The 140,329-nt window shown below is 52.0% G+C and overlaps 9 protein-coding genes and 1 pseudogene across 10 annotated transcripts; all 10 read left to right on the top strand.

The window, feature by feature from the left end:
- The first annotated feature begins 1,392 nt into the window (after positions 1-1,392).
- Positions 1,393-7,510, top strand: CTU1 (cytosolic thiouridylase subunit 1). Its single transcript, XM_082863489.1, has 3 exons — positions 1,393-1,440; positions 4,939-5,482; positions 6,926-7,510. Exons 2-3 carry the CDS (start codon positions 4,975-4,977, stop codon positions 7,459-7,461), a joined length of 1,044 nt encoding a protein of 347 aa, XP_082719615.1. The 5' UTR covers positions 1,393-1,440; positions 4,939-4,974; the 3' UTR covers positions 7,462-7,510.
- A 13,991-nt stretch (positions 7,511-21,501) lies between these two features.
- KLK14 (kallikrein related peptidase 14) lies at positions 21,502-26,162 on the top strand (the record flags this gene model as incomplete). The annotated part of the gene is made up of 6 exons (XM_082863507.1): positions 21,502-21,602; positions 21,737-21,798; positions 22,658-22,823; positions 24,346-24,599; positions 25,272-25,408; positions 26,007-26,162. Exons 2-6 carry the CDS (start codon positions 21,759-21,761, stop codon positions 26,160-26,162), a joined length of 753 nt encoding a protein of 250 aa, XP_082719633.1. The 5' UTR covers positions 21,502-21,602; positions 21,737-21,758.
- Positions 26,163-38,618: 12,456 nt separating this feature from the next.
- Positions 38,619-42,759, top strand: KLK12 (kallikrein related peptidase 12; the record flags this gene model as incomplete). Its single annotated transcript, XM_082861932.1, has 6 exons — positions 38,619-38,632; positions 38,761-38,816; positions 39,255-39,414; positions 40,395-40,654; positions 41,537-41,670; positions 42,604-42,759. 6 exons carry the CDS (start codon positions 38,619-38,621, stop codon positions 42,757-42,759), a joined length of 780 nt encoding a protein of 259 aa, XP_082718058.1.
- Positions 42,760-45,875: 3,116 nt separating this feature from the next.
- On the top strand, positions 45,876-48,435 carry LOC309977411 (kallikrein-11-like; annotated as a pseudogene). The gene is made up of 5 exons: positions 45,876-45,952; positions 46,390-46,540; positions 46,907-47,171; positions 47,738-47,877; positions 48,284-48,435. The product of its transcript is annotated as a kallikrein-11-like (transcript).
- A 2,190-nt stretch (positions 48,436-50,625) lies between these two features.
- On the top strand, positions 50,626-54,022 carry LOC309977400 (kallikrein-10-like; the record flags this gene model as incomplete). Its single annotated transcript, XM_082863493.1, has 6 exons — positions 50,626-50,675; positions 51,122-51,226; positions 51,903-52,086; positions 52,727-52,998; positions 53,186-53,319; positions 53,870-54,022. The coding sequence occupies exons 2-6, from the start codon at positions 51,136-51,138 to the stop codon at positions 54,020-54,022; spliced, it is 834 nt and encodes a 277-aa protein (XP_082719619.1). The 5' UTR covers positions 50,626-50,675; positions 51,122-51,135.
- Positions 54,023-59,042: 5,020 nt separating this feature from the next.
- On the top strand, positions 59,043-63,923 carry LOC309977406 (kallikrein-9-like; the record flags this gene model as incomplete). Its single annotated transcript, XM_082863502.1, has 5 exons — positions 59,043-59,085; positions 59,261-59,417; positions 61,877-62,142; positions 63,220-63,356; positions 63,771-63,923. 5 exons carry the CDS (start codon positions 59,043-59,045, stop codon positions 63,921-63,923), a joined length of 756 nt encoding a protein of 251 aa, XP_082719628.1.
- A 12,531-nt stretch (positions 63,924-76,454) lies between these two features.
- On the top strand, positions 76,455-80,020 carry LOC309977403 (kallikrein-7-like; the record flags this gene model as incomplete). Its single annotated transcript, XM_082863499.1, has 5 exons — positions 76,455-76,527; positions 76,997-77,153; positions 77,374-77,615; positions 77,841-77,977; positions 79,865-80,020. 5 exons carry the CDS (start codon positions 76,455-76,457, stop codon positions 80,018-80,020), a joined length of 765 nt encoding a protein of 254 aa, XP_082719625.1.
- Positions 80,021-87,373: 7,353 nt separating this feature from the next.
- Positions 87,374-93,261, top strand: LOC309977407 (kallikrein-6-like; the record flags this gene model as incomplete). The annotated part of the gene is made up of 5 exons (XM_082863503.1): positions 87,374-87,419; positions 87,895-88,051; positions 90,860-91,107; positions 92,176-92,312; positions 93,109-93,261. The coding sequence occupies 5 exons, from the start codon at positions 87,374-87,376 to the stop codon at positions 93,259-93,261; spliced, it is 741 nt and encodes a 246-aa protein (XP_082719629.1).
- Positions 93,262-94,398: 1,137 nt separating this feature from the next.
- On the top strand, positions 94,399-106,232 carry KLK5 (kallikrein related peptidase 5; the record flags this gene model as incomplete). The annotated part of the gene is given in 12 exon segments (XM_082861931.1): positions 94,399-94,473; positions 94,711-94,802; positions 97,612-97,728; positions 98,825-98,919; positions 99,221-99,245; positions 99,247-99,302; positions 101,122-101,386; positions 102,352-102,527; positions 102,530-102,608; positions 102,711-102,840; positions 106,076-106,213; positions 106,215-106,232. Coding segments are annotated over 12 exon segments (1,266 nt in total).
- Positions 106,233-131,009: 24,777 nt separating this feature from the next.
- On the top strand, positions 131,010-134,146 carry LOC309977405 (kallikrein-4-like; the record flags this gene model as incomplete). The annotated part of the gene is made up of 5 exons (XM_082863501.1): positions 131,010-131,070; positions 132,320-132,482; positions 132,905-133,155; positions 133,243-133,379; positions 133,994-134,146. The coding sequence occupies 5 exons, from the start codon at positions 131,010-131,012 to the stop codon at positions 134,144-134,146; spliced, it is 765 nt and encodes a 254-aa protein (XP_082719627.1).
- Positions 134,147-140,329: the final 6,183 nt, after the last annotated feature.

Here is a 140,329-nt window from a genome sequence, read left to right as displayed (position 1 = left end):
CTCTGCTTGAATTTTTTCCCGTGATGCCCTGGCTAGCAGTGATTGAGGCTCAGTTTCCAGAGCTCCTAACACCGACGTCAAGCTTTGTCACCTGTATTAACTATGACTCTCTCACCCCCACCAGGCAGAGGGCTAACAGGACTGTGACTTCGCTTGTGTCACCAGAACCTAGCACAGGGCCAGCCTGGCACAAGGAGACCTCAGGAAATGAGCATTCAACAGATGAACCAACGAGCCAGTGATGACAAGAACTGGCCCATGATGACCCTTGACGGTGACTTCATGGAGGCCATCTCATCTTACACTAAGGCATCATGGCTCCCCTGTCATGAGGAAAACACGGCCTCCACAGTGCCTGTCAAGTCACTCGTGACATCACTCACCACAGACCCGCACACCCTGGGGCTGTGCACCTCTGTCTTGGGATCCCTGAGGCGCTGGTCCCTTCATCGTGAGGACCTTTGAGCACCAGTTTTGGGGGATCTGGTTTGGGGACCCTGGGTCTCAGTTTCTGAGGCCCAGGATCTCTGGTCTTCTGCGTCTAAGAGATCTGAATCTTTGGTCTTCTTTGGCCCCCAGATTTCAGTTTTGAGGGCCTGGGGGGTGAACTCTCCAGGTCTCTGGGCTTTGGTTGGGGACAGTTGTCTCTGGAGTCCTGGTTCTCTCGGCTGCTTGAAGTCTCAGGGGTCTGGGTCTCTGGGTCACTGGAACTCCGAGTCTCTATGACACGGGGCCTAGGGACTAGTGAGTTTCAGGGATCTGAGTCTTTGGAACCCTCAGTCTCAGAAGTCGGAGGCTCTAGGGCTGATGCACGCGCAGAGACCTCAGCTTACACACACACTGCTCCCTCTCCCCACCCTACGCGTCCACACGCACCATTACCACCCCTGCAGGCAATGCCTAGATCCATTCCGAACCCCCACCTTCAGGCGCTCTGCGCTGCGCATGCGCTGTCTCTTTTTACACCCACGACCAAACCCCGCACTCCCACCTTCAATTCCCACCCGCAACCCCACCTCAAAGGGTAAAAATAATATGCTCTATAAGCCCTCTAAAAGCCTATAATAATCCCACTAAAGCAGATCATCCGAATACAGCCATTTCGCCTTTTAAGCGTCCTGCATGGTAACAGATTACTACCACAGTAAACAGTACACGCCCCACGTCCCTTGCCCGTGCGCAGGCGCAGACGGAAACAAGGCAGTGCATTTTGGGAGTGGTAGGCAGAGCGAAACAAGGAGCCGCAGGGACTGCTGGGAGTTGAAGGCCGAGGGCCCAGTAACCACAGGTGCTTCGGGTGGAGCTGTTGCATGGGGTTCTGGGAGTCGTAGGCAAGACAGCCCCCAAGGCCTTGTGGTAGTCGTAGTCTCTGGAGCCACTTCCGCGCCGGAGTTCCGCGTGTTCGGCAGTTTGGACCATCCAGCACCGCGTTCTACTCAGGTATTTCCTCACCAGCTGGTCGGCTCGTGAGCGCCCGCTCTTTGTTGCGGTGCCGTGTGAGGGTTGAGGGTCTCTCTGGGGGTGAAGCCACTCGCCTTTGATTTCCCAACGCTTGTATCGCAGAGGCCTTCTGACCGGGATCCCCACTTTGGGCACTGCGGTCCGGCCTGTCTCTTGCTCGCCCATCCCCTCCCCCAGGTTGGAATTCGACCATTTCCCTGCCCCCGCTTCCAACTGGGTACGTCCGGGAGGTCCCTACTCTGTCCTGGAACCTCTGTCTTGATAGAATGATGTTACACGCTCTCCGTCCTTCCGACAAGGCTGCGATTCGGAGGCATCCCTGGGGGTCTGGGTCTCGTCTTCCGGGCGCATTTATTATTCCCTCAGCCTACAGATCTTTCCTGAGCACCGACCCTGTGCCAAATCCCGTGCGAGGCAGGAGAAGTCAGTGGTGGCCGAAGCAGACCCTGTCCCTGCCGTTAGTGAGCTCACAGTACAACGGGGGAGACGGGCCTGTCACCACGAAGGATACCGTCATGATCCGGTTGGGGTGGGGGCATACATGGGGCTCTGCGAGCCCAGAGGAGGCGCCTGACCCAGCCTGGGGTCTATAACGTCTTCAAGGGGGAGATGCATAACAGACACTTCAAATCTGACATGTCCAAATGGAATTCTGGTCAGCTCCTCTCTGACTAAATGGTCCCATCATCCTCCCAGGTGCTCAGGCCCAAACCTCCAAGCCCTCCTCCTTTCCTCTTTCCTCATGACCGCACCCTCCATCCCAACCCAAGTCCTGTGCAAGTCCCGTGGACCCTACCTTCAAAATAGATACAAAATCCCACCTCTTCTTGTCATCTCCACTGCCAGCACCCCAGTCCAGGCCACCATCATCTCACTGACTATTGCCATAGCCTCTTCCCTGGCCTCGCTGTCTCTGATCCTGCCTGCCACGGCCTGTTCCCCACACAGCAGCCAAAGGGAAACTTTTAAAACCCAAGTCAGATCGTATCCCTTCTTCGCGCAAAACCCTCCCATGGCTCCCATCTCTCTCTGAATAAGATTAAAACTGTATCATGACTTCTGAGCCTCTGACAATCTGCATAGACTTATCGCCTGCCAGGGTCTTCCTCACTCAGGAGGTAGACCCCTAGGACCGAGTGACCATAGATTTAGGGGGAGAAGAAAGATGAGTCCAGGGTGACTTTATGTCTTGTCCTGGGGAGGAGCTGGAAGTGGCAGTCCTCTCAGGAGACAGGGAACAGCTGGGCAAGCACAGGTTTCTCTCTGTGGGGAGCAGGGTTGCTGGTCAGTTTGGGCGCCTAGGATCCCAGAGGACCAGCGGGGATCCTCAGTGGGGCATCTGGAGGACCAGCCCGATGGACGTCATTATTCAGAGTCACCCACAAGGAAAATGAGCTGGGCAGGACCTGAGAACCATAGAGGACTCTCCAAACGAGAAGAAGGCTGAGCAGGAAGCAGACCAGGAGAGCGAGGGAGAATCAAGTCAAAGCCGGGGGTGGGATGAGGGGCGGGGAAGCTTTCAAGGGGGCGTTGCTCAGCTGTGACGGATGTGGCGAATGGTCATGGCCAATGGGTCCTGAGGGCTGCTTGCTGGGCCGAGTGACAAGGAAGAGTACTCTGGGCAGAGGGAAGAGCAGTGCTAACACTTTCCTGGGTAGGTGTTTCCTGGGGTGTTGGAGAGTAGAGGCCAGAGTGGCTGAAGGAGAGTGGAATGTGAGGTCAGAGAAAACGGGAGCCTCATCAGACGTAAGCTTTTACGAAAGTGAGCTGAGATGCATGGGCGAATGTAGAGGAGACACTGGGCAGGATCCCACTGGCTGTTTTGTGGAGAATTGTGTGTGTAGAGGAGGGGAGGGTGGGGCGGGGAGACCAAGGAGGAGCCTCCTGCAGTAAGAGCGACATGGCTCAGCTCAGACTAGGGTCGCAGTTGTGGAGATGCTAAGGAGTGTTGGGCTTCTGTTTTGAAGCTACAAACAGGATTTGCTCCATTCTGGTTGGGCATAGGGTTTGAGGTCTGAGGAGGATGCCCCAGGTGCATCTTCAGTGGCGCATTTGGAGGAAAGGCTGGGACTTGCCATTGCAGCTGGGAGTCACCCACAGGGAGAGTGAGAAGCAAGAGCAGTCGTGGGTCCTGGACCACAAGGCTCCTGCCCTGAGTAGCTGGAGGGATGGAGCTGCCCTTTACCGCAAGAGAAGCAGGTTTGGGAAGGGGAATCAGGAGTCTAGGTTTTGAGATGCCTGTCAGACGTCTGGGTTGCACTGGTCCTTAATTGGTGTTACAGGCAGTAAACATACAAGTCACATAAAATGATTCCACACATGGTGGTAAATCCTGGAAACAGGGTGACCTGCTCAGGGGCTACTGCACTAGTTCAGCCTGGAGATGGTGGTGGCTTGGGGAGGAGGGACTCAGTCTGGTGGGTTTTCATGGGTTCCCCAAGCAGGTGGGTCCAAGGAGAGAGGATTGGAATTTTTGGCTGGGTGGGGACGGATGAGGTGGGGGGAACAGAAATGAGTTAAAACTGGGCTGATCCAAGTCTTGGTAAGGCCACAGAAGCTTTCGGGAGATTCTGAGACCACAGCAATCCTGGAGGCCTACACCCCGCCCTCTCCCGCCCCCAAAACAGAAGAAGCCACAGTTGATCTCCTTGGAGGTACGACCCATGCTGCCTCTGTGTCTCCCTGGAGGAGATGACTGCCCTGCCTTTCAGAGGATACAATCGGGACCAATGCCTAGAGACAGTATCCCACCCCCACCAAAGTGAAATTCAGTTGGTCTTTTCTGTCCATCCCCCTTCCCCTAACAGAGCTGCAGTTCCCTGGACTCCCTCTGTTCTTAGATCACTGACCCCTCCCAAGCTCTCTGAACAGCCCTGGGAGCCCAGGTCAGTGATAACCACCCTGTCCTTCTGACCAGGGTTGTAAAAGGGCTGGCCTCCCTGGAGACTGTGAAACTGGCCCTTAATAGGCACCTCCATCCCTCCAAACAGAATCCGACCTAATTCTGGGTGTAACTTGCCTGTCTCTCCCTCTCCCCTCCACCTCTCCCAACCAGCTCCTTCTCTTCTTGGTGTGTAATGGGTGTAATCCAAGAAGCCTTCCTGGAGGAACTAGCTTCCTTAAACTAGAATACAGTTGATCCTTGAACAACATGAGTTTGAACTGCGCTGGTCCCCTAATACTCTGATTTTTTTTTCCCGATAAATACATACAGTACTACACCATCCGCGGTTTGGTTGAATCCGCGGATGCGGAACCAGAAAGGCCGACTGTAAAGTTATGCGGATTTTAGCTGCGTCCCTGGCCCCCGTGATTTTCAAGGGTCAACTGTATACGTATAACCCTCCCTTACTCTGGAAAAAGCCTACTCGGCCTGCATTATTCCTGGCAGAGACACTACGCAAGCAGCCTCTCTATAGGCAGACTCCTGCAATCCGGAATCCACGTGTAACCCGCCTCCCCTCTCCTCCCATCCAGGAGAAGCCGACCCTCCCGCCTCGCCAGGACCCCGCGATGCCCGCCCCGCAGTGCGCCTCCTGCCACAAGGCGCGAGCCGCCCTCCGCCGTCCGCGCTCGGGCCAGGCGCTGTGCACCACCTGCTTCTGCGCCGCCTTCGAGGCCGAGGTGCTGCACACGGTGGTCGCGGGCCGCCTGCTGCCGCCCGGCGCCGTGGTGGCCGTGGGCGCCTCGGGCGGCAAGGACTCCACTGTGCTGGCGCACGTGCTGCGCGAGCTGGCCCCGCGCCTGGGCATCTCGCTGCACCTCGTGGCCGTGGACGAGGGCATCGGCGGCTACCGGGACGCGGCGCTGGCGGCCGTGCGGCGGCAAGCAGCACGCTGGGAGCTCCCGCTCACCGTCGTGGCCTACGCAGAGCTCTTCGGGGGCTGGACGATGGACGCCGTGGCCCGCAGCACGGCCGGCTCCGGCCGCAGCCGCTCCTGTTGCACCTTCTGCGGGGTGCTGCGACGCCGGGCGCTAGAGGAAGGGGCGCGCCGCGTGGGAGCCACGCACGTCGTGACGGGTGAGCGCAGGCGCGGTACAGAGGGGCGCGGTGGGAGGAACGGGCGCATGCGCGGGCGAGGGGCGGACGCTGTAAGCCCACTGAGGCGGATGCCCCAGAGGTCGTAAAGGAGACTGCGTATATCCTAATTGGAGACGCTAAAAAAGGAGGAGGGCTGTGCATGCACACTGAAGGTTCATAGTATGTGCGTGTCCTTAGGTTGGGCATGGTAAGCTTTTGAGTCACTGCCATCATCTTTGTACACACACGCTGGCAAATAGAGGGGTGGTAGGGTACTCTCTAGGGGCTAGGGCTGTGGTTCTCTGCGCTTTTTTTTTATGACATTCTTTGTGTCCCTTGTCACAAAAGGAGGGGTATGAAGGGGCATCTCCCATCAGAAGCATCTAGTCTGAACGCAACTGTGTCCTTTTCTCTATTCGCTTCTCCTCTTTGATAACACTTTCTCTGTACCAATCATTACTTAAACAAATAATTGTTGACCATTTATTGTGCGCCAGATGCAAGCTATATAGCCTAGAACAAACTACCTAACCTTGGCTTCCTCTTTTATATAATGGGGATATTAATACTATCTAGGACCTAGAATTACTGGGAATTAGATGAATTATGGGAATTATGTATGAAGCACTTAGACAAGACACTGAGAAACGGTAAACATATAAATGTTTGCCGTTATGATGATGCACAAGACAGTCTCTGCTCCTGTCCGTTTCTCACATATGTAATTATAACCTGATTATAATTATTTCCTGTTCCACTAAGGAAAGTGACACAGGAGGACCTAGTGAAGGGAGAAACATGGGGATTAAGGAAGTGTTTCCTGAGTGAGCGGAGACGTGAAGCCGAGTGGGTAACTAGGTGAAGGACAAAACGGGGGTGGGAGAGGTTCTGAGAAGAGGAAACAGCTTATGCAAAGGCCCTGAGGAGGGAAAGTATGGCCGACTTGAGAAGCCCTAAGGCCGGTGTTTTACTATAGACTCAAGTATAAGATGACAAGTTGCAGAATAAGCAGAGATTCAGCTTCAAATTTATGGTGACTGTTGTGTAACTATGCACTGACTTTCTCCCTGGTCCTTCTAAATACCATAATCTGCATTCCCAGAGGCACTTGTGTCAACAGCCCACTTGAGCATCTCCATTAAATGCCATTTTGATGTCTGTGCGGTCTGAAGTACACTTCACTAGACTGAAATTCTATCTGTAGCGTAAAGCAGTGTTACTCACTACCTGAAAGGGCACCGAGCACAGAGCCTGGTTTGCAATAAGAGGGGGGCAAATGAGGGCATCCCAAGTTGCTCCACGGGAGCCTGGTGTGTTCCCCTCTCCTTTCTCGCGGGGTCCACCCGCAGCCTCCCCCTGGCCGCCCACGGTACCGCGGGGTCTCCTCCCGCGGAGCCGCCGGCCCCCGCGCCCCCTCCTCACCGGCTCGCGTCTCTCCCCCAGGACACAACGCCGACGACATGGCGGAGACGGTGCTCATGAACTTCCTGCGGGGCGACGCGGGCCGGCTGGCGCGCGGCGGGGGCCTGGGCTCTCCGGGCGAGGGGGGCGCCCTGCCGCGCTGCCGCCCGCTGCAGCTGGCCTCGCAGAAGGAGGTGGTGCTGTACGCGCACTTCCGCCGCCTGGACTACTTCTCCGAGGAGTGCGTGTACGCGCCCGAGGCCTTCCGCGGCCACGCGCGCGACCTGCTCAAGCTGCTGGAGGCGGCGCGGCCGTCGGCGGTGCTGGACCTCGTGCACTCGGCCGAGCGCCTGGCGCTGGCCCCGGCCGCGCGGCCCCCGCCCCCCGGCGCCTGCTCCCGCTGCGGGGCGCTGGCCAGCCGCGCGCTCTGCCAGGCCTGCGCCCTCCTGGAAGGCCTGAACCGCGGCCGGCCCCGCCTGGCCATCGGCAAGGGCCGCCGGGGGCTGGACGAGGAGGGGTCGCCGCGGGAGCCGCAGCCGTCCGGACCCCCGACTTCGGAGCCCATCCCCGGCTTCTAGAGACTCCAGTTCTCCGCTGGGATCCGACGATGTGGGAGTGCGGGGCCGCCTGTAAATGACACTGTGAAGGAACCCGAGTTACCTTAGCCCGGGCTTCGGTGTAAGGTTGGGAAGGGGTCGGAACCCCTTACCTGTGGTCCTGCAGAAGCTGGGGCTCTGGGCTACTGGGGCTGCGGAGGACTCCTGGGTGCCTGGGGGACCCCTGGGCCTCAGAGAGGAGAGAACTGTACAACTTTGCATTCCTGAGCGAGTGGGAATTAGGGGGCCTCTTGCCTGTACCTCTGTGGGGCTCTGGGCGTGCTCAGATAGTCCTAACCCTTCTTGAGCGCCTACTGTGTGCCTCATGTTTCATGTTTGCCTGCAGTGGGATAAGCAAAACCATGTAACGTGATGGGCACGTCAGTTACAGCCATCGTGATGCTTCTGTGTGAGCGCTGTGTACAGGGCAGGCGCTGGATCATCTCATTTCATCCTCACCACGATCTCATTGGCTGTAGCCTGAGCCCCATAACTGGCCTGAGGTCACCTCGCTGGAGCCCCAACTGGGGGCTCACACCCAGGTCTGCCTGGGGCTCCTCAAGATGGTGTATTTAGCCCTTACCCCCACTCTCCCCGCCCACCACCACCTGAGTCTCTGTGTGATGGGTGGGGAGCCGCTGGGTGAGCTCCCCAGGCCTCAGATTTCTGGAGGCAGAGCTGGGTGAACCTGGGTCAGTGGCTTAACCTCTCTGGTCTTCCATTTCCTCCTCTGAGAATGGAATCAAAGCCTCCTAGCAAAGCACTGTTGTGAGTATTTGATAATGGTGCCCAACTTCGTTGTTCACGTTAAAGTTCGGCCCCCTGGGGGGCTCTGGGTTGCAGGGTTGCCTCCCTGCCGGTGCAGACAGGTGTGAGGCTCAGAAACTTCCTGCCTGACCCCTGGGGAGACTTGGTGTCCTCGGTCCCACCTCCGAGCTGTGCTGGGCTGGTTCCTTGTCAGGAGTGCCCTCCTTTCCCATCTTCCAGCTCACATCCTCCAGGGGCCTCCTGGAAGCATCCCTGATTCTCTCCTCCCACCCTGCCCAGCCCAGGACATTAGGACTCTCCCAAACCCCAGCCATCCACACTCTTTGGGGCTCGCTTTTCCTAATTAGATTGGGCTGGAAGGCAGGGACCAGAGGCCCCACCTCCTCCGTGAGTTAACTGAGCATCAGGATAATTATTCATTCGACAGACGTTTATTGAGCACCTCATCTGTGGCCCATGTGCCAAGTGCGAGGAATACTGCAGTGAGCAAAAGACAGAAAGCCCCTGCCCCCGTGAAGTTCACAATCTGGGAGAAACAGACAATAAGTCAATAAAAAGAAAATGTCAGATAGTGATTAATGCAACAAAAATAAAGCAGGATAGAGAGGGAGGGAGACAGCAAGAGCCAGTGTCCGTAGGGGTCAGGGCAAGGCCTCTTTGAGGAGGTGGCATTTGAGCTGAGACCTGAATAAAGCAAAGGAGTGAATTATAAAGCCATCTTGGGGGAGAGCTTTCCAGGCAGAGGGAACTGCCGATGCAAAAGCCCAGAGGTGGGAATAAAGTTGGTAAGTCCAGGGAACAGCAAGGAAGTGTGGTCAGGGCAGAGTGGGCAGGGAGAAGAAGAGCAAGAGTTGAGATCAGGTGGTAGCCAGGGCTGGTCCTGCGACATCTCGCAGAGGCAGGAGCCCATCTCCGTTTTCTAAAAATCCCTGCAGCTGCGGTGGAGAGAACGGGCTCTAGGGGGCGCAAGATGATCACGGTCAATTGGAATGATTCTAGTGCACCAGGCACTGCGGAACGCTCCTTCCTTGCGTTTTGATCCCCAATTTTACAAAGGGTAAATTTTTGACTCAGAGGGGTGAAGTGACTTTCCCAAGGTCACACAGCAGCAAAGAGCTAGGGCTCTTGAACCTTTCTGCTATGCCGCCTGCTGGAAGCAAGAGGACCTGGGCCCTTGGTGCAGGTCGGCCACTGATTGACCCTGTGGTTTGGGGCAAGGGACTTTTCTGTAACCGAGTTTCTCCCGTCACACCTTCACACCTTCACACCAGGAGGTGGGTGGTTGGTTAGATTTCTGTTGTGGTTTAGAGTAGCACTATCCAATAGGAATATAATGCGAGCCATATGTGTAATTTCAAAATTACGAGTAGCCATATTTTTAAGGGGGGGAGGGGATAATTTAATAATGTATTTTATTTGACCCACTATATCCAAAATATTACTATTTTAACATGAAATCAATATTTTAAAACCGTGAGGATGGGACTTCCTGGTGGCTCAGTGGTTAAGAATTCGCCTGCCAAGGCAGGGGACACGGTTTTATCCCTGGTCTGGGAAGATCCCACATGCCGCGGAGCAACTAAGTCTGTGTGCCACAACTACTGAACCTGCGCTCTAGAGCCTCCGAACTACAGCTACCGAAGCCCACGCGCCTGGAACCGGTGCTCCGCAACAAGAGAAGCCACAGAAATGAGAAGCCCGCGCACCACAAGGCAGAGTAGACCAGAGAAAGCCCGCGCCTAGCAACGAAGACCCAGCACAGCCAAAAATAAATAAATTAATTAAAACCTTGAGGGTGTTTTACGTTTTTTTGGTACTAAGTTTTCAAAATCCGGTGTGTATGTTACGCTTACAACCCGTCTCTATTCAGATTCAACCACGGTTCTGTGGCAAATGTGACAAGAGGGCCTCGAGTGGGAGCTGGGGAAAATGCTGTTCTCAGCTCCAACCACAAGGGGGCCACTGACCACACCTTGCATTGGGTGGCCATTGACGGAAGAGCAAAGTCTTTCCTTCCGCTGCCTGGCTGGGGAGCTTTGCTCTCTCCTCCCACCTCCCCACCGGTCCCCCTGGCCTGAGCCCGCCTCCAAGGGCGAGAGACACGGTCTGGCAGAAACCTGAAGGTCCCCTGTGAACACTGGAAACCTTCCATGACCTCAAGATCCATGTGTACATTCATTCATTCATTCATTCATTCTGCAAATATTTATCGAGCACCCAATTTGTGACAGCAACGAACAAAACAAACACCTGCCCTCACGGGAGAGGCCAGAAAAGGAGGAAAATAAGTAGAGTATGTAGTGTGTCAGATGGTGATAAACTGATGAATCGGAGGATGGGAAGCATGCCACACGTGTATGTAGGGTGGATACGGCAGACCTCGAGGAGAAGATGACATTTGAGCAGAGACCCACACAGGGTGAGGCATTGGGCTCTGCAGATTTGCGGGAAGGGCGATGCTGGCCAGGGAACAGCGTGTGCGCACGCCAAGGGAAGCAGGCGAGTGGTGGAGCGGGTAACTGGAGGAGAGAGGTAAGAGGGGCCAGCCTGCATGGGCGCAGCTGTGATTTTGAGGCGGAAGCCACGGAGATTTTGGAGCAGAGGAGTGATAAAGGATCATCCCTTTATTCACGAAGCCAACATTTGCTGGCATCTCCCAGGAGCCAGGCCCTGCACGGGGCACTGGGGAAACAGAGCTGGGTGAGCCCCAGTCCCCGCCCTCAGTGGGCTCTCTGATGGGGGAGGCGGCACGGACCGACACTGGCAAATCAAGACCCAAAGGGATACGTGTCACGGCGGGGGTTAGTAAGGGCACAGGGGAGCCCAGAGGTGGGGCGACCAACTTAGCGTGGGGCGTCACAGAACGCTTTCTGAAGGAGGTAGTGTTTAAACCAGGCCCGAGAAGATGAGTAAGAATGAGCACGGGGAAAAGGGTGGAGGAGGACGAGTGCACCTGCGGCCCAGAGAACAGCAGGTGGAAAGCCTGCAGGGAAGGACACACCGTGAACCGGGCGGAATGGCTGCTTCTGGTGCAGGACGCCTGGGTAGGAGCTGGTGAGGGCGGCCAGCGTCCCCCCACCCCACCCCCAAGAGGGTCAGAATGCCATTGCACAAGGCAGATTTCCCGCTGGGGTGATGGGGCACCAGGAAGGGTTTAGAGCAGACAGGCCTTGCCCTGGATGTCAGAAAGAGCCTTCTGGGTCTGTGTCTAGGAGGACTGTGGGGTGGGGCTGGGGGAGGGGGACTTAAAGGCCAAGAGGCCAGGGAGAAGCCAGAACCATTAGGGGGTGGGAATGGTGGGAACAGAGACGAGGGCTATTTAAGAAGTCTGGAAATCCTACTAAACTCTAGGGTGTGCTTTGTAAGTATTAAGAGCTCCTGCCTAAACCCCCAAAACTGTAAATACAAGAGAAACCTCTCCTAGACAGGCTGACCAAAAATAAAGACGTTTGCCACTTAGGCAGATGGCCGTGGTGAACATGGCCGAGTCTTTCTGAGGGAGAAAGTCGTGGTAAACAAGGAGGGTGGGGCGCGGGTGTTGCCCAGGCACGAAGCCTAGTCATCACGGAGCAGGGCTCTGGCTAAGGCGGAGGTCAGGAGATTTGGGGGCAGAGGAGTGATAAGGATCACCCCTTTATTCACGAAGCCAACATTTGCTGGCATCTCCCAGGAGCCAGGCCCTGCACGGGGCACTGGGGAAACAGAGCTGGGTGAGCCCCAGTCCCTGCCCTCAGTGGGCTCTCTGTCTGGGAGCCCACGGGCCCTGGTGAAGGCAGCCCTTACCTAAACACAAGGGGTCCTTTATACTTATCGAATGTCTGTGAAAGGACCAGGACTGACGAGGCTCCCCACGCCTTAAGGTACCATCCCCTGGAGTCAGAAGCATTCTTCCCTGCAAGGATTTAGAACCCAATCTCAGAAAGATGGGCTTCCCCACCTTCCCCCTGTGCGTGCTCTCCCAGGGCTGGGTAATTAGAGGTTCCTGTCAGGTCTGAAGATGTGGGGGCATTGGGTGCAGGGATTCTGGGGAGAGGAAGGCTCTCAATAATGTCACTCTCATTCAGCCTGTTTTCATAGAGCCCCTGCACGTGCCAGGTACCAGAGTGGGCTCCAGGGATTCAGCAGTGAACACCTTAGACAACGTCCCTGCCCTCATGAAGCCGCAGTCTGAGTGAGAGAAATGTTTCTTCATTCCATAAATGTTTACTGAGCATCTACTATGTGCCAGGGAACAGAAGCCAAGAAAGCAGGCAAAACCCCCTGCCCCGTCAGAGATGGCACTCAGGTTGTGGGAGATAGACTACACAGAAAAGGAGATAAATAAAACACGAGGGACATCCAATGGTGATAAATGCCATAGAGAAAAAACAACAACAAAAAAGGAAGCAAACACATAAAGCAATTATAGATTGAAATGAGGCATAGGAAGGAAACCAACAAGGGGCTGAGATAGAAACTAGAAGGGAATGTCTACTCTAGAGAAGGTGATCATGGGCAGAGGGATGGGACGCGTGTCCCAGGCAGAGGAACAGCAGAGACAGGCTCTGAGGTGGGAAGGCACCTACCATGTCAAGAAAGTCAAGGAAGTCTAGGGGGTCCGAGGCACAGTGCGTGACGGAATGGTGAGGCTGGAGAGGCGGACATAAAGCCAGACACAGAGTGCCTTGGAGGTGTTTAGGTTTTATTACAATTGCAGTGGGAAATCATAGATGGGCTTTAAGCAGGGTTTAATATGATACTCTTCTATATTTTAAGAACACATTGCCTGCCAAGTGGAGAATGAACTTAGTGTGGGGTAGGAGTGGGGGGAGGTGGGAACGGGGTTGAATGTGGAAGCAGGTGGGAACGTTGAATGTGGAAGCAGGGAGACTAGCTTGCATGCTCTTGCACCTGTCCAGGTGAGATATAAGGGTAGCTTGGACAAGGGTGAGTGAGAGGAAGTAAATGGGTGGATTCAGTGTCTATTTTGACACTAAGGTGACGTGAATTGCCAAAGTAGGAAGTGGGCGTGAGGGAGAGATCAAGGACCACTCCCAGCTTTTGACAGAAGCAACTGGGGAGAGGACGGTGTCACCACCAACAAAGGGAAATAAGTGATTGATGATGGAGATGGAGGGAGGTGGGGCAGAGATGTTCGTTGGCTGTTGACGGGGCATCAGGGACACCCAGGTGTGTATGCAGAAGCTGCCTGGCATGTAGCAGATTCAGGTGCTAACTCAGAGCCATCTAAGAGATTACCCAGAGAGAGTTTGGGTAATCAAAGAGACACATGAAATCAGCAGCAGAGGAGCATGGAGTCAGATGGACTGGGGTTCCAATCCAAGCTCCACCACTTGCTTGTTGGGCAACTGACCTCATTTCTCTCAGTTTCCGTATCTGTAGAATGGGTGTGATTGTGTGCCCCTCACAGGGCCAATGGGGGAATTAAGCAAGACGTGACACTTAGGAGGTACTAGAGAAATTGCCAACCAAGAGCTGATGGGGGACAGAAGACAAAGGTGAGGGTCCTTTGGTTTTTTGTTTGTTGTTTTGTTTTGTTTTGTTTTGGCAGCCTGCGGGATCTTAGTTCCCTGACCAGGGATCGAACCCACGCCCCCTGCAGTGGAAGGGTGGCGTCCTAACCACTGGACTGCCAGGAAATTCCCAAGGTGAGGGTCCATTTGCACATACCAGAAACACTCTTTGCACGAACTCTCAGACGCTGGGGCTGTTCCAGAAGACGAGGATCCAGCAGAGAACTCCCCGCCCTCGATGGCATGGAGACAGATTTGGAGACAGAATGGCGTGGCATTTAACAGCCAGATGACCCAGCTTCCAATCCCGGCTAATGCCATTTGCACAAGTGACTTCTGCCTGAGACCCAGTTTCCTCATCTCTAACGCGGTACTAACTAGGTACTAACTAGGTACTAACTAACTAACTATGTACTAACCCTAACCCTAACCTCATAAAGCTCTTGTGAGGATTAAATGTGATAATGTATGGAAAGTCCTTGACAGCCTGCCAGATTTGTATTATAAATGGAGATAGAGACAGGCATTTGCTGACAGGGAGTCAGGAGCCCCCAGGAGAGAGGACCCCCTGGCTTCACAGTCCCTCAGCCTCCAGGTGGCCGGAGACCACCTCCCCCATCACCCATTCCCACAGGTACACCCTGGCCGCTACCTCCATCAGAAGAGCTCCACCTCTAAAACCACAAAAGCCCACGTCCCACTCCCTGACCACAGCCTCCCATGCTTCCACCGCAAAGACACCCTGACCCTCTCTGTGCAGCCCTCCCTCCACCAAGGCCCTTCTTTCTGCACTTCCTTTGCCCCTACATTCCGCCCCTTTGCCACACCCCCTCCCACTGTCCTTTGCTGGAGGAAAAGAAAAGAAAATCATCCAGCCGCTCAGAGGCCGCCTCTTCGAGTTCCTGGCCACCAACCTCACCCGGGAACCTGCTAGCCGCCCTCCCCTCCCCAGCCAGGTGCCCGTTGAGATGAGTTGGCCCGGGCCTCCCCGTCTCCCTGGCCCAGCCCTCCCTCCACGTCTGGCCACCGACCCACAGCCCACCTGCAAACTCCCCCACCCTCTCCTTCTTCCTTCCTGAGCAAGGGAAGACGTGTCTCTCCTTCGGTCTGGGGCTCATCCCACCACGCGGCTGGCCGTTGCTCCACACACGCCTCTGGGTTCGGGCATCCCTGAGGTTGTTAGGAGCTCTTTGCCTGGGTTTGTGTCGTGGCGCTACCACTCAGGTTTGTGTAACCTTGGACGGGCGTCTCCACTTCTCCTTCTGCACGTGGAGAATCATACGTGTACCTTTCTCGCCAGACCCTGGGAAGGGTTGGATGAGTTCACTTACGAAAAATGCGTTAAGACAGCGTTGGACACACAAATTAGCGCTCAGATGGAAATGAGGCTCAGCTCACCTCGGGAGACCATAGGGAGGATTCAGAGAGTCCAGGAGTTTGTACGCTTCCTCCTGCGCTTACCAGCTGGATAACCTTGGACAAGCCACTTCCCCCTTCCCCCAGCCTCCGTTTCTCAGACTGTAAAATGGGCCCAAGATAGTCCCTAGCCCATGGAGCCCGGACTTTCCACGACCTCACCGCCCTCATTTCCTTCTATTTTCTTCCCTGACCCATGCTGCACCAGCCACACTGGCCTCCTCACTGGTCCCCAGACACATCAGCCCTCCTTCCACCCCAGGGCCTTTGCACATGCTGCTCTCTCTGTCTGGAACAGTCTTCCCCCGGTATCCCTGACAATCTGCAGGTCTTTGCTCAAAGATCCCCTCAGTCAGGCTTCCCCGGACACTGACCTCCTCCTCAGCACTCAGCACTCTTAACTTGTAATAGTATACATTGTGTTTATTTAACTTTCTTTTGCTTGGTTGCCTTTCCTTCCACAATGGAAGCCTCAGGAGGGTAGGGATCTCCGTCTCTTCTGTTTATTGCTATATCCTCAGCACTTAGAACCATGCCTGATACCTAGTAGGTGCTCAAGAAATATTTGTTGAATGGAAGGAAGGATAGGGAGAAAGGGAGGGAGGGAAGGAGGAACGAAAGAAGCTAACCCACATAAAGAAGTGACCTGGATACACAAATTGTGGCTTATCCACACGGTGTTGTATGATCCAGCCTTAAAAAGGAAGGAAATTCTTGGGACTTCCCTGGTGGTCCAGGGGTTAAGAATCTGCGCTCCCACTGTAGGGGGTGCAGGTTGGATCCCTGGTCCAGAAAATAAGATTCTGCATGCCGCATGCTGCAGCAAAACAAAGTATTAAAAACAGGAAGGAAATTCTGACATGAGCCTTGAGGATATTATGCTCAGGGAAATAAGGCAGACACACACGAGATAATCACACAATGACTACATGATGACACTTACATGAAATACCTAGAGTAGTCAAATTCATAGAGACAGAAAGGAGGATGAAGGTTACCAGAGCGTGGGGGAGGGAGGATGGGAAGCCCGTGTTTCATGGGGACAGAGTTGCAGTTGGGGAAGATGAAAAGGTTTTGGAGACGGATGGTGATGGTTGCACAACCAAGTGAATGTACTGCATGCCATTTAAAGATGTTTTAAGGGACGTCCCTGGTGGCGCAGTGATTAAGAATCCACCTGCCAATGCAGGGGACATGGGTACGATCCTTGATCCTGGAAGATCCCACGTGCCGCGGAGCAACTAAGCCCGTGCGCCACAACTCCTGAGCCTGCGCTCTAGAGCCCGTGTGCCACAACTACTGAATCCCGCACGCCCAGAGCCTGTGGTCCGCAACAAGAGAAGCCACCGCAATGAGAAGCCCGTGCACCGCAACAAAGAGTAGCCCCCGCTCGCCGCAACTAGAGAAAAGCCCGAGCACATCAACGAAGACCCAACATAGCCAAAAATAAATAAATAAATAAAAATTTATTTTAAAAAATGTTTTAAATGGTAAGTTTTATGTTATGTATCTATTATATTTATGTATTTATTATGTTATGTATGTATTATACTTCACCACAATAAAAAATTTTATTTTTAAAAAAGTTTTGAACATTAAAAAAAAAGCAGAAAGAAGAACATGACACGGCACCTGGCTGAACCAACACCTCAGTACATGTGTGGGGTTTGTTTTTGGTTTTGTTTTTTGACAATTTAAAGCTGGAAATTCTTTTTTTTTAACTTTGAATTTCATATTGGAGTATAGTTGATTAACAATGTTGTGTTACAATGTTCACTGCAGCTCTATTTACAGTAGCCAGGACATGGAAGCAACCTAAGTGTCCATCGACAGATGAATGGGTAAAGAAGGTGTGGCACATATATACAATGGAATATTACTCAGCCATAAAAAGAAATGAAATTGAGTTATTTGTGGTGAGGTGGATGGACCTAGAGTCTGTCATACAGAGTGAAGTAAGTCAGAAAGAGAAAAACAAATACCGTATGCTAACACATATATATGGAATTAAAAAAAAAAAAAAAGGTCATGAAGAACCTAGGGGCAGGACGGGAATAAAGATGCAGACCTACTAGAGAATGGACTTGAGGACACGGGGAGGGGGAAGGGTAAGCTGGGACGAAGTGAGAGAGTGGCACTGACATATATACACTACCAAACGTAAAATAGATACCTAGTGGGAAGCAGCCGCATAGCACAGAGAGGTCAGCTCGGTGCTTTGCGACCACCTAGAGGGATGGGATAGGGAGGGTGGAAGGGAGACACAAGAGGGAAGAGATACGGGGATATATGTATATGTATAACTGATTCACTTTGTTATAAAGCAGAAACTAACACCATTGTAAAGCAATTATACTCCAATAAAGATGTTTAAAACAAACAAACAAACAAACACCAACAAAAAAAGGTTGTGTTAGTTTAAGGTATACAGCAAAGTGACCCAGTTATACATATACACGTATTTTCAAATTCTTCTCCCATTTAGGTTGTTTTATAATATTGAGCCGCGGTACCCAGCTTAGACAGACCGCCCTCTGGAAACACTGCCCCCGCCCCTGGGGCTTCATCAGGCCCTTCAACACCGCCACCCCTTCCCACCCCCCACCCCCATTCGAGCACAGATCACACCAGACTGACTTTCCTGTTGCCTCTTAGGCCTTTCCTGCCAGACTGTGAGTTTCTTGAAGGCAAGGACTGTGGCCATATGTTCATGCATTCATTCATCATCAAATATTTTTTGAGGCCCCCTGTCATGGCAAACAGTCCTGTGGCGGGTGGAGTAGGAAGCAAAGCAGCCCAGAGTGGAGTCTGACGGGAGGGGAATGAGTAGCCTGGCAGTGAGCCGAGGGAACGAGGGGCTGGAACGGGGAGGATAAGGCAGTTAACTGAGCCCTATTCGTGGTTGCATCCCCAGCACTTTTTTCTTGCGCTCCCTGGGGTTTGCCGGGGCTTGTGCTCCAGCTGAGTGTTCTTTCTGGGAAGAGGGAGATCTCAGGTTTACCTAAGCCTTCCAGCTCAGCAGAGGGTCCCCACGAGTCCCCCAAATCACAGCCTTCTTCTCAGATGGAGGGGGGGCAGGGCTTGCGCTTACCAGGAATTTGTTTTGTTGTTCATTCTTTATTTTGAAATAATGATAGACTCCCAGGAAGCTGTACAGAGAGGACAGAGTCCCAATACCCTTTCCCCAGCCTCCCCCAGTCCTGGCAGCTCAGATAGCTGCAGCCCAAACTCAGAGTCGGGAGATCGACGAGGGTACCGTGCTATTGACGGGACTACAGGTCTCATTCGCTGTTCGTTGTCTACGTGCATCTCGGTGCCTGTGCAGCTATGTGCACGTGTGTTTCTGCGCCATTTTACCCCAAGTGTGGATCCGTGTAACCACAATGGCATCAAGATGCGGATCTGAGCGCCCACAGGGCAGCTGCCTGTCCACCCCGCGCCTTCAGAGGGGTTTCTGTTTGTGCATCTCGCCCTTCTGGTTTACCAGGGCCTGAGCCAAGACCTTCAGTTCAAAGCAGCGAGGCCCCTCAGCAGAGCCAGTGCACGGGAAACAGACGCGCACAGGGGGCTAGGTGGGCACGTGGCTTCAGAGGCACAGAGGGACCCCCTAGGGGCAGAGACCAGCCCGGGGGAAAGGGGAGGAAAGTGGTTTGGGAGCAAGCGCCGGGGCTGGTGAGGGAGGGAGGGTGCAGAGACGCGGCCTCCCGAGTCCCGCGGGCGGTGCGGGCGGGGCTGCCCAAGCCCAGAGACAGACGCGGCCGTTAGGGAATTTAAGAGGCTGGGGGAGGGGCTGAGGCCAGCTAGCCCCGCCCAAAGTTACGAGGAGTCCCCCAAACCCAGGCCCTCGTCTGTCTGCCTGGAACCATTCCCCACCTGTGCCCCTCTCTCTGGGTCCCTGTCCCCCTCTCTCTGGGTCTCTGTCCCCCTCTTTCTGGATCCCTGTCCCCCTTCTCTGGGTCTCTGTCCCCCTCTCTCTGGGTCCCTGTCCCCCTCTCTCTGGGTCCCTGTCCCCCTCTCTCTGGGTCCCTGTCCCCCTCTCTCTGGGTCCCTGTCCCCCTCTCTCTGGGTCCCTGTCCCCCTTCTCTGGGTCCCTGTGCCCCTCTCTCTGGGTCCCTGTCCCCCTTCTCTGGGTCCCTGTGCCCCTCTCTCTGGGTCCCTGTCCCCCTCTCTCTGGGTCTCTGTCCCCCTCTCTCTGGGTCCCTGTCCCCCTCTCTCTGGGTCTCTGTCCCTCTCTCTCTGGGTCTCTTTCTGGGTCTCTGTCCCCCTCTCTCTGGGTCCCTGTCCCCCTCTCTCTGGGTCCCTGTCCCCCTCTCTCTGGGTCCCTCTCCCCCTCTCTCTGGGTCTCTGTCCTCCTTCTCTGGGTCCCTGTCCCCCTCTCTCTGGGTCTCTGTCCCCCTTCTCTGGGTCCCTGTCCCCCTCTCTCTGGGTCTCTGTCCCCCTCTCTCTGGGTCCCTGTCCCCCTCTCTCTGGGTCCCTGTCCCCCTCTCTCTGGGTCCCTGTCCCCCTTCTCTGGGTCCCTGTGCCCCTCTCTCTGGGTCCCTGTCCCCCTCTCTCTGGGTCTCTGTCCCCCTCTCTCTGGGTCCCTGTCCCCCTCTCTCTGGGTCTCTGTCCCTCTCTCTCTGGGTCTCTTTCTGGGTCTCTGTCCCCCTCTCTCTGGGTCCCTGTCCCCCTCTCTCTGGGTCCCTGTCCCCCTCTCTCTGGGTCCCTGTCCCCCTCTCTCTGGGTCTCTGTCCCCCTTCTCTGGGTCCCTGTCCCCCTCTCTCTGGGTCCCTGTCCCCCTCTCTCTGGGTCTCTGTCCCCCTTCTCTGGGTCCCTGTCCCCCTCTCTCTGGGTCTCTGTCCCCCTCTCTCTGGGTCTCTTTCTGGGTCTCTGTCCCCCTCTCTCTGGGTCCCTGTCCCCCTCTCTCTGGGTCCCTGTCCCCCTCTCTCTGGGTCTCTGTCCCCCTCTCTCTGGGTCTCTGTCCCCCTCTCTCTGGGTCCCTGTCCCCCTCTCTCTGGGTCTCTGTCCCCCTCTTTCTGGATCCCTGTCCCCCTTCTCTGGGTCTCTGTCCCCCTTCTCTGGGTCCCTGTCCCCCTCTCTCTGGGTCCCTGTCCCCCTCTCTCTGGGTCTCTGTCCCCCTCTCTCTGGGTCCCTGTCCCCCTCTCTCTGGGTCTCTGTCCCTCTCTCTCTGGGTCTCTTTCTGGGTCTCTGTCCCCCTCTCTCTGGGTCCCTGTCCCCCTCTCTCTGGGTCTCTGTCCCCCTTCTCTGGGTCTCTGTCCCCCTCTCTCTGGGTCCCTGTATCCCACTCTCCCCCGACCTCTCTGCAGAGCCTGAGTTGGGGGCACAAGCTCTGCCCTGAGCCCCCGCCCTCACTCCCTGCCGGGGCCCTTGCTCCCCCACCCTTCAGGACTGTGTGGACCACAAGGTGAGAGAGCCTGGGAGACAGGACCACCTGGCACCAGTTGCCTCCAGCACCTCCAGTCTCCTGCCGGCTCCCCACCCCCACCCCCTTCTCTCTTCCTCTGCGGCTGTGTGTCCTCTGCGTCCCGCTCTCCCTCCATCTCCCCACTGTCCCCTGCCTGGGCCTGCATCTCCGCCTCACTGTTCCCTGTATCACCACTTCCTTATCTGTCATCTCTTGGCCTCCTTTCATCATCACTGCTATTATTCTGTATGAGTGTGTTTGGAGTTGGGGTACCTCTGCCTCTTTTCTCTCTCTTCATTTTTTTCTCTTTCTCTGTGCCTGTTTCTATTCTGCCTCCCCCTTCTTCCCTCTGTTTTTCTGTTTCTGTCTCTCACTTTTCCACACTCACCTCTCCATGAGTGTCTGTCCCTGTGCCCTGTCCCCATCTGTTTTGTCTCTTTCTATCTGCCTCCCTTCCGCATCTATATTCATCTGCTCTTTGTCCGTCTCCCTAAATTCTCTCTACCTCTGACTCTTCTCTCTCTGGCCTGTATTTCTCTTACTCTTTCTCTGCCTCTCCACCTTCATATGCTACTTCTCTCACATTTCCTAGATTCTCTCTCCTCCCATGGCAGCCCCTCTCTCTGTCTCTGTCCCTCCCTCTCTCAGACTCTCTCCCACCCCCACCCCGTCCACCCTGCCCTGGGGTCCCCCTCCCGGGATTCCTTCCAGATTACAACACCTTCACCTACCAGGCAGGCAGGTTCTCATTAACAATTGGGACTACTTCTCTGGTGAGAGAGGAGAGAGAAGAGATGGGACAGGCTATCCTGGAATGGGAAGTAGGCAATAAAAAAAAAAAAAGTCAGAAGGGCGGAGGACAAGCGTCAGCTACTCAGACCAGAGATAAAAGGCCTCCATGAGTGACAAGGAAGCAAGACATCTTCCCCACTCCTCCAGACAGGAGACATCAGGGCAGGACCTGAACCCATCTCAGCATCCTCTCTCCAGCCACCAGGGAGCCCCCAGCCCCTGCCCTCCTGGTTTCTGGCCTCCATTCTGTCCCTCATCCATGTCTCTAAGGTCTTAGTCTCTGTCTAAGACGCTCTGCCTCTGACCTATAACTTCTGGGTCTCTCGCAGCCTCCTTAACCCTCATTTCTCTCTACATCTGCCAGAATCCGACCCCCAGCCCTCAGAATGTTCCTCCTGCTGACAGCACTTCAGATCTTGGCTGTAGGTAAGACAGCAGTGGGGCCTGGACTCTGAGAAGAGATGGGGAAGGGTCCTGGGGACCCGATGTGCTCGCAGATGACCTGATGAGAAGGGGCAGGGAGTCGTTTGGGGATCATGGCTGAGGAGCACGCTGGAGGGGGCGCCTAAGTTCTAAGTTGTGGAGGTATTAGGAGGTTGCAGGGTCCAGGGGGTTGTAGGAGACGGGGAGAAATAAAAGAGGAATTGAGAAAAACTATCAGGTCTTGACTGGGTCTTATTAGAAAGGACAGCAGGACACTTCTTGATTGTGTTAGGGAAGAACTGAGACGGGAAAGACAACGTGTTGCCAGGAATGATGGTGGGAAGGATGATGGGACGGTGAGCTCTCGGCAGGGAGGGTGGGTGTGGGGAGAGATAGTGGATCCTGGGGGGTCACATTGAGGGAGAAGTTTGGGGAAGGAACAGGGAGCTCCCTGAAGGTGCTGGAGGATTCCTGGGTGGAATTGTGCTGTATTGTGAAAAGTGATGACAGAAAGTATTCATGAAGAAGCAGAGTCAATCATAGTAGCTGTATCAGGACCCTGGAGGAGGTGGCCCTGGGATCCAATAGTAGATACTATGGAGGTGCCTGGGGGTGTCAGAAATAATAGATACTATGGAGGTGCTTGGGGGGTGTCAGAAAACTCCCTGGTTATGTTGGGACAATAATGGGGGCAGTGTCGGGCATATCTCCTATAGGGTGGGGTAGATAAAGGCGGGTGGTTTAAGGATTAGGCAGAAAAGGGGGGATTTGTGGATTCCAGATGTCCTAGAGAGTTGGGAGTAGATGGAGAGCATCTGTTCATCTGCGTTCCCCACTCCACCCCACCCTTGCCTTCTCCTAGCCATGGCACAGAACCAAGGGGACAAGATAATTGGTGGTTCCAGATGCATCCGGAACTCCCAACCATGGCAGGCGGTCCTGCTGGCAGGTCCCCACCGTAGTTTTCTCTGTGGAGGGTCCCTGCTGTCTGATGAATGGGTCATCACTGCTGCTCACTGCGCCCGTCCGTGAGTGAACCCCTCTTTGTTCTTCTGTCAAGTGCATTCCAGAGTCTAGCCCTGTGTGGAACCCAGTGTAGTAGCTGGACCCTGGTTTGGGGTCTAGATAAGAGCTTAGAACAGCAGACCTGGCTCAGAACGTGGAATCAGGCATAAATCTTGAACACAGTTTAGATTCTGAAAGCAGATCAACCGTTTAGAACCCACACACAAGCTTAGAGTCCCACACGGAATCTAGAATCTAACACATAACCTGAGATCCATCCAGGGGCCCAACTCTACATAGAGACTAAGATTAGGAGTCTGTTCCAGAGTCGTGGTTGAATTCTGCACACAGTCGACCTTCAGAAGCTCAGGACCCCCCTCAGAACCCTGCCTGGAATCTAGAGTCAGGTTCAGAACCCACAGTCCAGCCCTAAATCCAGAAACCTGCTTATAGCTCAGAGCATAAGACAAAGACAGAACCTGAAGCTTGTTCTAGATCCAACATTTAATCCAGAGCCTAGTCTACAGCTCCTCTCTGAGCAGCCTGGAACCCAGACCTCAACCCACCATCTACATCCCAGAATGGAGGCCATAATCCAAAGCTTCGTATTGAACCCAGAGCCCTTCTCAGATTCTAGACTGAAACCTGGACCTCAGACCCCAGACTAGAAGTCAAAGTCCAGATGAAAGCTCACCCAGTGCCCATGAACCAGATGTAATGTCATAAACGAAAGTTCAGTGTAGAACCTAAGGCCCAGACTCTAGAATGGGAACCAACATCTAGAACCTGGGACCTGGAGCTCCGTCTAGAGCCCAGAGCCTGGCCTGAGGTCAAGGGCTCAGACCAGAGTCTAGAACCAAGTGCCCAGACTATCACCTGTAATTTGATCTAAGACAGAACCCAACCTAGAATCAAGAATGCAGACCAGCGTTTAGAGCCCCGAGCCCAGCTGGAGCACAGAGCTCAAACCGTTGTCTACAACCCAGGTCATCAACTAGAGCTTCATCAAGAACCCAGAACTCAACCTGGAAACTGGAGCTCACACCAGTATCCAGAAAGTGTGCTATCATCCAGGTTCAATCTAGAACCCAGCTCCCGGCTTAGAGTCCAAAGTTCCAGATGATCCAAAGGCCAGGCTAGAACTGGAATGGAGCCTCCCTGAAGCAATGGAGTGACTGGAACGGATACTCCAGAATATCAATTCTGAGCTAGAGCCACAGCCCACAGTCTCACTTAGAACTCAGAGTATTGATCCAGGTGCAGACCCTAGGACAGAACCAAGACCGCTCAACCGTCACCTGATACCCAAGGCGGAAGGCAAAGTGCAGCCCACAAGGGGAAGGGGAGAATGGTAGGATCGGGTCCAGAGAGAAAGCCGAGGCTGGGGGAAAGCGTACAGGATGCCAGGAGATGCTCAGCCTGCAGTTAGAGGGAGGGTTAGACTGGAGGAAAACTCATCACCAGGGAAGGGAGCATCGCTGGAGGGTGGGGAGAGGCCTCCAGGTCAGATCCTGAGCAGCGCTACTCTTGGGGGTCATGGGCCAGGAACCTGCGAGTTGCCCTGGGAAAGCACAACCTGAGGATTTGGGAGGTAACACAGCAGGTGCTGCGTGTGGTCCGCCAGGTGCCACACCCCCAGTACAACCCCTGGACCATCGAAAACGACCTGATGCTGCTGCAGCTGGAGCAGCCCGCTCGGCTGCGGAAGGCGGTGAGGCCCATCGCCGTGGCCAGCTCCTGTGCCAGCGCAGGGACTCCCTGCCTTGTGTCGGGCTGGGGCACAACATCCAGTCCCAACGGTGAGAGTCCTGCGTCAGGAGAGAGGGGCGGGAGTCTGCGTCCTGGGTCTGAGGGGGGAGGGGCCGGGGCCTGGATCCTGGGTCTGAGTGGGGAGGGGCTGGGGGTCTGGACTCCTGGGTCTGAGGGAGGATGGGCCTGGGGACCTGGAACCCTGGGTCTGAGGGGGGAGGGGCTAGGGGTCTGGATCCTGGGTCTGAGGGGGGAGGGGCTAGGGGTCTGGATCCTGGGTCTGAGGGGGGAGGGGCCGGGCACCTGGATCCTGGGTCTAAGGGAGGAGGGGCCGGGGGCCTGGATCCTGGGTCTGAGGGAGGAGGGGCTGGGGGCCTGGATCCTGGGTCTGAGGGAGGATGGGCCTGGGGACCTGGAACCCTGGGTCTGAGGGGGGAGGGGCCGGGGGCCTGGATCCTGGGGCTGAGGAGGAGGGGCCGGGGGCCTGGATCCTGGGTCTTAGGAAGGAGGGGCCGGGGGCCTGGATCCTGGGGCTGAGGGGGGAGGGGCCGAGCACCTGGATCCTGGGGCTGATGGGGGAGGGGCCGGGGGCCTGGATCCTGGGGCTGAGGGGGGAGGGGCGGGGCACCTGGATCCTGGGGCTGAGGAGGAGGGGCTCAGGCCCTGACTCCTGGGGCTTGGTGGAGGGTCGACTCCATCGTAACCCCTCAGTGCCCCTGCAGCCAGGTTCCCCAAGTTTCTGCAATGCGTGAACATCAACATCTCCTCGGATCGGGATTGTCAGTGGGCCTATCCTGGAGCCATCACCGCTGGCATGGTCTGCGCAGGGGTCCCCCAAGGTGGGAAGAACTCTTGTCAGGTGAGGCCCAGGGAGAGCATGGGCAGGGGGATTGCTTGGAGCAGGGACTTAGGTACAAAAGGACCGCAGGAACATGACGATCAGGGGAGCCGCCCCCCCAACGCCACACACACAGAGAACGAGAGAGGTTGTAATAGCCGGGCTGCCTCCACGCTGTTTGCCCTTGGGTACCGGACCTCAGTTTCCTCATCTGTCCCCTGGGGGTAGCAGGTCTTAGTCGGTGGAATGAGACGAGCTAGTCCATGGAGAGAGCACAGAGCTCTGATCACCACTGTCATTGCCATCATCACATACAGGTACCTGGAAAGCCGGGCTCAGGTTCTCTAGAGATCTTAATCCATCCCTGAGCAATGGCTCCAGAGGCAGGGGATGTGGAAACACACATAGTTTTCTAGAGACAGAGCTAAGATGAAGAGGGGCCCAAGGGACAGAGACAGAGTGGGAACCAGTGACCCCAACACCCAGGGGCTGAGGTCTCCAGAGCCCCTGCCCAGGGGTCTCAGCCCACCCCCATCCCATCTTTGCCTCTCGGGTTCTCCATGCCCACGGCTCTGGTCATCCGTCTGTGGATGTCTCTATCTCTGTCTCTCCCCCTCAGGGTGACTCCGGGGGACCCCTGGTGTGCAGAGGAGAGCTCCAGGGCCTCGTGTCCTGGGGAATGGAGAACTGTGCCCAGCCTGATTACCCCAGCGTCTATACCAACCTGTGCAAGTACCAAACCTGGATCCAGGAGACCATACAGAGCAGATCTTAGCTGGTGTTACAGAATATCACCTGCCCACATGCCCCCCAAGACCCTGCTCTTCTTTCCCAGAGCAGTTCCTTCAGGGGTTCTCTCTGCACCCCACCACATCCCCGTCATTATTCAAGGTGCCCCTGAGACACACAGAGCAGGAGTGTGAAGGCAAAGGCACTGCACTGGCACCATATTCCGAAGAAGACAATTTTCAAAACTCTTGGTGTCTGTAAAAACCAGGGAAATACTACTAATAAAACTTTAACAATCCTAAATTCCATTCTCCATTCATTTAATTCACCCAACAGATATGCACACACAGGTCCAATCGTGCCCAGCCGGAAGCCATGTTCCAAAGCGCATGGTGTCCCCTGGGGGTCTGCCCCCTCACCATCCGCTGTACTTGGTGCGGTAGAAGGAAGCGCCCCAGCCTTGCGCTGCGACCCTGAGCAGGGACCGCTGAGGTCCCGGACTGGGAGGGCAAAGACCTAGCTTGTTTCCTGGAAAACACTATGGAAGTGAAGAGATCCTTGTTTCCCTAATCAGATCTCAGGTGAGGAGAGTTGAGTTAATCACACTCAGGTCCTGAGAGCTCTGCTCTCGTTTTATTTATTTCCATTTGTCATCCCTGGCTCTGGTTCCCCTCCCTCCCCAAAGGCATCAACACAGATGGCCTTGAATACCGGGCATCCTTGGAACACATGCATTGTCACATTGTGTTGCTTCTAATTTACACAAAATCATTGTGTTATGAATCTCATTCTCTTTCTTATTTTCATTCAAGAACGATTATTTATCGGACACCTACTGTGTGCAAGGCATCGGTCTATTTACTGGGCATCTACTATGCACCAGGCATTGGTCTATTTACTGGGTATCTCCTATGCGCCAGGCATGGTTCTAGGTACTGGAAGTAGGGCTGCGAACGAGCCAGATAATCTAAATGTTTCTTGTCGCAGAGCTTGCATTCTAGCAGGAGGTCACAGACGAGAAACAGTAAACATCATTTAAAAGCAAAGTAGAGGGCTTCCCCGGTGGCGCAGTGGTTGAGAGTCCGCCTGCCGACGCAGAGGACACGGGTTCGTGCCCCGGTCCGGGAAGATCCCACATGAAAGATTGCTGGGGTGAATATAGCCAATATTTTATAAAACTATAAATGGAGCCTAACCTTTAAAACTTGTGAATCACTATATTGTATACCTGGAAATTATATAATATTTTACAGCAACTATACTTCAATTAAGAAAAAGAAAAAAGCGGGGAAAACACGATGGCTGGGGGGACTTCCCTGGTGGCACAGTGGTTAAAAATCTGCCTGCCAATGCAGGGGACATGGGTTCGATGCCTGATCCGGGAAGATCCTACATGCTGCAGAGCAACGAAGCCCCAGGGCCACAACTACTGAGCCTGCGCTCTAGAGCCACGATCTACAACTATCGAAGCCCACATGCCTAGAGCCCGTGCTCCGCAGCAAGAGAAGCCACCGCAATGAGAAGCCCGCACACCGCAACGAAGAGTAGCCCCTGCTCGCCACAACTAGAGAAAGCCCGGGCGCAGCAACAAAGACCCAGTGCAGCATTAAAAAAACAAAAAGAAGATTGCTGGGAAGTGGAGACTGCACCTTCTGTCATGGTGATACAGACACACCTTGCCTCTCATGTGTGGCAACCACCCAAGCTCTGCGGAGGCAAGGAGTTGAAAGCAGCTGTGTACTTGAGTAGCTCTGAGCCCCCAGAGAGATGAAGACACGGACCACCCTATAATTCTTGGCCTGCATCCTACTATAAAGCTAAGTAAAAATAGTTTAAAGTAATCTTCAATCTGATTTCCAACTCATATTCCCAGCTGTGATGGTTATGTACCCTATTTTATTGCTTCTTAGATGCACATCCGTTTCCCGTTTTTACAACCTCCGTAAGCGGGAGGCATCTTATAATTAGCTGAGTGTTATGTCTTAGCATTACGCCCTAATTTCATCGATGGCCCCTTCTTCTTTCTCAGTGGTATACAAAGTAATAGTGCCAATACTACTGAGGCATTTTAGATTGATGCAATAGGGTGTGAAGGCAGGTGGGTGTGGGTGAGGAGTCAGGTTTCAGTATTAAACAGGCGACCTTATTCCACCAAAGGTGGTGTGACGTTATTTCACACCAAAATACTGTGTTAACAGCCTATCCATGTTGCTGTCTGCCCATCTGGTTTATTACTGCTCACTGCCACGGTGTTGGTGTTTTCTCAACCTGTGTTGTCCAAGATGGTAGCCACTAGCCACATGTGGTCATTTAATTTTTAAAGTAAAATTATCTAGATTGAATGTGCATTACAATTCCATTCCTCGGTCGCACTCGCCACATTTCTGATGCTCTATAACCGTATGTGGCTGGTGGCTGCCGTATTGGACAGCACAGATAAATAGAATTCCATCATTGCGGAGAGTTCTGTTGGACGGGACTGCTTGAGTCTATACCTTTGCTCCTAGTGTGGTCCAGGGGACAGCAGTACCAGAATTATCTGGGGCTTATTAGAAGTCAGAGTCTTGGACCCCACCCCAGGTCAACTGAACCGGAATCTGCATTTTAACAAGACCCCCAGGGGTCTCAATGCTTATTAGAGTTTGAGAAGTACCACTCCGTGGTATACATCCACCATGTTTAATGACCCAGTCCGCCAGTGATGGACACCTAGTTTCCTTCTACTACCCAAGCAATACTGCGCTGACCATTTGGGGGCAGGCCCCTTATATAACTAGAGAAGACTTCTCTGGAATATCACAGAAGCAGGACCACTGGGCCAAAAGCCTTACTTTTAATCAATTTCACCAAGTACTGGCAAGTTTTTGCCCGGATAAGAAAGATTCATATCTCTCCACACCCTCAAAAATGCCTATCGTTCATTCATTCATTCAGCAAATATTTACTGAATCCTATTATCTGCCAGTTACTGCTCTAGGAACAAGGCAGGTAATATTGTTGCCCTCGGGGAACTCACTTCTGGAGGTGTGGCAAACAAGGGACAAGTAAATGAGTAAAACATGAAATATTGGGAATTCCCTGGCAGTCCAGTGGTTAGGACCCAGCACTTTCACTGCCATGGCCCAGGTTCGATCCCTGGTCAGGGAACTGAGATCCTGCGAGCCTCGTGGCACTGCCAAAAAAAACCACTAAATATTACAGACGGGAGCAAGTGCTTTGGAGAAAAATAAAGCAGAGTAAGGGGATAGAGAATGTCAGAGGAAGGTTCTAATTTTAAGTGGGTTATGCAGTGGGTGTTAACTCCGCAGGGCTATGTTGTCCGAACCCTGCAAATTACAAAAAGTAGTTAGGCCCTTGCCTGGCATCTGGGAGAGAACCTCTAAGCCTTTGTAATATTCTGCCTAATAACAGCGTCTTTCTTTACCTGGGGGCCTTGGGCCATGCCAGATAGTCTATCCTAACGGGATGATTTGTGATGGAGGTCTTGGGGCATATTTGACCCGAGAAGGAGCTGGAGACTAAGGCCAGCCATGCAGGCAGGCAGCCATGTGCCTATGTGACTGACCCCCAAGTAAGAAACAAAGACACCAAGGCTCAGGTGGACTTTCCTGGTGGGCAATCCTCTGTACGTGTTGTCACACGTTGTTGCCGGGCAAAGTAAGTGCTGTCTATACGACTCCTCTGGGAGAGGTCAGCTGGAAGCTCGTGCCTGGTCTCTCCTGGACTTGGCCCCATGTGTCTTTTTATTTTGCTGTAATAAATGAAAATCATGAGTGCAGGAGTTTTCCGAGTTCTGTGAGTCCTTCTAGTAATTCCCTGAACCCATCTCAGGGATCTCCAACTACAATGGTCAAGGAAGTCTTCATGGAGAGGAGGACAAGAACGGAAGAAACCAGGCAGACGTCTGGTTTGGAAGAGGGGTCCGGGGGTGGGAATTAAAGTACTAAAGTTCTGAGATGGGATTGTGCCTGACATGAGAGGGGCAGGAGAAGAGGAAGCGGTGGGTGACATCAGAGGACTACTGGGGCCAGATGGTCTGGGGCCCTGTTTTGGCCACCATAAGGAAACCTGACTTTCACTCTGAGGGAGGTGGGAGGCACTGTGGGCTTTCCAGAAGAGGCGTGGCCTGCCCTGACTTGCATTTTATAATAAAAGTTCACTCTGGCTGCTGCGTGTAAACAGTGTAGGCGGACAAGGACAAAAACAGGGAGACCAGATAAGAAGCTTGCATTAATCCAGATGAGAGATGATGGCGGCTGGGAGGGACCAGGGCGGCGAGGATGGAAGATGTTGAGAAATGGTCCGATTCTGGATCTATCTTGAAGGCGGCGCCGGCAGGGGTCGGTAACACAATGGATGTGTGGTGTGTGAGAAAAGGAATTCAAGGGCGAGACTGAGGTTTGGGCTGAGGAATGAAAGGACGAAGAAACTATTTACTGAGACGATCAAGACTGTAGGAGGAGCCCATGTGGAACACGAGAGGGGTGAAGGACAAGAGGTTGGTTTTGAACGTGAATCTATTGAGTAGGCAGTTGGATGTCAAGTTGAGCGTTTAAAAGCAAGGTCTGGCTGGAGACATAACATTTGGGAGTCATCAGCATGTAGATGGTATTTAAAGCCGCAGGAGCAGATGAGATCACTGAGGGAGTGAACATAGACAGAGCAAAGAAGAGGGTCAAATGCTCCAGCATGTAGAGATTGGGGGCGTGAGTAGAAAACAACACCAGTCATGAAAGAGAAGCAGTCAGTGAGTTATGAGGAAGACCAGGAGAAAGGTAGCGTCTCAGAAGCCGAGGAAAGACTTTGAAAGGCCAGAGAGTGAACCACTTGTTAAATGCTGCTGATATCTCAAGTAAGATGAACCCCAAAGAGCTAGCCACTGGGTTCAGCGCCATGGATCTTATTGGCACCCTTAAAAGAGGCGCAGTCGGTGGAGCAGTGGGGGTGGAAGCCTGCGTGGAGTGGGCTCAAGAGAACGGGAGGAGAGGAATGCCGGACAGGACATGCAGCCAACATTTTGGGGTATTGCAGTCAAAGGGAGCAAAACGGGTCAGGGGCTGAAGGAGAGCACAGAGGTGGAGAGAAGGTTTTTAAAAAATTCTGTTCATGGAACATGGGAGACATTGTAGCACGTTCGTATGTTAATGGAGAAGAAGAAAATTGATGATGCAGGCAAGGGAGCAGAGGACTGCTGGCTGGAACAGTGTCCTCGAGGAGGTGAGAGGGGATGGGGTACCTCGCACAAGTGGAGGTGTCTTTCTTAGACGGAGGTGAAGATTGTTCATCTATAGAATTGGGAGGGGGGCGGAGCATGTGGGCACGGATGCAGGTGGATGGCAAGTCTGACCTTTCTAGCGTTTGTTATTCTGATGGGTGAAAAGTGGTATTTCGTTGATGTGTGAGAAAGATGATGACTGGGACTGACATCCTTAATAACGTGGATCGAGCTCTAAAGAAGAAGTCACCTCAGTGTGTCAATTTCTTGCGCATCTTTCTCTCCAAAAGACCAAGTCTGATTTCTCCCCAGGCGTCTCTCCTTCTACCTCTTACATGGTCTTGCCTTTGTCTCTCCCTGCATTTCCTCTGCTCTCTCCCATCCACCTTGTTTTTCTGTCTCTGTGTATTTATCCCTTTGGGTCTTTCTTAAGTCTCCCCATCCCTTCACATCTGCATCAGGGCCTCTGCTCTGGGCATGGGTGTAGGGCCAACTTTCTCATCCCAGCCAGCAATTCCAACCAGAACTTCCAGTTCCTGCTTGACAAAGAACCTCAGTTTGAAGCCAAGCTATAGGGTGGGGGCCCCCGGGAACCTCAGGCTGCCTCAAGCGTGTCAAACTCTCCTCTAAGCATCTTCAGATATTAACTCATTTAACCCTGCTCTGTGAGGCAGGTGCTGTGGTTAGTGCCATTTTACGGAGGCACAGAGTGGCCATGTCACTTGAACTCAGCTCTGAACCACTAGGAACACTGTCTCTTTTTCTAGTCCTTTTTCTTTCTTGCTCTAGCCCTTCTCTCTGAGGGCGACAGACCCTGATCTATGTGACAGTACCCCTGGATTTGGTCTAACTGGCATGTGACTTTCAGCTACTCACTGAACTCCATGGGCTCCAGTTGCCTTATTGATCAAGTGAGGGGTAGAGTACCCCCAACTCTTGGTGGGTCCATGACCTCACTTCAACAAGAGTCAGCCAATCATTAGCCCTACTGTCAGTGTTGACCAGGTACTCACCCCTCCACAAATACCAAAGACAGCCACCCCACTGCAAGTTCCAGCCGTTCCCAAGGGAGAAAGACTTTTTCTGGAAGTGTGGACCTAGGCCACAAAGGAGCACAGGTTCCCCGACTTCCCACACAAACCTGTCACCTCACTTAACCCGCATCCTCCCTCCTGCCACTCAGCCTGAACCCAACTCAACTCAGAAAGAGTGAACTCGGTCCCTACTCTGGGTCCAGTCCTGGGAAGTGGGGTAATTCCAAAGTGGGGAAGGACAGTGGCTTTCTGTCACCATGAGAGGCACTCACAGCTATGACCCAGCACACTCCTACCAAAGCCCTACCCTGACGCAGATACTGGACCTCACATCTGGCGCTCATTAACAATGTCAACGCACAACACCAACTCAGCTGTATTTCAACACCTCCCCACCCAAATACTCAATCTTGGCCTCATCTCCAGCCCCAACCCAACTGGACTCTGTCAACAACATTATTCCCAGATCCCTCCCATCTACAGCTTAATTCTATCCCCAAACCCAACTCCAGCCCCATCCTCACCCCAGGTCCATTCTCTTCCCCAAACTCACCTGCATTCCCAGTGTAGTCGTCAGAGCCCCTCCCCCCACACCAACCACCATCTTAAACCCGACCAAACTTTTCTTCCTAGTGTAGGGAAAAACTGTGAAAGACTTTCAGATGGACCCAACAGATGTCATCAATGGAACACGAGGTGGGTTATCTGATCCTATGGGGTCTCAGCTTCTTTTACTGTCTTTGAGCTACTTTACAACTCTGTAAGTGATAAATAGTGGATCGTAGTGCAAATCATTCTCGTCCATACCGTGCACATGAGTTTTGTCAGGTGGAAGTACAGTTCTCTCCCCTCCATATAGAATAAGCCAGTTTCGCATCTATTGGTTAATTCATTTTAGCGCTTCTTATCGCCCGCGCACCGCAATGAAGAGTAGCCCCCGCTCACCGCAACTAGAGAAAGCCCGCACGCGGCAACCAAGACCCAGGGCAGCCAAAAATAAATTAATTAATTAAAAAAAAAAAGAAGGGCCTTGTGCTCATGATAAGGTGCTACCAACGAATTCAGTTCCCTCCATCGGAGGATTAAGAAGTCTCTCAGTCAATGAATAAACTTAGAAAAAATAGAACCTACTTCAGAGGGTTCTTGGGAGGATTGAGTTAGTATGTGAGAGCGCTCCCTAAGGAGAACGCCCGGTACGGAGTGAACGCTTACTAAGTGGTTGCTCTCATTAGTATTATTGTTGTTCTTATTATTGATGTCATTGTTATGCTTCCTCCAAGGCCCCAGTGCCAGAGCAAGACACCTTGGGTGGCAGCTGTGTATTTGAGGGAATGAGAGGTAGCCGCCCAAATCCTTCCCGTGGAACAGAAAATAATGACATAGCTGAGACGGAGATTCTGACTGCCAACAAGACCTTAATTCAAGAAGGCCAGCCAGGTGGCAGGCTTCTCAGACCACCCTCCTCCCTGCCGTCTCCAGGGACTTTGCAGCCACACGTCCTCTCCTCCCTGTTTTTGCCCAGGGGAGTTTTAAAATCCTGGGCAGGAAGGAATTTGGAGGCTGGTGGAGGGAGAGAGGAGGTGAAAAGACTGGGGAAGAGAACAAAGCAGAGAGAAGAGAGTCAAAGAGATAATGATACTTCCTGTCTTTGGTCCAACAGATAAAGCCCTTTCATGCCATTTCCCCAAGGCCCCGGTTGGGGAAATGTCAGCTCCCCATTTTACAGAAGTGTAGACCTAGACTAAGGAAAATCCACTGGTGAGTTGAATCCATCCAGGCTGATGGAGACACATTCCTGTATCTCTCTTCTGAGACCCTCTTCAGGGGCATCCCCCTCAAGTCTGGAAGGAGGGCCCAGACCGTGTTGAACCACTGCCCAATGTGGGAGGCCTTGTTTGAGGGACGAGGCAGGACTTACCAGGCAAATGGGAACAATACGCGTATAAGCCCGCAGTTCCGTTCTAACAAAGTCAACGCTAAGATGAAAGAAGCGGACGGGCTGTGAGAGGGTTGAAGAGGCCAGAGACCCAGGTCAGGTTTTTTGGAGGAAGGGATAAGGAAGGATAATGTAGCCATCCCACAGAAATAGGATGGAGTCCGCCATCCAAGAATTGGTTCAGAGGTCATGATTCGTGATGCCCCACATGGGGACTTCCCTGGCAGCCCAGTGGTTAGGACTCCATGCTTTCACTGCAGGGGCGTGCGGGTTTGATCCCTGATCAGGGAATCAAGATCTCACATGCTGCACGGTGTGCGCCCCCCGGCCCCCCACCCAAAAGAAACAAACAAACAAAACGATGCCACACCTGCAGCAAAGGGTTCTTTCTGCCCCTGTGGGGTGACCACAGTTGGCACTGTGAGTGTGGGTCTAGATGGGACCACCACCTTGTCCACTGAAAAAAAAAACGCACAACCTAAAAGGTGGGAATTACGTTTTATTCAGCAGACATGCTGAGGACTTAAGCCCGGGAGACGGCCTCTCAGAGAGCTCTGAGGGACAGCTTCAAAGACAAGGGAGGAACCAGGATATACACTGGAGCGTTAGCAACAAAAGCCAGATAGCCCGGAACATCAAGAGATTACCTCGTTAAAGAAAGTCAACAAACAAGCACCTCCAGTTAGTGAATTTCATGCTTTTCTATGTATGGGAAAATGCCAGAGCCTGGGCTCATTGAAATCACTCCTTTGATGTGCACCTCAGCTATGCAGGGCCAGTATCCCGTTTCTCTCCATCCTGAATCCCGGCAGGGCGCACGGTCCTCGGTGGCTGAAGTGGCTGTCGATGGCTCGACGGCTGCAACGTCCTTTGTTTACTGGTACTGCAGGTGACACTTTTTGTCCACGACCTCCGAGGTCTTTCTCATCTTGCCGTCTGGCTCACTGGCCCCGCGGCCACGCATTTTGAGCTGTGGTGCCTGCTGCTCTATTTGCTGAGACCTAAGGAGACTCCGTTGTAGATTTAACAGACCTAAGTCAGAAGTTTCCATAGTTGGTGTTCAGGAACGGGGTATGGGGCCCTCCTTCAAGTGGCCCTGGGTTGTGCATCTCCAGCCGGGACCTTTGTGCCTCTCTCCTGCCCTGAGGTCGGAAGGTGGGACTCTGAGTTCCAACCCCTCCAATCAATTGGTTGGTTCCCCTAGCAGCCAGCCCCCATTTCCTCCCCCATCCTGTCACTTCATTAACATAAACTCAAATAGGGTTACTGGGATTTATTATGAAAAGCAAAAGAGGCTCATCTTTCCCCTACCACTTGGGAAATTCCAAGAGTTGGGTTTTTTTAAATAAATTAATTTATTTTATTTTTGGCTGTGTTGGATCTTCGTTGCTACGCGCAGGCTTTCTCTAGTTGCGATGAGCGGGGGCGGGCTTCTCACTGCAGTGGCTTCTCTTGTTGTGGAGCACGGACTCTAGGCACGCAGGCTTCAGTAGTGTGGCACGTGGGCTCAGTAGTTGTGGCGCATGGGCTTAGTTTCTACGCGGCATGTGAGATCTTCCCAGATCAGGGATCGAACCCGCGTCCCCTGCATCAGCAGGCGGACTCTCAACCACTGCGCCACCAGGGAAGCCCTCCATCCATCTTTTGTTGCCTTGTTCGAGGACCCCAAGAAGAAGTGGTAGGTAGACATTTAGCTTCCTCCCAGCCCCACTTTTTAAAAAATTTATTTTATTGATTTATTTTTGTCTGCGTTGGGTCTTCTTCGCTGCGCGCGGGCTTTCTCTAGTTGCGGCGAGCGGGGGCTACTCTTGGTTACGGTGCACAGGCTTCTCATTGCAGTGGCTTCTCTTGTTGTGGAGCACGGGCTCTAGGCGCGTGGGCTTCAGTAGTTGTGGCACGTGGGCTCAGTAGTTGTGGCTCGCGGGCTCTAGAGCACAAACTCAGTGGTTGTGGCGCACGGGCTTAGTTGCTCCGCGGCATGTGGGATCTTCCCAGACCAGGGCTCGAATCCGTGTCCCCTGCACTGGCAGGCGGATTCTTAACCACTGCGCCACCAGGGAAGCCCTCAGTTAGTCATTCTTTTGCTCATTCACATATTTGGATAATGATTAACGATACAAGTTCTGGAGCCAGTCTGCCTCAGTTCAAACTCCAGTTCTGCCTCTTACCAGCTGTGTGACTTTGGGCAACCAGCTCCACCTAGCTGTGTCTCAGTTTCCACACCTATGATGGTATCCATGCCCTGAGACATCACCCCATGTGTTGGGATGCCTGAGTTGTCTTTAGGGAATGGGCTTCATGGTGAGCTTATGATGACGCCCAAGAGGAAAGCATGAGATACAGGGACTTGAGCGCTCCAGGGGCTCCCTGGATGAGGTGCCAAAGGTGCTCAGAGACTTTTCGGAAAGCAGGAGGTCTGTCTTCTTGGAGTCTCCAGCTACAAAAAGGGATTGACTTTATCCAGAAGCCACAAGCCGCAAGTCTGCGTGTCAAAAGAGAACCGCTAAGCAGTCATTCCCCACCCCCACTCCCTGCCGCCCCGGGCAATCACTAGCCTGCTTTCTGTCTCCACCGATCCGCCTTTTCCAGATATTTCATATAAATGGGATCATACGGTGTGTGGGCCTTTATGACGGGCTTCTTTCACTCCGCACAGTGTTTTCAAGGTCCGTCCACGTGTAGCACACATCAGTACTTTGTTCCTTTTTAGCTGAATAATACTCCATAGTATGGACAGACCGCCTTTTATTTGTCCATTCATCACCTGATACACATCAGTTTAACGGGTATGGGGTCTCCTTTGGGGGTGACGAACATGTTCTGGAATTAGTCGGTGGTGATGGTAGCATAACACTGTGAGTGCAGTGGAATTCTCGGCGTTGTAGACTTTAAAATGGTTCGAAGGCTGGATTTTATGTTATATACATTTTACTTCCAAAAAAAAATAAAAAGATAAGAGGAGAAAGAGAGGGATTCTGTCCTGAGTCTCTTTCACTCTCCCTCTCTCTGTTTCCTGTCCCCTGTCTCTCTTTCTCAGTGGACGGCCCTATGCAAACAACTTTCATGGAGTTAGATAAATCGACCTCCTAAGACCTGAATTTAAAAACTTCAATTAGAACCAAGCTTCCTTGGATCCCAGTTTGGAAACTCCTCTGTCTCCCCTATTTTGTTTTTGGCTTTTTATTTTGCGGTACACAGGCCTCTCACTGTTGTGGCCTCTCCCGTTGCAGAGCACAGGCTCCGGACGCACAGGCTCAGCGGCCATGGCTCACGGGCCCAGCCGCTCCGCGGCATGTGGGATCTTCCCTGACCGGGGCACGAACCCGTGTCCCCTGCATCGGCAGGCGGACTCTCAACCACTGCGCCACCAGGGAAGCCCCTCATGTGTAACTTTTTTCTTCCAATGCTATTTTTTTTTTTTTTTTTGGCGGTACGCGGGCCTCTCACTGTCGTGGCCTCTCCCGCCGCGGAGCACAGGCTCCGGACGCGCAGGCTCAGCGGCCATGGCTCACGGGCCCAGCCGCTCCGCGGCACGTGGGATCCTCCCGGACCGGGGCACGAACCCGTGTCCCCTGCATCGGCAGGCGGACTCTCAACCGCTGCGCCACCAGGGAAGCCCTGTCTCCCCTGTTTTGAAACCTCTTCCCTTTCCTCCTCTTCTGTCTCAGGCTCTCTCTGCCCTTGGTTTCCTTGACTCTCTCACTTCCACCCTGTTGCCCCTTCCATGAAACACTCAGGGAGGAGTCCAGGTATCTACCTACCCCACTCTCCCTGAGGCTTCATTACAGGAGTTGGGGAAGATCCCAGATCACCTTGCGTCATTGGCCTCAGGGCTGCTGGCTAGTTTGCCGAGGAGGGGAGAAGGAGAGGGCCTGGGTCTTCCCTCCAGAGCCATACTGGGGCCCCCGCCCCCCTCCATTTAACTGTAAACCTCACTAATTGTCATTAGCCAAGAAGAGTTTCTACCTGATTAGAGGGTGTCCCGCCCCATGTCTACCTTGTCTCCTTCCCTCAACCCGTAAATCGCATGAGCTGGGACAGAGTTAAAAGCTGTATCAGCTGCTGGTCTGGGACAGACAGACGGAAGGAAGAAGACAGGTGGTGCAGCATGACAGGTGGCTGAGAGACCAGGTGAACAGTAGGAGAGTTGCCTGATAGGGTGGCTGGCAGATGAAAAGACAAGCAGGCAGGGGGCCAGACAGATAGCAGAGAGACCGACAGGCTGAGATTGCAACAGTCACATGGAGGAACCGGCAGGCAGAGAAGCAAGGTGAGCAGGGGGCAGGCCAACACCAGTGAGGGGGTAACGCTCGGGGGATGGGTACAGAGAGGTATGGGCCTGTGGACCATCCCCTCCTCGTGGAATTGCTGGTGGAAGGGGAGGAGAAAGGGAGGGTCCACTTGACAGGGAAAAGGAGGGTCCAGTTGCCATCTCTGAGACGCCTCGCCTTTTCCCCAGAACCTGGAAGTGGACCACTACGGTGTCCAGCACCTTTTTTCTCCTGTGTTTGATTGGTGAGTTCCCCAGAAGGCAAGGAACCCTCACGAGGATGCCTGGCACTGAGGAGGGGAGGGAGGCTGGCTGACTCTATGCCTCCATTCACCTCCATCTCCAGGGGTCCTATGCACCTCGCTCTCCCTGTATCTTCCGATCCATCTCCCCTCTGTCTCTCCCTGTCACTATGTCTCTGTCCTTTCTCTCTCTGAATCTCTGTTTCGCTTATCTTTAAGCATCTCTCTCTCTTCCTCTTTGTGTCCTTTGGGTGTTTCACTGTGTCTTTATATATCACTGGGTCTGTGTCTCCCTGCCTGTGACTCTCTCTCTCTCTCTCTCTCCCTCTCTTGGTTTCTTTCTCTTGCCTCTTTCTTGTTCTTTCTGTATCTCTCTTTCTATCTGATCCACAGTCTCTAGGTTCCTGACTCTGTCTCTCTGGCCCATGCCATTGTCCTCAGGGCTCAGCCACGAGGGCACACAGAAGGTTTTTAAAGGCATGGAGTGTATCCCTCACTCTCAGCTTTGGCAGGTGGGGCTGTTTGAAGGTACACAGCTGCGCTGTGGGGGAGTTCTCATCGACCGCAGGTGGGTTCTCACAGCTGCTCGCTGCAGCAACAGGTAAGCCCCCCACTTGGGTCCCTGCCTACTCAGGGTGGGAAGGGAGGGTGATGGGGAGGGTAGCGCTGGGGGGAGGGGGCTCACAGGAGTAAGGAGATGGTCCTGCAACAAGAGGGTCTGAGGTTAGACAAGAAGCAGGACTTCTTCACAATGGGCCTGGGGTGGACCTGGGTGGGGATTGGTGGGGTGGAGGTCAGGGGAGGGCCCTGGAATCTGCCCACCCCCCCCCCAATGTTCCCTCATATCCCCCTTCCTTCCCATATGGTGTCATCAGTTCAGCATCTCCTGACCCAGTCTGAGTTGGGGACCCGTGTCTGACCCAAACTCTTTGCGCAGCTTCAGAGTTACATCTGGCGCCTCTCTGGGCCTCAGTGGTCCCATCTGTAAAATGAGGTCAGAGGTTACATCTGGCGCCTCTCTGGGCCTCAGTGGTCCCATCTGTAAAATGAGGTCAGAGGTTACATCTGGCGCCTCTCTGGGCCTCAGTTTTCCCATCTGTAAAACGAGGGGATTGGGATTTGTAGGTCTGATGCTCTCAATTTTTTTTCTTTTTCCAAAAGGGAAGTTTCAGACATGGAGAGACAGAGATATTTGGGGACAGGGAGGGACACCAGCAGGACAGAGTCCACTCATTATTCCCCCATTCGTTTAGTTGACAGTGTTGATGGCCCAGGCCACCTGCTGGGTGGTGGGAACAGGGCAGTGAATAGGACTAATGGATGTCCCTGCCCCCATGGCCATCACCAGCTAAGAGAATCAGAAAGTGACACACATGCGGTAGCATGGAGAGGAGCAATAGGACCAACACTAGAAATGGAAAGATGGCGATGGAAATAGAGACCAAGAGGCGGGAAGAGACAAAGAGAATGAGAGCAAGGGAATGAACAACCATCAAGGTGCAGAGCAGCAGAGAGAGGCAGGCGGGTCTGGGAGCCCCAGGCCAGCCCACCCTGCCCCTGCTGAGCCTCTGTGACCCCCAGCAGGTACTGGCTGATCCTGGGGGAACACAGCCTCAGCCAGATGGACTGGACCAAACAGATCCGGCACAGTGGCCTCTCCGTGACCCACCCTGGCTACCAGGCAGCCCTGCAGAACCAAGACAATGACCTCCGGCTTCTACAACTGGGCATCCCTGTTCCCTTGACCCGCAGCATCCGGCCCCTGCCCCTGCCCACGACCTGTGCAGTGGCTGGCACCAGGTGCCACATCTCGGGCTGGGGCACCACCAAGCACACAAGGAGTAAGGGGGTGCTGGGGTCAGGGGTCACGATTGGCAAAAGTTTGTGGCATAGGGTGAGAGGTCAGGAGTCATGCCATCTCAGAGGAAGGATGGGTAAAGTGTCACACATCAGGATTCATGCTTTAGGGTCTGAGATCATGGTGCGTAGGGGTCTTGGGAGTTAAAGAGGTTAAGTGGTTGCGTATGGAGTTAGGAGTCATGGGTCAGGGATGTGGTTAGAGGTCAGAGTGATGTTATCAGACTGGATGGAGCAAAAGACATATGTAGATAGGATCTTGGGGTCATGGGTCAGGTACTCTGATGTTAGTCATTGTAGAGTTGAGGTCGTGGGATCCAGATGTTGGCCACAATCCGAGGACGGAAACTGGGATTCGATCAAGGATCACTGGTCTGGGACTGGAAGCCACAGGGCTTGGTGTGTGGAGGTAGAGGTTAGGGGTCATGGAGTCTGGAGTCAAATAAACTAGGATCAGAGGCCACTTTGGAGGATTCAGAGCTGAGGCTGGAGGTGAAGGTGAAGACAAGGAACATGGGGCCAAGACACAGAGAGAAGACGTGAGGCCAAGTTGGGATCAAAGGGCAATAAGATTGAAGGTCAAAGGTCACAGTAGCTGGGATTGAAGGAGAAAGCCAGGTCTGGATTCACTGTATCTGAGTCGTAAGCTGAAGGTCAGGGAGACGGGGCCAATGAATTGAAATCAAGAGCTACTGTGTAATCGAGTCATAATCTGAAATTTAGAGCTTGGAGGATTGTAGTGGAGGTCATAGGGAGGGGGTGGGGTATAGACTTGTATTGGGTTTCCTTGAGAAGAGGGATGTGGCCTCTTTGGGGAGATGAGGGAAGCTTTGGGGGATCCTGCGGCATCCCTCTTCCATCCCCAGACCAGTTGTCAGACCGACTCCAATGCCTTAACCTCTCTATCGTCTCTAACGCCACCTGCCGGGCAGCGTTCCCCGGGAGAATCACGGACAACATGGTGTGTGCTGGCGGCATTGCTGGGGAGGATGCCTGCCAGGTGAGCGACAGCAGGCAACATCCGGGACAGAAAGTAGGGGAGGGAGAATTGGGGAGGTGGGGAAGGGGGAGAAGGTAAGTCAGGGAAAGGAGATGGGGAGAGAGATAAGGTCAGAAAGAAAGGGAGGCACAGGATGCGGGAGGGAGAGCCAGGGAGTGGAGGACAGAGAGAGGGAGGGCAGAAACAGAGAAGGAAAGATGGGTGGGGCACAAAGGGAGGGAGAGGAAGAGACAAAGACAGACGATGGGGGAGGGAAAGAGGCAGCCGGCATTTGGAGCTCAGGCAGGTAGCCGGCTGTCTCTCCAGTTCCGAGTCTTCCCCATACCATCCAGTTGGTGCTGGCCCAATTAAGAGCGAGAGATTCCAGGATGGAGGAGGAAGGGGGGCTGGAGGACTCGCTCACCCTGTAATTCTGCTACCCTAACCTCTCGGTCCTTCACAGAGGAGGCTGCCCCTCCCTACTGGCCAGGGCCCCAGCCACTGTCTTGGAGAGAACTCTTAAGGAGTCCCGCCCTCCTTCTCTAGGATTGGTCACTGGTACCGGTGCTCTCCTCCCTCATTGGTCAGGGCCCCAGCCATTTTCCTTGACACGGAGTCCCGTCCTCCTTCGCTGGGATTGGTCATTGGTGCCTGTGCTCTCTTCCCCCATTGGTTAGAGCCTACCCATTGTCCTTGAGGGAACGCTCTACCCAGCATAGAGCCCCGCCCTCCTTCCCTGGCGTTGGCCCCTAGGGACAGTGAGTTCTTCTCTATTAGTTAGTCATTGCTGTTGTCCTCTGGGAACTTGTGTGTTCTTTTTTCTCTGCTGACGAGGCTTGGAGCCACGGTCCTCAAGGCCCAGGAATGGGTGAGGGGGCAGGAGGCTGTGGAGAGGAAAACTGGAAAAGGGTTTCTCCCATATTCAGATCATGCTCCTTCTCCTCTGCCTTCCAGAGTGACTCTGGGGGTCCCCTAGTATGCGGAGGAGTCCTTCAGGGTCTGGTGTCCTGGGGATCCGTGGAGCCTTGTGGGCAAGAAGGAATCCCAGGGGTCTACACCAATATTTGCAAATACGTGGACTGGATCTGGATGGTCATGAGGAACAACTGACCTGCTCCCTCCACCTTCATGCCTCAGCTTGGGGGCCACTCTGACCCTCAGAGCACCAATACCTCCTCCATCATCACCCCCAGCTCCCACTCTTCTTGGACTGGGGATCTTCTTCCTGGAACTCCAACTCCAGCCAGCCCTTCTAAGACCCATGGTTGGGGGAGGAGGGAGTATACAATTATCTGGAATAAATATAACTGGAGGAGGGGCTGTGTCTGTCTGTTTGATCCCCCTGCTGGTTGAGATTGGAGGGAGAGTTACCCATCAGTTGCCCTACCCACAGGTGTAGAAATAGAGATCAGAGAGGGTGAGGGTTTTCCCTCAGGGGCCACACAGGAATGGACTAGAGAAAGTTACTTATAACAGTAAAAAATTAAGGCCATTTTTCTCCATCTGCCGCAACAGGAACACTGCCTAGAGCTTATAAGCCGAAATGGGGGAAGGGTGTGTGTGGACAGGATTGTTGGCTGCAAAATACCAAATGAAAACTGCAAAATCAAAATCCACTACCATTTAATTGTGTCTATAAAACGTAACCTTCTTCCAACTAGCCAACTGCAACTTGGCTCAGCTGGAGTTGAGGACGTATTATACTTAATGTGGGGTGCGGGTTTGCTTTAATACATCTGCGATGATGGAGGGTGGGGTGCAGCCTTGGAAAGCAAGAGGACCCAGCCTAGGTCTAAAAATAGTTCTGCCCACCTCTCAGCTTCTGTCTTCACAGCCTCTCCAGGAGTTGGAAAGAGAATTTCTTCTCCGCAATGAATGGAAGGGAAATTTGAGGTGGGAGAGGGTGAGGGGTGACTGTGGCAGCTGTGGGAGCATTTGCTGACTGCCTATTGTACTTGGCTCTCCTGGAGTCATCATCCCAACCCCCTGAGGCAGGGCTGTCACCCCCATCTCACAGATGAAGAAACTGAGCCTCGCCGGGGTGGAGTCTCTCGTCCCACATCACTGTGGTAGGAAGAGGCAGTGCCGGGGTCTGGGGCCAGGGCTGGCTGCTGTGAGAACCCAGGCTTACCCCGTAGTCTTTTTTTTTTTTTTAAGTGGTACGTGGCCCTCTCACTGTTGTGGCCTCTCCCATTGTGGAGCACAGGCTCCGGACACTCAGGCTCAGCGGCCATGGCTCACGGGCCCAGCCGCTCCGCGGCACGTGGGATCCTCCCGGACCGGGGCACGAACCCGTGTCCCCTGCATCGGCAGGCGGACTCTCAACCACTGCGCCACCAGGGAAGCCCCTACCCCGTAGTCTTGCTTCACATGTCGTTAGGGGAGAGAGGAGGGTGAGACGGAGAACTAACTGATAAACAAGCTGGGAGAAGTAGGGATCGTCACTTGAGTTCTGAAGACGAGGAAATTGAGTTGGCTCAGATTTGAGAAGTCATTGGACCTACGTCACAGAGCAAGTAAATGCCACAGTGGGATTCTGAGGACCCTGGGTTCCTGGTAGCCTAAGAGGCTGGCAGATGGGAGTGGAGGGAAGGGTCGGCAGAGAAGTAAAGCCCCAGAGGAGCTCTGGGGGTTGTGGTACCTGCCCAGGGCTGACTTCCCTTTCCTGGGCCTGGAATCTCACAGGCCCCAACTTGCCTTCCCCACCCTCCTGCCTGCCCCTTCGGCTGGCAGCAGCCCCACCTGTGTGACATCCCAGTCCCCCCACCCCGCTCCTTGGAATGATGAAGGGAGGGGCCAGAAGGGGCCAGGGTCCCACCTGGGCTCGGGCTGTGGGGAGGGAGGGGCTGGGAGATGAGGATGGAGAGGGATTTAGACACAGAAATGGAGGGAGGGAGAGAAAGAGACAGGGATGGAGGCAGGCAGAGACAGAGACACAAAGAAAGATATAAAGCATTAGAGGAGATGTGCAGAGAGACACGGGGAGAGAAGAACAGAGTTAGACAAAGAGAAAAAGGCCCAGAGACACATAGGTACAGAAAGAAAAATGACACACACATACATACACACAAAGAATTACAGAAATGTGGGAGAGGTAAAGAGAGACAGGGAAGGATGCAGACCGACGGACGGACACAGAGGTGTGGGGAAACAGAGAAGCAGAGAGAAGAGGGGCTTGGGGAGGTGACAGTGACAGGTGGGCAGCACCTCCAAGGCCCAGGCCTGGACTGGGGAGGGCTCCCACACACCCCGCCCCCAGGGCAGTAAGGCAGGGCTGGGAAGCCCAGTCATCCTGGGCCTGTGGGGGAGGGGGTGTGTGGTGAGGGGGCACCCCTGCCTGCTCGCCTTCCTGGTGCCTCCCGCTCCGAGACCCAGCCTGCCGCGTCTGCCACCACTGCCAGGCCCCCAGAGCTCCAGCCCCAGAGCCCGTGAGTCCAGAAGGGAAGGGAGGGCTCCCCTCCAGGCACCTGCCCTGCCGAGTGTGCCAGGCCTCTGCCCCAGCATCATTTCTCCTTCTGCTCAGTACTTCTTGGGGTGGGGGCGATTGTGTCTCTCTGCCTTGATCTGCATCTCCAGCAGCTGCCCCCCAACCTCAGTGTCTTGCAACCCCACCTTCAGTCACTGAGTCCAACCCTCCAGCCCCACTCCCGCTGGCCAGGGCAGCTAAGGGCACTGGCCCTTCCAGTGATCAGCCCTTCTCTGCCTCACTGTTCTTCAAAGGGGCAGGGGTTCAGCAGGGTGGGGGCCAGAATGATGTCCCAGGCAGAGCCCCCTACTGTACCCCAGGTAGGTTTCAAAGGGCTCATATCACCCTGGCGTGGTTACTGAATGGAGTCTGGTTCCCTTTATCCTCCCACCCCAAGCTGCTGGGCCCCAGGTCTCAGGTGGGTAAGAAGGAAAACATTTTCCAAACCACCTACGAGGTCCCGTGGCTGATTTAAACGGAGCCAGCCTGTCGCTTGCCCTGGGCAATGCCTTCCCAGCAACTTGGGTATGAGAGGCTCTAACTGGGATTAGGCCCCTGCAAGGCCACACTCCATACCAAAGATTTATTTTAAAAGTTTGGAGGTTGGGATGCTGTGTGAGCCAAGGGATTCCTCACACCTGGTTGTTTCTCCCTGGGGGGAGCCGGAGCAGGTATGGGGGAGAGAGAGGGCGTGAACCAGCCCTAAATCTCCCCATGGAGTGATTTGGCCCCTTGTCCCTCCTTGTTCCCAGAAGAACCTGGGGCCTGCCCTGCCCTCCTCCAGGCCATGATGATTCTGCAATTAATCATGTTTGCTCTGGTGACAGGTACGGTGGAGATGGGGATGGGCAGGGGTCTCCCTCTCCAATCTCTAGGATTCCCAACCCTCTATGTCTAGACAATGACAGGGCTGATATTAAAAATATAGAACAACCATAGGGCATCTGAATGGATATATGAGCCATAACAAGGTCCTGGATGCCCGTTGCCTTCCAAAGGTGTAATCTCTTTAGAGCTAGAATGGGGAGAGTCCAAGAGGGTCCCAGAGGAGGGACCGGGGCAGCTGGGGTGGTGCGGGAGACATTCAAAGAGCTCAGGAAAGTGGCTACTGACCGACGGGTGTGGAAGGATTTCAAGCATTTAATACCCAGCCTGTCCATTCAGTGCGTCCCCACAGGACACCAGGCTATGGTCCGGCCCCCGCCGCCCCATTTCTGGGAGTCGCCTCATGGCCGAGCCCCCTCTTTTGCCCTCACCCTCTCTGGGACATGTAGGGGAGAGACCAGGATCGATAAAGGATGAGTGCTCTCCTCATTCCCAGCCGCCCTGGCAGGCGGCTTTGTTGCAGAAGACACAGCTGCTCTGTGGGGCAACCTCATCGCCCTCAAATGGCTCCTGACGGCAGCCCACTGCCACAGGCCATGAGTGCGGGGGCAGGGGCGGGGCTGGGAGGGGGCTGGAGATGGAGAGGTGGATAGAGAAGGGCTTGGGCTTGGGGACAATGTGTATGGGGCGGGGGAAGCGGGGTCAGAGACGGGCACTGATGATGGGGATTGGGTTGGGATTGAAGACGGAAGGATGAATGATGTTGGAACTGGCATGGTGTTGGGAATGGGGTTGGATGCTGGGCTGGCGATAAGGTTTTGGTGGGAGATGGGGATGAGTTTGGAAGTGGAGCTATGTTTCTTCATTCTCTTCATCTCGCCCCTTCCCCCCCCACACACAATGTCACTCTCCACTTCCTGTCTCTCCTTCCCCTTCCATCTCTGACCACCATCTCTCTCACTTCAGCTGATATGTAGCTCATCTGGGAGAACACAACCTCCAGTGACGGGATGGCTGTGAGCGCACCCAAGCAGCCATTGAGTCCTTCCCCCACCCAGACGTCAACAGTAGCCTGCCCAAAAAAGCCCACTGCGGTGACATCACGCTGCTGAACATGGTGGCCCCAGCCTTCGTCATCTGGGCCGTGCGACCCACAGGGTGTCATCACACTGTGTCACTGCTGGCACCCGCTGCCTCATTTCCGACTGGGGCACCACATCCAGCCCCCAGTGTAGGGGCTCCAGAGAGGAGCGTGATGGGGTGTGGGGTGGGGGAAGGTGTTTATGATTGTGGAAGGAAATAGGGAACCAGAGGAACCTTCCAAGATGAGATTCATAGTGACACAAGAGGGTGCTACCTGGAGGTGTCAATAGTGGGATAAGTTGAAAGGAAGTGTGGAAAAGTAAGGGCTGGGGGGTGCGGAGACGAAAGTTTGGGCCTTGGATTCAGGCAGACATGATGTGCAATTTCAGATCCACAACCTGCTAGTTGTAGGTCCTTAGGCAAGTCTCTGAACCTTGGTTTTCTTCTCTATAAAATGAGAATAGTCACATCCACCTACTAGAGCGGGATTAGACATCATGTTTATAGAGCAACTGACATAAAGAGTTTTACTTGATAGCGTTACTGTTGCTATGGTTACAAGCAGAGAGGTGAGTAGACTGCAAGCAAGAAGGACAGGAACTGGATTCAGAGCAAGGTCCCTGGTTCTCTGCTGGGTTCAGAGCAAGCCCTGCCCTGTGGGGAAGGGGAACAAAGGGATCTAATTTTCTGTACCCCCTCATGTCATTTCTACAGTGCACCTCCCCCATACCTAGCGATGTACCAACATGACCATCATCGAGCACAAGGAGTGTGAGGACGCCTACCCTGGGGACATCACGGGATGTACCATGGGATGTACCAGCGTTCGAGAAGAGGGCAAGGACTCCTGCCAGCTCAGAGGGCAGGGCTTGGGTCTCCAGTCACATTTCCATTCCCATCTCCAACCTCAACCATGTCTTCATCTACATCCACAATCTCATCCCCAACCTCAACGCCACTCCCCCCTGCAACCCCAAATCCACCTCCACTCCCAGGTCCCATTTCTAACATAAACACAATTCCCAGCTCCATTCCCAGTCCCACCCCTATTTCCGACCCAAATCAATTTTCCACCCTAACCCCATCTTTGTTCTCACCCATAACTCTAACCTCATCCTCAATCCCACTGCCAACCCCATTTCAACCTCCACCTCACTTTCAACACAATTCCCCCCTCCTCCCTAACACCATGTCCAACCCTTTCCCCTCTCCTGAGGCCTCCCCTCCTCTCTGACTGGTTCTCTTCCTCCCCATCTCCAGGGTGATTCCGGGGGCCCACTGGTCTATAATGGGTCTCTTCAAGGCATCATCTCCTGGGGCCAGGATCCATGTGCTGTCAGCAGAAAGCCCAGGGTTTACACAAAGGTCTGCAATATGTGGTCCGGATCCAGAAGACTACAGAGAACAATTAGCCAGGACCAGCTCATCACGGCCCAATCCCCTGATCCCTACTTGGTGCTGTGGTACCTGTTCATTCTGTTAATAATGAAGCCTGAGCCAGGACCCCTTTATATACTTTTCCGGGGGCCTTCTTGACTATGAGAGATGCTGTACCTTAATAATCAATTTGGAGTTTGGGGTTAGGAGACCTGGGTTCTCCTCCTGCCTCATACTAACTTGTGACTCTGGGAGTGAAAACAGTTGTTTGGTTCACTGTTGTACCTCCAGTCTCAAACACAATTCCTGGCACACACCAAGGTTTCAGTAAATATTTACTAAACAAATGAATCTTTTGAATACTTACTATGTGCCAGACCCTGCTGGTCCAAGGGCTTTTAAATGTATTGACTGATGTAATCTTCACAAAACCCTACAAGGTTGGTGCTATTATTATTATACCCATTTTGCAGCTGAGGAAACTGAGGCACAGAGAAACGAAGTCACCCGTTCACGATCACAGAGCCAGCAAGTAGAAGAGCAAGGAATCTGAAGCAAGGTGATTTCTTAACTGACAAGCAATACTACCTTGATTAAGGCTCCATTCCCTGGGACTTCCCTGGTGGTGCAGTGGTTAAGAATCTGTCTGCCAACGCAGGGGGTATGGATTCAAGCCTGGGTTCGAGCCCTGGTGTAATGAGGACCCAACGCAGCCAAAAATAAATAATTTTTTTTAAAAAAAGACTCCTTTCCTTATCTGTAAAATTGTGCATGCAAAAGTATGATAGTACACAAAGTCAGTCAGCCTGCACATAGCTAAGACCCAATAAAAGGGAGCTATCATTGTTTTCTTTCCAACCTCTGCAATAGGTAATAGGTAGTTCATCGAGACCTGAGCAGGTCAGTACAGTAGCCACTAACCATACATGGCTATTTAAATTAAAACTGCCTAAAGTCAGAAATGTAATTCTTCATCTAGAGGGGTGGTATAGGGAGGGTGGGAGGGAGACACAAGAGGGAATGGATATGGGGATATATGTATATGTATAGCCGATTCACTTTGTTATACAGTAGAAACTAACACACCATTGTAAAGTAACTAAACTCCAATAACGATGTTAAAAATTTTTTTAAATTTTTAATTAAAAAAAATAAATGTAATTCCTCAGTTGCACTCGCCACATATCAAAAGCTCTCTAGCCACATGTGGCTGGTGGCTACCGCGTTGGATAGCACAAACGGAGCACTTCCATCACGGCGGAAAGTTCAACTGAACGGCGCTGTGCTGGACAACCTCTAGAGTTAACTGACTTCTCGCTGGAGAAGATGCTTCACAAATAGTCCAGAACTCGGGGTCTCTTCTGATGTTCTGCTCACCTTGCAGGGGAGGCAGTGGGCATGAGCAGTTAAGAGCCCAGAGCTGGAACTGGGCGTCTGGGTTGTTAAATGGACTTGCTGTGTGACCTCCTGTGAGTCACTGCCCTCTCTGAGCCTCCCATTCCTCACCTGAAATGAGGGAGCTGGCTGAAGTGACACTGATGCCCCTTGTAGCTTTTGGCCTCCTGTGATTCACGGGCCTGTGTGTCACCTGGAGACATGAAGAGGGCAGGAAGTATGTGAAGTGACCACACATGGGCTAGTTGCTGGGACACACGACGCTGCTCTGGCCGTGGATGAGGGCTCAAGCACAGAGCAGCCCTCTGGGTCTGCATCTTCCTCTTCCCTCTCTGTGTTTTCTTTCCCTTGTTTGTGTGCATCTCTTGTTCCTACTCTTTCCTTCGATCTATCTTATCTCTCTGCCTCCCTCTTTCAGGGTCAGCATTCTGGCTTTTCTCATTATGCCACTCTAGGTATGCACGTCCCTGTTTATCTATTTTCCTCTCTCTCGCTTACAGTCATCGGTCTCCGACACTATCCCCGCGACCCCCACGGCCCCTGGGGATGTGGCACCCTCTTTCCCCATCTGCGAAGACTTCTTGGAACAGGGACCTGGGGAACCTCCATGAAATCCATCTCTAAAAAGGGTGTTTCGGGCACTGGGAGAAGCCTGTATTCCCGGGCCCCTCCCAGAGCAGGAATCCGGGGCCCAGGTTGGGTGCCAGCCTCACCCAGGGTGTAATTAGGGAGAGGGAAAGGGAGGAGGTAAATCCCTGGGGGGAGGGTGGGGAAAAGGGCTCTCCGGGGTTAAAAGGGAGGGCCTGAGAGGGGTCCCTGGGCAGAGGGTTCCGGCGGCCCACACGGCAGGACTGAGGCACTTCCGCTCCACGACTCCCAGGTGAGCGGCATGCACCTCACCTTGGTTGGGGTGGGTCGCGAGAGCACAGGTGGGGACCCTCGGGTAGCGGGCGGGAGACTTGTTCCAGCCTTAGTTTCCTTATCTACGGGACGCACTTCGGAGCCTCGCATCCCCAGCCCACCTGTGAAGGTAGGCGAACCCCGAAGCGCTGAGAGGCTGGCAGCCGGGACAGCCCCGGCCAGGAGAGCGCTCCCCTCGGGCGCAGGGAGAGCAGGACGCCAGAGCGGCGTCATTAGGGTATTTGCGCCCATTGCGCCTGTTCAGGCCCCGATCGCCCGTCTGCCCAGCCCTGCGTTTGTCGGCCGCAAGTTAAAGGGGTCCCCGCGGGCTGGGGTGGCCCAGGACGGGCGGACGGGCGTGGCAGGCGGGGGTGTCTGACCCGGCAAGTGTGTTGAACCGTCCCCCGCCCACCCGCACCCCCCCAGCCTAGGTCCTGGCCATGAGACCCTCACACCTCCGCCTCTCCGCCGCCTCCGGCCCTTGGGGCCTCGAGAACCTTCTGCTGCCGCTACTGATGGCGCAACTCTGGGGTGAGGCCGGGGACAGGGCTCGGCGGGAGGCGCCGGACACCGGGGGCGATGGCAGAGTGGGCTCTTATCACCAAGCCCCGCACACTTCTCCTCCCCTTGGGACCCCAGCACTCACCCACAGATCCGGAGAAGTCCCGCCCCAAGTCAGACCCGCCCCTCCTCTAGCTCCGCCCTAGGTATCCCGCCCCCTTCACTCTTCCGAGATCCGTACTCCCCCTTTCTCCTCGCCGCGTCCTTTCCCCGCCCCTTCTTCCTTCGCCCGATTTTACCCCAAGTCTTGCCTTAAGAGCCCTCTGCCCTCACCCCTTCTTCCCACCCACCAGGACCTGCTTTCTATCCCCGCCCCTTTCCGCCCCGCCCACCTTAGCCCCGCCCCTTCTGCCCCGCCTTGTTGCATTCCTGACCTCTTCAAGCTCGCTGCAGCGTCCCTGCTCCTCCAGACCCAACCTGTTAGGTCGCCTTACTCCATTCTTAACCCCGCCTCCTTGCCCTTTCACGCCGTTCTTCTCCGCCCACTTCCATTCAGTTCCTTCAGGATCCCCAATTTCCACGTACACTCTCGGGTTCAGGCTGTTCCCCCCCCGAAGCCCCGTCCCATGGCCCCACTCGGATCCCGCACCCAGTGCTTGCCCTGCTGTCCTGCCTGCTCTGATCTCCACCTCCTTTCTTTCTCCAGTCGCGGAGGCTCTGCAGCTCCCCGGAAACGACACGCACTCGCTCTCCGTGGCCTCCAGCGCCCCTTGCCCTTACAGGTCGCAGCCCTGGCAGGTGTCCCTCTTCAATGGCTTCTGGTTCCACTGCGCCGGCGTCTTGGTGGACAGGAGTTGGGTGCTCACGGCTGCGCACTGCGGGAAAAATAAGTAGGGAGAGCTGCTTAGGGACGCTACGGAGGGGCTGTGGAGGCAGGTCCCGGGGAGGGGGCGGGAAGGGCTGGGGTACTTGAGGGTATGGAACTAACAGCTCGATGTGGGGTCGGCCCTGGAGGGCTTCCTGTAGGAGGAGAGGTGGGCTTGTGCTGTGGCCACGAGGGGGCAGTGTGGTCTTTCTCAGAGTTTCTGGGCCCATCCAGAGCCACTGACCAGCTGATTCTGCTAGGGTTCCATTTAGGTGTAGATAGTTGTTTGCAGCAGACAGAAGCCAGGATCTGGTGCGGTTAGGACTTCAGAACTAAAAGAAATTGTTCATCTCATGAGTCCCCACTGAGGGAGGAAGAAAAGGGTAGGTTTACCAAGGTAGACCCTCTGCCCTCAATTCCTGCAGAACTCAGGGACCCAAACACCTGATCGTGTTTCCCCATGTCCCCCCAGATCAGGTCTCCAGCTCCCTTCTCCCCTACCCACTCCTCCCTCAGACCCAGGAGTCCCAGCCCCCAGGCCCCTCCCCTGCCAGGACCCCAGTGTCTATCCCCACCCCACTGCCTGTACCCTCCTTCCCAGGGACTCAGGCTTCAGTCTCAGTCCCAGTGAAGGCTTTGCATCCATGAGACTCTTCCCTCCCCAGGCCTCTGTGGGCTCGAGTTGGGGATGACCACCTGCTGCTTCCCCAGGGAGAGCAGATCCGCAGGACCTCTCTTCCTATTATCCACCCCAAGTACAAGGGCTCGGGCCCCATCCTGCCCAGGCGAACAGATGAGCATGACCTCATGCTGCTGCATCTGGCCATGCCCGTTGTGCTGGGGCCTCGAATCCATCCTCTACGCCTGCCCTACCGCTGTGCCCAGCCCGGAGACCAGTGCCAGGTCGCTGGCTGGGGCACCACAGCCTCCCGAAGAGGCAAGAGCTGGGGGCCCTGGGGCCTGTATCTTGGGGAAGGAGGACGAGGGGCCTGGACTCCTGGGCCTGAGGGAGGGGCATTTGGGAGCCTGAGGCCTGTGTTGGGAACAGTCTGGGTATCTGGGCTCTTGGATCCTGGAGGATTGGGGGCCGGACCCCAGGATTACCTGATGTTTTCTCCCATCAGTGAAGTACAGCAAGCGCCTGAGCTGCTCCCGTGTCTCTATCCTGAGCCCTGAGGAGTGTGACGTCTTCTATCCTGGCGTGGTCACCAACAACATGATATGTGCAGGACTCAGCAAGGGTCAGGACCCCTGCCTGGTAGGAACTGGCCAGAGAGAGTCTCTGACTCATGGGAGCAGCATAGGGAGGTTATGGGAAAGCAGACATCCCCAACCCCATAGCTACTCCCAGCCCAATTTCATCCCCACGTCCAGCACTATCCCATTCCTACGCCAACATCAACCCCATGTCCAACTCTACCTCCTTGGGTCCACCTTCTCATGCCCAACCCTGTCCCCAAGTCTACTCTCAAGCCAATCCCCAGCCCTAACCCCCTTCCCACCCCATCCGCAACCACATTCCCATCCTCAAGCCATGCCTAAGCCCCTACCTCAGCCCTATCTCTAGATCCAGCTCCATCCCTCACCTACCAAGAACTACAGTCCCCGCTCCATCGACTCTCCATTCTCATCCCCCACCCAATGCCCCCAAACCCCAAGTCCAACTCCATCACAACCCCACCCCACCCCCAACCCCAACCCAGCTCCAACCCTACCCAACACCTCCCTTCCCCATCACTACCCCAGCCCCCAAGTGGCAGCCTTTCCACTGGTGTATTTATTTGATCTCTCCTTCCTCCCACCCCCAGAGTGACTCAGGTGGCCCTCTGGTCTGTGATGAGACCCTTCAGGGCATCCTTTCATGGGGAGTTTACCCCTGCGGCTCTGCTCAGCGTCCAGCTGTCTACACTGAGATCTGCAAATACCGCGACTGGATAGAGAAAACCATCGGCTCCAAGTGACCCAAAGGCCCTGCAACTGCTTCTCCATCTGCCCTCTTCCTCCTTCCTCCCCTCCTTCCCCCGCAGACAGCTGGACTCTCCCCCTGCCCCACTCAAACTTCTGTCACCCATCCACACCTATTAACATCTCTCGTCTTCCCTCATGCCTCCTGCCCACTGCTGTTCTCTGCCCGCATTGAAGCCAAGATGCAGAACGTGGTGGCAAAGTTTTGTTTATGAGAAACGAGGAAGCCGGTGGTCACTAGTCTCTGAGAGAAGTTATCAATCACACAACCTGGCTTCCTCCACCACTCCCTGATGTGTGACCTTGGGCAAGCCAAGCGTCTTCTCTGAGCCTCAGTTTCCTCACCTGGAAAATGGGAACAATGAAGTGTGTACCTCATAAACGTGTTATGAAGAGACTATAACGTGTGTAGATTGTTATGGTCATTGTCATGCAAAGTACTAACACGGTGGGTAGTGAGTTCTGATTAAATGGCAACAGGTCCTGGTGGGAATGTGTGGATTTTGTGTCCTGGGAAGAAAAGCACAGGGGTACCCTACCATCCCAACCCCCCATCCCCATCCCCAGCCCCATCCCTCAGGGCTGATGGGAGAATTACATTCCTCACCCTCCTGTCAAGTTCCATGAAGCACCTCTTAACCAATTCCTTCTTCCCTCCCACTGTTTCCCATGTCTGGGTCTACCCAACACCTGTTCGTCCTGTCCCAGGAGGAACTGGGCTGTCTCTGAGTCATCTGGTACCTTCTGTGCCTTCCTGGGGCCACTGGAACTCAAGGGACCTCACCCTGCATCCGTCTCAGACTCTAAGACCAGAGGACCTCACCCCACTTCAGTTGCTAAGTTTATGCAAAGAAGCCCTCTGAAATTTAGAGGAAACTTTTTGGTTTCTTTGTTAGATCCGTCCCCATCCCCTCACCTACTACCGGCTCCAATTCCAGCTCTACCACGTCTCCATTCTCATTCCCTGATCCAACACCCAGACACCCTAAGTCCAGCTCCATCCCCACCCCCATCCCAAATTGGCTTTGAAATTTTGTCCTGAAAATTGGGAGGAGGGCTTCTTGTCCTGTCCCTGAAACTGTCCCTGTGTAAATATCCCCATGCTGGGGACTATTATACACAAAATCCAGGCAAAGCTAACAGAAGTCTCAGTGTCTCCACTTAGCCCAGACTTTGGAGCGGTAACGTAAGCAGAACACATGCACAGTAGAAATTTTCCATCCAGCACAGGTTGTTTAGTCCACTTGCACACCCCTCCCCCCTTTTTTTTTGGCGAGGCTTGTGGGATTTTAGTTCCCCGACCAGGGATCAAACCCGGGCCCTTGGCAGTGAGAGCACGGAGTCCTAACTACTTCCCTGTTTCCCCTTTCAAACACCAATTTATTTATTTATTTATTTTAAAATACACTATTTCAGTTTCATTTTATTTATTTTATTTTTAAATATTGAAATATTTATTTATTTATGGCTGCGTTGGGTCTTCATTGCTGTGTGTGGGCTTTTTTCAGTTGCTGTGAGCAGGGGGTACTCTTCGTTGCGCAGCCTTCCCATTCCAGTGGCTTCTCTTGTTGCGGAGCACGGGCTCTAGGCGCGCGGGCTTTAGTAGTTGTGGCTCGTGGGCTCAGTAGTTGTGGCACGTAGGCTTTGGAGTGCAGGCTCAGTAGTTGTGGCGCACGGGCGTGGTTGCTCTGTGGCATGTGGGATCTTCCCAGACCAAGGCTCAGACCCATGTCCCCTGCACTGGCAGGTGGATTCTTAACCATTGGGCCACCAGGGAAGCCCACACCAATTTATTGAGCACCTGTTGTATGGCAGGCCTGGTGCTGGGCGCTGGGAACACAGTGGTGACCACAAGGTCCTTGCCCCACAGAGCCCACAGGAGATCGGGGCACAGGGTTTGAGCAGAGACTACACAGCTCTCTTCCGCTGACTATCCCCCCACTCCTATTAGCACACCCAGGAAACATCAGTCAGGCTTATCAGCTGAGTTCATTACGCAAGAATCAGAAGCGAAGTAGGTAGGATCTCAAAAACTCGATTCATTTTTTTTTTTTTTTTTTTTTTTTTTTTTTTGCGGTATGCGCGCCTCTCACTGTTGTGGCCTCTCCCGTTGCGGAGCACAGGCTCCGGACGCGCAGGCCCAGCGGCCACGGCTCACGGCCCAGCTGCTCCACAGCATGTGGGATCTTCCCGGACCGGGGCACGAACCCGTGTCCCCTGCATCGGCAGGCGGACTCTCAACCACTGCGCCACCGGGGAAGCCCCTCGATTCATTTTTAAAGGTAATTCACCCATTCCTTTAGTCACATCATAAATGTTTACTGAGCCATGTCCTATGCCAGGTCTTAGAGATGAGTCAGAGTAAGCCCTACCTTCAAGAAGCTGCTAGTCAGGTCAGGAAGCCTTACATTCTTGTCATTTGGGTCTCCATTTAAAGGTCACTTCTTCAAGGAGGCCTTCCAGGATTGCCCTGGCTAAAGGGGTCTCCCCCTGTACTCCTCCTCCCTGGCCACTAATCCATTGCTCTGTTTATTTCTTTTGCAGCACTTGTTATAGCAAAAATGATCTCATTTATCTGTTTACTCCATAATGGTCTGTCCCCTACTTCCCCTCACCCAGTCAATGTGGGCAGGGACTCTGATTAATTCACTGTGGTTTTCTAAGCACCTGGTCTGATGCTTGACACACAGAAGGCATTTAACACATTGTTGAATTAACAAATAACACAAATTGATCAGTGCTCTAACAGAAGGAGGCATAGGGTGCCCCAAGAGGGCCTAAGGACTCCTCCTGAAGGAATCGGGGAAGGCTTCTCAGGTGAGGGGATATATGCATGGGGTTTTAAAGGATCAGTAGGAGTTCACCAGGAAGCAAATATATTTCTGTAACTCACTGTGTGACTTGAGCAAAAAACTTGAATGCTCTCTCTACCACAGTTATCCCCACTACGAAATAGAGATTGGTTAGACCCTTGTGAGAATTAAATGAGAAAGCATGCATGAAATGTTTAGCCAACTGCCTGGCACAGAGTAAACAGTCAATACAGTTAGCAATCAAAATGTTCTATAGGGCTTCCCTGGTGGCGCAGTGGTTGAGAGTCCGCCTGCTGATGCAGGGGATGCGGGTTCGTGCCCCGGTCCGGGAGGATCCCACATGCCGCGGAGCGGCTGGGCCCGTGAGCCGTGGCCGCTGAACCTGCGCGTCCGGAGCCTGTGCTCCGCAACGGGAGAGGCCACAGCAGTGAGAGGCCCGCGTACTGCAAAAAAAAAAAAAAAAAAAAAAAGTTCTATAAAGCGGTTAGTATGACACATAGTGGGTATTCAGTCCCTGGTCTCGAGGACTTCTCAGTCTGCAGAGGGTATAAGGCAACTGCAGCCATGGATAAAATGTATTATGACGGTGGCAGCGCAGGGCTCTATAGGTGAGGGACAAACGTATTTATTGAATGCCTACCACAGCTGTAAGTGCTTCATATGTGTTAACTCACATAATCCTCCCACAACCCCAGTTATTATTGCTACTTAATAGATGGAGCAACTGAGAGAGGTCCAGTGACTTGCCCAAGGTCACACACTTAATAATTACCAGCACTGAGGTTTGGACCCACATGGTCCAGTTCCACAGTCCATGCTCCAAACCACTAAATCATGGTGAGTTGTACACATTCAAGGGGAGCCCAGACCCAGCCTGATAACCAGGCTTACAGCAACAGAAAGTGGAAGAAGCCTGGAAGTGCCCAGGCTGGAAAAGATGGACTCTGCCTGGAGAAATCAGAGAAGGCTTCCTGGAGGAAGGGGCATTTAGGTTGGATCTTGAAGAATGAGTTGGAGTTCACTGGAAAAAGAAAGATGTGGAGAAAGACATTCACTCATTCAATTAACATCTCCTGAGACCCCCCCCGCCATGATCCCAGCCCTGAACAGGGTGATGTGAGGGACACAGAGATGAGTCAGATCTGGGCTTGGCCCTCCAAGGGCTGCCCATCTGGTGAGAAGGAGGGATGGGGGGAGAGGCAGGAAAGATGAGGTGATGGGAAGGACAGTGGAGGGGAGGAGATGGGTGGAAAAAAACAAGACCATGTAATCAGGACTTAGCCAAGATATGGTGGCATTAAGAGAATGGGAAAAGTGCTTAGTTCCACCTAGGTTGGGCACCTGGATCCTTGGAGTGGTGAGGATGTGAAAAAGGAAGTAGGTTATGACAAGAATGAGTTAACCCAGCTGGAACCATGCCAGGAGAGGCCTCTGTCCTCACGGAAAGGGGCCCAAACCCCCAGTGCAGGGAGGGTTCTGTGGGTGTGTACACGTGTGCAGCTCTCTTTGTAGTCTCTGCCACTCCAGACAGTGTTTCTGTCTCTCTTTCCTTACCTCATCCTGCATCCTTCAATGTCTTTATCCCTCTGTTTTGTTTTGTTTTTCCTTCTCCCTCTTTCCCTGCCTCCCCCCATCCTGCCTTCTTGCTTGTCTTTTTGCTCTGAGTCCTGACTCTTCCGCTCCTTGCCTGATTTCTGGGAGGTCCTTCTATGTAAACCTCCAGCCTGCCCAGTGCCCTGGTCCCAGCCCACTGCAGCTACATTCAAGATAAACTTGCTTCCACCCCAGGACTCCACTTGAGGGATCTTCCTCCTTTCCCTCTTCCTCCTCCAGGCCACAGAATATCCTGTATGTAGATGCTGTAACCAGAAGTCAGGGTTACTTTGGGCTCCTCCCTCTGGTGAACCCCAGAAGGACTATACAACCCAGAGCCCCTCCCCCATTTTGCAGGATCCCTGAGCCCCTCCCCCACTTAGCGGGATTCCCTGATGCTGCAGGCCACCAGCTCATCCTGACCAGTGGTCTCTCTGTGCTGTCTTCCTTCCCAAGGCCCCCGGGGAGGAGGCTTCCCCCTCCCCCTGGAGTATTTCCCAGCCCAGATTAATCACCGGGGCGGCCCCAGGGAGGAGGAATATAGTATTATTTACCGTAAAGAAGCACGGACTTGGAGAGCAGGCTCGAGGACCAAAGCACCCTGGAGGTCATGAGGCTGGGATTCATCTGTGCTCTGCTTTCTCTCCTGGAAGGTGAGGTTCCTGCCGTCCTGCCATCATGCTGCCCCTCCTTGGCCCCCCGGCGCCCCTCTACCATGCTCTTTGTCGCCCAGGCGCCCACTCCTGCCCTCTAGGCATCCCAGCATCTGTCCCCAGCCCGCCCAACCTGGCTCTTCACCAACCCTTCTGCCTCTCACCCCCACCCCAGGGCAAAGCTGGGCAGACACCCGAGCCATCGGGGGCAAGGAATGCCGCCCCAACTCGCAGCCCTGGCAGGTCGGGCTCTTCTTCCTCACCCGACTCTTCTGCGGGGCGACCCTCATCAGTGATCGCTGGCTGCTGACAGCTGCCCACTGCCGCAAGCCGTGAGTGACCTGGGCGGGCCACTCTGGTGGGGGGCTGGAGGTCAGGAAAGGGAGAGAGGGCAAGGAGCCTCGTAGAGGAGGGAGGGAGCTGTGGGCAGGAAGAGCTGAGCCTCCATTTCTGTTCCCCAAAGTTCAACTCTTCAGGATGACAAAATGCCCACTCTCCAAATTCTAGCGTCCAGAAGAATCTGTTGCTAAGAGTGTAAGATTTGCAACGTAGACTCTTAGAAGCCTAGCCTCTGACCCAGAAAATTCCAGAGTTGTAGAATCCTAAAATCTTGGATCCAGGAGATGTTACATTAGCTTCACTAAATTGTAGAATCCTAGATTCAGAGACTGGTAGACTCTGAGAAGCCTGGAGCAGCGCTGTCCAATGGAAATATAGCCCCAATCACAGAGGAAAGTTTTAGGTTTTCTAGTAGACACATTAAAAAAGGTAAACAAGAAATGAGTGAAATTAATTTTAATAATAGATTTAACTTGCCATCTCAAAATATTATTTCAACATGTAATTATCAATTTTTAAATATTTATGAATGACATAGTTTAGTCTTTTTTTTTTATACTAAGCCTTCGAAATCAGACATGTATTTTACAAGTACGGCATAGCTCAATTTGGACTAGCCACATTTCAAGTGCTCAATAGTTGTGCTGGATAGCGCAACCCTCGAATCTTAGATTCAAACTGTTCTAGCTAGGTTCACTGAGCACAGAAGCTCATAGTCTTAGAATCTCTGAATTACAGTACCCTAGAATACTGTGATCCGTAGAATTCTAGAATCTTGAACCAAGAGAATTCTAGAAGCTTATATTCATACATGTCTAGAATCTGGTGGATTTAGTATCCCAGCATGCTCTCATTCAAGATTTCTAAAATCCCCAAAGTTTTAACCAAGAGAATTCAAGAGTTTCAAACTATTCGAATCCTAATCCTTACATTTCTAAAATCAAAGATTTCTAGAATTCTAGAATGATGAAATTCTTGCCTTATTATCCCAGAATATTAGAATTCTAGGTTCTTTGTTTCCTAGATTTCATTCAGATAATTTAAAAATCCTAGACATTTACTTATTTCATTGTGGCTAAGCCAGGTCTCGGTTGAGGTATGCGGGAATCTTCGTCGCACCATGAGGGATCTTTTTTTTTTTTTAGTTGCAGCATGCAAACTCTTAGCTGTGGCATGCACGTGGGATCTAGTTCCCTGACCAGGGATCAAACCTGGGACCCCTGCACTGTGAGCGTGGAGTCTTAGCCACTGGACCATCAGGGAAGTCCCCCACATCCTAGACTTTTTGCTCCAGAGAAATCGAAAACATTAGAATCTCGAATTCATAAGATTCTAGAACTTGAGCCTCCTAGAATTCTAAAATCGTGGATTTCTAAGGTGTTAGAATCTTAGAATTCTAGAATCTTAGATTCTGGGCATTCTAACAGAATTCTAGAATCTACCTGATGCAGAAATCCTTTTTATATTCTCTGGGGAAAGGAGCCATCCCTCCTGTTTGAAGTTCTTCCCTCTAGGAACGAAGCACAGAGGCTATACAGGATGCTGTGTGAGAATTTCCCATCATGCATCACTCTAGGCTGGAGCCTCTTTTAGCTCAGGCCTGGACATCAGGCTAGGAAAACAATGTTCAGATTTCAGCCCCAAAGACAAAGAAAGGGAGAAGCAGAAATATGGAGGTACAAGAGATTCAGGAACAGGGACACGTTGGGGCTGGGAGGTGGGGTTGGGACTGGTTTCCCAGACACAGAACCAAAGCAACAAGGTGACAGAGAGGGAAAAGGTAGAAATAACACCTCATACTCCTCAAACCCTGAGTTCTCAGTCATTAGTCTTGTCCCTAATGTCAGAGTCAGAGTCTGGGGGATGGACATATAGACCCCTTGAGGGTCCCCAGCTATCCAGGGCATGAACCCAGAGCAGAACAAGTGGAGTTGGACTGGGACTGCAGTGAGAGGGCTTGAGGCCAGACCTCAGGAAGCATTGAGAGATGAGGGATTTGGCAGACAGGAAAAGCCTGAGCCTACAGATGACCCCAGCTTGGGGATTTTCCATATCCCACCCCTTCCATACACACACACCAAAACACAGAGAGCCACTCCCTACGGAAACCACCAGACCTGTGAGGGCGGGGTGGGGGGGGGTCTGTGTTTGGGTGGTAGGTGGAGCCTTCACCTGTCTCCATGGTTCCAGGGGACTCAGGTCACCACTAAGGCTCCAGGTGGGGCAGAGAGGAAGGTGGTTTACTTGACATGGGGCTAGGAAGAGGTGTGAGCTTTTGGGGAGAGGTACAAAGTTAGAGGCAGACAAAGAGATGGAGTAGGAAGCAGGGGCCCAGAGAGGGTGTGTGGCTTGTGGAGAGTCACATAGCATCCTGGTGGACAGAAGAAAGAGGACAGGGGCTGAGAAGACACCTCACCTTATCCGACCTTGACCTCTGGGACCTGTCCAACAGGTTTCTGTGGGTCCGACTCGGGGAGCACCACCTCTGGAAATGGGAGGGTACAGAGCAGCTGTTCCGGGCCACAGACTTCTTCCCTCATCCTGGGTTCAACAAGGACCTCAGTGCCCACGACCACAATGATGACATCATGCTGATTCGTCTGCCCAGGAAGGCATTACTGGGACCTGCCGTGCAGCCCCTCAAACTCAGCTGGACCTGCGTCTCCCCAGGCACCCAGTGCCTAATCTCAGGCTGGGGGGCCACATCCAGTCCTAAGGGTACAGCCTTGTCCACCACACACACCCTATGTTTCATGCCAGGGCTCTGAATCCCCTCTCTTTTTCTGTCTCTGCTTTTTCATCTCTATGTTCTATCTATCTATCCATATATTTCATCAGATCTAAATGTTATAAATTATAAGATGCATCATTATTCTACAACCCGCTAAAAACGAGAAAAGGAAAAAAGGTCCCATCTATCCTTGTATGACATCGTTTACTGGAAGGCACATCCTGATTTCAGAGATGTTTAAATGTGAAAATATATGCATCTTAGAATTGACATAAGGTCTACGTCACTCAGAATCACAAATCAGCAAATCCATTAGTCAAATTTGGCCTCCCACAGCAGTACTGGTTTTCAAAATGTCTTGAAAAAAAAAAAAACCCTCAGTTTGCTGCTGCCAACATTTAAAACCTGAGAGATTTTAAATCAAAGCCAAGTTTCTGGATTCGCTTGAAAAATTCAAGACTGGCAATGCTGGGTTCATGTTTCTAAAATAATGACCATTGTTGGGCAGAATCAGTGGAGGCTGCCCCTCTCAACAAGATACAGGTTCTGTGGTCCACTGCAGTTCCCCCCAAGGGCTGCTGTTTCCCTACAAGGCGCCCTCCCCCCACTTTCCCTCTATTTCTATGTAGTCTCTCTAAATCTGTATCTCTGTCTCTGTCAGTGACCATCTCCCTATAAATGTCTCCTCCCCTTTCTCTCACTGCTTTCTCCCTGGCTATCTCTGGGTCTGTTTCTCCCTATTTCTTCATTTCCTCCTCTGAGAATCTCTTTCCCCTTAAGAGGTCTCTATCCCCTGCCAAGGTCCCTCTTTTTCTCTGGGCGAGTTATATCCGTCTCTCTCCTTGTCCCTTGACTCTCTGCGTCTCTCTCTCTTTGGCCCTCTCCCCATCGTGTCCATCTGTTTCTCTTCCATGCTGTGGTTCTGTCGCTTTGTCACTTTCTCTTGTTTTTGTCTTGGGAGTCTTACGCTGTGGCCCCGTGGGTCCCTCTTAGGGAAGTGGGGGGGGGGTGCTGAGTGTGATGGAAACAGCTGTTGATCTTTTATGCACCTCCTTCCCCAACAGTGCAGTACCCACTCACGCTGCAGTGCGCCACCATTAGCATCCTGGAGCCCAAACTCTGCCAACGGGCATATCCAGGCCACATCCTCTACCGCATGCTCTGTGCCGGCCTTTGGGAGGGCGGCCGGGGCCCCTGCCAGGTGAGACCTCCTCTGGGAAGGAGAGGGATGGGTATCCTGCGGGGATTCCAGGGTCCTGGGGGAGAAGGGAGTTGGGGCCCCAGACTTCCTGGATCAGAGCAAGGAAAGAGCTGGGAAACCTGGGTCGTGGGAGGGGGTGGGACCAGGGCCAGGATTCCTGGATCTAAAGGAGGAGGGGACTGGGGGTTGGACTCTATGTCCTGGGGAAGGAGCTGTCCACAATGCTAGGTCCTAGGGGGAGGTGGGGGCTATGAGCCTTTACTCCTGGGTCTGAGGGAGGAGGGACTGGAGACCTGGACTCCTGGGTGTTGTAGGAGGAGGGAAGTGGGAGCTTCCTGGGAGGGAGAAAGCCGCCTTGTGGCATGTCCTGAGTAGACTGGCCTAACAGTTTCTCTGCTCTTCTTCTGCGCACAGGGTGACTCTGGGGGCCCCCTGGTTTGCAATGGGGCCCTGGCGGGTGTGGTGTCTGGGGGCTCGGAGCCCTGCTCCAGACCCCAGCGCCCTGCTGTCTACACTAGTGTGTGCCGCTACCTGGACTGGATTCGAAAAACCATGGAGGACAACTGAGACCTCGCATGTTAGAGGAAAGGAGGGTGGGCGCAGGGTAGGAGGGTTTGCAAGACTCCAGCCTCAACGGTCTCCGCCTTTGGCTTCGGCTGGTCTGGAGACGCCTTCTGGGTATTCAAGTTCCCAGCGAACTATAGAGCCGCGCCCCCTTGAGAGGAGAGACACCTTCGCCCCTCTTGGCCCCGTATCTGTGACGTCACCAGAACTGCCACAGCCCCCATGGAATGGCATCACCTTCGGCTCTACGGCTCTACCGCAGTAAAGACATCCACTGAATAGCTCCTCCCTTCCGAGCTTTGGCCAATGAGATTTCCCCTCTGGACGCTACTCCTTGTGGCCACGCCTCCTTCGTCATAGATCCAGCCTCGTGACTTCACGGGAGGGTAGCTTCCCCCACGTGGAACTCAGGCAGTGTGTCTCTGCCCAGCTCTGGCCCGTTCTAGGCGTGTCCAGGGTTTGAATCCTGGCGGGGGCCTGACCGGGAGAAGTTGGGAGAGATTCTCTGTCCCCTCCGATCCAAGGGACAGAGAATTTTACGTTAAACGTGAGGAGCCGTGCCTTCCTACTGCCTGTTTCGTGAGCTAAAGGATGGGGAACGGGTGGGCGGTGGAGGGCAGAGAGGGAACCACCACCGCGTTGCAATTCCCCATAAGCCCCGAGTAGGTCCTGCCTAAGTCTGTCTCCATCAGCCCTATTGCAGCAAGGCTCCTGGGTTCTGCTTGGGCTGGTCCCATCGCCCCCAGGGGAAACCAGGTCACAGCGCCTCCCAAACCTGCCTTTCCGGAATCTGCCAATCCGCCCTCAGAAGTCAGGACCAAGAAGACTGGCTTGTCTTCCATTCTAGGTTACTGACAGCCCCCTCCTCCCGCAAAAACCCAGGCTCCAAATTACTCCTTCCAAAAAGACTTAAGAATACAGCTGCCAGCCCCTCCTCCCTCAGACCTCAAATCCGGGCCTCCATCCCCCTCCTCCCTCAGACCCAGCAGTCCCGGTCCCCAGTCCCCTCCCCGCTCAGAGCCAGGAGTCCAGGACCCCAGTCCCATCCTCCCTCAGCTCCAGGAGTCAGGGGCCCTCACCCCCTCTTTGCTCGGACCAGGATGTCTGGGCCCCCCAGCCATTTCTGTTTCACTCCCAGCCCTCAAGAGTTAGCGATTCCATAGTGGCTGTATCAATTTACAAGCATGGGCACCAAGGGGGGAAGAGGGGAGGGTGGTGGGATGAACTGGAAGATTGGGATTGACATATATATGCTAATCTGTATAAACTAGATAACCAATGAGAACCTGCTGTAGAGCACAGGGAACTCTACTTCGTTGTACAGTAGAAATGAACACAATATCGTAAACCAACTATACCCCAATTAAAAAAGAAAAAGTTAGAGATTCCAGCCCCTCCTCACTCAAGATTCTCCGCTCAGCCCCTGAGCCTCTCCTCGCTCATGACCAGGGTTCCAGTTCCCTGCTGCTCCGCCGGCCCCCGAGTGGGAGGAGCTGGGTTAGGAGGCTGGTGGTCCCAGTTAAGAGGCTCCAGAATCTGTGCCAGGCAGGCAGAGCTGAAGTGCGGGGTGCCCTTCCTCCGGATCCGAATCAGCAGGCAACCCCGCCCCCCGAGCTCTGTAAGGTGAGAGGCCAGAGTTCTCGGGCACAGGCATCACCCCCTGAGCTCCCTCCTCCAGGGCCCAGGACCTCAGCCTCAGATCCCTTCCTCCTTCAAGGCCCAGGAATCCGCACCCCAGCCCCTGCTCTCCAAGACTGAGGAGTCCCAGCTCCCAGTTCCCTTTCCCTTCAGACCCGGGCGTCTGGGGATCCTAACTCCCTCCTTCCTCGGAATGTAGGAATCCAGCCCCTGAGCTCCCAGCCCCTCAGATTCAGGAATCTGGGGCCCCATCCCGTCCTTCAGAGCCAAGGATCTGGGTCCCCAGCCCCTTCCTCCAGCGGGACCCGGAAGAACTGCCCCAGAAGCTCTGCTTCCTCTGCAATCCCAAGACCCCTAGGGTCTCGGCCCTGTCCTCTCTGTCTCCCGGACCCCACCATGGGGCATCCCACAGCTGCTGCAGAGTCTGGATCTAGATGGTCCCGCTCTTGCTGTTGGAATCCCGGGCAGGTGGGGGGCGGAGGGGGGGCCCGGAAGTCATCCGTGGAGCACCTGAGCCTGTGGGAATTCCATGGTGGTGGCTAAGAGGGTGCATGTGGGGGCATGTGGGGAGATGGGAAGCGCGCAATTACGTGTGGGAGCTTCTGCGGCGTGGCTGGAGGCACGGGGCACGCGGCAGCAGGTTGGAATGTGTTGAGTTCTGCTGGTATCGCATGAGTGCGCTAAGCCAGCAGGACTGCCTGCTTAGGGGCACAGATACACACAGGAGTATACGGGGCATGTGGACACATGCTCAGGTGTGTGACTCTGTATGTGATGACGCATGGGCTTCCATGAGTGTACCTGTGTATCTGTGTAGCAGCAAGTGCAAGCTGGGAGGCAAACACCGGAGGTTGTGTGTGTGTGTGTATCTGTTTGAAACCACAGTGGTTTTCCTGGCCCCTGCACTGACCCAGTGGATGGTGATCCAACCCTCTCTCTCCTGCTGCAGGACACTTGAGAGCACAGGAGACCGAGGTGCTGGAGGGCCAGGAGTGCAGGCCCCATTACCAGCCCTGGAAGACGGCCTTTTTCCAGGGTGTCCAGCTAATATGTGGGGATGTTCTCATAGATGACCACTGTGTCCTCACAGCAGCCCACTGTAGAAACCTGTGAGTGGATTCCGGGGGCAGAGGTGGGCTGGAGCCTGGGGCAAGAGGGGGCTGGGGCTTTACCTCAGGAGGCGAGAGCTGGGGACTGGGTCTCCGAGAATGGGGGTCTGAGAGAAGAGGGGACCTGGACTCCTGGGTCTTAGAGAGGAGGGGGCTGGGAGCCCTTATCCCTGCCTGGCTCCCGAACTACCCCCATCATTACAGGAAATACACAGTCCGCCTGGGAGATCACGGTCTGCAGAAGAAGGATGGGTCAGAACAAGAAACGGCTGTGGCTCAGTCCATCCCACACCCCTGCTACAACAGCAGCAACAAGGACCACAACCATGATCTGATGCTCATTTGACCATGTGAACGGGCATCCCTGGGGCCCAAAGTGAAGCCCATCAACCTGGCAGATCACTGCCCTCAAGTTGGCCAGAAGTGCACCATCTCAAGCTGGAGCTCTGTCACCAGCCCCCAAGGTAGTGGGAGGGAGAGGAGAAGCTGGTTGGCCCAGTGGACCCCAAGCCGTTGGCAAAGCTTTGCCTGTAGAGTAGATGAAGAAAGGGAAGTGATTGTGATGTTGAAGTTCACGAGTGGTCCATGTTAGAAACCTTAAAGACCAGAATATTAACAGGAGTGGTGGGAGAAAGGAAACAAATGAACAGGTTGCTAACAGGGCTCAAAAAAGTGGCTGGATGAATGAATGAGTGGATGGATGAATGCATCCCTCCTTTAAGGTGGAGAGTTATGAGACCTTTTATGGGTACAGGACTTTACGTAGTCTTCACAACAGACTTAGGATACGTGGGCTCCTCGGTGGCCCAGGAAAACAGGCTCCCTCTTCTCCCTCCTGAACCCAAGATTCCTCGCCCCAGATCCCCTCACACCCAGGAGTCCAGGCCTTTCCTCCTCCAGGACTCACAGTCTAGGTCCCCAGCTCCCTCCTCGCTCTGGACCCACAGGTCTGGACCTCCATGGAGGTCCTCCCTCTGGGGCTTCAGGGCTCAGGTAGCCCCTTGCTCTGCTTCACAGTGAAAAAACCGGGGCTCAGCTCCGAGAGGTGATGTGGTTCGTCAGGAAAGCAAAGTCAAGATTCAGGTCCCTGCCTGTCTGACTCCTAAGAAGACAATGGGATGCTGTGGAAACCTAGCTGCTCACGAATCAGGCAGGTCATTTCAAACCATGGCTCTGCCCCTTTTCTCTGGGCAAGTCCTTTCCCACCTCTTGTCCTCACTTTCCTCCTCTACAAAACTGGGATAATTATCCAAGAGACTTTTAAGCTCCATGAGGGCTCAGGTTATATCTATTTGCTTCACTGTGTGTTCCTAGTGCCCAGGGTGGTGACTGGTGTACGGTATGTGTTCAATAAACATTTGTTGAAAGCATGCATGGATGAAAGAATGAAAGCATTCCTCCTTCAAAGAGCTGTTGTGAGGGTTAAATGAGATTGTGGGCCTATACCTTCTGGCACATAGAGGCACCAGATAGAATTTTTTCCCTCTCAAGTCTGTTCTTCAAAGGTTAATAAGAAAGATTAATTCCACTGTCAATCGCCAATCCAACACTTATTTTGTGAGCATCTGATATGCCCCCAGGTACTATAGTGTACAAAGCCTTATGGAGTTGCATGCTAGGTGGGGAAATAGACAATAAACAAATACATATAAAATGAAATATTAGGTACAGTCAAGTGCTATAATGGAATATCATGGGGGGAAGAGAATAGGGAGTGATGGAGATGTGGTGTTTTGGGTTTTTTTTAAGATTTTTTTTTGATATGGACCATTTTTTTGAAAGTCCTTATTGAAGTTGTTACTTTATGTTTTGTTTTTTTTTGTCCCTGAGGCATGTGGGATCTTAGCTCCCCGACCAGGGATCAAACCCACACCCTCTGCATTGGAAGAAGTCTTTACTACCGACTGCCAGGGAAGTCCCGAGATGTGCTGTGTTCATTAGAATAGTCAGGGAAGGCTTCTAGGAAGAGGTGATGTTTGGAAGAAGTAGGATTTAGCTGAGATTGAAGACCTGGTGGTCTGGGAATGGAAAGATTAGAAAGGGTCAGAGATGTCCCAAGGGGACACCTTAATTTGAAAATAACTCAGGGCAAGAAACGAAAGGTAGGGTCCAAAGGTCCTGCTTCAGGTGGAGAAAAAGAAACAGCAGGGGCCATGGCTTTGTTTCATGTGGTGAGAAGTGATGTGCCCTGTGAAATGTGTCAGAAAACCCTGTGCAGCTGTGGATACACAGAAGGGAGGTTAGCTACAGACAGGGATGGAGGGGAAAGTGTTGCTGTCTCTGGGAACTTGCAACCTCTGCCCCCTCAGAGAATTGTCCTGACACCCTCAACTGCACAGAAGTAGAAATTATTCCTCAGAAGCAGTGTGAAGATGCCTACCCCGGGCAAGTCACAGATAGTATGGTCTGTGCAAATGAAAGCAGTGGGGCTGATACATGCCAGATGAGTGACTTCTGAAACTCTCTTCTTCCCTCATTCGCCCTGTAGAGACTGGAGGCTTGGCAGTGGGGTGATCCCCAAGAGTCAGCACCCCTACCTCTACAGAGGGGGAAGCAGGTTCAGAGGAGGCACACTCTCCCTGCAGGTGACACAGCACAGGAATCAGAATAATTGAATTGTCCTTGTTGTTTTCTTGGGAACGCTTGTCTGCAGGGTGGGGTGCAGGGACAAGGTGGGGATTAAAGGGAGTGAGAGGATAAGTCCGTGAAGGAAAGAGTCTGCGTCTAGAGGGTGCGCAAGCTCCCTGCCCTATTTCTCAGTGTCAGTGCCTGGAATCTGTGCTGACTTTACCGATGATCAGGTAGTCAGCTGTTTTTCTTCGAGTCCTGACTGGGTTCCCTAGCATGATTGCTTTCTCCTATGATTGGTTCCTTGGGGAGCAGTGCTGTCTTCCCAGCTGGCCACGGAACGGCGCCACTGACTTCAATGCTCCCTCGGTGAGCTCCCCAACCCCAAGGTGACACATCTTGAGATTTGCCATAGATATCACACTCTCTTTCCTATTGGCTGCAACTTCAGTCCTCACGGCTCCCCTTGGATTTGTCCCCTTCATGGAAGCCCCGCCCCCTTTGCTTATGATTGGTCCCTTAGAGTCAGGGACAGCCGCTGCAGCACAGCAAGATACCAGTTCTCAGGTGTGATCATGAGCTGGAAGATGAGTCATCTGGCAAAGGATCAGGACATAAGTCTGTGTGCAAAGGAAGTATGAAGCTGGGTGTCTGGGTGGGACTTAGGAACGGGACCAAACCCAAAGGGCACGAGAGGACTGGGGATTTGGGGCTCTCGTCAACGTGGGGGCATGCATCATTAATAACAAGGCTATGGGGTTCCGAGTTCATTTTTAACCAAAAGAGATTCTGAGCATATGTGACAGTGTCCCAGGGAAACGTCCTTCTCAGATTGTGGGTTTGTACAATGGTTAGACTATGGGCAATCCTCAGCTTTCGAATCCTGACCCTTCTGCCTCCTGAGCCGTTGATTTTGCACGAGGGTTCTAACTTCTTTTAAACTTCCCTTTTTTCAACTGTAAAATGGGGAAGACAGTCCTCGCTTGGTCCCATGAGACGAATAGACACGTGGTTTGCAGAGCATCCGACACATCACATGGTAGATGCGTAAGGAATGGAAGCTGCCTCGTTCCTGGTAGGATGAGGTAAGGCAGCCCATATTATTTCATTCTTTCACTTGCCTTGAGAAGTAGATTTTGCTTTCCTCCACTTTAGAGAGGGGCAAAGTGAGGCTGGGAAAAATTAAATCACTTACCTGAGATCACGAGGAGGGCACCTAGGGTTGGTGAAACCTGGGTTTGTCTGACTTGTGAAGTCAAGTTCTTCCTATCACGCCCTGTGGCTGAATGGCTCAGGGAACAAGGAATGACTGGGCTGTTGACTGATCTGTGGATGACAGCGCTTTGTCAACCAGTATTTATTTAAGTACCTTCTACACTCCCTGGTTTGGGCTGGGTGCTTATAAAAACACCTTTGAACACCAGACATATTTCCTCTGCTTGTGAAGACCAGTGTTTAGCAATAAAGTCAGATTAAATAGTCAAGAACACAGAAGGACAGGGACTTCCCTGGTGGTGCAATGGTTAAGACTCCACACTCCCAATGCAGGGGGCCCAGGCTTGATCCCTGGCCTGGGAACTAGATCCCACATGCATGGCACAACTAAGGAGCCTGCCTGCTGCAACTAAGACCCAACACGACCAAAAACCCCCACAACAACAGAAAGACAGACTTCCCTGGTGGCACAGTGGATAAGAATCTGCCTGCCAACGCAGGGGACATGGGTTCTATCCCTGGTCCGGGAAGATCCCACATGCTGCGGAGTAACTAAGCCTGTACGCCAAAACTACTGAGCCCACATGCCACAACTACTGAAGCCCACGCTCCTAGAGTCCGTGCTCCACAACAAAGAGAAGCCACTGCAACGAGAAGCCTGAGCACCGCAAAAAAGAGTAGCCCCTTCTCGCCACAACTAGAGAAAGTCTGTGCGCAGCAACAAAAACCCAACGCAGCCAAAATAAATAAAACATTAAATCTTAGGGCTTCCCTGGTGGCGCAGTGGTTGAGAATCTGCCTGCCAATGCAGCGGACACGGGTTCAAGCCCTGGTCTGGGAGGATCCCACATGCCGCGGAGCAACTAGGCCCGTGAGCCACACCTACTGAGCCTGCACGTCTGGAGCTTGTGCTCCGCGACAAGAGAGGCTGCGACAGTGAGAGGCCCGCGCACCGCGATGAAGAGTGGCCCCCCACTTGCCTCAACTAGAGAAAGCCCTCGCACAGAAAGGAAGACCCAACACAGCCATAAGTAAATCAATTAATTAATTAAAAAAAATTAAATCTTAAAAAAAAAAAGACATATATGCCAAGCACACCAGAAGAGACATTCTGGTGATTTAGGGGTGGATAGCAGGGCTCCAGAGTAGCGTCTGCTTTCCTCTTCTTAACAGTATGCTGAGGAGGCAGAGGGCTGAAGAGAGAATCCAGGAATGAAGATTTGGACAACAGATAACAGATTGGAAGTCTCGCCAGAATTCCTCTCTTTGGGAAGCCAGGAGGGAAAGATACAGCTTGCTGGCTCACGGCGCTGTGAGGTCGAGTGGCCTAGCGTCTGCCCCTCCTTGATTTGGGAGCCCAAGTCGAGAGGGTTGACACACCTCATGCCCGGGGTCCCAGAGTGGAATTAGTGGGGTCGGGGGCCCGAATTCTGGGGTCTGATTTGGGATTTGATGAGAGTAAGTGTCTCAGAAGTTTGGGGACTTCACTTGAGTTTAGTCAGTGTGGGATCAACTGTATGGTGTTAAGTGGTGAACTTTATCTTAGTGAGTGAAAGGAAGTATGGAGTCGGGTGGGGTATGGAGTTGGAAAAGTGAAGGTGGGGTGAGGGAAAGAGTTTGGCATGGAAATGGGATGGGATTTCATGTAGAAATTGGGCTGTAGATGAGAGTAGGGCCGGGACTGGAGTCCGAGTGTTGGGATTGGTGTGACGGGTGCATGTGGTCAGGTTTGGGACAGGCTATGGTGACATTCAGTGTTTGGGTCAAGGTTGAGTTTGGGTTATGGTTAGGGATCCAGGGTTTGAGTCACGAGTCAGGGTTAAGGTTGACTGAGGGGTGGAATCTAGCCTGAGTCGATACTTGGAGGCAGGAACTTGGTAGGAACTAGATTCCAAGTTGACGTAAAAGTTTAGAATTGGTCAGGGATATAGCAGAATTGAGGGTTAGGACTGGGTACGACTTAAGGTTTCGGGTTAAAACTCATGCTTGCATCAATATCGGTGTCGAGCCTTTAGTATATGTGTCTTCTACCATCAGATACCAAGCTTGGTCAGAATGCAAAGTGAAACCTATGTGTTAGCTTTTTACGTTTCTATAATTTGACTGTATCCTTTACCGACGTTAGTGGTGGATGAGAAGATAGACTACCATCTTTCAATATGCTTATTTATTCTGTTTCCCATACAACAGTGTTTCGTTTGGGAATACGTGTCATGTGATATTCAGGCTTATAATAAAATAATTGTATTATTAAAAAAAAAGATTGGTGTTGAGAATTGTGTCCAAGTAAGGATTGGAGTTAGAATTACACGTGAAGTCCCTGGATTCTCTCTTCAGCCCCTGACTCCTCAGCATTCTGTTAAAAAAGAGTGAGGTCTTGTTCACTCTCTCATAGGCGCTTGGTCATATCCAGCTGTGTCTTCTCAATGAATGGTACCACCGTCCACCAAGCAAGAGACCTTGAAGCCTTAACATCTGTCTGCCTCACCACAACTTCCATTCAACCCATCACCAAACCCTGTTGATTATCCTAAATGCAGCTTGGATCCATCCACTTATTACCACCTCCACCTCCCCAATGGCTTTATCCAAGTCATCATCTCTCATCTGAACAATAACAATAGTTTCCTCAAGTCTCCACATTCCCTTAAAATCCCCTTCGTATAGCAGCTAGAAAACACAAATCTCGTTATGTCACTCCATCTCTCTGCTTGACCATCTGCGGTGTTTTGGCTTGGTCCACCTGCCACTTCTCTCCCCAGTCCCAGGAAGGCTTCCACCACTCCAGAGTTAACATCCAGAAGGGGCACCATCTTGAAGGAGAAGAAAAGAGAATTCTTCCGGCGTCTCTTTTTGGAAATAAGAAAGTCTTTCCAAGAGTGCTCCAGTGGTCTTCCCCTCATTCCTCATTGGACAGAACTGCATCACATGTTCATTTCTAAACCAATCGCTGGCAGGCAGAAATGGCTTTTCTGTTTGGTGCAGTAAAGGTTACAATCATGATGAGGATAAAAGATTATCTAAACAAAATTGGGGCTCTGATAGAAAGACAGAAGGAATGAATGTTTGAGTAGGCAGCAATAATGTCTATTATGGGCCAAACTATGGGACAAAAATAGAGTTGGGGTAGGGGTCAGGATTGAGGTAAGATTTGGGTTCAGGGCTGAGGAACAAATCACATTTTGGGGGTCTGATTTAGAAGTTGGGGTCAATTCCACTTTTAGGAACTTGCCTTCAAGTATAAGGGTTCCCCTCTCACTCAAGGTAAACACCAAAGTCCTACACTGATCTTTAAGGTCCTATGCCATCCTGGTCCTATTATCTCCCCGACCTCATTACCTGTCCTTGTCCCCCTGCTCATTCAGCTCCAGTCAAAAGGGCTCCCCTGCTAGAACATTCTACGCATGCCCCTTGCCTAACTTACCTGCCCATTTGCTCTGCCTAGGACTCACTACCTCCAAGGAGCTACATGGATCAATCCACCACCTCCTTTAAGATTTTGTTCAAATGTCATGTTCATGTGGAACCTTCCTAATATTATAACCCCAGGGGTCCCTGAGAGTGGAGGAAACCAATAACTCCCTATCCCTCTTCCCTGCTCTTTTTTTAAAATTTTATTTAAATCTTTTTATAAATTTTATTTATAAATTTTATTTATTTTTTAAATTTTATTTTATTTATTTTAAATATTTATTTTATTTGAAGGTACACTATGACTCAGACAATCCCCATGATCTTCTTTCTTGTTCCCAGGTTCTCCACATGACGTTTCTGCTTTTTTCCTTTTCAATGTACATTTCTCTCGGTCTTGTTTTTTTTTTTTTTTTTTTTTTTTTTTTGCGGTACGCGGGCCTCTCACTGCTGTGGCCTCTCCCGTTGCGGAGCACAGGCTCCGGACGCGCAGGCTCAGCAGCCATGGCTCACGGGCCCAGCCGCTCCGCGGCATGTGGGATCTTCCCGGACCGGGGCACGAACCCGCATCCCCTGCATCGGCAGGCGGACTCTCAACCGCTGCGCCACCAGGGAAGCCCTAGGTCTTGTATTTTTAATGCAGAGCTTTTGCTTTGAAAAAGCACAAACTGCAACAAAGCAACTGGATACTGCCTAAAATATTAGACGTGAAAAATAATCACGGGTGACTGCTTGGTATACCTTGAAAATATACTGAGAACAGAGCTCTACTTTCTGTTCATTATTAGTTGCAAGGTGACTCTGAAATAAATACAGGTCTGTTGCTTTCTCATACAGTCTGGTGGCATAACAAAGATGTTTTTTGACCTTCTGATGCATAATAGTAAGTTGCAGGCACATAGGAATTATAAAATATATTTATTAAATGATTGTTAAATGGCTGAATGGTGGCATTGATTTAAATACCCTCTTCCCTGCTTTTATTTTTCTCTGTAGTACTTACCAACATCTAACAAACTATTTATTTTATATATTTACTTTTGTATTCACAGTCTCCACCCACTAGAACAAGAGGCTGTATGAAGAAATTTTTTTTTTATATGAAGAAATTTTTGTTTACTTTGCTGACCACAGTGTCCCCAGGAACCAGAATAACTGCCGGCACAGAGTATAAGCTTGGTAAATATTGCTTGAGTGAACACAATCAGCGAGGATGAATGTACAAGGAAGCTCAACCCAGCATTATTATAATTAAAACTATCCCAAAATACTCCAACTTGAAACAGACTACATAAGTCAGGGTACAACTATAGTATGGGATGTTATGCAACCATTAAGAAGGAAGGAGACCCATTTAAACACACTAAGAGGAGGGACTTCCCTGGTGGCTACTCTGAGCTTCCAATGTAGGGGGCCCGGGTTTGATCCCTGGTCAGGGAACTAGATCTCACACACATGCCACAACTAAAAGTTCACATGCCACAACTAAGGAGCCTGCCTGCCGCAACTAAGACCCAGCACAACCAAATAAATAAATATTTCCAAATTTTTTTTAAATAGATAAATATACTAGGAGGAAAAATTTTTCAAGGTAATTTATAAAGAAAAAGGTTATATTAGATAATGTTTAGTACAGACCTTTTTGTTATAAATACGTAATATGTATAGAAATCTCTGTATCACAGGAGAACAGAGACTATATTGATAAACGTAAGCATTTATCAGGGTGGAGTTAGAGAAAGCGTTTTCTTTTTCATTCATACCCTATATTATGTTCAAAAGACATGACTGGGTTCCAGCCTGAACAAATTATCACAAGCTCGTCAGAATTACGGTATGGGCTCTAGGTCATCCCTGAGAGGGGACTGGGGCAAGAAAGTGGCCCCAAAGGAGGACCCAAGTCACAGCGCATTTCCTGAGCTCAGCCACTCCTTGAATCTGCCCCTCGAAGCCAGAGCACCTGCGGCTCCTGCCTCCGTAGCGGCCACCGGGGATGCTGGGCCCAGAGGGTGCTGCGGGAGCGTGGAAAATGTAGAGTGCTGCCAAGTGAATTAGCTGCCTCGGGGCTTCGAGATAACCAGCTGCACAGGAAGAGTGTCTCAGAGCCTTTCCCACCTGCATCCCGGGGCGCTGAGGGCGGGGGCGGGGGCGGGGGCTGGACGTGGTATAAGACTGCCGCGGCAGGTCCGGAGACACTTGACTGCCAACCGAGTCTGCGCCCCACGTCAGATCAGGCCCTCCGGAGGTGAGAAGGGGCCTCATTTGGGGGGGGGGGCGATGAGGCTGGCTGGACAGCTGACTCCTGTTCCTGAGGGGAGGGGGCAGTGGGAAGCCTGGACGCCCGGCTCTGACAGATGAGGGGCTGGAGGTCTGCAATTTATGGTCTCTTAGGGGAAAAGGAACTAGGGATACAGACTTATGGATGGCGAGAGATGGGAGCCCAGATTCCTGGGTCCCAAGGGGAAAGACTCCTGGGTCTGAGGGAGGAGGGGGCTGGGGGCCAGGACTCCTGCTTCCTGAACTCTGTCCTTCTCCCCAGCAAAAGAGACCCCTCCTCTACCTGGCAGCCCCTGAGAGACTCAGAGAAGCCACCATGGCAGGATTCCTTCTTCCAGCCCTGCTGACCCTACTGCTGTCCTTAGCCCTGGGATCTGCTGCACAGGAAGGTGAGGGCCAGTCTGGGAGGGCTGCCCTAACCCTTGAACCTCCCATCATCCCCAGTGACCCTCTTCAAGGGCCCCTCTCTCCAAGGGGTCCCTGAGTCAGGACCTCCCTCTGCTCCAGCAGCTTTCTCCCTCAGAAGACAAGACTCTTCTGCCACTTTTCTTCCTGCTTCCTTCTGACTCCTGGGGTCTCTGTGTCCCCCGGGCCCTGTCCTCTGCACTCAGGGTCTCTCCTATGAGCTTCTGTCGTCAGCCCCAGACAGACAAGATGCTCCTCCTGGGTTTCTGAGTGGGCTGCCTCTGTCTCTCTCCATCTCCATCTCCTGCTTTCTCTGCATTGTTCTCCATTTCTGCCTCTGCATTTCTCCCTGTCTCTCTGTCTGTCTCCATCTCTGTCTCCAAATCCCTCCGCTGCTGACTCAGCCTTCCTCTGAGGCTTACTACCCATGTTTTTCTCCATGTCTCTCTCCAGCCCAGGATAAGAACAGCGAGAAGATTATTGATGGGATGCCGTGTCTAACAGGTGCCCAGCCCTGGCAGGTGGCCCTGCTCAGAGGCAATCAGCTCTACTGTGGAGGCGTGCTGGTCAACGAGCACTGGGTGCTTACTGCTGCCCACTGCCTGTTGAAGTACGTGGGCACGGGTGCTCTGAGCACTTCCAGCTCTCCCTCTGGGTCCCTGCCCACCCCCCAGTCTCTGTTCCACCAACCCCCATCTCTGCCCTCCCCCCTCTCTGGGTCTCTGTCTTTCCCCCCCACCCCCGCCCAGGATCTCTGTTTTTCTCTCTCTGGGTCTCTGTCCCACTCTCTCACTCCCGGTGACGCTATGAATGTTGCTCCGTTCTCCCAGTTCGTACAACGTGCATATGGGCAGTGAATACCTGAGCAGAGGCCAGAAGATCAGGGCCACAATGTCATTCCGCCACCCTGACTACTCCACGCAGAGCCAGGCTAATGACCTCATGCTGGTGAAGCTAAGGACGCCGGCCAAGCTGTCATCCACCGTGAAGAAAGTCAACCTGCCTTCCCGCTGTGAACCCCCTGGGACCACGTGTACCGTTTCTGGCTGGGGCACCACCACCAGCCCTATTGGTGAGGCTCCCTCAGTGACCCAGGAGCCCCAGATCCTGAACCCCTCCTCCCTCAGACCCCGGAGACCAGGAATCAGGTCCTTTTTCAACATCCTAATGTTGAGCACCCCAGCCCCCTCCTCCTTCAAGGTCTAGGATCCTGGACCCCCATCCTCTCCCCATCAGGACCCACGGGTCCACAGTCCCAGGCCTCTGACTAACAAGCCCCCCCACCCTCATCTTGCAGTGACCTTTCCAGAGAAACTCATGTGCACAGAGGTCGACATCATCTCCTCTGAAGACTGCAGGAAGGTTTACAGGGACTTGCTGGGAGATTCCATGCTGTGTGCTGGCATCCCCAACTCCAGCACCAATGCCTGCAACGTGAGCCCTCCTTCCTCCCCCGCCCTGGGTCCCTGGCTGCTTCATCTCAGCACAGAGCCCCATCTCCCCCCTCTATCCAGAATCTTTGCACCTGACCTTGGCGCTGAGCATTCCATCATCACCCCCCGCCCCACCCTAGCCCAGCTTTCCTAGCTTTCTCTATCCCATTCTCTGCTCAGGTCAGTAGTGGCAGCCCAGTGGGGGCTGGTATGGCCCTGAGGATGAGGCAGAAAGATGAATGGGAGGGGCTGGGGATGGGCAACATGCGGCCAGGATTAGGGGAAGGCGAGTGAAGCCTTGGCTTCAAACCCAAACCTTAAAGGGGAGGGGGTGCCCAGAAAACTCAGTAATCAAGATTAATCACATCCTTATGCAATATTTTTTTAAAAATCTATGCAAAAGTCCACGATGAACAAAATGTTAGAATTTTCAATAAAGAGGCATCAGTCTTACTGAATTTCCCACTTACCTCAGGCTTCAGTAAGTCTCAGCACAGCCCTGTACTGACCCTTTATCTAAAATTGGGATACTGGGTTTATCATGGACTTTTTCATATTAAATTCAATTTTAAGGTATTGCAGGAAAATACTGTTTATTGCAATTACCGAGACTGTGTGCCCGAAGTTAATGTCTCACTCACCTCACTTGGGTCCTGGTCCCGGGCAAAGAACTGTCTCTCCCCTCCTCTTTGTAACCTCCTCCCTGTCTCTGAACAGTATCTTCCCACATCTCCCTTTACACCTAATTTCATTTCATTCTTTCCATCAGTGTTGCCACCCACTCCCGCCCCCATTGGCTGTCTGCTTCTGTCACTCTTTTTTTTTTTTTTTTTTTTTTTGGTACGCGGGCCTCTCACTGCTGTGGCCTCTCCCGTCGCGGAGCACAGGCTCCGGACGCGCAGGCTCAGCGGCCATGGCTCACGGGCCCAGCCGCTCTGCGGCATGTGGGATCCTCCCGGACCGGGTCATGAACCCGCGTCCCCTGCATCGGCAGGCGGACTCCCAACCGCTGCGCCACCAGGGAAGCCTGTCTCTCTTTTTATCTGCCTACCTCTCTGCCGCTCTCTCCAGCCCCTACACAAGTGTTTCTCTGTCCTCCCTCTACTGCTCCACCGTTCTTTTCTCCATCCTTTGCTTAACTCTCTTCCTCTTCTCTGTGATTCCCTTTCTTTGTCTCTCTCCCCGTACCTCCACTCCTTTTGCTCTCACCTGCACCCTCAGCTGTCAGGGGTGGTGGGAGGGTAAGTGTTAGGGATGGGGTGATGGGCCAGGAATGTGTGTCCTAGAGAATGGGACATCCTTCTCTTCCGCTAGTGAGGGCCGGCTTCACGAATGCGCAAGTTGTACAGTGACACGCGGTCCCACACTCAGGAGAGTCCCACCCTCGGTTTAAAGCACTCCTGTTGCTGTCTTGAAATTCTTAATACCTTCTGAGCGAGGGAGCCCACACTTTCATTTTGCACGGGGCCTTATGAATTGTGTCACCGGTTAGGACCCCGATTTCCAAGACCAGCCTGTCCCTCTTTCATGCCCATGTATCCATTCCCTGGAGATACTGCTCCTTCTCCCATGGGCTTAGCGCTGAGTCCTCAAAGATGGGGAAGAAATGGGGCTCTGACCCCCTGGAAGCCCTGCCCCTTCCCTGTGATTGGTCCCATTGGCCGGGGCTCAAGCCAATGCCTTCAGAGAACGTGGTTTGTCGTCTCCATGATGGCCCTAATTCCTGCTCTACTATTGGTCCCCAGAGACTATGAGTCTCTCCCCATTGGCCGGGGTGGAAGTCCAGGGTCTGGCAAGACAAAGACTGACAACCGTGGGGGTGTATGAGACAGAAGTGGGGGCGGGACTTCACGCTGAAGCTGAAGCTAATTTGCTTTGTCCCCTCCAGGGTGACTCAGGGGGACCGCTGATGTGCAAAGGTACTTTGCAAGGCCTGGTGTCCTGGGGAGTTTTCCCTTGCGGCCAACCCAACAACCCAGCTGTCTATACCCAAGTCTGCAAGTACATCGATTGGATAAACACCACCATCAGCACGTATTGCTAATCTCTCCGTACTCCCATCTCTCCATCCCTACACCCTGAACAGGAAATTCACAGAAATAAGGACGTCGATGATCTACAGTCATACTTGACTTTACTTTTCCTCAAAGACATATCAAAACCTCCACAATATGCCATGTGTGGAAGTCAATCAAATCAGCAAGGACTTAAAACCAAAACACGAGACACAAAAACCTCAGTACTGGTAAAGAAGTAGTGAGACCAGCACCCTCGGCCACTGAAACTGTAAATTCATACGGTTTTTATGGAAGTTGATTGGGCAACGGGAATCAGGACCCTTGTTCTCCACCTTTGACCCAGCAATTCTAGTTCTAGGAAGATACTACTAAAAAAAAAAAAAAAAATCCAAAATGTGGAGCAAGGTTTGAATTTATCACAACATTATTTATCATAGCAAAACAGTGGAAACACTGAATATGTCCGGAATCAGTGGAGTGTTTAAGTAAACGATAGGCTAGCTTGAGACGAGGATATTATGCAGCTGCTAAGGATAATAATTATGCAGAATTGTTAGTGCTATGCAAGGATGTTTATGCTATGTGATGTTAAATGAGAAAAGGAAGATACGGAAATATATGTGTATGTGATCATTGCTATGTAAAATGAAAATATTCACAAAATAAAACCTGAAATCATGTGTACCAAACTGCATACGGTGGTAGTCATGGGAAGGTAGCCTGCTTCCTTGCATTTACTTTTCTGCGGGTGTGCACTTTTATAACCTGAAAAACAACAGTGGAAAAGCTCTGGAGATCCAAGGTGGAGGAGAGGAGGCCCTTAGAGAGGAAAGAAAAGTGTATCTGATTTTTGGTCCCTTGCCTTGCCTCCCTGCTCAGCGGCATATTTTTTCCCCATTTTCTGGGTCTCCGTCTTCCTCATCGGTAAAATGGAGAAGGGAAAGAGGAAAAGGGAAGGTAAAGAGAGTAAAAGGGAGGGAGGAGAGACTATGTCTACTTCTTCAGGGTGGAAAGGGGTGTGAAAGTGTTTCTGGGCATTTCACGGGTGACAAACTAGGAGAGAGGGAGAAGGTGTGGGGGAAGCATAGGGCTGGCAGGAAGACAGGACACCTGGGTCCCACAGGGGCCCGCCAAAAGTGAGCCCCCAGCCTCCTGGATGCCAGGGGAGGCTGGGGGCTGGGAACCCAGGTAGGTGGTCTCCTGTCCTCAGGAAGGCAGGGAAGGGGCCTCAGAAAGGGTGGAGGTAGGAGTCCCAGTGACTCAGCCTGGCCATGCCCCTATTCCTGCCATCCAAGTCTCGTGGGCAGCCGTACCTCAGAAGGTGCTGACAGAGGGAGCCTCTCCGCTGCCCAGGACTCACCTCTCCTACCTGTCTTTCCAGTTTCTCCCCCAGAATTCTCGCCTGGTCAACATTCTCCTCTTGTTGAAGCTCTGCCATCTTCCCCTCTCTCCTAGCCTCCTATTCTCCCACGCGTCTCCGTATTGCAGGAATTCTGGAGCCACCGTGGAATCTCTTAACTTCCTCTGGTGTTCCTGTGCACAGGAAGCTGAGCCCCCTCCTCCCTCAGACCCAGGAGTCCAGGCCCCCAGCCCCTCCCACCTCCGGATCTGTGTCAAGTTTAAGGAACGTCAAGAGTATTTGGCCACCACCCTCATGAAACTCCATCAACTTCCCCTCTCTCCAGCAAGCCACCCCAAATCCATATTCAACCTAAAAGTTTAAAAAGGAACAAAACATGGGGCTTCCCTGGTGGCGCAGGGGTTGAGAGTCCGCCTGCCGATGCAGGGGACGCGGGTTCGTGCCCCCGTCCGGGAGGATCCCACATGCCGTGGAGCGGCTGGGCCCGTGAGCCATGGCCGCTGAGCCTATGCTCCGCAGCGGGAGAGGCCACAACAGTGAGAGGCCCGCATACTGAAAAAAAAAAAAAAAATTTCATTTTTCTTTGGGTAGCTGAAGAAGTGTAATAGTTAAAGACACTGACTCCAGAAACTGCGCTCTTAGGGTGCCAATCCCAGCTCTGGCAGCTGCAAGCTATTCACCTTTGAGCACATCACCTCCCCACCCTTGTTCCTTCAACCTTGAAATGAGAGAAGTAGCACCTATTTCCCAGGGCTGTTATGAAGATTGTATCAGTTTACTATTCAGAAAGCGCTAGAACATTGACACAGAATAAGCCTGCAATGAGTGTTGGGCTTTTTTTGTTTGTTTGTTTTTGGCTGTACCACACGGCATGTGGGATCTTAGTTGCCCAACCAGGGATCGAACCCGCGTCCCCTGCGTTGGAAGCGTGGCGTCAACCACTGGACAGCCGGGGAAGCCCCTGAGTGTTGGTTTTTATTGCTTGTGGCTTCTGGCTCTCTTCCCTGCTTACACTTTCGTTAAGTTTTCTTGTAAAACATTTTCTTTATTGAAGACTTTTGCAGAGCGTGTCACTTGGGAGAAAAACATCTCGTAAATAAGCCTGCGTGGCATGTGGGGATGGCAGAACCATGAAGGCCACTGGCAAATGCCTAGAGCTGGGGACCTCATTCTCTCTCTTAGAGGTTCTTCCACTCCCCACTGCCTACCACCTCCCTCCTTTCCCACAGGGCTCCCAGTAACTCCTCCCAAATCCACCCATCCCGTATTATAGTAAGGTGGGACCAGACGGGGCCCCAAGAGACGCGCCATGTCCACCGCCATGTTGGAAGCTGAGTTCCAATTCCGGCTCCACCGTTTCCTGGGTGTTTGAGGTTGAGCAATGAAATTCTTTTCTCTGAGCCTCAGTTTTCTTTTGTGTAAAACAGCCGTGGGAGGAATGAAGTCATTTAGTCATTTGGTCAACATTTGCTAAGGCTTCCTCTGGGCCGAGTCCTGTGCTGGTGCTTGGGACGTAGAGGTGAGTGAGAACCAGCGCCTACGCTCAAGGAGCTCATGGTCCAGTGGGGGAGGTGAGTGTGGATCCAGACGGTCACCCTCCAGCGTGACATGAAGGAGGCACCTGCTGTGGGATCTTAGTTGAGAGTGACTAACCCATCTGCAGAGGGTTGGAAGTTGGGTGGTGTTCAGGGAAGTCTTCCTGAAGGAGGTAATGTTTAAACAAAGACTTGAAGGACAAGTTGTTACCAGGAGAAGCTGGGAAGAGCATTCTGGGAGGCGGGAATAACCTAGGCGAAGGCCTAGAGGTTAGAAGACATGGAATGGTTCAGGAAAGCTTCAAGTAATCTCCGTGGCTGGAGCACAAGAACACGAGTGGGTAGAGCTGCACTGAGAATGTGGCAGCCACTCGCCTTGGTGGCTCCTGACTCGTGAACTGCGGCAGCTCCAACTGAGTTGTGCTGTAATTGTAAAAGACACATCGGATTCCAAGCATTTATCATGCAAAACAGTAAGAAAGCAAACCACCTCTTTAAAACTGTATTTTGGGGACTTCCCTGGTGGTCCAGTGGTAAACAGTCCACCTTGCAATAGAGGGAATGTGGGTTCGATCCCTGGTCAGGGAGCTAGTATCCCACATGCCTCGGGGCAACTGAGCCCATGGGCCACAACTACTGAGCTCGTGCGCCTCAACAAGAGGCCCTGTGCTGCAAACTACAGAGCCCACGCGCTCTGGAACCCGCGCACCACAACTACAGAGCCTACGCGACCTGGAGCCCGGGCGCCACAACTAGAGAGAGAAAACCCGAATGCCACACCTAGAGAGAAGCCCGCGCACCACAACGAAGAGCCCGCGTGCCGCAACGAAAGAGGCTGCATGCCTCAATGAAGATCCCGTGTGCTGCAACTAAGACCCGACGCAGCCAAAATACATTAAATAAATAAATAATAAATCTTTAAAAATAAAATTGTATTTTGATTTCACATTGGAATAATATTGTTTTGGATGTATTGGGCTGAATGAGATGTTAAAATGAACTCTTGTTTTTTGGGTTTTTTTTTTTACTTTTAAAAAAAATTGTGGCTACTAGAAAATTTAAAAGTGCATGTGGGGACTTCCCTGGTGGCGCGGTGGTTAAGAATCCGCCTGCCAATGCAGGGGACACGGGTTCCAGCCCTGGTCTGGGAAGATCCCACATGCTGCGGGGCAACAAAACCCTTGCGCCACAACTACTGAGCCCGCGTGCCACAACTACTGAAGCCCGAGAGCCTAGAGCCCGTGCTCCACAAGAGAAGCCACCGCAATGAGAAGCCCGTGCACCGCAACGAAGAGTAGCGCCCCCTCGCCGCAACTAGAGAAAGCCCGCACGCAGCAGTGAAGACGCAATGCAGCCAAAAATAAATAAATTTATTTTTAAAACAATGCATGTGTACCTGGCATTATATTTCTTTTGGCCAGTACCGCTGTGGGTGCTGGGGGACCCAGGCCAGGGCTGTGAGCCAGACAGAGGCAACGTCAGCTCTGACACAGGAAGATGCCTCTGAGGTCAAGTGAAGGATACAGAGAAGGGGAAGAGTTTGAGGTAATGGTCCAGGTGGGAGAGAAGCAGGTCTGAGCTGGGACCGGGGACATAGGGATGGAGAGAAGGGACCACACGGAGAGAGGGGGCAGTGGGATAGGACGTGGGGATCAATGGGCCATGAGCGGTCCAACCTGGTACCTGGGAGGATGGTGGGTCCTGAGAACAAGATGCTGGGTTCAGTGGGGAGATGAGTGAGAAGGGCCTGGGGGAAACTGGGGGGCGAGGGGAGCAGCCCCAGAGAATATATCAAATGCCAAATTGGTTTTCATCCCAGGAGTGACAGGGGAGAAGCAAAGGTGTTAGCAATTAGATTTAATGCAAGAATTAAATGCTACCCACAGTGCCAGGCCCAAGCGGGTGCTGAGGTCGACGTTATTCATATCAGTTGCACGTATTGCTCAATGACTTCCCCCAAAGCTTCCCTTTTCCATCTTGCCCGTCCCTGTGATTATCACACCCATTTTCCTCCAGGCGGCCGCACGTACACCCATTCCTCCAGCTCGTGCCAGTCTGCCATTTCCCTACATGCACCAGACCCTTTAACTACCTCTCTCCTCCTGACTAAAACGCCCAAGTTTAAAGACACCTCTTCAAATCTTCCTGGATCCCCCCATAGCTTCCTGGACCCCCGTTTCTCATCACACGCTTCCTGCATTCCCGTTTATTTCTGTGTCTCTCTGTACACGTTAAATCTCATCAGCAAGTCCTGAAATCCTCCTGGGTCCCGCTAGCTTCCCCGCTGCCCTCTCCCATGCCACCCCTTCTGCAGGAGCTAACTCCCCTCTGTGCATACACATGCTTCTCTTGGAAACGCAGGTGGAACCTAGGAGAGGTAAGGAGAGATTTAGAGAGTGTTAACGGAGACTTGGAAAATCAAGGGGAAAGACAGAGATACAGAGAAAAATATAGAGAAAGAGGCAGAGGGGTGGAGAGACACAAACAGAGACAGACACGGAGGCACCCTCCGCCATGGCCAGGGAGAGAGCTGGACACCGAGAGACTTGGAGAAGGGGGGCCAGGCGGGTCAAGAGTCCTGATATCCGGGCAGAGGTGGGTGGACACTCAAAGGACAGCAACAGGACTGTCAGATAGAGATAAAGGGAAGCTATTGATGCAGCTGGCCGTCCACCTGCCCGGAAGAGAGCTTGAGAAATGGAGCTGACAGGAGCATGGCACTGGGTGCTGGCGACAGACAAAGCCCGATTGTTCGAAGGCCCTTTCCCCACAGCGCCTGGGTCCACACCACAGCCTGGGGCAGGGGCGGGTACCAGCTTGGTGACACACGCTTTCTTGCTGGCTGGTTCTGCTGTGTCTCGCGAGGACACTGAGGTTCTCCAGCACCCACAGAGGGACTTACAGGCAGGTGCGTTGAGTCACCCCAACCCCACTGAACCCGTGGGGCCTGGTTCCCGGTGCCCAAGGGTGCTGAACCCGGGAGTGACAGCCTGCAGGCCCCAGAGCACGTGAGAGGTGGGAGTCCAGGAGGACAGGGGGTTCTGTGTGTTTGCCTGGGACGCAGGCATTTGGGTCCTCAGATCCTTTCTTTCTTTTTAAATTAATGAATTTATTTTTATTTATTTATGTTTTGGCTACACTGGGTCTCTGTTACTGCCTGCAGGGTTTCTCTAGTTGCGGCGAGCGGGGGTTACTCTTCGTTGCGGTGCGCGGGCTTCTTACTGCGGTGGCTTCTCCTGTTGAGGAGCACGGGCTCTAGGCACGCAGGCTTCAGTAGTTGCAGCGCACAGGCTCAGTAGTTGTGGCTCGCAGGCTGTAGAACGCAGGCTCAGTAGTTGTGGCACACGGGCTTAGCTGCTCCACGGCATGTGGGCTCTTCCCGGACCAGGGATCGAACCCGTGTCCCCTGCATTGGCAGGCGGATTCTTAACCACTGTGCCACCAGGGAAGCCCCTCAGATCCTTTCTTGCTCAAGGACCTAGAAGTCTAGGAACTGAGGAGAACAAGCTTCTGCCCTTCCTTCCTTTAGATCCAGGTGTGCAGACTCCCAGCTCCTTTCTCCTTGAAGGTCCGGAATACTCAGCCCCCAGCCCCCTCCTCCCTCAGACCTGGGAACTCGGACCCCCAGTGCACTCAGGGACCTGCACTGCCCTCCCTGGAAACCGGGGTCAGGGGGGCCATCAGGTGGGGAGCTGTGGGAGGGTGGGAGGAATATGCGTGGGAGGCCTGGGTGAGGAGGAAAAGGGCGGGTCCCCCTCCTGCCTCGGGAACCTGGGGAGGCAGAGATTAAAAGGACACACCAGGAGCATCTGAGGACAGGACCAGTCTCTCCCGGGGGGGCCAGGGAGCTCAGGGTGTCTGTCTGCCAGGCCCTGGGCGCCACAGCCCCTACATCCTCTGCTTTCTGCCCTCCGTCTCTGACTCTTGAGGCGTCCTCTGTGTTTTCAGCATCACTTCTCTCTCCGCGGTTCCCTGCATTTCTGACTCTCTGTCTGTCTCCCTTTCTGTCTGCCTGTGACACGTACTGTTCCTGCCCCCAACCCAAGAGTCCACCCCCAGGCAGCCGGCCCCCAGCAGGTAAGATCACACCTCCCACCAGAACCTGCAGGTGTGGGGTTGAGCAACAGGTAAGCAGAGAGCCAAAGGGAGGAGGAGAAATCCCACAGAGGGAGGAACGTCAGGGGCCCTCCCTCCTCCTGTTACTAAGCAGGCAGACTGAAGCCGAGGATAGAAAAATAATGTGAGGTGCGCGTGAGCAGCAGGTTCTGGGTCCTCTCTGGCGCCCGCCTCCGGGGGACCCTCAGATGGAAGACATGGGTCAGGGGGACAAGAAATCAAGAGGCTAAATGGGGAAGACAGAAGTCAAGGCTCAGGAGAGCAGGGCAGGCCGGGGAGGAAGGGGAAGAGGAGGCGGGTGGAGAGGGAGGAGACTGGGCGAAGTCTGAGGCCGGGACTCATGGAGCACTTGGCTTCCCTTCTCAGGAATGGCCATGAAGACGCTGATTGTAACACTGATTCTGGTCGCTGCAGGTAAGCCAAAAAGGGAGGGGCAGGGGGCTGTTTGGGCATGGGGTGGGGGTTGTTGATGGGGAAGAGATTGGAACTGGGATGGGGATACACATGAGGATGGAGGGGGGTGGGTTTTAAATGAGGAAGACACAGGGGTTAAATTAGGGACGAGGGATGCAGATGGGGAAGGGGTGGGAGGAGGCCGTGAAGATGGGGAAGGGTTTGAGGATGAGCTTGGCTTGGGAGATAGGGTTAGAGACGGGGAAATTGGCTGGAGGTGGGGTTAAAGGTAAGAACACTTAGGGATGGCTTTGGGGATGGGGATGGGGATTGAGATGAAGAAGGGGTGGGTTTGAGGAAGAGTTTGAGGATGGGGTTGGTTTGGGGCAGGGGATGGAGAAGATCTTGATGATCAAGACAGCAATGGGGTTCACCTTGGGGGGAGGTACCTGATGTCTCCAGACCTTCTCTCTGACTCAGACCCTCCCTCCCTCAGCCCAGACAGAGGAACAGAATAAGGTGCTGCATGGTGGACCCTGTGAGCAGACGTCTCACCCCTACCAAGCTGCCCTTTACACCTCAGGCCACTTGCTCTGTGGGGGGGTCCTCATTCACCCACTGTGGGTCCTCACCGCTGCCCACTGCAAAAAACCGTGAGTCTCCACGCTGTGAATGAGGAGTGGTTGCAATTAGACCCCGCGGGCGTCTTGCGGACTTCACACATCCCCCTGTCCCATCGTGAGGCCATCTGATAACCAGGTTCAACTGGCCAGTATTTAATTGATTACTAAATACACTGCGGGGATATCGCAGTGAAGAAAACAAGAAAACTGCTGCTTTGATGAACTGACCTTCTACAGGGCCCTGTAGGGAGCGATGGATTTAATTCTAAGCGCTGGGGGGAGCCACATAGAGTTTTAATCAGGGAAGCAGCATGATCTGATTTCCATTTTTAAAAAAACTCTGGAAAGTGAACTGGGCGGGGGATGAAGGGATGCACGTGGAGGCTGTCGCCATTGTCCTGAGATGGACCAGGATGGTGGCCCTGGGGATGGAGGGGAGTTGAAAACCCAGGGAGGGGTCCTGACGCTGAGTCAGCAGGACTTGGTGGTGTGGAATGGGAGAGAAAGAGAACAAGTAGGGCTTGTCCGGGGAAGGGACTAGAACAACCGGCAGTTTGGATGTGTCTTTCTCTGAGTCGGGGGAGAAGGAAAGAGGAGCAGTTTGGATATGGGTGGGGGAGCATCAGACGTTTTGTTTTAGCCAAGGTGAGTCTCAGGTACCTGGCTGGTGTTCAGGAAGGATGCCAGGCTAGCTGCTGGTGCTCAGGGGAGAGGTCAGAGATAGAGGTAAACATTAAGGCTTGAAATACCACAAACAGGTGGTTATCTAAAGCTACGGGATGGGATGAGATCATCCAAAAAGTGGGCATAGATAGAGGACTGTAAAGGACCCAGGGCTAATCCTCAGGGCACTAATAACCACTAGTTTGATGAACAAGAACCACCATTTTTTTCCACGCTAACTATGGGCCATGTACCCAGGTAGGCAGTTTCTATACGTTTCCTGGAATCCCCCACAATAAGGGACTCTTGGCTTCTGAGGAAACTGAAGCTCAGAGAAAGAGGAAGTGTCACATCCCAGTGGGAGCCGGGAGAGACCCCAACAGGGGTCTCACCTTGCAGGGTCATGGACACAAGGACCCCCCCCAGAGTGGTCTCCCCCAAGCGCTGGTAAACCTGGCATCACTCCCACCATCCTCATTCATTCATTCAGCGCACATTGGCCAACAGCACCCACTAAGGGCCAGATTTGAGCTGGGCAGTGGGAATTCAGCAAAGACTCAGACGGGGAGATACCCAGAGTCTCTGCCCTCGGGGACGCAGGAGCAGAAAGGTGCAGGAAGACAGTTCTAGAATCTTCGACAAACCATACCATTACAAATGACTCTAAGTCCAGTGAAGGCGAATAAACAGGGATGGTTCCATGAGAGAAAAGAACAGAGGTACCTGCTTTCGATGGAAGAAGGCGTCCGGAAGGACTTTCTGATGAGATGAAATTCAAACTGAGGCATGGAAAATGAGAAAGGGGACAGAGCAGCCAGGGCAGAGGAAACGCAAGGACCAAAGAAGTGGGAACAATGTGAAGAGTTCTAAGAAAAGAAAGTTACTGGTTCACTGAGGGTCAGAGGAGAGTGGGATAAGGCACTTGGGCTTTATTCTGAGGGTAATGGGGAGATATGGAAAGTTTCTGAGCAAGGGAGTAATGCTTTGATCCACTTCACAAATATTTATTGAACACCTATCCTATGCCAGACACTGGTCTAGGCACCGAGGAGGATGTATCTGCCTAAAACAAAAATCCCACCTTGATATTCTAGAGCTGTGTCATCTAATGCAGTAGCCATTAGCGACCTATGGCCAATTAAATTCACATTCATAAAAATGAAACGAATTTCCAAATCCACTAGACACACTTCAAGGGCTCAGTAGCCGCCTGTGGTCAGTGGTCACTGTTTCAAACAGTGCAGATAGAGAATATTTCCATCCTTACAGAAACTTCGATCGAATAGCACGGCTGTGGCAGAGGGAGACAGTAAAACAAGTACATATTTAACAATACATATATAGTGTGTCAGATGGTGATGTTAGGTTCTCTGGTGGAAAGGAAACCAGGAGAGGGAGCTAGGACTTGCCTGTTGGGGTGGATACTTGCATTTTAACTGGGTCTTCAGGGAAGGCCTCACTGAGAAGGTGACATTTGAAGGAGGTGAGGGAGTGAGGCATGCAGATATCTGGGGGAAAGAGTTGCTGGCAGAGAGAACAGCCAGTGCAAAGGCCCTGGGGTGAGAGGATGACTATTGTGTTCAAGGAAAGGCAGGGAAGCTGGTGTGGCTGGAACAGAAGGAGAAGGGGGAGACTGGGAGATAACTGACAAGTGATGGGGATGGATTGTGCAGAACCTTGTAGGCCACAGTGAGAACTTTGGCCTTTATTCTGAGCAAGATGGGAGTCACAGGAGGGTTCTGAGCACAGGAGGGACAAAGCTGGCTTATACTGTTAAAATAGCTCTGGCTGCTTTGTGGGGGACAGACTATGGAGGGGCAAAGGTAGAAGCCAGGAGTCCAGTGAGGCTGTAGTCCAGGTAAGAGATTATGGTGACTCAGCCCAAGATGGCAGCAGTGGGAGAGGTGAGAAGTGGTCAGATTCTGGATATGCTTTGGAGAGACAAAAGGATTTCTGGACAGCTGGGAGGTGAGTCAAGAAATAAAGAGTCAAGGATAGCCTCCGGGTTATTCTGGAAGGATGGAGCTGTCATTTACTGAGCTGGAAAGACTGTGAGGGGAGAAGACCGGATGGTTCATGGTGTACCAGGCTACCCCACCTCCCACCGTAGCCCCCTCTGGAGTCTCAGCTGCAGCCCAAGGGCCCCAGGTGAGACCCAGCCCTTCTCTTTCCCAGGAATCTTCAGGTCTACCTGGGGAAGCACAACCTTCAGCAAAGGGAGAGTTTCCAGGAGGAGAGCTCTGTTGTCCGGACTGTGGTCCACCCTGGCTACAACGCCGCCATCCATGACCAGGACATCATGCTGTTGCGCCTGTCACGTCCAGCCAAATTCTCTGCACACATACAGCCCCTGTCCCTGGAAAGTAACTGCTCAGCCAACCACACCAGCTGCCACATCCTAGGCTGGGGCAAGACGGCAGATGGTCAGTAGGGGGAGAATGATGCGGTTGACCCATCATCAGTGGGTGATGGGTCACGGGGAGGTGGGTTAACGGTGAGAATCAATGGGGTAGTGTATGAGTGGGTGAAAGTTCAATGGGGAGGGAGGGCAAATACGGGAGTTGGGCCAATGAGTGAACAGCCAATGGAGAAAGAAGACCAACAGGTGAATGGTATGGGGATGTGGGCCATAAGATGAAGGGTCAATGAGGAGGGAGGGTCACTGTGGAGACACTAATCAGGAAGGGGGCCAGTTGTCAAAAGGGACCAACCAGGATGCACCGATGATGAAAAAAGGATAAATGGAGGAGGAACTAATGGAAGAAGCAGGGGAGCCAGCTGGAGGATGTGAACTGAGAAAGCCAACAGTGTAGAGAAAGCTAATGGCGGAAGGGTCAATTGAGAAGAGTCGGTGGTCAAGAGTGGTCACTAGAAGAAGGACTAGAGGAGAAACAATACATCAGCAGGAAGCAGTGAGGGAAGGGCCATAAAGGAAAGAAGAACCAATGGGGGAGGATGAGGCCATTTAGGAAAGAAGCAGTGAGGGAGTAGACCTTTGGATGAAGGGCCAATAGAAGGGAGAACCAATGGGGAAAGAAGGGACCAGTTAGGAAAGACCAAAAGTCAAGTGATGACCAATCAGGATGAGCCAATGGGCAAGAAGGGTCCAATGAAGGAGGATGGGCTATAACAGAGGAGGGACTAATAGAGGAAGAGGGTCTGGAGGTCAGCTGAACTACTGAAGAAGGTGGGACCAATGGAAACGAGACAAGTGAAGGCAGGAACTAAGAGAAGGAAAAACCAATAGGAAATGAGAACTGGTAGAGAAGGGGTAATTAGGGAGGAAGACGGGCCAATGTGAGGGAAGACTGATGGAAAGAGGGACCAATCAGGAGTCAGGCAATGGAAGCGGGTTTTGAGAATGAGCGACAAACAGGAAAAAGGGAACCATTGGGAAATAGGGTCCAATAGGGGAGGGAGGATTTATAGGTGTTGGAGGATCGATGGGAAGGGTGGGTTGTGAAGTGATCCTGGCCCATCTCTCTTGGCAGGTGATTTCCCTAACATCATCCAGTGTGCATACCTCCACCTGGTGCCCCGTGAGGAGTGTGAGCGTGCCTACCCTGGCGAGATCACCCAAAACATGGTGTGTGCCGGGGATGAGAAGCTCGGGAAGGACTCCTGCCAGGTGAGGACGCCAGGACCCACCAGTTACATAGCCAAGGACAGAGATGGGCAGGAAGAGACAGATACACGGGCCAAACTAGAGCTTTACAGAGACAGGCTGGGTGAAAATCAGAGGCATGATAAGGGAGACAGACTCAATTTGATACACAGAAACACAATCGGGGACAGGCAGAGATAAAAAGTCAGTCAGCAGAGACAGGAAATGCAGAGACAAGGATGGAGATGAAGAGATCAGGAACCACAGAGACACAGTAGGGAGGCAGATGGTGCCAGGAGGCTGTCCCTGCTCCAACAGAATCCCCACAAGGTCTGCCTGGAAATAACCACACTGTGCAGAAGGGGGACCATAGCCGGGGAGAGACGGGGCTCCATCCCGACTCCCAAATACTTGGAACTTGGGTTTCTGCCACCATCGTCCATTGGATTTCTCCTTTTGGTGCCAAAACTGAGCCCTGTGCGTTGAAGGATCTGCAGAGACCAGCCAAGTGGGAGAAAGAGACAAAGAGAGAGAAAAGTGATACACAGTGAGTTGGATGCAAAGGAAGGGCAGGCAGATGAGCCCCATTTCTGAGATCATCTGTCCTCTCTTTAGAGATCTCTGTGTTTCTGAGTCTCCCTCAGTCTCTTCTATCTCCCTATCTGTGACTTTGTATCTGTCTGTCTCTCCCTCTCCGTATGTGTGTCTTTCTCTCCATCTCTGAGTGTCTTTCCCCCTCTCTACATGTCTCTGTGTCTCCTTCTGTCCGGCTTTCCTTCTCTGCGAGCCTGTATCTGACTCTCTCCCTCTTTAACCACAGGGTGATTCTGGGGGTCCGTTGGTGTGTGGCGACCGTCTCCGAGGCCTTGTGTCATGGGGTAACGTCCCCTGCGGATCCAAGGAGAAGCCAGGCGTCTACACCGACGTCTGCAGATATGGCCACTGGATCCGAAAAACCATTCAGGCCAACTGATCCTGATAGGTGACCTGCACTTCTTGGCCTTCCCCCACCTGCCCAGACCCGACCCTTAATGCTTAATAAAAGTGATGACACCACAGCACAAGTCCTCCCTGATTTTGCTCCAGCCCCATCCTTGCATCACGAGGAGTGATGGGAACACCAGCTAAGGTCTCAACCCTGCCACTAAGAGATACAGGAAAATCCCTTCCAAGCACCTCTCCCTCCCCAATTATTCCACAGGCTTGACTTCTTCCTACAGAGAAGTGGTCCCAAGTCTGGCCGAACCTGAGCTGGGCTCCCAACTCCCCCACTTGCTTAGCCGTGCAACCGCGGGAGTGCCTTCCTTCAGTGTGTAGATTTTCTCATCTCTAAAATAAGGATAATAATCGTATATCCCTCATAAGGCGGTGGCTACGTTGTTGGGGAGATTCAAGGCTGTAAACATGTGAAACACATACCGCAGTGCCTGGCACACCCGCGTGAACAATAAAGAGTGAATTTTATTATTAGTGGTACTTTTTGCTTTTATCCCACCTCTGCCTCTCTGAAGCCCAGATATCCTTAGTTCCCTTTTACAGCCCAACTTGAGTTTTCTCCTCCCTGGCAAGACATCCTTGTCTCCTCCACCTAGCTAGCCCTGAGGGTGGCTTTCGCCACTAAACTCCCTCTGTAGCAGCAAAAGCAGGGAGATGAGAGGGCTGGGAGGCCACTGTGTGTGGGTAAGAGTGATGGGACGTAAAGAGAGCAGGGTCCACATCCCAGAAGACCACAGACCCCAGGTTGAGAGGCTAGGGCTTCTCCTGAGAGCAGTGGGGAGCCATGGAAGGGATGAGAGAAGAAGCAGCTCTGGGGCCATGTGCGGGATGGACCAGAGGCCAGGGGGGAGTAGAAGTGATGGTGCAGGGAGAGAAGATGAGGGCTGAGCAGGGGCTGGGGCTGGGACAGCTGGAAGGGAGGCTGAATATGAATTCGCCGTGTGGAGAAGTCTGGGTGGGTGGCACACTCAAGATGCTAATGACCTGTAGAAAAGTCTGGGAGTGTGAGAACATCTGCTGTGTTCCAGAGATGGCAAAGCATCCAGGTTGGTGGGGGCTGGGGTTTGAGGCCAGAGAAATAGGTGACGTGGCTGGGAAAGTAGGTCACTGGAACATGGCGTTGGGCCCAGAGTACAAGGCAGAAGCACTTGACCTTGATCCTGAGGGCCTTGAGAAAAGGAAGGACAGGGTCAGATGTGGGTATTTGAAAGATCTCATTGCAGTCCATTTGAGGAGAGGGGGATGGGCAGGGAGGTGTAGAGACTGGAGGCCCTCCCCAAAGTGAGGGGGGCAGACAGGCAGAACTGGGTGAGGACCCAGGCTTCTACATGCTTTCTGGGGTTCTTCCACCCATGTGCACTGCGCGTGATCCCACAATGATGCACGCACGCCTATCCCCGAGCCCCAGGTCTGTCCCTGTCCTCAGAGAGGCCTTCCTCTCTTGACCCACTGCACCATCTCCAAGAAAGACAAAACGCCATCTAAGCCGGGCATCCTCCCAGGAAGACGAATGGGACAGTAAGTGGCTCCCCAGAGAAAGGGAAAAGAGGGTCCAACATGGGAGCTGAAGTTTCAAGCAGAGAAATATTTAGGAACAGAGGGAGAACCAGACACAACGGTCCATTTGCTTCACAAACATTTATCAACCTTATTTTTGCCCAGCATAGAGTAGAATGAAGCTGGAGATTGTTACACAGAGCGGCCACACCATAGGAGATATTCAAAGTCAGTCATGTGTCATTTTATGATAGAAGAGCTATGCGGTCCAAAGACAGAGGCAGTATATGAGAAGAGCAGTGTCTCTCCAGTCTAAAGATTTTTAGATTTGAGAAAAAGCACACTTAGATGTCTCAAGAACCAAAGAAAGGTGAAATTTTATGAAGGTGAAATTTACCAAAGGTGAAATTTTTGCGATGGGAGGGAGTAATTGACTTTTTATGAGTACATGAAAATATTAAGTCACGTGATGGCCCGGGCCCACCTTGACCGACCCCTTTCAGAAGTTATGAAGAATAAATAGGGGCATGAAATTCACTGGGATCACCAGGAAGAAGCCAATCAATGAACGTCCAGACCCAAATCAACTTCCGTTAACTGAGAGGAAATCATCTTCCTTAATGGATACTAACAATAATAACAGAGAGGTAACATGGTTTGCCCAAAGTCTCGAAGACAGTAGGTGGTCAAGTCAGAATTGAATGCCGGGGGGCTGGCGCCAGAGTTTGGGGTCCTAACTGCTCTGCTAACATCTTCTTCCAATTCTGATATGTTTTCAAAATGAGCATGGAAATGTTTGAAGGCCAGACCCTTAACATGAATATTGTTGGAAGCAGAATCTCTGCATGTTTGGTGTTGAAGGTGTTTGTATGTCTACTAGAATTTTATCTACTGTGGGGAGAGTCTTCTGACTTCAACTTGGAATGGGTCATTGCTCTGTGATTTTTAAGTTAGAGTCATCCCAACTTTATATTCAGTGTTGAGATACTTGAAAGAATGCAATGTTGATCATATTTTTTAAAATATTTATATATTTTAAAATATTTATATATATATTTATATTTTTAAAATATTTATATACACTTATTTAGTTGGCTGTGCCAGGTCTTAGTTGCAGCACGCAGAATCTTAGTTACGGCACACAGGATCTTAGTTGCGGCACGCAGGATCTTAGTTACGGCACGCGGGATCTTAGTTACGGCACGCGGGATCTTAGTTACGGCACGCGGGATCTTAGTTGCGGCACGCGGGATCTTAGTTACGGCACGCAGGATCTTAGTTGCGGCACGCAGGATCTTCGTTACAGCATGCAGGCTTTTGATTGCAGCATGTGGGATCTAGTTCACTGACCAGGGATCGAACCTGGGCCCCCTGCATTGGGAGTGCAGAGTCTTAACCACTGGACCACCAGCAAAGTCCCAGTTGATCATACTCATAAGTAAAATATACATAGATGTATAAATTTATTTACATGCACTGGAAGCTTTGCCTAAAAACTGAAGGACTTCCAGAAGAGATGGAGTGTCTTGGTTTTTTTAGAAATGTAGTTTTTAAATGCTTGAAGATATTTAATTAACTTAGTTTGTAAATGGGACCCAACATTATTATAAAGACTTACCTCATTTGCTGTGCAAAAGTTTTTAAGTTTGATTAGGTCCCATTTGTTTATTTTTGTTTTTATTTCTCTTGCCTTGGGAGACTGACCTAAGAAAACATTGGGGGCTTCCCCGGTGGCTCAGTGGCTAAGAATCCGCCTGCCAGTGCAGGGCACACGGGTTTGAGGCTTGGCCTGGGAAGATCCCACACGCCGCGGAGCAACTAAGCCCATGTGACACAACTACTGAGCCTGTGCTCTGGAGCCCGCAAGCCACAACTACTGAGCCCGCGTGCCACAACTACTGAAACCCGCGTGCCTAGAGCCCATGCTCCGCAGCAAGAGAAGCCACCGCAATGAGAAACCCGCGCACCGCAATGAAGAGTAGCCTCCGCTCGCCGAAACCAGAGAATGCCTGCGCGCAGCAACGAAGACTCAGTGCACCCAAAAATAAATAATAAAGAAAATAAATAAATTACAAAAAAAGACTCAGCCATATCCTTATAAAAAGAAAAAAGAAAACATTGGTACGATTTGCTGTACAGCAGAAATTAACACAACTTTGTAAATCAACTATACTTCAATTAAAAAAATTAAAACGCAAAACGAAAACCAACAACAAAACCCTTCCTGTAATCAAAACACATATTTGGAATAAAAAGGTTTGTAAGCTAAACTTAAAAGACTGTAGGCTTAAAAGAAGCAGGCTGCTGGATTTGTCACCTTCATGCATGAAATATTCATGGCAATCGCCAAAACAAACCTCAGAATTTTATGTTTTTAAGTTTTTTCCCCTATACACTGAAACGAGTCTCAGGGCTCTAAAACCTCCCATTCAACAGGCGAGAAGTGAACAAGACAGCTTTGCTTTTGCCCTCCAGGAATGTGAGCTCTGCAAGGCAGCATCTCCAGGCATGTTTGTCTATTTCTCTTCACAGACAGATCTGCGTCTGCAACACTGTAGATGCTCAGTAAATAGGTGTCAAAGGAGCCTTTGGCTCTTACATCCTAGCGGAGACAGAGCCTTGGAGACACAGAGATGGATGCGTAGAGCTGGGGGCAGACAGAAAGAAGAGCTGGAATGCATAAGAGGTCAGAAGAGGCAGCCCTGGGTGGCCCAGGAACCGGGGAGGGAGGAGACACCTTTTGGGTTCCCTACCCAGTGCCCCATTTCCCAAGAGGCCGGGAGACACCCACCCCCTAGCCTGGCCTCTTGGTCTCTTTCCCCATTGACAGGTGGCCCTGCCCAAATCTCACCCACGCCGGGCTGTGTCAGACAGGCTGTGTAAGGCACCTGCCGGGGGACCTAGACTGGATCCCCGCCCCTTTCTGCCCGGTGGCCCTGGTCACAGGGTGAGGGGCAGAGAAGGGGTTGAGGGGGTGTCCATCAGCAAAGTGGCCAGAGTCTTCCTGGCCCAAACGGAGGGTGAGGGAGATAGAGGAACAGAAAGACACAAAGATACACATACTCAGAGCCAGTGACAAAGGGCGGGGGGGGGGGGGGGAGAAGGAGAAGAAAGAGGAAGGAGAAGAGGAAAGAGAAGAAGATGATGCAGGGATAGAAACAGAGAATAGGGAGACAGAGAAGGGTAGTGTCACAGAGAAAAGAGAGATAACAGAAAAGAAAAGATACAGGGGCTTCCCTGGTGGCGCAGGGGTTGAGAGTCCGCCTGCCGATGCAGGGGACACGGGTTCCTGCCCCGGTCCGGGAAGATCCCACATGCCGCGGAGCGGCTGGACCCGTGAGCCATGGCCGCTGAGCCTGCGCGTCCGGAGCCTGTGCTCCGCAACGGGACAGGCCACAGCAGTGAGAGGCCCGCGTACCGCAAAGAAAAAAAAAGAAAGAAAGAAAAAAGAAAAGAAAAGATACAGAGAGAGACCCAGGGGTGTAGAGAAAGAGAGATGAATGGAGAATCACAGCAACACATAAAGGGGCCTGAGGAAACTTTTGGGGTGATAGCTCAGTATCTTGACTGGGGTGGTGGTTGGAAGTGTGTGGGTCAGAACTCATCACACTGTACACATTAAATATGGTAGATTCATTGTGCCTCAGTTTTTCCACAATAAAGCTGTAAAAAAAAAATACAGCAGAAAGAGACACTGGGTGGGCGCCTTATACGGAGAGAGACTCAGAAAGATTCCGAGGGAAGCGGAACACAGAGAGAAGGAAAGATGAGAAGGGGGGCGGAGGGAGGTAGAATGAGTGAAGGCACGGGGAAGACAGGAAAACACTTGCGCCAAGGGCGCTCCAGAGCTGGTGAGACGCCAGACCTCCGGAGACCCCTCCCCATCCCGGGGCCAGGGAGGTAGGGAGTGGCCTTCGGGACTGGGTGGGGGGTGCTCTGGGGGTGGAGATGGGGGGAGGCCGGAGGAGTGGTTGCTAAGGCCCGGCAGGGCGCCTCACTACCCGGGAATGCGCCCCAGGGATCAGTGGGTCGTTATAACCCAGGCCGGGTGCCGGGAGCGGAGGCGTAGGCGGCTGCAGGACAGCGGCGGCGGCGCTGGGAGCGGGTTCCCCCACCCCCTACCTGGGGGACGTGGCAGGTGAGGGCTGGGGAGGCGGGGCATAGGAAGGGAGAGATGTCTTTGCGTTGGCTCTGGTCTGGGATGCATCCCCCATCCTCTTTCCATCCTCTCTCGGAGACTGGAGGATGCTGGATGTTGATTCTTTTGAAGTCTATAAGCCCTGAGTCTCAACTCATCTCAGCGCTCTGGGTGGGCCATGTCCTCGTGGTCTGTCTCTGCTCTGAGAAACAGGGAAGGGAAGAAGGTGGGGGTGGGTAAGGGTTCCCAGAATCACCTGGGCCTCCCCACTCTCTTTTCCTCCCCGCCCCACCCCCGCCAGGTGCAATGACCTTGGCTACAGCTGGACCCCTGGGCGCGGATGGTCGGTGCACTGATCACAGCACTGATTCTGGGCCTGACAGGTACCCAGAATCCCAGTGTGTGCACACAGGGTAACTGTGCGTCGTGGGGCTGTCGGTGACTCTCTGTGTGGCACTGGGGGAACACATGTGACTGGTTATGGCTCCAAGGCTGGGTGAATGTGAGTCTGTCTTTACTTGTGATTGTGTGTGGCTGTATGACTGCTACCGTGTGTGTGTGTGTGTGTGTGTGTGTGTGTGTGTGTGTGTGTGTGTCGTGCCTTTTCCCATACTGAGTGACCGTCTGTGACAGGTGTGACTACTCTTTGAGGCTGCAGATGGGATTGTGTGACCGGGTGTTTGTGCATTTAGGATGGTGTGTGTGTCACTGTGAGTGTTACCGTGTGTGGCTTTGTGTATGTATGGCTGCTGGTTTCTGTCCCTGTGTGACAGGACTGTGTGTGACAAAAGTGCTTGGCACCGTGAAAATGTGTGGCTAGGTGCCTTCGGGTAGCCGTTTGTGATTGTGTGATTGTGGCTGGGTGCAGGATTTTGTGTGGCTATCTTTGCAAACACGTGGCTGCTTGAGGGTCTGTGTATGGGTGACTGTATGTGACTGTGTGGCTGTAGGGGCTGTACGTGCAATGGTGCAGCGCTGTGTGTGTGTGTGGAGCGCCCATCCCTCCTGTGACAGACTGAGCGTGCAGAAGAGGCTGTCACCACGAGACACTGGCTGTGTGAAGGTGGATGACGCTAGGTCACTTGCCCTGTGTCGTGCTTGGTCCACTGAGTCTAACCTTGTCACATGCCACCACGCTGTGTGCGGAAGTGAGTGGCAGTCTCTACCCGTCTGCACACGAGGCATATATACACAGGTCACTAAAACACTGTGTGGGAGTGAGTGAGATCCTGTAAGGCTGCCCCCGAATGTGTGTACCTGGGAAGCGTGTGTACCACGAGGCAGAGCTGTGTGTGTAACTGTCCCTATGGAGACGACGCACGCCTCCCTGTGTAACTGTGCGTGTGCACGTCTGCGACAGCCGTTGTGTGCCTGTTTCTTGGACTGTGTGGATAAATGAAGACAGCAGCAAGGGTTTCACTTGTCGGGGTCCTCAGCAAGGATATAAACAAGTGAACGCGTGAACAGACGATGCGGGAACCGGTGATGCGGTAGGATATCTACGCCCCTATCTGCAGGTTTGTGTGAGGGAGAAGGGCAGGATGATTCAGGAGGCACATTTGTGTTCGAGAATTCGTAAAACAGCTCTGCTCTCCACCCCCCACCCCACGGGAGCCCCACCCCCGTCTCAGCACTTTCCCTGGCTCTGCTCCTCCAACTCTGGCCCAGCCCACAAGCTCTGACTCTGCCGCTTTTCCCCATCCATACCCCAAGTCCAGACTCCATCTACAGTCAGGGATGCTTGCGCTGTGCCCCTGCCCCAAGAAAGGCCCAGCCTCTTTGGCTCTCCTCCTTTGGGCCAGGATCCACCTCCTGCCCTGACCACAGCTCCTAGAACCCAGCCCCCGCCTCTTCTCCCAAAGCCAGGGCTCTTTATAGGATCGACTCCTCCGCAGGACGCTGGCCTCGGCCCAAGTCGATTTCGAGCCCCTCCCACATCTCAGGCTCTGCCGACTCCAGCCCAGACCCCATTCGCTAAGGCTTGACCCCCCCCCCACCCTCACTTCTTAAAGCCAGGCCCCGCCCCTAGAGCCCTGCCCGCCCGCCCCCGCCCCCGCCCCGCCCCGCAACAAAAGCGCCCCTCGGGGGTCAGAATTCCTCGGGCTGGTCTCGCCTCTCGATTATAAGCCCCGCCCCCGAGTCCAAGCCCCGCTCCCGAGCTCTACTTCCGGCAACCCCCCCACCCCTATTTTCTGCCCCCAGAGCCTGTTCTCGCAAATGATGTTGCTTCCTGCGACAACTCCTCTGCCGTCGGGCCCTCCGGGAGCACCCAGGACCTGGGACCTGGGGCCGGGGAGGACACCTGGGCGTCTGACGGCACCAGCAGCCGCCTCGTGAATGGGACCGACTGCGAGAGGCCCAGCCAGCCGTGGCAGGGTGCGCTGTTGCTGGGACCCAACACGCTATACTGCGGGGCCGTGTTGGTGGACTCGCAGTGGCTACTCACGGCTGCCCACTGCCGAAAGCAGTGAGTGGGGGCTCCGAGAGGAGGGCTGAGGGGGGAAGGTTGGATGGGGGATGGGGCATGGCGGTGGGGGGGGATGGGGCATGGCGGTGGGGGGGGATGGGGCATGGCGGTGGGGGGGATGGGGCATGGCGGTGGGGGGGATGGGACGGGGATGAGGAAGCAGGGGGAGGTAGAGCTGGGGATGGGGAGAGCTGGGGTGGGGATGGGGTTAGATTGGGGAGGAGGTTGTGGTACTGGCTGGGAGTTAGGGGTGAATTGGATTCGGGGCTAGGATTGCAAATGCTGGATGGTTAGGAATAGAGATGTGATTTGGTTTGGCTTTGGAATTGGAGGTGGGATGGGACAGGATGAGGATGGTGTTGGATTAGAGACAGCAATGGGATCGGAGAGGGCTGAATTTGAAGTTGGGGATGCATATGTTGATGATTTGGAGGTGGGTAGAAGATTGGGGCTGGGGTTAGGGTGGGGTTTGGGGGTCGATCATGAGTTGGATTTGGGTTTGGTCATATGCTGATGGTTTGGGATGAAGATAGAATTAGGTTTGGCTCTAGAATTAGAGGTGGGTGCAGATTGGGATGGAGTGGAGATAAAAATGGAATTGGGATAGGGTGGGGCTTCGGAATAGATGTAGGATTGAAGATGGGGTTTGGATTAGAGTTATGGGTGGGGTTGGAGATGGTTGGCTTTGAGGTTGGGCATGGTTAGATAGAGCTGGGGTTGAGACTGCATATGTGGGTGGTTTCTGTGTGGGGACAGGATTAGGGTTAGCGCTGGGGACGGGATGGAGATGGGTTTGGAGTTGTGACTGGGATGGGGATAGGCATGGGGTTGAAGATAAAGATGGTGCTGGGGATGGATTTGTGGATGGGGTGAGATTGGGGTTGCGAGCAGGTTTGGCATTGGGGTTGACATTGGATATGGGAATAAGGACCAAAGTCAGTCGAGATTGGCACCATCTTCCTCAGAGTTTTCAGAATCCGTCTTGGCCACCGTTCCCTGTCACCCATCTATGAATCCAGGCAGCAGCTGTTTCAGGGGATCAAATCCATCCCCCACCCTGGCTCTTCCCACCCCGGCCACTCCAATGACCTGACGCTCATCAAACTGAACAAAAGAATCTGTGAGGCTCAACACGTCAGGCCATCAACGCCTCCCATTGTCCATCCACTGGGACCAGCTGCTTGGCGTCTGGCTGGGAAACGACCAGCAGTCCCCAGGGGGAGTGACCAGGTCTCTTCCGCTGCCCACCTGTGTCTGCCTTCTCCCCCTCTCTGTCTCTGAGCACTCTGCCCCTTCCCATCGTCCTCCACCACTCACTGTGGCCCTTCCCCAAAGTCCTCCAGTGCTTGGACATCACTGTGCTAAGTGAGGACAGGTGCAAGACGGCCTATCCAAATCAGATAGATGACACCATGTTCTGTGCTGGTGACAGGGCCGGCAGAGACTCCTGCAAGGTAAGGCTAGAGACTTCTCCATTCATTCAGCAGACACACACTGAAACCAACCACGTCACCTGGAGCCTTGCTATGTGCTGGGGACCCTGCGATGATCAGATCGGTGCTCACAGAGCTCATTCTGGAGCAGTGCTGTCCAGTAAAAATAGAATGTGAGCCTTACGAGTAATTTTATTTGTTTTTTGTGGGGTTCCCCCCCCCCACTGTGGGGCATGTGGGATCTTAGTTCCATGACCAGGGATCGTGCCCCCTGCTGTGGAAGCAGGGAGTCTTAACCACTGGACCGCCAGGGAAGTCCTTACATGTAATTTTAAACATTCCAGTAGCTACATGTAAAAAAAGTAAAAAACAGCTGAAATCGACTATTGTAATAATATACCCTATTTAATCCCATGTATCCCAAGTACCATCATTTCAAAAGGTAATTAGTATAAAAGAATTATGAATGGAGTGTTTTACATTCTTTTATTCTCATAGTAAGTCTTTGAAAGCCAGTGTGTATTTTTTTGGTTGTTTTATTTGTTTTTTCTTTTTTTTCTATTTTTTCCTTGTGTGTTTGTTTTTGGTTTGTTCGTGCCAGTGAGTATTTTTACACTGACAGCATATCTCAGTCTGGACTAGCCATGTTTCAGTGCTCAAGGGCCCCACATAGCTAATGGCCACTGTATTAGACAGCACAGGTCTCAAGGGAGAGATCAAGGCTGTGTAGTATAGAAGGGCAGGATGTGCCCTGAATAAAGATATCACATCTAAGGGCCACCCTTCATACAATATACATCGCAGTTTTGTCTTAGTTATTTTGGAACATTTCAGGCAGATGCAGTCTGAAGTGTCTCATTCCCATAAAATCTGTAGTGTGAAAGTTTTCTGACAAATGCTAGTAAAATGTCTTAAGGAAGGAAGACAGAAACCCATGGTCGGTATTTTTAAACGAAAATATTTAATAGAGAGGATTGATCACAAAGGTGTTGGAATAGCAAAAAGATTAAAAAAAATCCTATGGTCAGGAAACTGCGTAAACAGGGTAATTTCAGAGAGTGGTAAGGGCTGTGCAGGAAATAAAACATAGTTTTATGAAAGCAAGTGATGGGGGGGCAGTATTTGGAAGGGTGATTGGGAAGGCCTCAAAGAGGTGGCATCGGAGCAGAGATTGAATGACACAAAGGAGCAGCCTTGCAAAGGTTAAGGGCAAGAAAAGCATGTGCAAAGGCCCTGAGGCAGGGAGGAGTTCGGCTGATTCAAAGAATAAAAAAAGAGCCAGCATGTTTGGGGGACAGGGGTCGAGGCTGGAGAGATGAGTGGGACCCAATGTCCAGCAAATATTTCTTCCTCCCCAGTACAGACCTTCTTTGTATTCTCACGGGAGCTTTATTTGTTGAGGATGACAGAAATTAAACTGTTACAGCTCAGGACGCTTCCCTGTATTCAGGTCCCGGAAGGGTCTAGAGGAATGTAAATTAACAAGCTCTCTGCTGGCAGGATGTATGTTTCAGTAATCTCGGTGTTTAGTAAGCTGTGGGCTCAGACAGCACTCCAGTCCCATTCTGATGGCTGGGTAAATCTCCCCACCCACCCCACTCACCCCCGCAAATCTCACAAATGTGACAGTTGCAGCAACTCCCCAGATCTCCCAATTTCATCTGTGTCCCCACTTAACATTGGAAGCACCCACATCCGGAGAGAGGGATGGGTGGAGGGGTTTTTATCGGAAGAAGGCAAATCTGATTTGGATGTCAGCATTTTAAACCACTAGCCTTTCTGTAGCCAAGGGTAGCACCTTGCTTTTCTTTCCCTAGACCTCCAGTGGCTTTTTCATACCAGAGTGTGGTCTGGGTGTGGCCGCTAAAAGCAAGAAATAATAACAATAATACTAATACTATAACATTAATAGCAGTTAGCTAATTGCCACTCTTTTTTTTAATTTTATTTATTTAAAAAATATTTTTTTAAATTTTTGGTTGTGTTGGGTCTTCGTTTCTGTGCGAAGGCTTTTTCTAGTTGCGGCAAGCGGGGGCCACTCTTCACCGCGGTGCGTGGGCCTCTCACTATCGCGGGCTCTCTTGTTGCGGAGCACAGGCTCCAGAGGTGCAGGCTCGGTAGCTGTGGCTCACGGGCCCCGTTGCTCCGCAGCATGTGGGATCTTCCCAGACCGGGGCTCGAACCCATGCACCCTGCATTGGCAGGCGGATTCTCAACCACTGCACCACCAGGGAAGCCCCCAGACACTCTTTTAAGTGTTTCCGATGCATCAGCTCAATTTACTCATTTAACCTTTATTATTAACGCTATTTTACAGACGAGTAGCCAAGGCTCAGAGCAGTTAACTACCTGCCGAGCAAAAGAAACTCTGCAGGGATGTGGAACGAGGGCGAACAGAAAATGATGAGAGAAAGGTTGAGATTTAGCGATCGGGGCAGCTAAGCTTTTTTTGCCTGGGGAAGAGTGTCTGCATTATAATGGGGAAAGAAGCCAGGTTGTGGGGATTTTGCGTAAACATAAATAAGAAATGACAGTAAAGAGTGCTGAATATTATTACAGAAGGGTAATTACAGGGAGCTATGGGGAATTAAGCACAGGCAACCTAAATTAGTCCAAGGGAGTGATTCTCAACCCCAGGGTAATTCTGACGCCCCAGGGCATGCATGGCAATGCCTGGAGATGTTTTTCGTCATCCTTACCGCTGTCTGGTGGGGAGGGAGGGGTTTCCTAGCCTGGAGTGGGTAGGGGGATGCTGCTGAATGCCTTACAAAGCACAGGACACCCTCCCACAGCAAAGAATCATCTGGTCCCAACGCCGGCGGCGCCCAGGTTGAGAACCCCTCACCCAGGGGCTGAGAACTGCCTCTCTGCAAAAGTGAGGTATACGTGCAAGGCGGATGGGTGTCAAGGACGGGTGAAGGGTGAGGAAGGGAAAGGAAGGGGTGTCCAGTAGGAGAAACACAATATTCAAAGGTTGGAGGGGAGAGCGAGAGAGAAGGAAGCACAGAGACACACAATGAGGAAGACAGACGGAAAAGAGGTTGGGGGCTGGGGAGACAGGGACAGAGGGGGTTTCCAAAGGGTGAACGTGGGGTGAGATATTCATATTCTCTCTCTGTGTCTCTTTTTACATGTGTCTCCCTCGCTGTCATTGTCTGTGTCTATTCTTGCTGCCCTGGTCCTTCTTCATCTCTATGACTCCCTCCCTCACCTCCCCACATCGCCGCCTCTCTGTGCCCCTCTCTCTCCTCCACAGGGTGATTCCGGAGGCCCCGTGGTCTGCAGTGGTTCCCTCCAGGTCCTTGTGTCCTGGGGAGACTTTCCCTGCGCCCAGCCCAGCAGACCCGGCGTCTGCACCAACCTCTGCCAGTTCTCCAAGTGGATCCAGGACACTTATCCAGTCTAATGCATGAGTCATCCTAGGACCCGGCTTTCTGGCCTCCCTCGCCCCCTGCAGGGACCCCAACACTCCTTCCAGACACCACCTCCTTCCCCAAAATGTTGAGGTGGTTCATCTCTCCAGTGCCCCACCCCCAGTCTCCTGGAATCGAGGTCCCCGTTCCCGGACAGTGGATGGACAGGTCCTTCTGGTCGGATCCTGAAGAGAGTTCCCATAATGACCGGGGCGGGAGTTGCACTGCACCTCTGTCTCCCCAGTGCTTCCTTCCTCAGGTCCAGAGTCCACCTTCTCTGCAGCTGTGACCCAAATCTGGTCCCAGAAATAAAACGTCTGAGAAGTGGGCTCCGTGTGTGGTCTCTGCCTTGAACGGCCGGGCAGCCAGGGACAAGTCCCTCACCCCTCGGCACCGCTGTGTTCACTCTATTAGGTTATTTCACTTGCAGCAAACAGAGTCACTCGATCTGCTTTTCATTTTATTCATAAATATTGATCGACTGTCAGGAATGTGTCCAGATGCCGGGGATATTGCAACGGGCAAAACAGAGGAAAATTCCTGCTGCGTGAAGCTCCCCCTGTAGTAGGGGAAGACAGACAATAAAAAAATAGACAGGGCCTCCCTGGTGGCGCAGTGGTTGAGAGTCCGCCTGCTGATGCAGGGGACGCGGGTTCGTGCCCCGGTCCGGGAAGATCCCACATGCCGCGGAGCGGCTGGGCCCGTGAGCCATGGCCGCTGAGCCTGCGCGTCCGGAGCCTGTGCTCCGCAACGGGAGAGGCCACAACAGTGAGAGGCCCGCGTACCGCAAAAAAAAAAAAAAAAAAAGACAAATACATTATATACTATAATAAATATGTGATATGAATAAAAGGAGAACAGGGCATGAGGAAAGAGGAGGAACGTTGGGGGGTTGTATATTTACCCTGGAAGGTCCGAAGGGTGCGGGCGAGCAGTAGCTACTCCGACCCCCACCCTCACCCCAAGATGACCACATCCTAATCCCTGGAACCTGTGAATATGTGACTTTATATGGCAAAGGGACTTTGCAGCTGTGATTAAATTAAGGATCTTGAGAGGCAGAGACCAGTAGAATCCAGAGGGTCCTTATAAGAAGGAGGCAGGGTAGGGGGTCAAAATGAGAGAGAGATTGGATGATGCTATACTGATGACTTTGAAGATGAAGGACGGGGCCACGAGCCCAGGCATGTAGGTGGCCTCTAGGTAATGAAAAGGGCACAGAAATGGATTCTCCCCTAGAGCCCCCAGAAGGAACTCAGCCCTGCCCGTCAATGCCTTGATTTCAGCCCAGTGAGACAGCATTTTGGACGTCTGATCTCCAGAACAATACGACAGTAAATTTGTGTTGTAAGCCACTACATTTGTGATAATTTGTTACAGCAGCAACAGGAGACTAACATGAAGGGCCTCTCAGAGCAGGTGTCATTTGAGCTGAGACGTCTGGGATGAAAAGGGACTAGCCCCGTGAATGGTGTCCCAGATAGGAGGACAAGTGAAAAGGCTCTGAGATGGGGACAGGCTGGGCATTTCTCCGGACGCAAAGAAGACCAACATACCTGGAAGCTGGTTGGTTTGTTTTCCTAAAAGGCTGGGAAGCTACCAGAGGTTTTAAAGCCAGATGGTGACGTGGGCTAAGAAGATCATTCTGGCTGTTGGTGGAGAGCAAAATAGAGCTGCTTATTGGCCAGAGTTGAAAAGGGCGGTGCGCTAACAACAGACTATCCATGACTTGCAGTTGGAAAATGTCAGGACAGAAGCAGCTGCCTCTGGGATCCTTCACTCTTCCTCCACGTGACCTTGCTTTCGCGGTCTCTCTCTTCTCATTTCCTGCAAGGGGCATCCTCTATTTTCCATCATCCCCCTGATAACTGGCTCCAGTGATTGGCTTGTCTTAGTTCACAGTCGAGAGAGAGGAAGAACCTGATTGGATGCTCACGGGAGGTGCTGACTCTGGGTCCAGTCAGCTATGGCCGAGGAGGTGGGGCCGCCTACTGTAGGTGGAACTTCCAGTCACCCTTCCAGCAGCAGCAGCGCGCCGTCAAGGAAAAGGACGCATCCGGAGGCACGAGTTTCAGTCTTCAGGATCCAGATGTCAATATCTTATTTGTCTGGTTCGCCCAGATTTTCATCTATAGTTGTAAACATTTCCTTCTCACTGTTGCCAAGTCTATTATTTTGTAACTGTACTTCCGTTGGTTTACCCATTTTAACAGTGAATAGGCATTTGAAGAGTTTCTAGTTTCCTCAACAGTTTTAAACCATTTGACTTTTTCCTAATGTAACGTTTGCTAAAACTATGGTGAAAACAGTTTAGGAGAAGCAGCGTACTTAGGTGCTCCGACCACCCCATTCCCACGCTTCTCACTCCTGATGACAGAACCCAGAAGCCTCCTGGATCGGGCTGAGGCTCAAGGGTGAGCAGGACATCAGAAGGGAAGTGTGTGGGCCAGGGGGCAGACATTGTGGCTTGTGGCCTTGTCTGGCTCAGCGCAGAGCAAGCCGGGCCAAATTGAGACACCGTCGTCACTCTCCGCACTGCACGCCACCTGAGACCATCTGGTGCTCGGGGTGGCGCGTGACCTGAATAGAAATGCTCACCAGCTGGCCACGCGATCCAGTCCTCAGCAGTAAGACAGAAGCTGAAGTATGATAGATAACTTGGGTTGGAGCTATAGACAGGAGGACAGACTGGGGAGGAATGTAAAGACACGTAAACAAGAGTCAGTGTTCTAGTTCTGGGCCTGGATGTTGGGTTCACAGATATTTATTATTTGTTGAAATGAATGCATGAATAACTAAGTAAACTAAAAGAGGGTCATGCATGGATCAGTGTTTAAAAAAAAAGAAGACGTAAGCTGAAACCTAGCAGCTGGGTTTTTCCTGGGAGGCTTTTGTTTTGCCGATTAAAGGGAGAGCATTATGTTTGGTCCTTCCCTCTCTTCTCACTTGGCACGTAGGTGCCCGAGGTAGACCAGCCACTTTGAGGATAAAAGCCACAAATAAAGATTCGATTGTGGGATTTCCCTGGCGGCGCAGTGGTTAAGAATCCGCCTGCCAATGCAGGGGACACGGGTTCGAGCCCTGGTCTGGGAAGATGCCACATGCCACGTAGCAACTAAGCCCGTGCGCCACAACTACTGAGCCTGCGCTCTAGAGCCAGTGAGCCACAACTCCTGAGCCCACATGCCACAACTACTGAAGCCCGTGCACCTAGAGCCCGTGCTCCACAACAAGAGAAGCCACCGCAGTGAGAAGCCCGCACACTGCAAGAAAGAGTAGCCCCTGCTCGCTGCAACTAGAGAAACCCACTCACAGCACCAAAGACCCAATGCAGCCAAAAATAAATAAATAAAAAACTTATTTTTAAAAAAAGATTCGATCGCAAGAAGCAAGAGGAAGCCTGCATTGTTGACGACTTACTTAAGTACCCGCTCCAGGCATGGACTTCCAATATCCGGGCTCAAAACAGAGAGAATAAAACCTAAAGGGTCTGGGCTACTGGAGCTGGTTTTCAGTATGCTGATACAGAGGAAATGGTGGGGGAAATAAAGTTTCTAGGAACGAAATGCTGAGCTAAGACACTGTGCACATTTTCCTCGGCAGGTCTGACGTTCTCTTCCTGGATGAGGGTGTGTCATTCCCAATGAGGAGACTGGCTCCAGAACCAGGATGAGACAGATGTCAGTAAATAGTTTCCATGAAGGGTGGAGAGGATCAGTGTGTTTCCTGCATGGTGATGTAAGCGGTGAGAAGAGGGCTGTGGTGGTGCAAGAAATAAGCTTCTTGCCCTACTAGACATTAAGACATACAACAAAACAAAATTACTTTTTAAAGTGAGGTATTAGTGCAAGAACAGACAGATAGATCAGTGACGCACAGCAAGAGCTCGGAGAGAGGCCCATGGGAACTCCGTGTGATTTTAGATACTCTCTCTATAAAATATGTTAAAGTAGCAACTCAAATTAATGGGGGAAGAAGGTACACTTAATAAACGGTGTTGAGAAAACTGGCTCACGGGACTTCCCTGGTGGTGCAGTGTTAAGACTCTGAGCTCCCAAGGCAGGGGTCAGGGTTCGATCCCTGGCCGGGGAACTAGCTCCCACATGCATGCCGCAAGTAAGAGTTCACATGCCACAACTAAGGAGCCAGTGAGCCACAACTAAGGAGCCCTTGAGCCACAATGAAGGAGCCCACTGCCGCAACTAAGGAGCTGGTGAGCTGCAAAAGGAAGAAAGAAGGAAAGAAAGAAAGAAAACTGGCTCACTGTGAGGGGAAAACTAAATGCAAGTTCCTATCTGACACCACACATGAAAGTGGACTCTAGAAGTATTAAAGACAAATATGGGAAAGATACACTTATAAGGTCAATAGAAAAAAGAATCAAGGAGAATATCTTTGAATCTCTGTGACAGGGAACGACTTCTTAAGACTTCAAAAGCACAGGTCATAGGACAAAACATTGATTAGGTTCATTATGTCAAAACTAAGAATTTAGGTTTAAAGGAAGGTAAGACAGACCATTAATAGGCATTTGTCAGAATGGGAGAAATTATTTGTAATATCAAACATGGACAAGGGGCCAATACCTGTAATAGGCAAGGAGCACCCGTGAAATGATAAGAAAAAAGATGGACACCCTTTGGGGAAAATGGGTAAAGGATATGAATAGGTAATTTGTAGAAAAGCTATGCATATGAGGGGGACGTTCAAAACTCATTAGTTATCCGAGAAATGTACATTGAAACAAGGAGAACTACTCTACACCCATTAGGGTGGAGAAAATTAGAAGAATGGATAGAGTCAAGTGTTGTTAGGGATGTACACATATAAGAATGTTCAGGTGCTACTTGGGTAAGGATGGCGCTTTCAATTCTGAGGAAGGGTCGGGCACTACTTCACCAAATTAAGTATATACACACCCGATGCGTCAGCCATCTCTCTCCTGGTTATACATCCCAAAGAGGTTCTTATACCCACAAGTGGACACATGCAAGGATATGACTTGTAGTGTTCTTTGCGGTGTCTGGGAGTTGGTAGCCACAGAGCGTCCATCCCGAGGGAGGTTGTTGGGTGCATGTGTGGACACCCTCCATGGAGTTCCTGCAGCGGGGCAGATGTATGAACGCAAACAGCATGGATGGGTCTTAAAAACACGGTGCTTGTTTGAAAAGCAACTTGGAAGAGAATGAGACGTGTAATCCAGGGCCGATGACATACATTAAAATTACACACACATAAAAACCACACTATATATTTTGTAAGACTGAGGGGGGGTGGGAAGAAGGAAGGGGGGATGAGAAGGAAGGAAGGAAGGGAAGAAGGAAGGATAAAAGAGGGACTCTGTACAAACCGGTGATGATAATGTTGGTAATGACGCATAGATGATATTCAACCTCTGACCTAAGGTCTCCAGGGAGTAAACAATAACCTTGTCAAATCGTCAAGCCACATCTTGCATGGACACTGTCCAGGGGCAGAGCCCCTTCTGCAAGGCTAGGGAAGCTGTGTGTGTGTTGTGTGTTTCTACTCCCCGTGGCCACCTTCTGATATGATTGTATGTCCCTAACTTGTTAAATCAGATTCCTTATCTAAGGCATGGCTGATTCTTGCTTGATCGACCCCCCCACCCACCCAACACACGCGCCAAATGCACAGAATTGGCTCAGGATATCGGAGAGGCCGAGACTAAGGGCGACAAGTGTCATTGGGTGTGTCTCAGAAAGCTGGTGTGTCCTCCACCCGGTGTCCTGACTCTTGAGGTGTTTGATCTTGGCTAGAAACCGAGGTCAGGGAGTGGCCCCAATTTTGGTGGTGGGAGGATTCCACACACCAGATAAGCATCTAACTGTTGGCGACAGAGAGGCTGGCAGTGGGTTACCTTTTATTAGTAATAATAGTGATAATGATGAGGATGACAGCTACCATTTATTGAGCACTAGATACCTCACTGCATTCACTGCATGCCTTGTCCATCCGGTTCTGACAGCAGCCTCTCAGGAGGGAGGCTCTCAGCAAGTCAGGAGGCCGAGGGGCAGTGAGGTTGGATGAATTTGGCTCAATTTCTGCAGCTGGTACCTGGCAGAGCCAGGATGTGAATCAAGGGAGTAAGCGTCCTAAGATGATGCCTGAAACCTCAATGCGTTTGAGCCAACAAAAGCAGAGGGACATAGGGCCAGAGCAAGGGAGAAGTGTGATGATGGCAGGGGGGAGGGAGGAGACCGGAGACGGGGGAGAGGAAGAGAGGAGGTGGGAGAGACTGAGAGCTTTAAAGAAAGAGAGGCTAGAAGAGATTTAAAGACAGATATACACAGAGTAAAGAGGAGAGAGAGAGAGAAGCCAGCCCTTTGGGGAACCTTAAATAGAGACTAAAACAGAACTACAGAGAAAAGTCCTGAAGAAGGACTTAGGGAGATGGAGAGACGGTCTCAGTAAGATAGAGATAGATAGATAGATAGATAGATAGATAGATAGATAGATAGTGGATAGATAGACAGTAGATTGACAGACAGATGATGGTTAGTTAGAGGAAAGAGACAGAGACAGACACAAAGAGACAGAGACAGAGAGAAAGGTAGGAAGTATTCCTACAGTGAGAGTTTTAAGGATGGGGGCAATGCTGGACCCCGGATTTCCTTTGCCGACGACCTGATCTAGCTCTCCCTGCACTTCCAGATGCCTAAGTGCCCCCCGAACCCTGTGGCCTTGCCGCCAGACCTCCAGAGCCCCCACCTCTTTTCCCCCAGGCCCTGGGCTGAGTACCCCATGGGTAGTGTCCGTCCCGTCGGAAAGAGGTGGCGGACGCTGCAGATCTGCATCTGCTTCCTGTTCTGTACCCGTGGGAAAATCTCATAGGGCTACCATGAGCATTAAAGGAGAGAATGCACGTAAAGACAAGTGCCAAGAGCCTGGCACAGAAGGAGCTTGTGAAAACAGTCGTTTCTGTAATGATTATAAACATGATTACTGTTGTCCTGGAGTTCCCTAAGCTGCCCGCACAATTGCGAAGACAGTCGTTGATACTTAAGCCACGCCTATCAGCATACCCTGGGTGCTGTTCTAAGAGTAAATTTTTTTTATAACATCTTTATTGGAGTATAATTGCTTTACAATGGTGTGTTCGTTTCTGCTTTATAACAGAGTGAATCAGCTATACCTATACATAAATTCCTATATTTCCTCTTTCTTGCGTCTCCCTCCCACCCTCCCTATCCCACCCCTCTAGGCGGTCACAAAGCACCGAGCTGATCTCCCTGTGCTATGCGGCTGCTTCCCACTAGCTATCGGTTTTACGTTTGGTAGTGTGTATATGTCCATGCCACTCTCTCACTTTGTCCCAGCTTCCCCTTCCCCTTCCCCGTGTCCTCAAGTCCATCCGGGCCCCTCCTCAGACCAGCTGAATCAGGAGTTGCAAGTTAGCAACATCGCCTGGTGATACATGTGCGTGATCAAGTCTGAGAGGCGCCACCAAGCTTCCAGGAAGAAGGAATTTTAAACCCGAGGTATTAGAATCCACGCTTTGCTCCACGGCGCCACCTTCAGGCCCATTGAAGAACTGACTTGGGAAAGCCGTGACCGTGGCAGGACGTTTGGCGTCCCACCACCCTGGGTGCCAGTTCCTGGGCTAACTCTGATCAAGTTACCCGACCTGTCTGAGCCGTGGATGGATCACACTTCTTACATGTAACACCGAGATGACAGTTCCACCTCTTGCACAGTGCCTGCCCCAGAGTTGGTGCAGATAAAAGCGTTCTACCACTTGGAGGATGCATCCCTGTTTCCAAGACAGAGCCTAGACATAATTTAGGAGGCAGGCCACTGAATCCATAGTATCAGGGTTAAATTGTGTCCCCCCCAAAAGATAGGTCGAGGTCCTAATCCCCAGTACCTCAGAATGTGACCGTATTTGGAAATAGGGTCATTGCAGATGTAATTAGTTAAGATAAGTTCAAAGTGATGTAGGGTGGACCCTAACCCGATATAACTGTGAAGATGATATGAAGACAGACACACAGAGGAGAATGCCATGTGAAGACGGAGGCAGATGTTGGAGTGATGCAGCTGCAAGCCGGGGAGCGCCAAAGATTGCCGACCACCAGCAGAAGCTGGAAGAAGCAAGGAAAGATTCTGCCCAGAGTCTCAGAGGGAGAACAGCCTTGCAGACACCTCGCCTTCGGACTTCTGGCCTTCAGAACTGATTTCTCTTATTTTAAGCCACCCAGTTTGTGGTACTTTATTACAGCAGCCCTAGAAAATGAATACACATGGGAAGGTTGATCGTCTAGGGAAGTTACATAAGGGCATTAGAAAATATATCAAGATCCCTTTTCTTGAGAGGAAGAAATCAAAGGTAGGTCTACTTTACAACAGAAGATACACAAATGGCCAATAAGAACATGAAAAGATCTCAACATCTTTAATCATGAGAGGAGTGCAACTTAAAACCACCATCAGACAGACGTTCATAGCAGCTTTATCTGTAGCAGTCCCAGACTGGAAGCAGCCCAGGTGTCCAGCAACAGGAGAAAGGATAAACAAACTGTAGATATGCCTCAATAATTAAAAAGAACAAATTACTGCAACCTAAGTGAATCTCAAGGTGAAAAACCCTTACACATACAGTACATACCTATATCTCCATTTATATGATGAACAAGCAAAACTAACCTATGGTAGAAAGAAATCAGAATGCTGCTTGCCTCTTGGGTGGAGGCGGGGATTGTCTGGGAACTGGCATGAGGTGATGATAAATGTTCTACGTACCGATAGGGGTTTGAGTCACACAGGTGTGTGCATTTGTCAAAGCTCCCTGAAAAGTACAGCTTGAGTTTTGTACATTTCATTGTATATGAATTTTCCCTTAGAAAAGAAACATAGACAGAGTTTAACTTATAGTAAATGACATACATATATATTTGAGAGTTTAGGATGAAGTGTACAGACGTCTGTGACTTACCATGAAACGCATCAATAACAAGACAGGTGGATGGATGGATGGATGGGTGGAAGGTCAACAGACGTGATAAAGCAAGTATGGTGAATTGCGAATGGTGGAATCTAGGTAGCAGGTAAATGGGTGTTTGCTATGAATTTCTTTTAACTCTGCTGTATGTTTGAGAATGTTCATAATAAAAGCGTTAGGGGGAAAGTGGGACATGTGTCAGTTGCAATGGCTGAGTTCTTCACCATCTTTAGTGCCACCCCCTTAGCCAAAGTCGCTAACCACTCTTTCCTAAGCGTTCATTCATTCATTCATTCAACAAATCCTTACTGAGCACCTATGATGTGCCAAGCACTGTTCTAGCTTCCCAGACCATAGCATTGAACAAGTCAGAGAAAGTCTGTTTGGTGTAGCTTTTTTTTTTTTTTTCCCTAGAGGAAGAGAAAGACGACAAACGTGTAGAAATATGTACTGTTTCAGTGAGGACATTAAATGCTATGAAGGTGAATAAAGCGGCGTAAGGGGACAGAGAGTAACTGGGAGGGGGGTTTACTTTCCATCAGCCGTACAAGAGAGGTAACTCAGATCACAGACCAGAAACGGTGGGGGAGGGAGTCACAGAGAGGATAGAGAAGGCTCCGGAATGCGTGGCTGGCGCAGGCGCAGACGCACTGGGCTGTTGCAAACACCTCTCTGCTTCCCTGCACCGGTCTCTGCGTTTGTTTGTGCCCTGTTCTGCCCTTCGTCACGGCAAACAGAGGTGCTTTGCAGCGAAGGAGGTGCTTTTTTTTCCTGCAGATCAGCAGCATGGATGTTAGGTTGAGTTGAGCTTGCCGTGGAGTTTGGTGATGGGGATGGACCTGCCGGATGATAATGCGGGTTATGGTTAATTTGACCAAGTAGAGGCAGGTCACTCTCCGGAGCGGCTGCACCCCCCCCTCAGCCCAGCAGCAAAACCTGAGGATTCCTGCAGTCCACGTTGCCGCTGCTCAGCATCACTCAGCTTTCCGTGGCGATCGGATGGGTGTCAAATAACACCCTGCCACGTTAAACTCGCGCTTCTCAAATCGCTCATGATTTTGAGCCCTTCTCCACCTGCTTGCTAGCTAAAAATGTAGCTTTTAACTTTCGCGAGACATGAAATATTCTAAAGTGATCACTCTAAGAGCTGTAGTCATCCAGAACAAACACGTGAACAGAGTCTGCGTAATCATCATCTTCGCTAAAGGTTCACGTTCTATAGGTGATAATAGGGAACCTGCAGAGGTTCAAGCCGATAGCTATCCAGGAGTTAAGTCACTGGAGATGAATGCACTTGGCTCAACCGGGGACTGTGTCCCACTGGGCAAAATTAGTGTTGTGTGGCCGTTGTGGTTTTCCTTCAAACCTTTATAACTGATTGGAATATATTTTTTTAACTGTCTACCGTATCTTTCCCACAAAGGAGGGCGCCCACATCAGAGCTCTGTATCCTCGGAGGCACCTGTGTCATCTTTTTCTTCCTAAATGTTCTCGTTAGGTCCCAAGATACCATGTGGCCTGATGTTTTCTTTCATCGCAATTTAGGCTGAAGCTTCAAGTGCATTTGAAGCTTATAGTGTTCTATTTCCTTGGGGGCAAAAGGAAATAGAACATTCAGCCCAGGCGAAATCCTGGAGACCTCTGGAAATAGGACAGAAGGAAGAGGTGGGTTGATTCTACTATTGAATTCAAAGCTGATCTTGGTTCTGAAAGCTGTGGGTCTTCGTGTGTGTGTGTGTGTGTGTGTGTGTGTGTGTGTGAATGTGAAAGAGGGCATGGGTGTGTATGGATGTGTGGGAGTGATTTTGTGTGCATGAGAGTGTGTTAACATTAATGTGTGAGTGAGCATGAGAGAGTATGTGTGACTGTGTGCATGTGTATAACTGTGCTTGTCAGGGACCTCCCTGGCGGTCCAGTGGTTAAGACTTCGCCTTCCAATGCAGGGAGTGCGGGTTCGATCCCTGGTCGGGGAGCTAAGATCCCACATGACTTGCGGCCCAAACACCAAAACAAAAAACAGAAGCGATATTGTCACAAATTCAATAAAGTCTTTTAAAAAATGGTCCACATCAAAAATCTTTTTTAAAAATGTGCATGTCAGTGTGAATACGAGTGGGCGTGGGAGTGAGTATGAATGCAGAAGATAGTGTGTGTTAGTGTGAATGTATGTATGAGTTTGAGAGTGTGAGTGTGCATGTGTAAATGAGTGTGTGTCGGTGTGTGAATACAGGTGAGTGTGGGTAAGTGAATGCACATGGACGTGTGGGACTGTGGGAGTGAGTGTATTCAGGAGTGTGTGTGAGTATGAAAGTGTGTGTGTGAGACACTGTGTGAGAGTATGAGTGTGTGTGTGTGTGTTTTATGCAGGTCTGTGACTTTGTGTGTGGGTCTGTGTATGAATGTGAGATTTGCAGGAGCTAGCGTGAGAATGCATGTGAGTCTGCGTGTGTCTGAGTGAGCTGTTGTGAGAGTGCATGCTGTGTGAGTGGTGTGTACCCGTGCATGACTGTGCATCTGTGTGTGAATGTGTGAGCGTGTGTTCCGGAAAATCCAGCTTCAACACCATGGTCAGAGACTAAATTCCAGCCTGGACAGTGGCTTCCTGTTTATCATGTAGCTGACCTCTCCCCACCCTCTACATTTACTAGTGGAGGGCTTCCCTGGTGGTGCAGTGGTTAAGAATCTGCCTGCCAATGCAGGGGACACAGGTTCGAGCCCTGATCCGGGAAGATGCCACATGCCACAGAGCAACTAAGCCCGTGCGCCACAACTACTGAGCCTGCACTCTAGAACCCGTGAGCCACAACTGCTGAAGCCTGCGTGCCTAGATCCCATGCTCTCCAACAAGGGAAACCACTGCAATGAGAAGCCCCTGGACCACAACGAAGAGTAATCCCCGCTCGCCGCAACTAGAGAAAGCCCGCGCGCAGCAACGAAGACTCAACACAGCAAAAAATAAATAGTCCATAAATATAAAAGAGAATAACTTATGCAACTAACTAAATGACATGTCACAAACTTTGTAACCAACTCAAGCAACAGGAGGTCTTTCTTAACATTTTATTTTTGTGGTAAAAACACATAACGTAAAATTTACCATCTTATCCACTTTTAAGTGTACAGTTCAGTAGTGCTAAGTACATTCACACTGTTGTCCAACAGATCTCCAGAACTTTGACTGCTTGCAAAACCGAAACTCTGTACTCATTATACATTAACTCTCCATTCCTTCCCCCAAGTCCCTGGCAACCACCCTTCTATTTTGTCTCTATGAATTTGACTCTTTTAGATACCGCATTTAAATAGTATCAAACAGTATTCATCTCTTTGTGACTGGTTTATTCCTCTTCACATATTGTCCTCAAGCTTCATCCATGTTGTAGTATGTGTCAGACTATCCTTCCTTTTCAAAGCTGAATGATATTCCATTTTATGCATATACCACATTTTATTTATCCATTCATCCATCCATTTTGGTTCTTTTTTTCCCTTCTGACTTTATCGAGATATAATTGACCTACACAAGTCCCCTACATAAGAACATTCAAGTTGCGAGCTTTCAAAGATGTGAACGTGTGTTCACATGTCCAATCACACAAGTTAGTTCACGGGTCTGGCGTACATTGTCCCGTGCATGCATCCTCTGCAGGTGGTTGTGCTTTTGTGCACTTTACTGTACAGGACTGTATAGAGTACAGTGCAGTAGCTTTATTTCAAGTCCAGGATGTCTGGAAGCAAGTGTGAAAGCAGCGGTGAAGTAGCGGGTACTAGTGTACTTTTCAAGGTACTGTACTGTAAGATTAAAAATGTTTTCTTTATTTTTTGTGTTTGTTTTTTATGTTTTATTTATGTGAAAAGTATTATAAACCTATTACAGTATGGTACTATACAGCTGACTGTGTTAGTTGGGTACCTAGGTTAACTTTGTTGGACTTAAACGAACAAATGGACTTACGAACACACTCTCGGAATGGAACGCGTTCGTATGTAGGAGACTTACTGCATCGCACTGTCTAAGTGTAAGGTGTACTGCATACGGATTTGACTTACATACATAATGAAATGATGACAATAAGTAGTGAACATTCATCATCTCATAGAGACACAAAAGAACAGAAAAAGAAAAATTTTTTTCCTTGTGATGAGAACCCTTGGGATTTACTCTCTTAACTGTCATATATGACAGCAATGCTAATTGGACTAATCACGTTATATATTACACCCCTAGCACTTATTTATCTTGTAACGGGAAGTTTGTACCTTTCGACTGTCTTCATCCAATCCCCCCTCCCCCACCGCCCCCACCCTCGCCTCTGGTAACCACAAAACTGATCTCTTTTTCTTTTTAAGATTTATTTTATTTTTAAAATTTTATTTATTATTGTTATTATTTTTTGGCAGTGTTGGGTCTTCGTTGCTGTGCGCGGGCTTTCTCTAGTTGCGGAGAGCGGGGGCTACTCTTCGTTGCGGTGCGCGGGCTTCTCATTGCTGTGGCTTCCCTTGTCGTGGAGCTCGGGATCTAGGCGCGCGGGCTTCAGTAGTTGTGGCACACGGGCTTAGTTGCTCCACCGTATGTGGGATCTTCCCGGACCAGGGCTCGAACCCGTGTCCCCTGCATTGGCAGGCGGATGCTTAACCACTGCGCCACCAGGGAAGTCCTTAAGATTTATTTTTATTTATTTATTTATATTTATTTTCACTGCCCCAGGTCTTAGTTGCAGCTGATCTCTTTTTCTATGAGTTCTTCTTTTGTTTGCTTGTTTTTGAAGTATAATTGACCTACAACGCTATGTTAGTTCCTGGTGTACAACGTAGCGATTTGATATTTCTACACTGGAAGTGTACAGTTATCACTGTCCTAGATATCCCTTTGTGCCTTTTCCACTCAACCTTATTTGCTCTATTTTCAATGTTCTTTTTCTGGCCAGGTCTAATCACCACAAAATGATAACAAGGTCCCTTTGTGTGTGGGTTGGGGGGAGATGCCTCCCAGTGAGTTCTCCCAGACTGGAAACCTTCCCAGCAGAGGGCTTTATATTCACAGATATAATTATGGATCATCTGTAATTTTCATACCAGCCATTGTTTTATAACTTTTGTCATTATCTAAACAGTGTTTCACAAACCTTGAAACTAACTAGGCATTACAGGTTCTTTGATGCTTATAACAGGAGAAAGAATTCACCAAATGTTTTGAACACCAGGAGACACCTTACCTCTCAAGAAGCCCAGCCTGGTGGCTAAAGGCAAGAGAAAACTAAGAACACATCTTTGCATTTGCTTGTTCACGTGCAGCAAAACCCTTGAAGATGACCCAAGAAATATATTCTAGTTGCTCGGAAGATGGGGCGAGGACAGGACAGAAGGGGGACAAGGTCATGATGGAGATCTATCACTCTGTACATTTTTTATAAACATACTTTGTTTTTGTACGACGTGGAAATAATATGTACTCGAAAAATAAAGTAGCAATGATGTTACACGCACATACACAAACAGAGATTCTCATGCAATTCTCACTGGGTTCAAACCCAGGTATTTCTTCCTGTGTAGCCTTGGAAAATGACTTTAATCTCTCTTTGCCTTCGTTTCCCCCTGCTTATAGTGGAGATAGTAGCAACTTCTTAAGGTTAATGGGAATATTAGCAAGTTAATCTGTGTAAAGCCGTTAAAACAATTTTACAGAGCATGCACTCAGCATATGTTAGCCATTAGTGGTAACATTCTCCCCATGAGTAAGTCAAAACAAACAAGGGCTTTCTTTTCACCTCCCCCGCCACCCTAACAAATATAGCCAGCGAGGATTTTACTGAGGAAAACTGATTTCCTTTTATAATGGGGAAAGTCACATTTCTGAATCTACCTCTGCTTTTTTAAGAGACAGGCTCATAATTTTATTCCCTGAGATTAAGAACAAAAGCACAAGTGAAACAATGACCATAACCATCAATGCATGTGAGTGAGTTATTTTCATCATTATTAACAGCACGATCATTTGGGGGGTAACTGGTTGCACAGAGGAGATGGTTCTGGAAGACACCCCCCAGGGTCACCATGATCCAAGGATAAACAGAGATGGGACTCCCCTGGCGGTCCAGTGGTTAGGACTCGGTGCTTTCACTGCCATGGGCCCAGGTTCAATCCCTGGTCAGGGAACTAAGATCCCAAAAAATGCATTGCATGGCCAAAAAACAAAACAAAAAGAATAAACAGATTATTGTGACCTCTCGGACTTAGTAAATCATTATATTAGTAGCAATAATTGGAGATAACTGTGGCTGAGTTCTGAGGCTAGAAACAGCCCCTCACCCAAGGTCTCACTGGAATGGGTCTGACTCCAGAGGTCCCATGCTCAGCCCTTCCTTTTAGTATCTGAGAGATCCAAGGTCAGGATCTAGACATGAGCTCACCAGGGGCAAGGCTCAGAGCTCACCAAGTGCAAAGCTCAGGTGGCGACCCCGGCTCCCGTCACCAGCCCGGGTTGCACCTGCCTCCTCTGTTCCCACATCTGGGTCCAGAGCTGGGTGCTGAGGCCTCCAGGGTGACTGACCCAAGAGAACCTGGGGCCCCTCCTTGGTCCCTCACCCTTCACCTCTAACTCTCTCCCTGTGTGTTTCTCTGGATCCACAAGGGGGCAGTGTTGCACAGTAGTTAGGCGCACAGAGGCAGCGTTGGAGTTGGGAGTGGTGGTGTCCAAATCCCATCTCTAAGGATTACCAGCTTGGTCAATCGTAAATGACCCTTAGCTTCTGTGTGCGTCATTTTTTCATCTGTAAAGTCGGGGTGACAATACTTCCTGTTTCATAGGATGTTGAGACGATTAACATTCGTGGAGAACCTAGAATAGTATCTGGAACAAAATAAGTGCTCTCTATGTAGTCTACAAGTAAGTCTATACGGAAGTACTCTTCATGACAGTGATGATGGTGTATGAATAGTATTGTTATTTGTGACTTGCTTTTTCTCTGATCTGTTTGTGTCCACATCTTTCCGCATCCGTGTCTCCACTTTTCTTCTGCTTTGGGGTCACAAAGTCTTCTGCTTCCTGGGGCCAGGCAGGTAATGAGGGAAGTCAACTAGCTGTGGGCCAAGGAAAACCACAGGATGCCCCAAGGGCTGTGGCCACTCAGAGCCTGCCGAGGATGGGTTATGGCCATGCGAGAATGCAGATGCATTGCTGAGTGATGTCATGGCCTTTTCAAGAGGTGCTGAAGATCTCCCGATCTCTCAATCCTGGCGGCCATTTCTCTTAAAGGAGCCAAAGAATACGGGCCGCCTCTAGAAGGTGAAAAGGCAAGGGAACGAACTCTTCCCCAGAGCCTCCAGAAGGAATCAGCCCAGCGAGACTGACTTTGGACTTTGACCGCCAGAACTCTAGTAGAATAAATCTGTGTTGTTTTAAGCCAATAAATTTGTGGTAATTTCTTACAGCAGCAATGGAAATGAATGCAGATTTATATACTGATAATAAGCTTTTCACTGATAATCAGAGCGTATATACTGATAATCAGGGTACATTTCAGGTTATATATCATATATATGTAATAAATACATAAGGATATATATAATCAGAGGATGTATACTGATAATAAGGATGAAGAAATGGAGCTGAAACCGCACAACCCATATTGGGACTTGAACCCACTACCTTTTCATTAAAATCACACACCTGGTCTCAGGACCTAGAGAAGCTCAGGATCTTTATGTCTCAGTACAGAAAGAATTTAGTGAGAGACAAAGTGATAGGTAAGAAGTACATTTATTTAGAGAGATACACATTCCATAGACAGAATGCGGTCCTTCTCAAAAGGCAAGAGCGGCCCCGGGAGAAACACACTCCACAGACAGTGTGGGCCATCTCAGAAGGCAAGAGGCCCCAAAGTATGGGGTGTTTAGTTTTTATGGGCTGGGTAATTTCATGGGCTATAGAGTGGGAGGATCATTCCCACTATTTTGGAGAAGGGGCGGAGATTTCCAGGAATGGGGCCATCGCCCACTTTTTGGCCTGTTATGGTCGACCTCTGACCTGTCATGGCACCTGGGGGTGTGCCCTTTAGCATTTGCTAATGTATTACAAGGAGCATAATATAACGAGGGTCAAGGTCCACTGGAAGTTGAACCTTCTGCCATCTTGGACCTAGTTGGTTCTAACCAAGGACTGAGTCATTCTTTTAAAGGTTGTGCCCTGCCACTGTAGATGGGAGGATGGGGAGCTGGGGACTGAGGGCGGGGGCTACGAGGAGTCAGGGAAGGCTCATCTGAGGAGGGAATGTTTAAGAAAAAGCCTGAGGGCTTCCCTGGTGGCGCATCTGAGGAAGGAATATTTAAGAAAAAGCCTGAGGGCTTCCCTGGTGGCGCAGTGGTTGTGACCTCTCGGACTTAGTAAATCATTATATTAGTAGCAATAATTGGAGATAACAGTGGCTGAGGTCTGAGGCTAGAAACACTCAGCCCCTCACCCAAGGTCTTTGTAAACTGGTGTGGCCGGGGACCAGGGAGGGTACATTTTTTCCCCCTGCTTCTCTTGGCACACAGAAGTGTCGCTGATCTTGAAAAAAAGCTCTAGAAATAGCAGATCTTTTGTCTGGGCTGATCTGCAAATAGCCTTCAGCTGTAGGAGAGATCTATAAACCTGATCCGAAAGACTTCTGATCACCTTCAGAGTAGAAATTAGAATCCTCACCATGACCCAAAGGCTCACTGCACTATCTGTCTCCCTTTGTTCCTGCTTTGACCTCATCGCCCACCCTCTCCCTGGTGATTACTCCAGTCACACCGGCCTCCTGGATGTTTCTTAGACGTGATGCACATTCCCACCTCAGGACCTTTGCACTTGCTGCTGCTTCTACCCAGAATGCTCTATGCCCAGATAGCTACCTGTCTCAGTCCTTACTCAGACTTTTTCTTTCTTTTTTTTTTTTTTTTTTTTTTTTGCGTTACGCAGGCCTCTCACTGTTGTGGCCTCTCCCGTTGCGGAGCACAGGCTCCGGACGCGCAGGCTCAGCGGCCATGGCTCACGGGCCCAGCCGCTCCGTGGCATGTGGGATCTTCCCGGACCGGGGCACGAACCCGCGTCCCCTGCATCAGCAGGAGGACTCTCAACCACTGCGCCACCAGGGAAGCCCAAATCTAAGTGGATTTTAATCAGCGCCAAGTCCACTGGTCCTCCCCTCACCCCATCCCACCCCATCCCCAGTCTGGCAGAAAATGTCTGCCACTTAGAGAGTCCCATCTTCTTCTGCAGGGTGATGACATAACTCAGATTGGTGCTAAAAAAAAAAAAAAAAAAAGAGGGAATGTCCAGGGCTTTGGTCCATGGGGCCTACTACCTTAACTTCTGCTCATTTGATATTTGCTGAGGCCCCAGACCCTGTTAAGTGGCTAGAAGATGCCCCCGTAGTGGTCCCCACAGCCCACAGCCATTTTCCCAGCTCGCAAGTGGTCAGGCTGTGTTCCCTGTAGTTCTCCAGGCTGGAGTAAGCTCCAACTCTCTCTCTCCAGTAAAAACCCCTCCCCAAGTCCTTCTCTCCATTGTCCCTGCTTCTGGGCGGACAAGTCCTTCTCTCCATTGTCCCTGTCCTTCTCTCCATTGTCCCTGCTTCTGGGCGGACCCCCTGGTGCTGGCCTCTCTATCTCCTGGGATAGGAGCAGGAAGGGGACATGCCTTCAGTAGGCAGTTATCCTACTGAATCCCCATTGTCCTTATTAAGGAAAGAAAACGCTTCTCTTCGGGTAATATAATCTATCCCAAAGTAGCTTTAGTTATTGAGTGATATAGGGGCAGCCACTCCCCCCAGACTCAAGTTTGTTCAAACTCAGCCTGAAGGCATTTCCTGAGTTTACCAGGTAGAACTCAGGGGTCAGTTCCCTAAGGGCTGGGTCAGACACCCCTGGAAACATGGTCAGGGCCACCTTGGGCCTTAGGGCAGATGACATTCCTAAGCGGGCGGCCACCCTCCACCGTGTCCAGGAGATTTAAGACTCTCTTTTTGGCTCAGTCAGTCCGTGGGAGGGAGGAGGGCCTTGCTCTTCCAGTTATGTGGTAAGAGTAGGTGCTGGGGGCTGAAGGTGGCTTCACCTCATCCCTTCCCCAGCAATGTTCTGTGTCTTCTCTGGCCAAAGCTGCACCTCACCTAGATTGGGAATGGGGTCAGGCGAGGCCTCTGGGAAGAAGTGATGTTTGAGATAAGATAAAATGAGGAGAAGGGGCGCCTTTGAGATGGCGGAGGAGTAAGACGTGGAGATCACCTTCCTCCCCACAAATACATCAAAACTACATCTACATGTGGAACAACTCCTACGGAACACCTACTGAACGCTGGCAGAAGACCTCAGACCTCCCAAAAGGGTCTTGGTGCTCCAGCCAGGTGTCAGGCCTGAGCCTCTGTCAGACCACCTCTCTGAGGTGGGAGAGCCAAGTTCAGGACACTGGACCACCAGAGACCTCCAGGCTCCATGTAATATCAAACGGCGAGAGCTCTCCCAGATATCTCCATCTCAACGCTAAGACCCAGCTCCACTCAACAACCAGCAAGCTACAGTGCTGGACACCCCATGCCAAACAACTAGCAAGACAGGAACACAACCCCACCCATTAGCAGAGAGGCTGCCTAAAATCATAATAAGTTCACAGACACCCCAAAACACACCACCAGACGTGGACCTGCCCACCGGAAAGACAAGATCCAGCCTCATCCACCAGAACACAGGCACCAGTCCCCTCCACCAGGAAGCCTACACAACCCACTAAACCAACCTCAGCCACTGGGGGCAGACACCAAAAACAACGGGAACTAAGAACCTGCAGCCTGCGAAAGGGGACCCCAAACACAGTAAGATAAGCAAAATGAGAAGACAGAAAAACACACAGCAGATGAAGGAGCAAGGTAAAAACCCATCAGACCTAACAAATGAAGAGGAAATAGGCAGTCTACCTGAAAAAGAATTCAGAATAATGATAGTAAAGATGATCCAAAATCTTGGAAAGAGAATGGAGAAAATACAAGAAACATTTAACAAGGACCTAGAAGAACTAAAGGGCAAACAAACAATGATGAACAACACAATAAATGAAATTAAAAATTCTCTAGAAGGGATCAGTAGCAGAATAACTGAGGCAAAAGAATGGATAAGTGACCTGGAAGATAAAATAGTGGAAATAACTACCGCAGAGCAGAATAAAGAAAAAAGTATGAAAAGAATTGAGGACAGTCTCAGAGACCTCTGGGACAACATTAAACGCACCAACATTCGAATTATAGGGGTCCCAGAAGAAGAAGAGAAAAAGAAAGGGACTGAGAAAATATTTGAAGAGATTAGAGTTGAAAACTTCCCCAGTATGGGAAAGGAAATAGTCAATCAAGTCCAGGAAGCACAGAGAGTCCCATACAGGATAAACCCAAGGAGAAACACGCCAAGACACATATTAATCAAACTGTCAAAAATTAAATACAAAGGAAAACTATTAAAAGCAGCAAGGGAAAAACAACAAATAACACACAAAAGAATCCCCATAAGGTTAAGAGCTGATCTTTCAGCAGAAACTCTACAAGCCAGAAGGGAGTGGCAGGACATATTTAAAGGATGAAAGGGAAAAACCTACAACCGAGATTACTCTACCCAGCAAGGATCTCATTCAAATTCGATGGAGAACAGCAGAAACGGACACACCATTGTAAAGCAATTACACTCCAATAAAGATGTTTGAAAAAAAGCAAAAAAGATAAAATGAGGAGTGGGAGTGGTCAAGGGAGGGAGTGAAGGGAAGAGTGTTGGAGGCACATGGAACAGACCACAAGGTGGCCTAGAGGATGAGGGAAGCTGAGGAGTTGCCTGGAGCTGTTCACAGGAGCCACATCCCTCTGGGAAATAGACTGGGGTGGATAAGAGTGGAAGCAGAGAGCCCAGAAAGGGGGCTGGGCCAGGAGAGGGGGAGTCAAGGTGGGGAGACCTGGCTAGGTCTGACTTACTTTTTTGGAGGTGTCGTCCAAAGGACGACAGGCGCAGGTGCCTGACCTGCAGACAGGCTAGAGCAACCAAGAAAAGAATCAAAAGGGGCCTGTGAATGGCGGGGGGGACACTTATTGGGGGGTAGGGTTGGGTCAAGTTGGGGAAAATTAAATCTATCTTTTGTCTCTATTTAAAAAATGACTTCCAGGGCTTCCCTCGTGGCGCAGTGGTTAAGAATGCGCCTGCCAACGCAGGGGACACGGGTTTGAGCCCTGGTCCGGGAAGATCCCGCATGCCGCGGAGCAACTAAGCCCGTGCGCCACAACTACTGAGCCTGCGCTCTTGAGCCCGCGAGCCACAATTACTGAGTCCGTGCGCCACAACTACTGAAGCCCACGCGCCTAGAGCCCGTGCTCTGCAACAAGAGAAGCCACTGCAATGAGAAGCCCGTGCACTGCAACGAAGAGTAGCCCCCACTCGCCGCAACTAGAGAAAGCCTGTGTGAAGCAACAAGGACCCAATGCAGCCAAAAAATAAAAAAAATTAAAAAATAAATTAAAAATTTTAAATGACTTAAAGAATGTTAAATAATGTCTCTGTGTGTCATTTTGTCTCTGCCTCTGTCTGTGCCCATCTCTCTGTCCTCTGTTCTGTGTCTCTGTCTCCCTGTCTCCCTCTGTGTCCCGACCTGTCTGTCTCTGCCTCAATTTGGGTCTCTAGGCCTGTTGTCCCTTGGTCTCTGTCTCTCTCTGTCTTTTCTTCCTGTCAACCTCCGTGTCTCTGTTCTTTGTCTCTGTGTGTCTCTGTCTCCATCTCTCTGTGTCTCTGTCTCTCTTTGTCTCTTGTCTCTCTGTCTATCTCTCTCTGGCTCGGTCTCTTGTCTCTCTGTGTCTCTCTTTGTCTCTTATCTCTCTGTCTTCGTCTCTTTTCCCTGTTCTCTCTGTGTCTCTATCTCTATCCTTCTGTGGTTTTATTTCTGTCTCTGGTCCCAATCTCTTTGCCCATCCCTGTATCTCTTGGCCTCTGCCTCTCTCCATCCCCCACCCCAGCCTGGGTTCTTACCCTAGAATCCCCAATCCTGGGGTCATTCCTGCCAGGCTGGAAGCACCTCCATGGCGTGACACACACGCACACACTCTGTCTTGGATTCATCCCCAAATAACTGGGACACGTCTGCCTAACCTCGAGCAGGATAAGACCTAGGTGAGGCCACAGAACAGGGTGGAGGAATGCCACATCCACGCCCTTCTCCCTCATTCCAGCTGCCCCAGCCCTGTCCCTCACTCTGGCCCCCACCTGCCTCCTCCCAGTGTCCAGACCTAAGTCACGTCTGGGCGGCTGTGAGGCCTGAGCCCGCTCTACACCCCACCCCTACCCCTCCATCTTCATGGTCAGGGCTGCAGGTCCCAGGAGTAGGGCAAGGTCAAGGGTCTCTGTGCCCCCAGGTGACTGAATGCAAGCAGATAGATGGAGGCCGAGCCAGAGAACCAGACGGACACTAAGAAAGGGCTAGAGACAGAGAAATCAGAGAGAAACAGGGCCAGAGAGAGACAGAGAGGCACAGACATTCATCCCTCAGCAGCACCGTCCTCTGTCCCCACAACCCCTCATCAACGCCGTCCACACCTCCTCCTTAGGTGACCTCATCCAACCCCATGGCTCTAGACATGACGTCTCCTAGGATGACTCCCCACCGTTTCTCACCAGCCCTGACCTCTCTCTGCCCCATGGTGCTCACACATTCAACCACTTGGCTCCTATAGGCGCCTCCAGCTCAGCCCTTCTCCCCACGCCTCTTCGCTCCTCCGCACCAATGGCGCCAAAAATGGAGCCGCCAACAGACCCAGCCTCCGAGACACCATCCTTACCTCCTTTTTCCTCCCTCCCCACCTTCCACCCACCGGCTGGTACTTGACTTTCCCGCCCCTCCCCCACACGAGCCCTGGGCATATGTGTTTCTCTTCTCCTTGGACCACAGCATCTCCCACCCAGGCTGTTGCCACCTCCCACCTCCACGCTGGTCTCTCTGCTTCCATCTCACCCTCTACAATCATTCTCCACGCGGGATGTTTTTGAAACATAAATAAGATCGTGCCCCTCCTACCTCGTGCTTAAAATCCATTGCACTGAAAATAAACCCAAACTGTTTCCCCTGGCATGCAAATCCCTGCACAGTCTGCCCTGTTCCTCGCCTTACTCTGTCTCGTATACACCAACTCTCTCTCTCTCTCTCTCTCTCTCTCTCTCTTTCCCCAGGCTTCCAGGATCTTATTTCCCTCAGGGACTGAACCCGGTCCACCTCAGTGCAACGCCATGTCCTAACCACTGGGCCTCCAGGGAATTCCTCCAGCGTCTCTCTTTTCCCTGCAAAGCTCACTGCCTCTCAGCCTCAAAGTCGACTCCTCTGAGACCCCCCGGCCACCCCCTCATCTGCAGTCACCCCACCCAATCCGGTCGCTCTCTAGTATCACCCGTGGTCTCTGCACACACATTACTACCAGATATTTGCTTGTCCCTGTAGTCTTTCTGTTTGTCATTCTCCCCTGCTGGGACGTGAGCCCCAGGAGCGCCGGAATTTGCTTGTCCCTTCCCGCATCTCGAGTGCGGACAGCAGAGCTCAGAGCGTGGCAGGTGCCCTTTGCTGAGCAAAGCCTGCTCCCGCTAACTGGGCGCCCAGGACACTCCTGGCACTTTGTCCGGGCGTTTTCCCTGCATTATCTCTTTGGATGCATTTTGGGAGGGAGGAAGAATGGTTACCCCGATTTTACAGATGGGAGAACGGAGGCTCACAGGGGTGCAGTCGCCGGCCCAAGGCTCCAAAGGTAGAACGTGATGCTGGGAATTTGAATCCGGGAAGTTTTGCTGGGGAAGCAGAGCCGGGAGAGAGAGGAAGGGAGGGAGGATGAGAGAGATTTAATGAGAGAGAGAATAAGAAAAAAAGAAAATGGGAGATAGAGTGTGTGTGTGTGTGTGTGTGTGTGTGTGAGAGAGAGAGAGAGAGAGAGAGAGAGAGAGAGAGAGAGAGAAGAAACCTGACAGAGAACCGAGAAAGAAGGGAAGAGTGGGGCCAGGGTCTCCCAGCCCCTCTGGCTCCCTGGCCGCAGCCGGGCACAAGGCAGCCTGAGAGCGCTGAGCTGGAAGCTGGGAGCACCTGACCCCAGGAATGTGTCCCTGGGGGGCAGGCCGGCCCCGCTGGGGTTGCTTATAAGCCCCACCGGGGCCCCTGTTGGATGTAGCAGGCAGGAACTCAGCCCAAAGCAGGATCCGGGAGCCCAGAGACAGCCAGGTGAGTGGCCCCCAGGTCCCCACTCACCGCGCCCTAAGAGCACGCAGTCTTTGTGACCCACTGTCCCTACAGCTCCGTGTCCCTGTGACTCTCAGCATCCGGACCTTGTGTCTCCAGGTCTCTTCTCCAAACAGGTCTCTAGTTAGGAGTGTCTCTCCAGTTCTCTCTGTCTCCTCTGGTCTCTCTATTTCCCTGAATCTCTCTCTCCCTGCCTCTGCCTCTCAGTCTGTCTCCGATGATCTCTCTTAAGTACTCCATCTTCCCTCCATCCTTGAGAGTCCAGTCTCCATCCTCCTACCTCGCCCAGTTTATAGACGGACAGAGGCTTTCTCCATCCCTTCCTCTCCACCGACTTCTCTCTCTCTCTCTCTTTCCATTTTTCTCTCTCAGCCTCTAAATCTCTCCAGGCTGTGGGTCTCTGGGCCATGATCTCAGACCCTGTGGCATGTGTGTGTCGGGGGAGGGGTGGTATAGGTCCTTGTTTGCCCAATAATATCCTGGGAGGGCAGGAATGGAGAAAGAAAGAGACAGATGCAGGGCCCCCGGACTCACCTGAGACTGACCCTCACGCAGGTGCTGAAGGATGTCCATGGCAGGAAACCCCTGGGGCTGGTTCCTGGGCCACCTCCTCCTCAGTGTCACAGGTATCTGTGTGTGTGTGCGCGCGCGTGTGTGTGTCTGTGCCCGAGGCACAGTGTTTGTTACAGGCATGACTCAGTATCCTCCTGGATGTGCCTGAAGCTGCGTGGGTGACAGTACTGTGTGACCGGTGCTCTCCAGATGCACACTTGTGATTCCTTGTATCACAGGGAGTTTGCACGTGTGCTGCCTGCGTACTGGGTGTGTGTGGCTTTGCATGCCTCTGTGTGTGACATAGTATGACAGGGTGTGTGGTCATGCCCGTGAGAGTCGGTGCGTGATTGGGTGAACAGCTCTGACAGTCTGTGCCTCTGAATATCCTGCAGAGTGGCAATGCTGTGAGGACCTGGGGAGCCTGGGGTGCCGCTAAAAGGGAGATGGTGCTTCTGGGGGAGTCACCCATCGCTGACGATCTGTGCCTGCTTCCTGGGTCTCCGATCCTTGGGCCCCCAGACAGCCACATCACGGGACGGTGTGATAGGGTTTCTGTGTGAGCCGGCTTTTTGCTGCTATGGGGGAGGCTGAGCCAGGGAAGGAGAGACTTGGAGGGCCATAGAGTGTGGCACTGCCTCGAGTGTCTGGCTGTGTCGCCCTTGCCTCTGCCACCTTGTGTGAGGGGGTCTACTTGTGCTGGGAGGCTCATAGCCCCAGTAGTGCACTGTCGAGGCGCGCGCGTGTGTGTGTGTGTGTGTGTGAGAGAGAGCGAGAGAGGTGACATGTGGGTCCCAGAGATCTATGTGACACACAGCTGAAAGTCTCCTCTTGACAAGTGACCCCACTTCCTATACCCTGATCTCCGCCTCTTGAATCTGATCCGTGGAGTAACAGGCCTGCACTGTGATCCCGCCCCCTTCTCACTCATTCTTGATTCCGCCCCCTAAGAGCCTGACTGCCCTCAGGATCCCTGGCTCCATCCCAGCGGTCCTGACCACACCGCCTGCACTGTGACCCCGCCCCCAAGTGGCCTAGTCCTGCCTCCTGAGTCTGTCCCCCAGCCCTGACCACGCCCCCCTGGACCGAGATTTTCCCCCCACCCCCCACCAAGCTCTCACAAGCCCTGGTTCCACCCTGAGCCCATCCCCCTGACCTCGGAAGCCCTGATCTAGCCCCTGCACCGTGGCCACGCCTCCATGAATAAGTGTCCAGCCTTCTGGGCCTTTTCCCCAGGCCTGACCACGCCCCAGCACCGAGCCCCGCCCCCAGAAGCCCCCGTTCCCCTCTGAGCCCGTCCCCCAGCCCTGAATCCGCCCTCAGGATCCCTCGCCTGGGGTGGAGGCGGCGACATCATAAACGGCGAGGACTGCCACCCGCACTCGCAGCCTTGGCAGGCGGCACTGTTCTTGGAAAAGGAATTTTTCTGCGGGGGCGTCCTGGTGCATCCTCAATGGGTGCTGTCAGCCGCACACTGTTTCCAGAAGTGAGTGCAGGGCGGGGCGGGGACGGGGGCGGGGCCTGGGTCCTAGGGAGGACCCGGAGGTATGGTGAGCTGAGGGGAAGCGCTTAATAGGTTCAATCTCTGGGTACTAAAAGTGAAAACCAGTGTGAAGGAAGGCTCTGCGAGGGAGGCGGGAGCTATGTGTTGCTTTGGAAGGACTCAAGAGTCCTGGGTTGAAATCCCAGCTCAGCTGCTGAGTTACTAGTGACTTAAGGCAAGTTCTTGTCCCTGGATTATGATTGTGCCTTAGGTTGGGTAGCTCTTAGCGCAGTGCTTAGCAAGGAAGATGGGGCTAGGGTAAGGGGCTGGAGATGAGGCTGTGGTTGAAGGCAAGAATGGAGATAATGGTGCAGTAGCCACAAAGCTATTCTGTCCCCACCACACCCCCACCCTGTGGCCCTCAGTTCCTATACCATCAGGCTGGGTCTGCACAGTCTTGAGGACGACCATGAACCAGGCGGTCAGATGATGGAGGCTCACCTCTCCATCCAGCACCCAGAGTACAACAGACCATCTTTTGCCAACGACCTCATGCTCATCAAGTTGGAAGAATTGGTGCCCCAGTCCGACACCATCCAAAACATCGGCGTCGCCTCACAGTGCCCGACCGCTGGGGATTCTTGCCTCGTTTCCGGCTGGGGTCGGCTAAAGAATGGTGAGCTCGGGAGTGTGGGTGTGTCCGGCCTCTCTGAGGGGGTTCTCTGCCCAGCCAGAGAGGCTAATCCGATGCTCTGCGTCCCAGGCAGACTGCCCAAAGTGCTCCAATGCGTGAATATCTCAGTGGTGTCGGAGGAGATCTGCAGTGAACTCTATGCCCCTGTGTACCACCCCAGCATGTTCTGCGCTGGCGGAGGCCAGGACCAAAAGGACTCCTGCCATGTGAGAGATGGGAGAAGGGAAGAGGGGAGAAGATCCAGGGAGAGATGGAGAAGGGAGGGGACAGGGAACCGTGGTGAGAAACAGAGATATGGGAAGATAGTGTGACAAATGGGGAGAGAGACTGAAAGAGAGAAGTCGACACAGGAATAAGGAGAAGCAAAGAAAGACAGAAATAGAGAAAGACAGATTCAGTAAGGCAGAAACACACATGCACACACGCACACCCACAGAGAAACAGACACACAGACGCGTAGAGATGAAATGCCAAGTGAAATAGGAAAAAAAACAAAAATAGAATATACAAAGAGATGCAGAGAGGCACAGAGACTCCAGGGGTCGTTGAGACAGAGAAATAAGCTACAAGGGGAGAAAAAGGAGGAGGGACACAAACAGAGACAGAACAGTAACAAACCCAAGAGAATCTACCAGCTGTTAGGATGTAGGGGAGCAGAATTGGTGCGGTCAGGGCTCTAGAATGAACGTTTAAGGAATATGTTGCTATCTTTTTTTTTCCCCCTCTCCTGCCATTGCTTCTCATTTGGTTCCTTTCTGATCTCACATCTATCTCCATCTCTCTGTGTTTTGGATTCTCATTCTCTGTCTCTCCACAACAGGGTGACTCTGGGGGCCCCCTGGTCTGCAACGGGTCCCTGCAGGGCCTTGTGTCCTTTGGACAATCCCCCTGTAGCCAGCCCAACGTGCCAGGCGTCTACACCAACCTCTGCAAGTTCACAGATTGGATACAGAAAACCATCCAGGCCAGTTAACTCCAGGGACTGGGACCCATGGAATTGAACCCCCAAATATAAGCTGCTGAAGGAATTCAGGAATCTGGGTTCCCAGTGCCTTCCTCCTTCAGACCCAGGAGTCTAGACCCCCTCCCCCATCCCCAGTAGTCCAGTCCTGCTAAGAATATCTTCCTGTACACAGTGCACCCTAGTGGCACAGTGTTGACCCCGCCTTACCATTGGTAGAGAAAGTTGGGTTTCCACCGTCATTTGTCCCTTCCTCTAAGCCCAGAAATAAAGTCGAAGAGAAGCACGGGCTCGGCTCAGACTCTCCTCCTTACTTCCCTTCCCATCCAAGGGATTCCAGCAAATAGCTTTCCCTCCTTGTGCCTCAGTTTCCCCGTCTGGGAAATGGGAGCCTTGACCAGGAGAGCCACAGGATTCCCCAAGGAACGAGACATAGCTGGAAGGTTAAGAGAACTGATTCTGTGGATGTTGTCCAATTTCTGAAAAGTCACATCAGCAAACGGCAAATTAATGGGATTTACTTATTCGGTTTATGTAGCTTTCACTGACTGCTTTTGGTTTGGTCTTCTTAAGAATTTTAAGAATTCTAAGAATTTTAAGAATTCTCGATTTGTAGCTGCCTCAGGACCCTCCTGCTGTAGCTGGAGACTGGTGGGAAGAATCTGGGGGGCGGCGGGGAAGGGGGGGAGTCTGAGGACAGAGAGAGGGGAGGGAGACTGGGGACCCAAGAATATAAGGAATTGTTATTATACCATAATAATTGTTATTATACTAAATAGAATATACTGATGAGAATTTATATTCATAAGTATATTCATAAATATACTGTGAATCTATTCTTAAGGAAATATTTAAATTTTTATGTATCTCTTAATGTATCCTCAAATATATAAAGAGTGAAGTAACTGAAAGTAAGATAGACAAATCCCCACTCATAAAAGAGGATTTTGGGGATTCCCTGACGGTCTAGTGGTTAGGACTTGGTGCTTTCACTGCCAAGGCAGCAAGTTCGATGCCTGGTTGGAGAACTAAGATCCCCCAAGTGGCGACGCGTGGCCAAAATTTTGTTTTTAATTAAAAAATGTTAAAAAGAGGATTTTAAGGTGACTCAAAAAAATAATCGAACAAACAAGATAAAAATGGATAAGGACATAGATGATTTGAACAATGTGATTAACAAACTTTACTTAATGGTCCTATATAGAACATTGCACCCAGCATCTGAAGAACATACAATCTTGTCAAAACACGATACCTACCAGAATGGCTAAGATTAAAAAGATGGACAGTGGGCTTCCCTGGTGGCGCGGTGGTTGAGAGTCCGCCTGCCGATGCAGGGGACGCGGGTTCGTGCCCCGGTCCGGGAAGATCCCACATGCCGCGGAGCGGCTGGGCCCGTGAGCCATGGCCGCTGAGCCTGCGCGTCCGGAGCCTGTGCTCCGCAACGGGAGAGGCTGTAACAGTGACAGGCCCGCATACCGCAAAAAAAAAAAAAAAAAAGTCTCAGAGTAAAGTAAGCTGTACTTGGGGCATCCCCCCTGCTCGATGTCACACTCTCAAGCTGGGGCCTCACACACCTGTTTTCTCTCCCTGGGTCTCAGTTTCCCCATTTGTAAAACGGGGGTCTTGATAAAGGGGTTTCAAAGAGAGATGCCACAACTGAGAGATGGAGAGCCCCCGCTTCAGCAAGTCCTTATCTACTGCTGCCTGACTGTGTCCTCTGAGAAAGACCCCACAACCACCGCTCCCCAGCATTCTGGGAAACCAGGCCTGATAACGGCCTGGGATTACTCAGCACTGATTAAGTGTCAGGCACGAATTTCAGGCGCTGACGCCTCAAAACACTCCCACGAGGCAGACACAATGATCATTCTCATCTTACAGAGGAGGAAACGGAGGCACAGGAAGGCCGAGTGGCTTGCCTAAAGACACACAGCATTACGTGTTGGAGGCAGGATTCAATCCTGGCTGCCTGGAGCCAGGGTCCACGTCTGAATCATGCCCTGGGTTAACCCGTCTTTCACGCACCAGCCTAATTTCGATTTACACACCTGCTCTGTGCATATTACCTCGTCCAACCCCACCCATTTCCACTCCTCCCCCACTCTAAGACCCCATCACGGGTGTGCACTGATAACCAGAGAGGTGATGTTTCACACTCAAGGAAGCACAGGACTTCCTGGACCATTCTCTTGTCCCTCCCCCCAGACTTCTGCAGCCTGGATGACCTTGAGCATGGGCGGGGGGGGGGGGGGGGGGGGGGGGGGGGGGGCTCTGTCCTCGCCACCGTCTGCTCATGTGTGTGGAATTGTTTACTGTGTGCTCTTAGCTCCTTACACGCACTAACTCTTACTCCTTACAAAACTCTGTGGTTTTATTTGATTATTATTGAATAAAATTATCTGATTTTAAGGATGAGAAACTGAAAGCACTTACCAGAATTTCCAAAACATCAAGTAGTGGAGCAGGGGTCTGAGCCCAGGGCCCTGAAACTCCACTTTTGACTGGCTCCGTAATGAAGGGGGAGGGGGGGTTGTGGTGAGATGAAATTAGAGGAGGGCCGACACTACGTGAGGAGTTCCCTGGGGCATCGAGAGTCCAGTCCCCCTCCCAGGGTGGGCAGGATGCAGTGACTGTCTCCCTGGGGCAAGGGTTCCAGATGAGGTTTGTTCCCTCGGGGGATCCAAAGGGGCTCAAACACCAGGCCGAAGGCATTTGTCCAGGGGTGACGGGGAGTCTCCACGGAAGGGTTGTGAGCAGGGAAGGGGCAGGGTCAGCTCTCAGTGTAAAGAGAGACCCTCTGAAGCCAACTAGTGGTGGACAGGAGGGGACAGACTGGAGGGTGGGAGGCCGCGGTGGAGGCTGGGGTGAGGGTCCAAGAATAGAGGGGAACACCTGAGCCAGACCGAGGGGACAGAGAAGAGGGACAGGGCTGGGTACCGCTGGGCTGTAGGGGATGAGGGGAGGGAAGGGGTGGAGACAGCACCCTCGGGGATCTGGACACATGACTGAGTGGACAGTGGGGGCTGTCCCTGGGATGGGAAACGTGAGAGGAAGGGGGAGGAGAGTTTGGGGAAAGAGAGAAATGTGTTAGGTCACAGTGAGTGAGAGGGATCTGGAGACCCCGGGCAGGGGTGGGTGTCTCCCGGGAGCAGGTGGCTGCCCAAGGCTGGAATTCAGGGTCAGATGGAGGAGAACTGCTTGGTTGGTGGTTGAACCATGGAGGTGATGAAAGAAAGACTCTAGGGAGTGTTCCCAGGAGGAGGAATAGGGCAGGACTCGGGCCGTAGTGGAGGGGAAGGACGTCTGGGGAGATGCCCCGGAGGACGTCGGTCACCCTAGTCTAACTCGGCCAGAGTGGGCGGGCGGTGCGGGGGAGGGGTGTTGACATCGCCGTGTCGGGGACGAGGCGCGGCGCGGCGCCCTCCCGAGGAGCCTGCGCACAGGTCCGGTAAGAGCCTGGGCTGCGCTCTGTAATGATTTCAGAGTCCCATCCGTGTCGCGGAGACGGTTACAATACCTGCCCGTGTGGGCTGGTGGGAGGAGCATGTGTGATCTTGATGGAAAGCGCTTAGCCTGGCGCCCGGGAAGCCCTCGTTATGATCACCCCTCACCACCACCCGGCTCCAACAGAGGGCGATGCCTCCAGGGGTGGAGATGAACAGACCAGCTAGGTGTTCCCAAAGACAGACACTGGATTCTTCCCGCCCTCTGTCGTGACCTTTGCCGTGATGCCCCTCTCTGGGTCTCAGTCTCCTCTATATTAAGGAGGAAGGACTTCCCTGGCGGTCCAGTGGTTAAGATTCCATGCTTCCAACGCAGGGGGCGCAGGTTCGATCCCTGGTCAGGGAACTAAGATCCCACGTGCCGGCACAGTCAAAAAAAAAAAAAAAAAAAAAAGGAGGAAGCCGTCCATAATAAACACCTCACGGGGCTGTCAGAAGGATGAATGAGATAATGCAAGGCCAACACTCCATGAACAGAGGCTGCTTAAGTGAAGCTGCCATCCACTGTGAGTCCAAAGACCTTGAGCACGAGTTTGTGGCAAAATGAAGGGACAGAGTAGTTCTAGAATAGCTTCTAGCCTGGGAAGCCAAACTATCTGGGGGCCCCAGAACATCTGAAGATGACAGGCTTCTAGAATGTCTAGAGATCTGTGGTTTTAGGAGCATCTGAGGACCTAGATTTCCAGAATATCTCAGGCCCTTCTATTCTAGACTCTGAAGGTCTGGTATTCTAGAGCTTTTGAAGGTCTGGGGTTCTAGAGTGACAGAGACCCTAGGATTCTGGAAAAACTAAGGGTCTATGGTTCTGGAATGTCTGAAAGACATCTGGGGGCTTAGACACCATCATTTTCCCATATCATCTGTGAGGAAGTCAAGTGCCAGGGACCCCTAGGCATTGGCCACTGATGTCCTTACCAGTCAGCCCCGATCGTGCAGCCCCTTCCTATATATGTGACGGATTTCCAGAAACAGGGAGAAACTATGCTTATAATAGGTCCCATCTTTCACTGGGTGATCTGAGGTCAGTATTTCCTTCTACTGAGCCTCTTCGTTATTTAGACAAGCCACGGTAGACTCTAGACAATTCCCCAGGGCCCTCTATGGTCCTGAGACACCGGTAAACCAACTTAAATTCCCCAGGCTTTGGGTCGTCTTAACGATGCTCTCCAGTCTCCAGAAAACAGAATCCAGATTTCGAGCCTCAGGATGCAGAAGGAAGACTGCAAGATGCAGAGTACAGACTCTAGTCTCCCAGTCTCCAAAGCCATGCTCTAGAGTCAAGAGTCTAGGAACCTCAGCATCCTGGAAGCCAGGCCCCTGTCTGCTTGTCCAGTCGCTTAAATACGCAATGCCGTTTTTTGGGTTTTTTGGGGGGGTGTTTGTTTTAGTTTTTTTGGCTGCACCAGGTCTTAGTTGCAGCAGGCGAACTCTTACTTGAGGCATGCATGCAGGATCTAGTTCCCTGACCGGGGATCGAACCCAGGCCCCTTGCATTGGGAGGGCAGAGTCTTACCCACTGGACCGCGAGGGAAGTCCCCTCAATGCAGATTTGAAACTCCGTACTTCACATTCCAAAGTCAATCCATGAACCCTCAGAGTCTAGACCCAGACTCTAGAATCCAGGCCCCGTAACTCAAAATCCAAAATCTATCATTCATATTCCAGGCCCCAAAACCTCAAGTCCTAGAGTCCAAACGTCAGACTCCAGATTCTTAGTCTGGACTCTAGATTCAGAGGCCCTGGATCTAGAATCCAAGACTGAGAGCTGTCACTCAAAGGCCGGAGTCCAGGATCCAGCTTCCAGACCCAGACTCCAGAAGTCACATTCCAAAATCCACTCCCGACTTCAAGTCATGAGTGGCCGATTCTAGGCCCCAAGCTCAGAATCCAGAATTGGAGATCCAGAATCAAAGCTGAAGATCCAGAAAGATCCAGAACCCCAAGTTGGGAGGTTCAGACTCCAAGATCCAGAATTGGGGATATATATCCAGAACCCAAGGTCCAGAATTGGACATCCAGACCCAGGATCCACTGTCCAGAATCAGAGATCCAAGATCCAGAATCCAGAAGAGCGGGTTCCGAATCCAGAATCAGGGATCCAGAAGGGGGGGGATCCTGGTCCAGCTCCAGAACTGACTCTAGAATCCAGTTTCTACACTCCAGACCCCGGATTCCAGATTACATGCTCCAGACTCCTGGTTCTATATTTTGATCTCCTGCAATTTTCTGCTCTAGCCCTACTGTCTCCTCCCCCTTGACAAACTGCCCTTGGTAGGGAAATTCCTCCTCAGAGACTCAGACAAAAGCTTCAGCCTAATAAATGCTCAGTAGGTCCTGTCCCCCACCCCACTAGCCACTTAGGCATCCCTGCCTGTAAACCTGGCTCTCACCCTATCCCCCGCCCCCAAGACCTGGGTGGGGCCGGGAGCTTATGAATTCAGGCATTCATGTGCCTGCTCGCTTTCTTCTGGCTTCCAAGCTACCCCAGATGCTGCTGGAGGATCTGGAGGGGGGTGAGATCTTTGAGATGGGGCAGGGGGTTTGGAGTGAGGAGAGACACAGGTCTTCCCTGGTCTAGGGGAGACATGGGATGCCCTCATTCCAGGGAGCAGACATGGACTTCCCTGAGGGACTTGCATGTCAAGGGCACCTGGGTAGGTCCATGAGTTGTTTGCTGAGGCACCGAGTT

This window comes from Leucopleurus acutus (genome assembly GCF_964270905.1).
Source record: "Leucopleurus acutus genome assembly, chromosome: 20".
Lineage (NCBI taxonomy): Eukaryota > Metazoa > Chordata > Mammalia > Artiodactyla > Delphinidae > Leucopleurus > Leucopleurus acutus.
This window is presented reverse-complemented; position numbering and strand designations above follow the sequence as displayed.

Bases quoted from the DNA above. Each gene is read 5' to 3' on its own strand.
- CTU1 (XM_082863489.1), top strand. From the start codon at position 4,975: ATGCCCGCCCCGCAGTGCGCCTCCTGCCACAAGGCGCGAGCCGCCCTC. The intron at 5,483-6,925 runs GTGAGCGCAGGC...TCTCTCCCCCAG, and splicing joins AGCCACGCACGTCGTGACGG to GACACAACGCCGACGACATG.